The sequence below is a fragment of the Neomonachus schauinslandi genome, chromosome 14 (genome assembly GCF_002201575.2).
Source record: "Neomonachus schauinslandi chromosome 14, ASM220157v2, whole genome shotgun sequence".
NCBI lineage: Eukaryota > Metazoa > Chordata > Mammalia > Carnivora > Phocidae > Neomonachus > Neomonachus schauinslandi.
Genome location: NC_058416.1, coordinates 85,166,231 through 85,309,056, shown reverse-complemented (window position 1 = coordinate 85,309,056; position 142,826 = coordinate 85,166,231). Strand labels below are relative to the sequence as shown.

At 47.7% G+C, this 142,826-nt stretch overlaps 3 protein-coding genes across 5 annotated transcripts; all 3 read right to left on the bottom strand.

Moving 5' to 3' along the window:
• Positions 1–8,016: 8,016 nt before the first annotated feature.
• On the bottom strand, positions 8,017–33,689 carry BCL7A (BAF chromatin remodeling complex subunit BCL7A). Of its 2 annotated transcripts, none has more exons than XM_021698579.1 (6): positions 33,511–33,689; positions 26,468–26,549; positions 23,250–23,346; positions 19,210–19,377; positions 12,671–12,855; positions 8,017–9,556 (listed from the first exon to the last, which is right to left on the bottom strand). In XM_021698579.1, exons 1-6 carry the CDS (start codon positions 33,600–33,602, stop codon positions 9,485–9,487), a joined length of 696 nt encoding a protein of 231 aa, XP_021554254.1. In that variant the 5' UTR covers positions 33,603–33,689; the 3' UTR covers positions 8,017–9,484. The 2 variants fall into 2 exon arrangements, with proteins under 2 accessions (XP_021554254.1, XP_021554255.1); XM_021698580.2 differs by having other exon boundaries at positions 12,734–12,855.
• A 13,187-nt stretch (positions 33,690–46,876) lies between these two features.
• Positions 46,877–112,390, bottom strand: CFAP251 (cilia and flagella associated protein 251). The gene is made up of 22 exons (XM_021698569.1): positions 112,124–112,390; positions 111,605–111,792; positions 110,353–110,695; positions 104,781–104,921; positions 102,656–102,765; positions 97,150–97,261; positions 96,801–96,881; positions 90,276–90,353; positions 88,322–88,372; positions 85,954–86,168; positions 83,864–84,058; positions 82,877–83,127; positions 82,396–82,547; positions 81,062–81,235; positions 79,685–79,869; positions 73,120–73,234; positions 72,135–72,298; positions 68,005–68,095; positions 67,651–67,794; positions 49,388–49,616; positions 48,547–48,648; positions 46,877–47,013 (listed from the first exon to the last, which is right to left on the bottom strand). The coding sequence occupies exons 1-22, from the start codon at positions 112,388–112,390 to the stop codon at positions 46,877–46,879; spliced, it is 3,525 nt and encodes a 1,174-aa protein (XP_021554244.1).
• Positions 112,391–114,169: 1,779 nt separating this feature from the next.
• On the bottom strand, positions 114,170–136,280 carry PSMD9 (proteasome 26S subunit, non-ATPase 9). 2 transcript variants are annotated; one of them, XM_021698539.1, is made up of 6 exons: positions 136,003–136,280; positions 132,329–132,431; positions 128,929–129,140; positions 127,140–127,241; positions 115,947–116,035; positions 114,170–115,628 (listed from the first exon to the last, which is right to left on the bottom strand). In XM_021698539.1, the coding sequence occupies exons 1-6, from the start codon at positions 136,138–136,140 to the stop codon at positions 115,601–115,603; spliced, it is 672 nt and encodes a 223-aa protein (XP_021554214.1). In that variant the 5' UTR covers positions 136,141–136,280; the 3' UTR covers positions 114,170–115,600. The 2 variants fall into 2 exon arrangements, with proteins under 2 accessions (XP_021554214.1, XP_044776949.1); XM_044921014.1 differs by lacking the exons at positions 128,929–129,140; positions 132,329–132,431.
• Positions 136,281–142,826: the final 6,546 nt, after the last annotated feature.

Sequence of the window (142,826 nt, the reverse complement as noted above, 5' to 3'; positions counted from 1 at the left end):
CACTCGGCAATTGAAGGTCATTTTAGTTGTTTCCAGCTTGGGGTGATTATATAGATAAGGCCACTATAAACATTTATGCACAGGCTTTTGGACATTTTAATTTCTCTTAGATAAATACATGTAGGAGTGGGATTTCTGGGTTGTTTGGTACATTGATGTTTAACTTTGTAAGAATCTGCCAAACTGTTTTCCAAATGGCTGTACCATTTAGCTCCCCAGCAGCAGATGAGTGTTGGAGGGGTGGGAGGGGTCTGATTGCGCTGTATCATCCCTGGCGCTTGGCGTGGTCTATCTTCTCAACTATTCCAGTGGGAGTGTCCTGGCGTCTCACTGTGCTTTGAACTTGCATTTCCCTAATTACTAATGATGTTCAGCATCTTTCATGTGCTCATTTGCTTGCCATATATTTTCTTTGATGAAATATCTATGCCAATATTTTGCTAGGTTTTCTTTTTTTTTTTTTGGCAGGGGTGTTTGCTTTCTTGTTATTCACTCTTTTTTTTTTTAAGATTTTTATTTATTTATTTGAGAGAGAATGAGAGACAGAGAGCACGAGAGGGAAGAGGGTCAGAGGGAGAAGCAGACTCCCTGCCGAGCAGGAAGCCCGATGCGGGACTCGATCCCAGGACTCCAGGATCATGACCTGAGCCGAAGGCAGTCGCTTAACCAACTGAGCCACCCAGGCGCCCTCTTGTTATTCACTCTTGAGAGTTCTTTATATATTCTAGATACAAGTCTTTCATCAGATATGTGTTTGGCCAAGATTGTCTGCCAGTCTGTGGTTTGTCTTTTTATCTCCTAACAGTGTCTTTAGGAGAGCAGAAGTGTTGAATTTTGATGAAGTCCAATTTTATTAACTTTTTCGTTCATAGTTAGCGCTTTGATGTCATGTTTAAAAAAGCTCTGCCTAACCCCAGTCACAAAGAGTTTCTCCTGTTTTCTTCTAGAATTTTTAGAGTTACATTTGGGTCTATGAGCCATTTTGAGTGAATTTGGCTAAAAGGCACAGGGATGGATTGAGGTTCATTCCTTTTGCAGGTGGATGTCCAATTGTCCCAGCATCAACTGTTACATATTTGCAGTGAGTATCAACACTATCAGGATCCCCAGCGCTCGGGGGGGCTGGCAGTCAGCAAGAGGGCATCCTGGCCCCACGTGCCCCTCAAATCTAACAGCCGGGGGCCCTGTTGCAGTTCTTTGCTGGCAGAGGAATTGGTTTCGGGGTACTTTACCTCCTCTCTCTCTTCCTGAAATCTCTTGCATAAAACAAACCATGAAAGGGCAGGGGTGGCTAAGCGGTCTGGCAACGTCCCTTTGAAAATAAACAAGTGCAGAAACTGAAAGCCAATGGCCATCTCTGGGGACTACTTGGAGAAACAGTTTGGGGCCAGTGCATCCGCTGCGCGTGGCTCTCCTGCCCCCGCCGGCGGCAGGTCGGATGCAGCAAAGCCAAACAGGATCCTGATCGTTTCAGATGTCAGCTCTGGCCAGGGAGACCACCCCCACCTCCAGGCCTTTGCAGAGAGAGGCCACGCTGGTGGGGAGTGTCTAATCGTGGGGGAAGCCAGAAGAGGTCCAGGCTAAACGGCCCTCAACTGTTTGCACAATCGGCCTCATGCACCTACGGAGCGGCGACCTCTCTTTTATAGATGGGGAAACTGAGGCAGGGGGAGCTGTGTGTGTGTGTGCATTTGTGCACGCACGCGCACACACAAAGAAATAGATGAGTGTGAATTTGGGATTTTGGGGGGACAGCTTTATCGAGGTATAACTTACATCCCATAAAATTTCACCCACTTGGAAGCATACAACTCCATGAGCTTTAAAGAAATTCACACAGTTGTGTGATCCTGCCCACAATCCAGTGTCAGAATATTTCCATCACCTCCTGTCCTTTTGCAGTCCATCCTTGCTGCTCCCAGTCCCTGACAACCCAGGCTTTACCTTCAGTCACCAGAGTTTTGCTTTTTCTAGAAAGTTCATGTAAATGGAATCATGCAGTGTGAAGTCACAGTGGGATTTCAAGCCAGAATCTAACAAGGAAGCCAGGGAGCCAGGACTACAAGCACACAGTTACCAAAGGTTTTCCCCACCTGCCGCGTCTCCAAACCTGCACATCTTCCAAATGAGCTATACATGAGTCCCCTTCTCAGGGTTGAGGCCAGGCTGAGACGAGATAAAGGGGGTCCAATATCTTGCAGAGTCATCATACTCCATGGAAACTGGAAACAGACCGAATGGCCAGCAGCAGGAGAATGGGTAAGTACCTTGTTGTGTCTCTGCCCTGTAGAATCTTCTTTAGCGAGGAGAATGGACTCCAACGATGTGCAACCATATCGATAAAGCTCACAAACATCACACTGAGTGAAAGAAGCCAGATACAAAAGAGCACATCCTGTGATTCCATGAACAGAAAGGTCAAAACCAGGCAAAACACACCTGTGCAAAGAGAAGTAGGGAGAACGGTTGCCCTTTGGGGAGTAGCGACTGGAAGGGACAACGGGGGAGCCATGCAGGCATATTCAGTGTGTGCAAGGTCATTGAGCTACACCTTTACATGGTGATGAACACTTCAGAAAAGTCTTGCGTGGTGCCTGGCACATAGTAGGCGATTATTATTCTTGTTCTTTCATCTGCACAGTGTTTCCATGGGAAAGTGTGGTCACTGCAGGGGCTGGCAAGCTTTCTCTGTAAAGGGCTAGATATGAAATGTTTTTGACTCTGCAAACCATACAGCCTCTGTAGCAACGATTCACCTTTGCCGTTGTATTGTGAAGGCGCCTAGGGATGATATGCGAATGAACAAGCATGGCTGTGTTCCAATAACACATTGTTTACAAGAACAGGCAGTGGGCTGGATTTGCTGACCCCTCATCTAGTGAAAGGCTGAATCCCAAAGCCTCCTTCACTGAGTCCCTGTTCAGTCCCTTCCTTGGCCCCGGTTTTCCTATCTGTATAATGGGGAGGCTGGTCTCTGCTCTAAACTACCATCCCAGGGGGTACAGAGGTCAAATGAGCTCATAACCGAGGGAGCCGTGAGGGAGAAAAGAGTAGGAATTAAGAGTCTCTTGAGATTCGGGGCGCCTGGGTGGCTCAGTCGTTAAGCGCCTGCCTTCGGCTCAGGTCGTGATTCCAGGGTCCTGGGATCAAGCCCCGCATCGGGCTCCCTGCTCCGTGGGAAGCCTGCTTCTCCCTCTCCCACTCCCCCTGCTTGTGTTCCCTCTCTAGCTGTCTCTCTCTCTGTCAAATAAATACATAAAATCTTAAAAAAAAAAAAAAAAAGGGAGTCTCTTGAGATTCTTTGGTGCAAAGCAAATTGTTATTTCTGTCAAGGTCTGAAGAGAGAAAGCCATTAGCCCCAAGTCACCCAGTGCATACATGGACGCCAGTGTCCCAGGGGTATCCTGGAGGGAGTCAGGACCCACAAGCCTGGCACCACATCTTGGTCCTTGCACCCCAGAGGCTTTTCTCTCAAGAGCCTGTGGAGGAAGAACAGTGGTGAAGAAGGAAGGCTGGAAAACTGAGTCCCCAGTGGGCTGTTCCTCTGAAACCCAGGGCCCCAAAGCTCCCCACTTGGGCCTGCTTTACTGAACAACCAGTGAGTACAACAGGGATGTGTCCTCAAATCTCCTCAGCCAGGAGTGTCTTCCCTTCTTCCTGTTTCCTGGCAGGCTTCTACTCATCCCACAAGGCATCATTTAGGCTATTGACCACTCTGGGTGGATTAGCCCAGGGTCAATCATTTGGGGTAGAGGCCGGTCTTCAGAGAGGCAAATATAACTCAGAAGGCAAGCCCAAAGCAGCCGGGGGGGTGGACAATTCTTGCCTTTCCCTGTGCCTCATTCTCTAGGAGTGGGACTTCTGGAGTCTAGACGTGATTGAAGATAGTAACTATAATAGTAATAATAGTAGCAGGCAACAGTTATTGAGATTTACTACATGCCAGGACCTGTCCCAAGCACTTCAAGTGTATTAATTCATTTAATCCTTGCAACAACCCAAGTAGGCACTATTATTCTTCCCATGTTATAGATGAGGAAACGGGCCCAGAGAGGTTAAGACTCTTACCTGAGGTGACACAGCTCTGAAGTGCTGGAGCTCTGAGGATGATAGAAGTGGCTGTTTCAGAAGTCTAAAATGGGTCCATGTTATCTTGTTTATATCCCTTTTCTCAACTCTGAGTCATCTAAGTCCTTGTCACATGGGAGCATTAAAAGGGGAAGTTGGGAAGGGAGAGAGAGAGACTCTCTCCAAGAGAATGACTCCCAGTCAGGAGTCAGAGCTACCATATGGGCAACCACCCCTCCTTCTGGATTCATCCAGGAGACACTCCAAGCCCTGGGACAGACCACTCATGTGGGAAAAGACCCAGGGAAAACAGACCTAAATCATCGAGGGCATTTATTGACTCATAGGATTGAGAAGTTCAGGAGGAGGGCTGGCTTCAGGGCCGGCTGGGGCCCAGTGTTCAAATGCAGCTCTCAGGAAGCTCGAACTCGCCGTCTTTCAACTCGTTCTTGTGTTCACTTCATTCTCAAGCAGGACTCTCCCAACGTTGCTGCAAAGGCGGCCCTCTAGGGAATTCCCTAGTGAATACTTTAGTAGGCCTCTTTCCCAGCAGTTCCCACAGAAATCCCAGGGCTGACTCTCACTGGGCCACGTTGGCTCATGGGATCATCCCTGAACCAGCCGTGGCCAGGGGAGGGACCCTGCTGATGGTACCAGCTTGCATCACCTGGCTGCCCCGGGGACTGAGTGGGCAGGGGTGACCCCTACTGGCAGGAGAGGGAAATGCAACCGGCAAACAGCAAGGTGTCTATTATGAGCCTCTGGAGGGAAATAAAGCATTCCCCACCCAGAGAAGGGGGATGATTAGACTTGGCCTTTAAGGTCTGCAATCCCTCCTTGTCTTGACTGTGGACCTCCATGACCCCTGTTGGCTTAGTCTGGGCTAAGACCTGGACCTGAGTTTCTCTACCTGCCTCTCGCAGCCCACCTGACTCCACCCACCAGGCTGCGGTACTGATTGTCTGGGAGCACTGGGCCTTTTGCCAACTCCTGACCTCCTGCTTGGCCTATTGCCCCGGTTCCCTAGTTGCTTTGCCCCCATCTCTAGTCTGGCTTTTTCCAACCCATGCCATTCCCCGGAAATACTATCCCCAGTCCAGCAGAGTCCTGGCTCAGAAACCTCCAGCCTTCTCCTTAGCATCAACAAGGAAAAACGAGCTTCTTAGCCCCATGCCTGGGCTCCCTCCGCCTAGAAGCCTCCCTGACGCCGCCTCATCAAAATGCACCTCCCCTAATTCCTAACTGTGTTGGCCATCCTGGTACACTGGCTCATTTCTTTGCCTAGAGGGAAAGGCTCAAGCTTGAGTCACTGCTGCCCAGGGCCCAGCACACCCATGATGCTCACAGAAATACCCACAAAGCCTACATTTCCAGCTATTGGCATGACCACTCCTCCATTAATGGGCATGAGTGGAAGTCAGCTCCACAGATGGACAGGAAACTGAAAGCAACAGAGAAGCCAAGAGAGACTCAGAGTGAGAGAATGACTGAGAAACATAATTGGGGGGGGGAGGGGTTGGAGGCAGTGGATCCAGGGAGACAAGTCTGGAAGGAACTTCATCCAGGACAGAGAAGTAGACACACAGGGAAGACATCAAAGGAGGGAGCCAAAGGGTGTGAGCTGAAGCATATTTTTGGTTGAGCAAACAAGGCTCCTGTGATTTCTGTTTTGTCAAGTTGAACTTTATCAGGAGTTCAGGAGTTTATTTCGCTGAGCAATCAATCCTGGGAAAAACACTAGAACATGTTAAAAAGGAAGGGGGGTGGGGAGGAGAGGCAGACAAAACAAAGGAGAGAACATTTGCCTCCAGGTGGGTCAGCATGGTGAGTCTCGCCAGGCCTGGTTAAAACAATAATCTCACCCCCCCCCCCCCCCCCCCCCCCCTTGCAGGTGGCTCAGCCAAGTTCAGGTTTCAGGTGGAAGACGACGCAGTGAGACAGGCCAGAGAAAAAGAAACTAGTCAACTCTGGAGAGGGAGTCTGAGCTGAGGGAGAGAAGCGCCCCAGCTGCTGGGAGGGGAAAGGGCCCTGGGAAGGCTCTGGTTCTGGCCTGGCCACAAGTCACTTAATTAAGACAAGACAAAGTTACACTCTACCTCTGGGCTGACCCTTCAGAATCCCGGCCATGAGTCACAGCCTCCCAAAGTCAGGGACATGGCAAGCTGGTGCCCTTGACCAGGGTGCAAGCGTGGCCTTTCCAAGAGGGCTCTGCCTCGCTATGTCTCTAGGGCTGTGTTCTCACCTCAACAGGGTGGTCCCACATCACCTGCCCACAGTACCTGGCCAGTGCCTCATGACGGCAGCTAACATGACTGTGGGAGTCCCCGCCTGCAAGGAGCTCAGTGTCCTACACAAAGTCAGGGCTACACAGCCGTGTAGGAGAGGCCAGACGCGCCGGCGCAGGACCTTCTCACCATCCATCAGATTCACTCTCTATTATAATGCTACAAAATCACATGGTGTTCATGATTTGAATTTTTTTTATTTTCTGAAATGGAACCATTGTACATTGTACAAACCATATCTACTTGATGGAATAAATAAGTGAAAAATTATACTGCTGTACAACACACCAAAAAAAAAACAAAAAAACAACAAAAACTAAACAAAAACCCAAACGTAAGAGGAAAAAAAAAAATTAGGTAACGGTGAAAAAAAGGTCTTTATACCTCTAACCGGGTCCTTGGCGATAATGAACATTCCAAACCATGACATCGTTGGTAATGGGAGGTCACCACCCTATAAACGGGTCCACCGCCTTCCGGGTTCCGGGTGTAAGTGCCAGCACTTTGTGGAATGTGTAGCCGAAGCTCCCCCTTCACGTGTGGCGGGGAGCAAGGTTGCCCTGGGAGCCCTTTAGGCCATGTGGTGGCCATGGAAGGCATTTGCCGAGCGCCCCCCCCCCCGCCCCGCCCCGCCCCTGGCTCGGCCGCTGAAAGGTCTTAGATTCTGTGGTGGGAGGGGGGCGAGGGGCACAGGGTGGGTGGGGGACAGTGGCTCCGAGGAGCGGACTGCGTCGGGGAAGGAAGCACATCTGGATTTTTGCAGTCTCACTGTCCCGCATGGAAGGCCTTCCCGGCCAGCGATGAGTACAGGGCCGCTGGTGCTTTGTCTGGCGTGGCCTCAGCAGCTGGGGGGGGCCCAGTCGGTCCCGGCCACAGGCCCCTTCCTACCTTCAGGCACTTCAGAGAAAAACAAATGACAGCCTCGGTGTCGCAGATGTCGTCTTCATCCTCAACCGCGTTGACTCCCCTTGCCTGTCCAGAGAGGCCACCGCAACCGGAAGGGGCCCCCAGGGTGGCGGGGGGGTGGGGAACCCCCGGCCGACGTGCCGTTTCTGTGGATGCGTGTGATTCTCCTTCAGCTGTCTTGGTTCTAACCTCTCATTTCCCAAAAAGAAAGGAAATAAATATCCAAATTCATCTTTCATCAAAATGGAGTTTCGCTGCAAAGAAAAAAAGTTACTCTAGCTCTAGAGGATCTGGAGGTAAAGCCGCCTTGAGATACGCTGAGAGGTAACGCAGAACACAGTTCTGCACAGAGCTGACTGCCTGAGGGGCAAAATTGATAAGGACTTTTTTTTTTTAAGACAGAAACCTTTCGGCATTGCGAACTTCAACATTAAGATTTTCAAAGTTTGTTTTTTGTTTTTTTCCCTTATTTCAGGAGACATTTTTGCATGAGGTATTTGAAATTCAGGAACATTTTGATTCTTCTTGAAGTGCAGGAAATAGATTGGCTCCCTTAAAAACAAGTAAGAGCCTCGCCCTCAGAAACTTAGAAACTGGCAGACACTTTCCATGGTGGTCAGGAGAGAGATCCACACGTCAAAGGTATCAAAGGTGGTACCTGAATATGCACCAATCAGCAAAACAAAAACGAAAACAAAACAAAACAAAAAAACCACAAAACAAAACAACCCCCTCCCCCCAACCCGCCCACCCTCACTCAACTCAAAGGGAGTTGGAACTCCAGTGCAGTAAAGAAAGCTCAGGAAAAGGGTTAAGGTCCGAGGAGTCCATCTAGGAATTAAGAGCAAACCAGGCCTCAGAACCAAACAATCAGGCAGTTCGTCCAAGGGGGTATCTCCATTTTAGTGAGAGGAAGGTGTCCCAGCACACAGGCAGAGGATGGAGGCGAGGAGAGAGGACTCGATCACCCCTTTCTGGAGGAGTGTAGGGCGTCCCACTCCTTGGTGCCTTGCTTCTGGCCTTTGAGGCCCAATCCTCGGGTCTGCTCCCCCATGGGGACCGTGAGTGCATCCTGGGAGCGAGAGGCCATCGGACTGTTGGCTCTGAGCATCAGAACACTCTGCAATCTTGCCTCTCCCCGGGCGGCAGGGGGGTGGGGGGGAGGTTGCCGAGTTGTGGGGGAGGCAGAGGGTAGCAGGTTACTGCGGATTTGAAATCCAGGCAACATCGCATGACAGCAAGTTCAGCACCAGCTCTTCCTGCCATCTGGGCTCCCAGCCTCCTCAGCCCTTTTGTTGTCCTAAGGAGACAATCCTGCAGTCAGCCACAGAAGCCGCTTCGTCCTCAGAGGTGTGGGAGAAAGCCGTGTGGTGGGGGGAGGCTGCAAGTGCCAGAGCAATCGAAGGGTTCTGTGCGTCCGTCTGGGCCACCACGGTGGCCTTGGAAACACCGGCCCCAGATGCCCCGAGGAAGTGAGAGACCACATCCGGAGGCCAGCCCTCAGCGGCAGTGCCCCGACATCCGAGGCTCCTCGGACCTTGGACCCAGGGCCCAGGGCTTGCCCGACGCCCCTGCAGCTGCAGATCAGGCGGCCAAGGAGGTCCTGCTCTTGCGAGGCCTCGGGTCCCCCTCCTCCCTGCCTGTTCCGCTCCAGCTGAAGTCCCGGGTCAGGGAGGAGAGAGGTGTGAGGACGGGGGCGCCAGCTGCCTGGACAAAACCGAGGGCACTTTGCAAAGGGAGATGCAAAACAACCAGGAAAACATGCCAGAGGTCACCTCAAGGGCACAAGGCACAAAAAAAGAAAGCGGAAGGAATCGGGCGAACAGTGAAAAGCCCCGACGAAAACCGATTCCCTTATCGGTACCACCCTCGAATAGCTTATATCGTTAAATAGAGAAGTGGGGCGGGGGGGACACAAAACAATACAGCAGCAACACAAATGTAATCTTGGCTTCAGAGACAGTGTGCAGACACTCCTGAGCTGTCGACCCCGCCTTCCCAAGGACAGTCCCTTCAACACTCGAGTGTTTTGCTTCACAGCAGAAAGTTCTTCAGTGTCTGAGAAGTTACGCTGTTCTGGGTTTTCTTGGATTTGCACTTGGTAAACTTGGAAAGTTAGTAGTCCTGTCTGCACCCGAGAGGAACTGCTCAGGTGAAGTTGTTCTAGGATTCAGCCTGCAGATGGATCTCCCGTGAAACATGGACAGCAGGACTGAACGTACTGTCTACATCTCTTCAGAGTTCTGTTGCGAGGCCTCCAGTTTCATCTTCTTCGAGGGTGGCACTCCTTCCAAATCCTTGGGGGAAGAAGAAAAGAGGACACAGGTTACCACACCAGGAAGGCAGTTTAGGCCAGCCGTGAGGTTGAAGTTCAACCCAGAAAGAAACAGAGGACCGGCCTCTGGTTCAAGCCCGCAGTTCTGACCCCGCGGCCCATGTTCACCAAGCCCCATGTCACCTGGGCCCCGCCTGTCCCCGCCATGGTGGTTTCCCTCCAGGTCTCCCAAGCACACTGCCCCCTGTGCCTCTGAGCTCCCCCGTCCCCTGCCCCACACCAGCCAGGGAGGGTCTCCCCATTATCAGCCTTCCAATGTGTCATTAATCGCCAGGGTAATCATTTGTGCACAACTTCCACGTCGACCTCTCCAAGCTCAAAGACCTCGTCCGACCTTGCCATGTGGTCAATGGCTCCTCCTGATGCTCAGAGTTTGCTGAACGCACGTGTGTGTTATTCTGGGGAAAAGGGCCATGGTTGTGACCACATTCCTAAGTCCCACGGCGCAGAAAGGTCCGGCACTCACCCCCCCACTCTGACTTTCCCACTCAGGCATCTCCAACCTGACCCATCGCCCGAGACCAGCTGATGACTACCCACCTTGCCCGGCCCCCCAAGTCTGTTGACACCACACCTGCTCAGGATCAAGCCCACACCCCACCTATTAGTCCCACCAACTTCATCTCCAAGTACCCCTGGGCCTGCCCACCTCTCCCCTCCACCCGCCGCCACGCTCACACGGTCTGCACCTGCGCCCATCACCTGCCCAGACAAAGCGGCATCCTGCTCCGCGGCCTCCCTACGCAGCCTTCCACACAGTCCAAGAAATCCCAAAACAGCAATCACACACAGGACATAAAACCCGCTGATACTTTCCCACTGACTCCGGAGCAAGATCCCGACTCTCTCCCAGGCTGAGAAGGCCCAGCACCCAGCCCAGGCCCACCTGTGCCTCGTCTGGCTGTTCTCTTCCTTGTCCGCTAGGCCCCAGCCACCATGGCCTCCCCTTTTGTTCCTCAGGCTCACTCCTGTCTCCAGGCCGAGCCCAGAAAGCCTGCGCTCATGGCCCTAGTTTCTCAGCCTTCAAATTCCCGCTCACCGCCCTACGCCAGGGTCCGAAGAATGCTCTACCGTCAGGTCTCCTTGCAGCCCCGTTCGGGTTCTTCTGCAGCACGCGCCGTGACCTTGTAATCTGGTCGTGCCTGAGGTGCCCTGTGTCATGGTGAGTCCCCTGCGGGCAGGGAGGGACCCCATCTCCAGCTCACTCTGGGTCCCTAGTATCTGACAGAGCACCCGGTCCACCATGGGTGCACAACGTATGTTGAATGGAGCCCCCAGGCCCTGAGGTGGGCTGTGTGGGAGTTTCACGCGGCAGACCCTGAGAGCGCGCACCGCAGGGAGGCCGAAAGAGCTGCCTCTGTGTTCCCCCTGGTTCTCATTCTGAAAGCAATAAAAGCCCGATACAGACACAACCAGAAAAAGCAGGTACTGTGCCTTCAGAGGATCCCTTGGGTCCCCTTGGGGAGAAGGTTCTTTGGTTCTGCAGAACAGCTGGATGGGAGGACAGCATGTGAGCTTGGGAGTGGACGAGAAAGGGAAAAGGGAGCAAAAGAGAGGAGCCACGAGCTAAGGATAGCCGAACAGGGGAGAAGAGTCAAAGTACTGCTCCTGTCGGGAGGCTGGGGAAGCTTTTTTTTTTTTTAAACACAGGAACGGCCAAATCGTCAGTGTCTAGTTGCTTGCTTATTTGTAATGCATCCTCCACCTTGCTCACAAACCTCGGAGCTCTGTGGATGAGTCTGTGTCCGTGTGTGCCTGGAACAGTGGAAGAGGCCTCATTCCAGGTCTGGGTCCCCTGGAAATGGCAGTGGAGGTGGGGGGCTTGTGAGAATGGAAGACCCCTGCACCTTTCAGACATCTGGGCGGGGGGGGGGGCGGGGGGAGAAGAGCACTAGATGCCCCCAGGGTACGGATCAAAGGTTCAAGCTAACCTTTCCTCCACTGAGTTCAGAAGGCCAGGAGACCCCAGCAGACATTCTGGTTTTACACACTGTTCAGGAGGCTTTGATTTTTAATCTAATGGGCTCCAGCTATGCCTGAGGTTCTAGGTCTTGCTTTTCTCATTTCACATCGGGAGGATATTTCTTTCTGTCTGTACCTGGATCAGCCACACTCTTTTTAACAGCTCCATACAGTCTGTCTTATCCATGACCCCCGATTAATTGAACCAGTCCCCTTTCGGCAAACTTAGGTCATGGCTCACATCTCCCATCGACACTCCTTCTGTGTCTTTGGGCATTTGGAGGTGTGTTCTGCAGGAGGAGGGGGCTGCAGACCCAAGGGGATATAGACATTAGAGTCCAGGAGGCACTTCCCCTTGGGGGAGGCCTGGCTTACGGCCCTGCAAAGCGCAGACCAAGTGCTGCCGCACCCTGGCCCCTTCCGATCTTTCTGCTGCTACTTCCTCCAGAGGTACTGGAGAGTAGTTTTATTAGTTCAAGTTCTGATACCTCGGAGTCCCCACTCAGCTTAGGTGGGCACAGAGGGTTGACAGTGAAAAAGCACAGTGACGGCATCTGAGGCATTCCCGTGTCCAGCTCCACACCGAGTGTGTTCGCCACATTCTCTCATCCCATCTGCGCCCTGGCCCCAAGACACTTCTGTGATCCCATTCTGGTAGCTGCGGACAAGGAGGCTCGGTTACGCTAAGCGAAGGAGCTGGGATTCGAACCCAGGATGTTTGTTCCTAGCCACTGGCCACCTGCTCCTGCACAGATTCGGACCAGATGCTGACAAACAGGGATGACCCCGAACGGGGTCCAAGCAAGGGGGCGGTGCGGTCAGCTGCAAAATTCCAAAGGATGATTCATCCGGCATTTCGGATCCTGAAGACTTATCGTCCCTGCGCTAAAGGAAGTTGGCTTGGGGTCACTAGAGCAGGCAAGGCTTTTGTGGACCTGAGTAAACAAAGTGACAAAGCCAAGACTGGGATAAAGGCCGCCTCCTCTTCCTACACCCTCCTCCCTGAGGGCTGGGCCCCAGGACACTCACGACTCCCGCTCAGTGAATGCAGGGAAGTGCCAATCTTCCGAGGAGAAAACCACAAAACAAAGTAACGAAACCCCTTTCAACGTACCCCCGACACCCCAACAGGCTCCCGGCTGATCTGGCTGCCCCTCTGAGACCTCGATCGAGGTACCTGAGAGATTGCGGACATCTCTGCAGCTAGACCCGCGTCTCCAGATGGCTGCCGTTCACCTTTCTCTGAACTGTTCATCGAGTTTTCCATTGAAGACTGCGAATTCTGCTCGTCAGAAGCATCTGAGGGAAGGCAAGATGACAGAAGCTGTTTTCAGACACGTGAGATGTGGAGCCAGATGGACCAATTACTAAAAATACCTGGAACTGGGGAGTTTTGCGGCCAGGCGGTCTGTCGGGCCTGCAGTGAGTTGGGGCGCTTGGGAAGCCTCTTAGTTTTTCGTCAGTTTGTCTGAAGCGGCCAGGCCCCACGCTGGCCCTGGGGCCTCCAACCCTTGCCTGCACACCCACTACCTGCCATGTGCCCTAAGAGGACATCTTCGGGAATGCTACACGCTTTGTGCCGCGTGCACCTGGCGCCCTCTGGTGGGCACAACGCGCCCCAACCATCATGGCTGCTGACTCCTCCCTTTTCCATTCCAGAGCCTGCGTTCTCCACCTGGGGAGCCCGCCGAGGGAACTGCCCCTTTGTAGACATTTCTCTTAATAATGTGGGTGTTTTCCTGACCATCAGAGCAATGACTGATGATTGCACAGAAACAGAAAATACGGGAAAAAATAAAGTCAGAATCACTGATTACCTCACCCCACCCACAACTACCAACCCACTAACATTTCAGAGGATTTATTTTCATCTCTCCAGATGTTCCCCCCCCTTCATGCATATAATTCTCTGCTCTCCCCAAAGAGAGATCACACAGAATTTTGGAAAAATTTTTCATGTCTTTAAAAATTCTCTGAATACAAGAGTGTACAAGATGGCTGCACGGCTTCCATCCAGCAATCACTTATTTATGAATCCTGTTTTGCCAATGATTTGGGCTGTTTCTTATGCACAGGTCTCCCTGCTCCCCTCCCCAGTGCAGTCCTTTAGCAGAAGGGGGTTGCAGGCCGTAGCCGGCTGCACGAGGCGAGGCGGTGTGGCTGTGGGAGAGGAGGTTATTTTGGGCACCGAGCCACAGGGCTCACAGTGGGAGCAGCATCTTGCCCAGGGCCCCACTCGGCTTGCACTCAAGGCCCCAACAACATCCGTCACCCTGATTTTTTCAAAGGGCACTAGAAGACTCAAGAATGCCACCCTTTCTGGGGTTTCTGAGGCAGAAAAGAAAAAAAAAAAAAAATATATATATATATATATCCAGGCTTAAGTTTTAAAGCGAGCACGCAAGTCGGCAGCACTCGATGGCCTGAAGCCAGTGGGGAGCAGAGGGCTGGGGAGCAGGGCAGGAAGGAGGTGGAAGACCCCCTCTCCCAAGGAGCCTGTCCTCCCAGCATGTCCATCCCAGGTGAGCTGCTCTTAACACATACTCTGCCTCCCCAAACCAGCAGCCCGGATATCCTGAGGGCAGCACCCGGAGACCCACCACCCTGCCAGGGCCTGAGCTTGGGTGTTCCTGCTGCCGCGGGCAGGCTCAGGGGTCCGCCCTCTCCAGGGCTGGGCTCTGCCTACAACCTGGTACCTGGGAGGACCCAGGGTTTAGAAATAGACCTGAGTTCCCATCATGCCTCTGCCACTTGTTTCCTCTGGGAGCCCTAAAAGTCATCCCGGCTGACAATAGCCACGCTGTGGAGTCTCGGTGAGGACTTAAAGGGACAGGGGAAAGCGCAGGGGAAGTACTCAAGTAACAAAATAACCCCAGGGGGGAGAAACTACCAGGGCATAGGACCACACTCCCCATCAACCTGACAGTTCTTTAATATTTTGTTTTACTTTTTAAAAAAATTTATTTAAGTAATTTCTACACCCAATGTGGGATTCCAACTCACGATCAAGAGTCACACGCTCTACCGACCAACGGATCCAGCCAGGAGCCTCTGTTATGTTAAGTCAAACACAAAATCCCTGTACAGCCCAGTTCCTCCACCACTAGGTAGAGACCCAAAGGAAGAGGAAATAGGTCCTCAAACTGGTACGTGTACATGAATGTTCACGGCAGTACTATTCCTAACAGCCAAAAGATGGAAACAGCCCAAATGTAAATTAACAAATGAATCAAACGACAAAACGTGGTGCATCCACGCAATCCACACAGCAAAGTATTACTGAGTCACAGATAGGAGGGAAGGAATGGCACCTGCTATCAGGTGGAGGAACCTCGAAAACATGATCCCGAGCGAAAGAAACCAGACACAAAAGGCCACATATTACACGCCACTTATATGAAACATCCAGAATAGGTAAATCCATACAGACAGAAATCAGACTGGCATCTGCCAGGGGTTAGGGTGAGGGGGAAGGGGGGAGTGACAGTTTATGGGTACAGAGTTTCCTTTGGGGGCGATGGAAATGTTTTGGAACTGGACAAAGGTGAATTTCATCCCAGTTTTTTAAAAAGGGAAGAAATCCACGTTAATGTTATGTTCTAGTTCGTAACAGACGTTTGCTTTAGCAAACTTTGAATTGTTATTGCCCTCCTCTGGCCTCCCCTGGCCTCCCCTCTCTGCCCTAAACACTGAGCTCTGCAGACTGGACAGGGAGGTTCAGAAATCATGGCCAGCCACCCCGAGAGTCATGCTGACCCCCTGCCCGGCCTGAGAGCTCAGCGGGAACTGGCCTTAAAGCTCACAGAGCATGCAAGGACTCGGTGCAGCGGCCTGATTCTCCTAGCGCTGGTGCTGGAACTCACCCAGGGGAAATTATTTTCCTAGGGCCTAAATTTAGTCCAGTGAGTTTGGACATTATGTCATTCCCTGAACTCACTCAGCAGTAAACAAGTTCAAAGCAAGGTCAACAGCTGGTGACTAACCCACCCCGACCCGCAGGCTGCACGGACCCACCTGGGAGGCCTTCATGCCTTTCCCATGGGGGCTCCCCCAACAGCGGCAGGCACCCCCTCCCTCGAGCAATGCTGGGCAACTGTGCGGGCCCAGTGGCCTGGGGTCGTCAGAAGAGGACCCCGGTGTAGTTCCCGCCTGGACGGGTAAAGCTTTTGGTGGTAGTGGGGGGGAGGGAGGGGAGCGGGGTGTCGTAGTTACCAATTCTGGAAGCAACAACCCAAGAAGCAGTTTCTGCAACTGAGCTTTAACTGGCTTTTAGGGCAAAGGAGATGCAGCCCCCAGACATGGGAGACACGAGGGAGAAAGCACGCAGGATGGGAAAGAAGCCAGGATGTGTGCACACCTGGCCCAGCAGGAGTGCGTGACCTCCCCTCGCTCACGTCAGGCTCAGGCCCGGGTGAGCACTTTTGCTTCCTTTCCGCCCCACTCCTTTTGGGGACTGGATGAGGGAGGCAACTTTCGTCTGTCTCACTTTATAAATAAGGAAACAGAAAGGCTCGCAGGAGGGGACGCTGACAGCCCAAGGCCACACGGCTAGCGAGTGTCAGCCCAGACGTGACGGCTCATCCTGTCCCTGGTCCCAGCCCCCTGGTCCCGCCACCCACTGCCCGCAGAGCCCCGGGAGCGGGACGGTGCTGGGGGCCGCCATGGGGAGAAGCCAGGGAGGCCTCTCAACATCCCACCACACACAGGATGGCCCTGCAGGCGAGACGCGTCTGGCCCCAAATGCCAGCCGTGCTGAGGTTGACAAGCCTTGCCTACCACGTCTCTGGAGGAAAACGGTGGGATCTCCCCCAGTTTTAAATGCCCGCACCTCTGACTAAATACACAGTCCCTCCATCCTTCAGATAAAGATGTGCGGACAAGACTCTGCAGGATCATGTGTGGGGAAAAAACCTGTATGATTATCAACGTGGGGACTATTTAAATAAATGATGACACGTTCGTACCACTGAACAGTACAAAGCTGGTAAAGAGAATGAAACAAACCTGTACGTCCTAACATGGAACAATCTCCATGGTGATTGTTAAGGGAAGTATTCTAAAAAAAGGAGATTATAATCTCATCTAGATTCTTCTAGGGCCACCACACTAGACTCAACAGTGGTCCTCCTGGGGCGGGGAGGACACTCGGGGCTCTGGCTGGGGGGCGTCCAGTCTTCGTCCTCATGCCTGTGTTATTCCCCGTGTGTGGGGTCACCTGCCCCTCCCTGCCCCGCCCACAGGCCTACCTGGCATGAGTGCCTTCGCATCCGGCTCAGAAAGGGGGTGCCACACTGAGCACCTGAGACCCGCATGCCTGGCTGGCTCACCCCGTCCCCCACACATCCCCAGGCCCTGCCCCTGGTCCCTTCTGCTTGCACTGCTCATTTCCCTCCTATCCCCGCTCAGCCTTCGAGCCCACGTCAGGCAGCAGGAAGCCTTTCCTGAGCCCCCTGGGCTCCTTTTTCCTACTAACACAGCACTGACCACGAACTCAAAAGCCCCCTGAAGGGCCAGGCAGTGCCGTGAATGAGTCGTGGGGGGCTGTTCAACTCAGACACAGGTAAGGAAATAAAAAATCTGAAGGAATATTCTTCTGTTCCTCAAAAAAATACAGATTCTCCCAACCTCTCAGACTTTTACTTTTCCACTTTCAATAGAGAAATAGGTTAAAAAAAACAACGTAGTTTTTCCTTTAAATGAGTAATAAAGAAAGCAACAGTGATCATGGAGGGATATGGGGCCACGACTCTTGGGCCTCAGTGTCAGGAAGACAATAGGGAGTGGCGGGGAGTGTGGAACTAGCAAATGCAGGCTCACCCACCCTCCCTGGAAGGGCAACCACATCTCTGCTTTAACCGGTTGCTGCTCCATGGAAAAGTGGACCCAGTATTGCCCAATCTTCTGATTTTCTCAAGAGAAGGTGGAAATCAATCTTGTTTAAGTGAAATTGTTTAATTTTAAAATTCTGACATCCAATTCAAATTAAAAGTAAAAACAGCACCAGGCCCGTGGCCACATCCACACGCCCCACGCTGGATCTAGTCTGACTGTGACCTCTGCAGAGTCTCATTCTCAGTTTTGGTGTCCGTCCCCCACTGCTTCCCTCTGAGTGCTTGGGGGGCAGGAAGCAGCCTCACACAGGGCAGGTGTGGGAAAGCGTGTCAAAGGAAATGGAAAGGGGTTCAAAGTGATGCCACAGCAAAGAGAGGCCTTCCTCCCGAGAAGACCCGATCCAGTCCCTCCCCAAGCACAGGGAAGCCTGGCCTCCACCCCGGGCCAGCCCTCTTCCTCCTCTCCTCCCTTCACAAATGCTGGCCAGGCCATCCCCTCAGGTGCCAGGGGTCACCCTCCAGTCCCCGCTCAGCCCAGGTACCACCTGTCAACACATACTCCATCTTGGACCTTCAAAATACACCTCGATATCAGACAAGCAAGAGCTACAGACCCATCTTCTTAAGTGTAATGACAGTACCTGTGATCAGGTAAGAAAACATTCTAATTTTTAAGAGATGTGTGCTGAAGTGTTCAGAGAAGAAATGCTGTAAGATTTGTAAGTTACCTTCAAATGCCCTCCCCCCCAAATACTTACAGACAAAGCAAAACAAACCAACAACTGCCGAATTCAGCTGACATATATGGGAGAGTACCCTATTTATTTTTCTGTATGTTTCAAAATTTTCTTCTGCAAGAATCCAGAGATCTCAGGATGCCTGGGTGGCTCAGTCATTAAGTGTCTGCCTTCGGCTCAGGTCATGGTGCCAGGGTCCTGGGATCGAGCCCCACATCGGGCTCCCTGCTTGGCGGGAAGCCTGCTTCTCCCTCTCCCACTCCCCCTGCTTGTGTTCCCTCTCTCACTGTCTCTCCCTCTCTCCATCAAAATAAATAAATAAAATGTTAAAAAAAAAAAAAGAATCCAGAGATCTCAAAATAGACAAAAATAAGCCAACATAATACATATCCACGTACATATATGTCCTCCACAATCAGACTGCTGCTTACCACCTTGTCTGCTCCCACTCTGGTCACACCAGTCGCCACCCTCTTCCATCTGGATGACTGCCTTAGTCCTGCTATCTGTTCTCAATCACAGCAACCAAAGTGACCCTCCAGACCATGGCACTCAGTCCCAATGGCTCCTGTCTCCCTTGGCACAGAAGCAAGGGTCTGTTTACTAGCCTAAGAGCCCCCCACACTCAAGGTCCTGCCCCTTCTGACCTCATCTCACTTTGTGAACCCCTCATCCGCCCTTCCCCAGCCACTAAGCACACTCCTGCCTCAGGGCCTTTGCGCTGCCCGTTCCCTCTGCCCACAGTGCTTTTCTCCCCCTTTCCCAAAGGGTTTGCTCCCTTACCTAATTTTAGCCTAATCTGCTCTAATGTCACCTTCTCAGTGAGGCCTTCCCTGGCCACCCTATTTAAAATGGAAAATTCCCCATAATTCACCAAGACTCGCCATTCCTCTCTCTTATTATAGTTTTCCACGGAACTTACCTTCCCAAAACTAGACTGTAGGATTTTTAAATTGCCCCACAAGATGAGCTAGTCTAGGCATTACCTTTCTTCTACTGTGACCTTCTAGGGGTCGACATGTGGCTAGACCTCCTAGAGACCTGTCAACCGACTGCACGAAGGCCCAGCCCCTGCGGGCACATACCTTCCACCCCAGGGAGCTCCTTCCCGTCGGCCTGGGCCTCGTCCGCCTTGGCGTCAGTGCCTTCGCCAGGCACTGCTGAGTTGGGCTCCGGAGCAGGGCTTGAGTTACTGCTGTTCTCCTGTTTGATCGGGGAGGCATCCGCTATGGAGCTCTGGTTGCTGTTATCATCTGCACAGGGGGGAAGAAAACCACAGGGTGAAATCCCCCAGCTACTGAGGAAAGGCAGGTTGGGGGCTCGGCCTCCCCAAGCCTCTCTGCCGGCAGCCCCACAGGACACTCTCCCAGGGAAGGAGACACTTTCCCGCCCTCAAGACCTTGGAGATGAGCCACCTGGGGCCGTTCCATATGTCCTGCAAGGAGAAGGCTTCCGTGAGCCTGCCTGAACATCCCCCTCTGGCTCCATCCTGGGGGGGGGGGGGGCAGCCAGTGACACACGGTGGCCTCTCACGTTTCAAGTCTTTGGGGGGCATCTGAGGCCTCATTCTGGGTGAAGAGGCCAGATTTGTGCACCTGGCTCTGTGGCAACACGAGGGATGAAGCATGGTCCATGAGGCGGCACTGCCAAAAATGTCCCACTGATCTAATCAAGTGTCTAGACCAACTTCCACTTGATACAAAATAAAGGGGAGAGAACATGTAAATGGAAAGTAGGATATTCCACAGGACAATCGGCCCAGGCTCTTCAAGTCAGAACCATTAAAGAAGAGAGAGAGAGAGGGAGAGGGAGAGAGAGGGAGTGGGAGGGAGAGAGAGGGAGAGAGAAGCAGGGAAAATTATTGTAAAGAAATTTAAGAGAATTAACAGCTAAATTAAGGACATGTGAAAATTATTTAGATTCTGTTTTGAATGTGCCAGCTCGTAAGGGACATTTTGGAACAACTGGGGAATTTGAATATAGTCTGGGATTTAGAAGATACGATGGAGTAACAGTTACTTATATTAGGAGTGAAAACAGCACGGCAGGCATATAGAAATGTTATTAGTGACGCGTGCTGAAGGGTTTAGCCACGGACTTAAAACACAATGCAGGGAAACTTCAGTTCAGCACAGGCTGCCTACGACTGTCAGAATTCCCTGAACTGAACACTCGAGAGCTGTGCAGTTTTTCTATGTAAATTGCATTTCAATTAAAAAACTTAATATATTAAAAAAAAAAAAGAAGATGAGGCAAACATGGCATGTGAGTGAAAACCTAGGTGACAGGTGTATGAAGTTCATCACACTAGTCTTCCTACTGTTCTCAATTATGAAATTTTTCATAATACAGAGAAAAAAAGAGAAGTAATTTGAGCACTGCATTCATCGTTGAGCTGGTGGCAGGACTGGGGGTCCGGGGGCACGTATCCCCTGGCGCTAGATCCCGTCGTAGGTGCAGAGAATCATGTTAGGTTGCAGATATCCAAGTGGTGATTTCAAAACTATCACCGCACTGCTTTTCTGGGCCATGCTGTGCACTTGGGACCAAGGCCACTTTTGTGAAACAGAGAGCAAGGAAGAGACACGGAGAAGCACATCCACACATCCTGGGCCCTACTGCATGCTGACACCTGGCAAAAACACTTACAGTCACTTGTTCCATCCTCCCGACAACCTGCCCGGTAGGTACTGTTACCTCCCTCATTTCCAGAGGGGGAAACTGAGGCTCTGAGCGGCAGAACCCCTTGCTCAAGCTGCTCCACCCAACTCCAAACTCAACCTGCCAAGGAAGCGCCAGGCAGTCACACGGTCCCAGCCAGGTAAACTGCATCTTATTCTAAGTGTACTAATTACACAAAGATCCTCTTGTGAATTCTGGGACTTAAAAAAAAAAAAAGCGCACTCTCCTGATTTGCCTTTTAAGAAAATCTAAACCTCCTTCCTACACCAAGCTATGTGTGCGTATGTGTAAAAGGCAGAGGCCTGACCCACAAGTCCCAGCACGGAGTTATGTTAATTAATGACAACAAGTACTAATGTTTAACGAGTTAGTTGCCAGAGCCTAACCTGGTCACCTGGTAACGACGTGACCCTGACATTCGAATCAATGTTGATAGAATCTCAGACTCGAAAGAGGTGGCTGCAGATGCCCGCTATCCCACTGGGAGTCTTGCAGATAATCCTGTCCAGGCCCACATCTTTCCTTGCGTTTGCACACATCTATGCCCTGCGGCTGGAGGAGGGTCTCAGCTGCACATGTGCTAAAATGGAAAGGATACTGAGAAGGTGAGCGAGGCTCCTGGGCTGGTGGCCACACACTTGGATTCTGCCTCCAAAGGACCTCAAGGCCAGCACTGGCATCCGTGAGCTTCCTAACCTGGGGTGCCACCTCCCCGAGGCCTCATTTCCTAATCTGCACAATGGGGCTTATTTTTAGGATGAATGAAGTAAGGCATGAAATGGGCTTAACAAGATGCTTTGGCACATTGTGACAGCCTTAAACGTGAGCTACTAACATGCCAAGGGCTTTGAGGGGGTTATCTTATTTAATACTCACAAGGACCTTATGAAGTGGGCATTACCATTCCCATTGGGCAGACTGAAAACAGATCTGACAGTTACATGTTAAGGAACTAGCCCAGGATCACACAGCTGGTTGGGAGGGGGGGGGGTCCTAGGGAGCCAGATGTGAACCCAGGTGGGATCTCGTCCTCTGCTCTAAAAGGCTCTCACCTGTGAGCCAGGCAGGGGCCTTCTCAAATCCCAAGAGAGTGGGGATCTAAGCAATGCCAGGGGGGCAGGTCACATCCCAGCTCCAATACCTGGTTCATTTGTGTTCCATGTTCAGTGTTCAACTGCGATTGTATGGCCAGTGAGGGGCTTTCCTGACGTGTCAGCTGTCAGCAAAACCCCTCCGTGCTTTCTGAAGCCAGCCCAGCAATAAGCAAGACCCCCTGCCCTCAGAGCTTGTGACTGTGTTTTCCAGACTGGTCAGTTTGGGCAAATGCGAAAGTTCACTGGCACTCCTTCCCCAGAGCAGGACAGCCCTGGAACCAGAGGGGCAGAAACGCGATCAGTCCAATATATCCAATACCACCATGCTGTACAAAAGGCCTGGGTGGTCAAAAGGACAAAGATGTTGAAACTGGGATCAAGAGATGGGAAAAGGCAAGTGGTACTAGCTCTGCTAGTGGCCGCCCAGGCAGGTGGCCCCAGAGTGACCACAGTCTCCTGCAGGAACAGCTATGGCTGCCTTGAGGGGAACACACTCCCCGAGTTTCTGGGTCTGATTTCCCAAAGTATGGCATAAATGCAGATTTCCTAGTTTATAAACATCGGAAACTCGATGTTGCAGAAATTTCATGTTTGAACCTCTCAGGTCAGAAGTCCTTGGAGGAGTGGGGACAACCGGGAGGGGACACCAGGGGGATGGCCAGGCACGTTTCCGTCTTGACCTGGGCCGGCTGTATGGAACCTCTATACCGATCATGAAGCCACAACCTGATGACGTGTGCCTTTCCTATCCATTAACGAGGTAAAGTGGGAACTCAGCGCGAGCAATGTCAAAATCGCAGACTGGCTAATGTAGGTCTCCAGCCTGGATTCCATCAGGGGGACACTGGTTGTAACTTTTGAAGTAAGACAGCAAAGGAAGGTAGGATGTCATTGTGGAACGCAGGTCCCCGGGTCCCAGAGTGATTAACGGGATGTGGAAATCCAGTCTGGAGTTTCCCAGCAGCCAAAGAGAAATAGGAAATGGAAAATGGCGTCAATTTTACGGTAGGTCAGGCCTAGGAGGGGAAAAGATCGTAGACCCACAAAAAGTTCCTGAGCGCACACAGGGCTGACAGGTCGCACCCAACCCCCCCCCCATCCCCCGTAAGGTTTGTGTCACTGGGCTCAAGAAGGTCTTGTTTTATGTCTCTGGCTTGTTTCTTGTTTTACGTTTCTTGGCTTGCTGTGCTGGGAAGAGAAGTTTCTCCTCCGCTGAGGCTTCTCCTGGGCACCAAGGCCTCCTGGTGCTGCCCAGCCCTCCTACCCTTGCCTGGAATGTGAACAAACCTGCTGGTGAGAACAAAAGCTGAGTGCTCTGCCGCAGCCCAGGGCCCAGCAGGAGAGCTCACCGTGCATGTCCATCATCCCCGGGGAGGAGCTGTTCTCCGGCGTGGTCACCTCAGAGCCACACTTCTCATCTTTACCCTTTTTCTTGTTCTTGTTCTTCTGGAGGAGAAAATGGAGCAGACACCGAGTCACCACATTGTGTGTGCATGCGTGAGCAAGCCCCCGGGGGGTGATATGAATATTTTATTTGGCCGGTTCATCTTGGAGCCTGCAAGTCTCCGGAGGGCTCTCCTTGGCCTGCATTTGAACACGTCCCATTAGGGGCCTCACCTGCCGAAGGGAGGATTCTGGGGCTGGGCATAAACCTGCCTTGTGTGGGGGGCCAGCACCAGCAGGCATGCCAACAGGAACAGTGATGCCGGGTGAGGGACAGAGAAGACACAGATCTCCCCACTATCTGTAGGCCCCACGGCTGCCTACAGCAGTCAGCTGACTCCCGGCAAAATACTGGAAGGCCAGGTGAGGAGGGAGATCCCAAGGAGGAGGGATGGTGAAGGGGATGCTTTTTGTGTGCAGTTCCATTCGGTTTTTTTTTTTTTACAAATGGAATAGGATCATGTTGGAAATGACCTGTGTCCACTGGTAAGAGTCGTTAAATTACAGCACATTCTTTCCACGTAACATAATGCAATAATTACTGAGACTAAGACAGCTCTTCATATACTAACGTGGAATGATCTACAGAAATATCAGCATATTAGAATATCTCAGTCATCTCCAGGATGCATAAAAGGAAGGTGCAGAACATGGGAAGGGAAGGCCACTATTCACGGAAAGAAAAGGACACGCGAATGTCTATCCACACGTGTGTTTGTGGGCACTGTCTCTGGAAGGATAAACAAATGCTGGTCGCCTCCAGCCAAAGGAGCTGGGTGGCGTGGGGGCATACACAGGGACAGGAAGCAGATTTACAAAAACATACATATATATTTGAAAAAAGCAGCATTTGAAGAATATGCACACCTCTAGAGATGGAAAGTTGATTGGTGGATTCCAGGACCGTGAAGCCAGTGGGGGAGTGACAGCTAACAGGTGTGAGCTTTCTTTTTGGGGTAACGAGAATGTTCTGGAATTACAGCAGTGATGGCTAGATGACAGTGAATACACTAACACTAACTTGTATACCTTGAAAGAGTGAATTTGATGGCATGTGAGTTGTCTTCATGGAAAAAAAATGTTTTGTAATACTTGAATTCTGTAAATTCGTTTCCCTATTTAAAAGGAAAAAACTTGCTAGAGTTCCAAAGGGGCAGGGGGAATGGTGCAACCATGTTGTAATTGGGTGTTTAGAAAAATAAAAAGCTACCCCTCCACAATACGGACTCCTGGCCACAACCACCAGAGATTCCGACTCAGCTGTCTGGGGTGGGGCCCAGGGACCTGCATTTCTCCATGGTTCCCAGGGGATTGGATGCTCAGCCAGGGGTGGGGCCCACAGCCCTAGAGGGAAAGGGGGTGGGGGAAACATCATACTGTACATCATGGCTCAGAGACAATGGCAAATTAGCATTTTCGAGCACCGTCTGCACAGCCGTGCTGGGTTAAGTTCTCTCTGTTTGATATACCGCCTTTACTCTGCTGCAGAAACCCCAGGAGCTGCCTATTGTTACCCCACTGCACAGAAGAGGGCACGAGGGCCCAGCAAGTTGGGGTCACCTGTCTGACATCATAGGTTAACGGCGGCGGGGGGGGAGGCACCTGTCCTCTACCTCTTTGCCCAGCCTGCAGCTGCCCTGTCCTTCCCGGCAGCCCATATATTACACTTTCTCCTTGATCCCAATCCATTTTGGCACTTCCCTGATGTCTGTTTCATGCTATTCTATAATTATCTTTCCCAACGAGATTATAAATTCCTTGAGAGCAGGGACCATGTCTTCTCAAATGCAACCGGCGTTTACACAACACCTAATGATGTGCAAGGCACAGACGTGGGCTGGGGCCAGCAGCTGCCTTCCAGGACCCGGCTGCACCCTGCTCTCCCCTCCAGGGACGGCCAGCACCAACGGCTGCAATGGGCTAGGTCCTGGGGCCTCGAGGAACGCAACCCTGGGGGCTCCAGGAGCCCAGGCCAGAACCAGAAAGGGTGACACACACCGACGTTCTCCGCCCAGCACCAACCTGCCCAGAGACGAGCTTGTGATCACAGGGTCAAGAATGGAGCCTCAGCCATGCCTGGACACCTGGGACAGGTAACTGAAGACGGCTGCGGGGAGGCTTAGCCTCGCCTTTATGGCCCCCTAGGAACCCAGCAATCATGACCACGACCCCCCAGAAGCAAATGGAGCCATCCATCCATGTGGCTCAGCGTGAGCCATCTTCCTGGGGGGGAGGATTGTTCGCATGAATAGGGAAGGTACCCCGGGCAGGACAGTCCATGCCAAGGTCTGTAGGGGGGAGCATTCTGGATGCTGACTGGAAATAAGAGTAGCTGACCTGGCGTCTTTGGGGGTAAACTTGCCCAGGAGCCGCGAAGCTGAAAAACTACCCACGATGTGGGGCAGCAGCTTCCGCAGCCCCTCCCCCACACCAGGCAGGGCTGCTGACGCTCCCTCTAGTGGCTGGAGCCCCCCCTGCCCCCACCCCAGGGCCCCAGCCGTGGCTGTGTTCCCATGCACCAAGCCCTCTCGCTCTGGCGTCGCTCTGGGGTGGCCCGCAGCTCCAACCACCAGAAGGCTCTCCAACAGCAAAGAGAGCATGTGTTCTGGAGTCAAACAGACCCGGCACTTGCTGTGTGATTCCGGGGAAGTGGCTTCACCTCTCTGAGCCTGTGTCCTCACTTGTACAAAGGGGATAAAGGGTCAACTCTGACAGACCTGGCAGATGGTCGGGGGCTCCGGAGCAGTGACAACGATGGGGGAGGGTCTGCTTGTCCGGGCGTATGCTACACCCAAACCGGGGTGCCCAGGGCCCCAGGGAGGGGACAGCTCTGCACTAAGGCATGTCCCCACTGGCAAACTATAGGGCTCTCAGCCCAGAAGAGATGACTTGCAGGGGACACTTCCCAGCTCCCGGAGGGCCAAACTCTGGGGCTGGACTATGAGTGAGGAGGAGGACCCAGGTGCAGCAGCCTCTCCAGCCATAAGTTGGGTCCTTCTGCTTCCCAGGTGGCCTTGGCCCCAGGGTCGCACACTGGTGGGCAGTGGTGGACAGCACCTTCTACCTGCAGTGCGGGGAGCACGGATGGATGGCCCCACCCCAGGGGTTTGGCCCACATACTCACATCGTCCACCTTTGGCTCTGTCACAGGGACCCACTTGTAGATTCGCAGGGATGTGTCACCCACAGTCACCCACTTCTTCTCCCTGCAGAAGATGAGGAAGAGCTCGTTACCAGGGGGTTTCTGGGGCAGAACCCTGCGCACCCCTCGTGGGGGACACGGGCCTTGCAGTAGCTGGGACACAGGGGCTGCTCAGCTTGGGGTCAAGGGAAGGAGCTCCAGATCACTCCAGATCTAGTGGCTGGGGGCTGCTGGGCAAGTCATTCACCAATCTACACCTGTGTTTCCCCATCTGTTAGACCACACAGGGTCATCAGTCTCTGGGCTGTCATGAGGATTACATGAGACAGCATGTGTGAAAAGCTTCCCCATGCCTTGAAGGATGTGCCTGGTGAGACTGGGCGGACAGAGGGGCTGCCATTAAAGAGCACTGCTCTGGATGAAGAGAACTGTGCCCCAGGGTCCTCCAGCTTTTGTGCCTCACAACGCTGCCAACTCCACGGAGCCAGCGAACTGGGCCACCCCAACCCCTTGGGCAGCAGGGAGGGCTTTAGGCCAGCAGGACATTTCCTCCCCAGGGGTTGAGGGGGGCTTCACCAAGGGCACCCACAGACTCACCCTGTCCTCCCCGCAATGCCTCTGAGGTCAGAGGAAGGAAGGCAGGAGAAGACAGCGTGAGTAACCACCCAGTGCTCTTCGGAGCAAACGCCATTTGGAGCAGCCGGGGGGGGGGGGGGGGGGGCGGGGAACAAGGGCAAACCTGGATGCCTAGTGGCCTTGGCCCCAAGGGTGGTCCCCAGGCCTCAACAGGGAAGCACAGCCTGGACAGCAGCCAGCCAGAAGGATGCCCTGAGACCCCACATCCCAGCTCCAAGACAGGCATGTGTTTCTGGGTCTTCCCTCCTAATACCCACATCTGCACACTGTCCCTGCCCCTGCCCCCACCACAGCCTAAGCTCCTTGGGGGACCGCATCCGGGGACCCCTGCTACTAGAAGCAGGTTTATGGGTAAGGACAAAAATCACAAGCCAGGAGAAGGAAACGGGGTGACTGGTTTTCATTAAGGATAATAATTAACACCCTCTCCTCCACACCACTGTGTTCCAAGCCACCATCACTCCCTAGATTCCTGCCACAGCCTCCAAACTTTGGTCCCTGACCCCTGCAGTCTACAGGTCAGGTCAAGTCACTTCTTGCCCCTAACACTGGGTATGAGAGCCAAAGGCTGTGCACCTGACAATATCGAGGCTCAGAGGAATCACCCGGAAAGAAAGCTGGGACTCCAAACCAAGCAGTTTGGACTCTAGGGTCCCCATTCCTGGCACCAGGCTCTGCCATCTCAGGAGAAGTGGGAGGTCACAAAGGATCTCTCTCGGCTGCTTAATTCAAGGACCCACCGTGGGATGTCGGGCCCAGATGCACACCTAGGACAGGTGACACCAGAAGCCGCCAGCAAGTTTAGTGACAAGAGTTCCACCAGAACCAAAGTTTACGTGTGGCAAGAGCACCTCTGTTTGTGAGCTAGCAGGTACCTGACCAGCCTTCCCTCCATGGCGGGTGGCCTTCAGGGGCTGGTGGGACACGTTACAGCCACCTGGCACTCAATTGCCACAGAGGGTTTGGGGCACCTGAGCACACTCAAAACCAGCTAACCCAAACCACAGAAATCTCCATTCCCCAAACTGTGCCTGTTCAGGTCCTACAGATTCCCTGCTGGAGGAAGCCACAGTCTGGCTTTTACTTATTTTAGGACTATTTCTAGTGTCTTCAATGTGCTAAGCTCCCATACACATTTGCTCTAATCTTCCCATAACCTTGTGTGGCAGGAACAGTCACCCTCCCCATTTGACAGATAAAGAAACTGAGGCATGAGAAGGTGAAGTCTGTCTCTCCGGGGCCAGTATTCAAAGCCACACTGCTTTAGGAGCAGCTTCTCCCACCCCCATTCCTGCCCCCTTTTAGCCCAGAAAGAATAAAATGAAGGCACATATCTAAGTCACCACCCACCCATCTCCTACATCTTGGAGGCAGAATGGACAGCCCATAGTCCGTGTCCTTCCCCACCTCCATTCTGAATAATCAGAAGGTACCTGGAAGGGACGGGGCATTCCAAGGAACAACCTTGGTGACAAAGCAACAATCATAATAGTCATTGTGTGCTGAAGCTTACATCTGCCAAGTGCTTTATTTACAATCAAGCCCTCTCCCCCAAAGACTACCCAATAAGCCTAGGAGAGGGGAGCCACTGTCACTCCATTTTATGGGTGGGAAACAAGAGGTCCAGAGAGGTTACATAACTAGTTCATGGTCACACAGCTAGCCCAAGGCAGAGCGAGGACTGGACACAGGCTCCGACTAGAGCCCACTCTGCTATTCTGTCTCCTGTGAAAAACTAAGAAATCATTCCACAGAGCACATCGGTTACAGAAGCTGGACACAGAAACACAAACTGCTAGCATCCCACGCAAATGGCCAAAGGCGCTCACTAATCACAGTCCCTCAACCGGCTTCCTCGGCCAGGGCCCCAGTAGGTCAGCAAATCCAAGGTTTGGTTGTGTTAAAAACAAAAACAAAAACAAAAGTAACTGACGTGCAAAACACAGGACGTGTCTCAAGGCAGAAAGCGTGTCAGGTCTGGGCTTTGCAGCCTGCATGCCGGCCAAGATGGACCCTCAAGTTGCACGTGCCTCCCAGAGTGGCTGAGGGCCCTGCAACCTACGGGCAGACTGCAGCCAGGTTCTCGCGCCCCCCTTTGCCCCAGTTGGTGACCCCTTGGCCTGAGTCCCCTCCAACTCACCCCAAGGATTAGAAACCTTTCTTCGGTTGCACTTCTACCGGACACTGAGGGGCTCTAGGACATAGGGCAAAGCATTAAGAACCCAACCTCGGGAATGGACCTCAGGACTGCCCTCTGCCCAGGAGCCCCGCAGGGAGACGAGGCCCTGGAACGCGGGTAATGAGGCAGAGCAAGCACCAGGGAGGACAGGAAGCGATTTCACAGACATGACCAGTGGGCTCTGGGTGTCTCCTCAAGCCGGCAGCTCCTTGGCAGACAACACACGGGCTCAGGGAAACGATGGAGCTCCCCAAACCATCATCCCAGAACACACAGCCCCGGCCCTCAGTGAGGGAATCAAGCTGTACTTACTGCTTTATAGTTGGGGTGGCAAACAAGTGGCCAACAGGCATGTTTTGTCTGGCCTGCATATTAGTTTTTAAAATTTGAATCAATTGCCAAACTTTAAGAAGAAAAAAGTGAAACACCACATAAAAATCCAGATTCCTGATGACTCTCACAAAGGCGGTGACGTGGCCACGAGGGGCCCACGTGCGTGAGGAGTCAGGGCTCTGTCAGAGCCCCCAGCACTCACCCCCCCACCCCACTGGAGGCACTGGGCCCAGATTCACCACAGCCAGCGGGCACACCCCCACCTTGCCACAAAGCTGCCTGTGGGCCCCCCGGTAACCAGCCAGGCTCAAGTACTGCTCTCTGCCCCTCAAGACTTGGGCTCCTGGACAAAATGGCAAATGGGGTCCCAGCTGTAGCAAGAAAGCCCCAAACACTCCCCCGCCCCCAGCATAGGTTCCCACATAAACCGCAAGCACCCGCCACAGATTTTCGAGGCTATGGTCAATTTTTAATGTTTTCCTGGGTCCAGGTCCAAGGGCTAGCCAAGATGTTGGGGTCACTGCCCAAGGGGGACCCTGCTGACTCCCTCAAAGAGACTGCAAATCCCTCACTTTGTATCACTTCCCAGGGCTAGTCTTTGACACCTGAGGAGGCCTTGTCTACGGCTGGTGTCTTCCTAACTAGGCCCAGGCTCACCTGACCTGCCCTGCACCTGGCAAGAGGGTAACCCCAAAGGTAAAGAGGTGTGGCCCTAAAGATGGGTGGGTGGGATGTGTGGGACGTCTCCAGGGAACAGGCCTCTCTCCTTCAATAAGTCACTGAGGGACCCTGCAGACCAAGGGCTCAGGGGTTCCAGGCCTAAGCCTACTTTGTGGCTCAAGCCTTTGTCTCCCACCCAAGTGACCCTCCTCCCTTGCTATTCTCCACCCACACGGGGCCCCTAACCCTGGCGCAGTTTCCCAAAAAGGGGCCCACCATTTTGTTCTTCTTCCAGCCATCTTGTGGCAGGCTCCCAGCCTACCAGCCTGCCTTGGTGGGACACCAGACAAGGGAGGGAAAATGGCTGGCAGCTAGGGATGGGGTGGTCACGGCTGACTGCTGGCTCTTTCTGGGGACGAGGGAAGGGAAGGGTTGGCAGAGGGGGGATTTTTAGGGATCACCAGGGCTGAGAAGAAATACCACCCTACACTCACAGGATAAATGGTATGCCAGACACCTCTGTTCTCTGGATAAAATATGAGATGCTGAATTAAATTTGAATTTCAGATATGTTAACAGTTTAGTATAAGTATGTCCCAAGTACTGCATGGGACATACTTACACTAAAATTTATACACATATATTGCTTATTTTTAAAAAGTTATTTCATTGTTTATCTGAAATTCAAATTTAACTGGGTGTCCTGTAATTTTATTTGCTAAATCTGGCAACCCGATGTCCCAGACACTAGTGAAAGGCATGGTTGGTGGCCACGCAGTTAATAAACAACCCAAAGCCTCAAGGACTGACTGGAAGGCCTATTCTAAAAGTACAGCGAAGGTGAGATTTGGCTTCTCGGGGCTGGGGAAACCCTGAAAATAAGGCGAAGTCTTTTTTGCTTAAAACGGGCAGAAAGAAAAAAAAAAAAAAGAAAATCAGCAAAACACATACTTTATGGCGTCCACCTTACAATAAGGACACCGTTAGTGACTGCTTCTGTTTGCAGGAATAGGTGCTTTGGAGACATGATCTCGTTCTAGGAGGGAGAAAGCAGCACCAGACCCATGGCTGCCATGGTTAAAGAAGTTCCGCAGTTTGCCCAAGGTCACGGCAAGGAAGTGAACTGGAAGCCCAGCCAGGAGATCCTGAAGCCTGAGGTCTTTATCATGACCTGTTTCCCGAAACACAGGGAGGGAGGGAGACCCGTTCTTCTTCCCTTCCCCCAAACACAGGCCAGGCCAGAGGGGGGCCCCAGGCTGCCTGTTCTGCCACCCCCCGGGGTAGAAAGCCCTATAGGTCCATCTGCCCTCCCTGCAGAGCACTGGCAGACTGGCTCCACAGAAGCATCTGTCAGGGTACCGAGCCTCTGTCCTGCTGGGAACCTGGAGCAGAAGGCCCCACCACGCCTCTTGGAACAGAGAAAGGCAGCTTGCCCCCAGCCCCCTTCTCACCTCCAGGCCCTGACAGAAGGGAATCGGGGCCAGACACCGGTTCTTTCTTTGCCCCGGGAATAAGGCAGAGAACGACCACAGCCTTCCCTCTGGGAATCCCACAGGAGAGGGGACTGTGGGCTTGTTTTCCCGTGTGTGTTTTGGCCTGAAGCTGTTTCTGCCATTTTTAAATGGCTCCAGTTGGGCCCTGGGCACCCTGCGTGCCCCGGGGAAGCTCCCACAGCACCGAAAACTCGGATCTCAACTTTGGAAGGCCTCCCCTTCTCACGGTTCTGAAAATTCTTTGTCCCACTGGAGCCAAACCCAGCCCTTGGCCGGGCATCCGGCCATCCGCAGACAGCCCTTTCCATAGGAGGCCCGGGAGCACGTGGACTTTATTGATTTTCCTCTTGCCTTTTTTGTTGGGTTTGACTCAGAAAGGACAGCTAACTTGTGACACGGCTAGGCTGGAGGCTCACCCCCAGTGGTTTTTAGAGACCAGGGCATTACTCAAGAAATGACACCCCTAAACATAAACATATCCCACCAGGGGCCTGCCCAGTTTTTAGTCTTTAAATAAAAAGGGTCAGAACGAGCCCGCGGGGGCTGACACTCGAGATCGTCGCGGCTGCTCCTCTCCCTCCCTGACCCTGGTGAAGCCGTGGGAAAAAAATAATAAAGTTGAAATCAAGGAGCCGGGAGTTTTCAACAAGTCTGCCCCAACCTGGGGAGGTGCTTGCGCCTGGGGCCTGGCCCGCGGGCCGATTGGGAGCCAGACCCCGATGAGGCGGCGAACGCGTTCAGTCGTATTAATTACAACAAGGCCACGCCGGACAGACTCCAACGTGAGCTCGAAGAACACGCACGGCCAGCACCGAATCTCCTCTCCCCCGCGCAGAGAACAAAAACAACGGCTCTCTCGGCAAAACAAACACGAGCCGCTGCTTTGGGAAAGGCAGACTCGGCCGAGGACCGGTTTCTGGCCAAAAAGATTCGCCCGCCGACCCCCGCGCGCGGGCGCCTGCCGGCCAGGGCGTGCTGGGCGGGGGTGCCGGGCGCCCCGGGCCCGCGGCCGCCCCGGCGCTTCCTCCTCGCGCTCGCCCCCATCTTTCTTCCTCGCCGAGAGCCCTCGCTCCAGGCAGCCCAAAGCGCTAAATTTAAACGGCTCGCGCTCTGCAAACTCCGCAGACTCGAGGGCGCCGGGCCTGGGAGGCGGGGAGCGAGCGAGCCAGCCAGCCGGGGAGGGAGGCGGGAGGGAGGCCCGGCGCGGGCAGGGGCGCGGGGGGCCGACGCTGCGCCGCCCGGGGCGCGCGGGGACGACACGGAGACGGCGGCGGCCCGCTCCGTGCCTGCACAATGGAGCTCGCGCTCTCCCCTCCGCCGCCGGCATCGCGGCCCCGGCGCGCGGGAAGCCGCTTTCATGTGACTTGCACAAAACGAAATGGCTTCTGGGGCCGGCCCCGAGCCCCCCTCCCGGGAGCCGAGCGCCGCGGCGGAGCCGGCCCGCCGCTACACCGACCGGCCCCGGGGCGCCCCGCCGCCTCCAGGCTGCCGCCGCCGCCGCCACCGCGCCAGGTGGGCGACAGGCGCGAGCGCACCTGGGCAGCGGCCGCGGCCCCCGCCTCGCGCAGGTGACCCGGCTCGCACGCCGCCCGCCGCTCCAACTCCCGGGCCCGCGGCCGGCCCGCGGCGCGGCGCCCGCCGGCTTTTTGTATGTGCTCCGGGGGTCTGGGGCGGCCGCGGCGCCGGGCGGGCGGGCGGGCGAGCGAGCAGGCGCCTCCGCTTACCATTTGCGCACTTTCTCGATAGCCGCCATGACCCTCTTGATATCATCTTTGGCGCGGCTCCTGGTCTCGGCTCGAACCGACCTGCCCGACATGGTTCTGGCGGGGAGAGAGAGGCTGGGGGAGCGCGCCCGCCGGGTCCTCCTCGCGCTCCGCGGCGGCCACACTCGCGCCCGCCCGCCCGCTCACTCACTCACACACTCACACACACACTCTCTCACACACTCACACACACTCACACACATACACACAAAGCCGGAGCCGCCGCGCGCCCGGGGCCCAGTGCGCAAGCGCCGGGCGCCAGCTGCACCGAGCAGGGGGAGCAGCGCCGCCGCGGCCGCCAGCAGTGCGGCCTCCGGGCGCCGCCGCCGCCGGCCAGCGCTGCGAGCCGCCCCCGCCCCTCCAGCGAGGCGCCCGCGACCCCCCGCTCCCCGGGGAGGCGGCCGGGGGCGTCCGGCGACCCCCGCCTCCCGGCGCGCGGAGGGTGGGGGGGGGTGGGCGGCGAGGCGCGGGGACACTCGGAGGCCGCAGGTGCCGCGGGGTCCCCCGGGGAGGGCGCGCCGGCGGGGCGGGGCGGGCGGCCGTGGAGGGGGCGCATTCCTGGGGAGCCAGCTCGGCGGCTGGTCCGCTGCCCCGGGTGTGTGGCAGCGGGTGCAATAATGCAAGTTTCCTGTGGGGCTCCCGACTTCTCAGAGTTGAAGGCGGCGATTCGGGATGCGAGGTGCTCTTGGAAAGAGTTGGGAAGCACGGATCTCTGCTGGCCCTCTGCCCTGTGCAAACACGCGAGCTAGGACGTCGCTTCCCTTTCCCTCGTCCTTTTGGAAAACTAGAATCGGAGGAAAGGTGCCAGGGGCGAGGCGACCACGAGACATTCGACCTTGCCTGTTAAATACTTTTCGCGACGGAACAGTCAACGATTATCAGCCTTTCATCTGGGGCTCTTCCTTTCCCTCTGGGGTTGCTGTCAGAGAAGCACGATTTAAATTGAAGCCACTCCTGACCGAAGTCCCAGGCTCAGACCAGGTGCTGCTACCGCGCAGATGGCCCTAGCCGGTGAAATGGGCTGGCCGGCCTACAAGGGGGACTTCTGCGGTGGTTTCTCCATCGTGCCTCAGGACAGCTCTGTGGAAGAATCTGCAATTATCAGGATAACCCAGGTGGCCACATGTTTGGGTTCAGCTGCCGATAAACCGACTTGACCAAAGCTAATTCATTACCAGACGGGGGCTAGAGCAAGTGAGGGTGACCCTGTTAGCAAACCCAGTGTCTTGGAGACAGTCCAACACCATTTTATCCGTGGGGAAACTGAGTTCCAGGGAAGCTCAAGGTCACAGCCATAAGCTAGACCCCAGACTCCCATTCATTCTGGAACCAAGCAGTTTCCCCTGAGATTTTGGATTTGGGGAGAAAAGCTACTGGGGAAATGGGATGCCTAATACAAAAAATAAGATAGTACCTCAGCGAGTCATTTTGAACATTATATAAGAAAATATGTCACAGCAGGTTATAAAACAGCGGTCTCTACTGTTGGCCCTCTGATGGCTTAGGGCCACAAAGAACTTCTGAATACATATGTCTGAAAAAATAGGAAGGTATCTGGGGCACCTGGTTGGCTCGGTAGGAGGAGCATGCAACTCTTGATCTCCAGGTAGTGAGTTCGAGTCCCATATTGGGTCTAGAGGTTACTTAAATAAATAAAACTTTAAAAAAATAAAATAGGAAGATATCAAAAATTCAAATATCAACTGATGAATGGATAAATGTGTATATCCACACAATAGAATGTTATTTGGGTATTAAGAAGGAATGAGGTACTGACACATGGCACAACATAGATGAACTTTGAAAAACATGGTAAGTAAAATAGGCCAGTCACAAAAGGACAAATATTGTTATGATTCCACCTACATGAGATATCTAGACAGGGCAAATCCATAGAGACAAAGCAGATTGGTGGTTGCCAGTGGGTGGGGGTGGGGAATAGAGAGTGACTTCCAAGGGGGTGGGGTTTCTTTTTGGGGTGATGAGAAAGTTCTGGAACTAGATAATGGTGATTATCATACGTATCATGAATGTACGTAATGCCACTGAACTGTACACCTTAAAATGGTTACAGTGGTCAGTTTTATGTGTATTTTACCACGATAAGAAGAAATCCAAATATCTAGCTTCTCCAGAAAAAGCAGAAGATCTACAGACTGGTACCCTGGTGCCACGCGGTAACAATCAGTTGGAGGTGAGGAGCCCTGTGCCCGTCAGACAAAGCTTTCCAGGTCAGCAGTGTATCACCAGGTCACTTAACTCGTTCGTATTACCAGATTGCCCCTGAAGGTATTTGTGTTTTTTTTTAAATTAAATTAAATTTTTTTAAAAGATTTTATTTATTTATTTGACAGAGAGAGACACAGCGAGAGAGGGAACACAAGCAGGGGGAGTGGGAGAGGGAGAAGCAGGCTTCCTGCAGAGCAGGGAGCCCGATGCGGGGCTCGATCCCAGGACCCAGGGATCATGACCTGAGCCGAAGGCAGACGCTTAACGACTGAGCCACCCAGGCGCCCCGGTATTTGTGTTCTTGATCTCTGATTAAACTATAAAGCTTTCTACAAATGTCCTTTATAAATCTAGCGTGTCACTTTTCCTAGTTCCCTGTCCCCTGCAGATATTTTTAACCTTTCTCTCAACAAAGCATGGTTGTTTTACAGTCTGTGTCTGATAATTCTAATATTTGAAGTATCTGAGGGTCTGTTTCTCCTAGTTCTTGCTCATGGTGTCCTATTTCCTTGTGATCTGCCTGGTTCTCTTCAGCCAGGCTGGACACTGTATTTGAAAATTTATTTATAGGGATAATTTGAGGCTTAGGATGAAGTTACCTTCCTCCAGAGATGATTTACATTTGCTTCTGCCAGGCTCCTGAGGGCATTGCTATTCCAGGACTATCTATATCCAAATTCAGGGCTTATGGGTCCCTGGACCACCCAAGTGATACAAATACAGGCCGCCCTATTGAGCTAGTCTGGTTTGCTTATTGTACCCTCTGGAGGCGGGGTGGGGTGGGGGGGGTATCAATGATGTGAGCAACTGGCTGACAGGCGTGCACTTCCCAACTCTGTGTATAGTGACCCCTTGTTGATGTTTGAAATCAACTATAGCAGGAGTATTTACATTATGGAAATTGGCAAATGCTATACATCAGGACCCTCTCCCCAACCTCACCCAGAGCTGGTTGGCAAACATTTACCAGCATACCAACAGGGTCTCAAATTATCGTGGGGGTAAGTCTCATCTCCCACCTGGACTTTTATTTCTGGCCTCTTGCCTCAAAAAACCATTCATGCTAGAGTTCAAATGTTCTAGATTTGACAGATATCTGCCGGGTTAAGATGGCTTCTTTGCTGGATTATCTTTCAGGGTTCTCGTTTTCCTTCCATTTCAGCTATTCCTTCTTATTTTGTCAGCATGTGGTGGCTTTTAGAATGTTTTGATACTTTTTCTACCATTTTTAGTTGCTTTTAGCTTGAGAGTTCCTCTGGATCCCTGGTTACCAGAAACTGGGAAGTCGGGCTCTCTCTGAATGTTATTATTCTAGATATGTTAAAAGGGTTACAGAAGTGAGTTATTTAGTTATGGCTTGTGGCTTAACCTCTCTGGGCCTCATCTGTAAAATGGGATGGAAAGAACACCTGCCTCACGGAGCTAGCATGAGAATTAAACACAGTATTTGTCAAGGACTGAGAACAGTGCTTGGCACATAGTAAGTGCTAGAGACCAGAAAATATTTGTTAAAATAAAGGATCTGGTGATCCCTTGCATCATTATGACCCACACAAGGTCAACTGCCTCTCTTTCCTGGGCTGCTGAATTCAACACTTAATCCACTGTGACACGGGGAGAGGGCTGGTGAGGAGGTCTCCCCCTCTGGAGTGTGATACATAATTGTGAAGAAGCTCAGGCCCAGCTCCTGCTTCTAGGCAGCCTTGGTCCTCACCTAGCAACTTACAGCGGCAAGTTGTTTTCATAAACAGTGGTGCTTTGGTGTTTGGGGAGCAGGCCATTAGCAGAGGGAGAGTACTGAAGAGAACGCTCCAACCACAGAATGAAATATAGTCCCCTCCTTGGAGACAGGAGCCAAAGGGTGTGCTGCAAGGTATGAAACCCCCCTCCTGTGCGGAAAAGGACAATAAAACTCAAGAGTCACGCAGCCAGCTAGCAGACTTCTGGCCAGAACCCTGCTCTCCTGTTGTGGTCTCCAGGATTCCCCCTCCACATCCATCATAAGGTTGGAAATCAGCATGGTGGGAATGTTGACACTCTGGAAACTGGCAAGTGCTATTCATCAGGAGCCTCCTGGTCCTCCTTCACCCAGAGCTGGTTGGTAAACATTTACAAGCATACCACTGGTGGAGCTTAATGGGGTCCCAAACAATTGTGAGGGACATCTCCCCCGAAGTGTGGGCCTTATAATAGACTGGGGAGGTCTTGAAAAAAGAGGGTTTTTTGACAAACCAGATATTGCAATCTGCCTGTCCACATCTTTCTCGCCTAAAACTTAAAAATGGTCACCAGCTTAAATACCAGTAAACTGGCAATTTGCATATCCATCCATGCAACCATTGGCTTGCCCAGAAATTGGGCCACTTGAGGTTATATAAAAATAAAGAGATAGTAGACATGAAGTGCTTTGAAATACTGAGGCATTCAAAGGTGAGTCAGTGTAATCCAGAAGCTCTTCTAACAATGAATGATTAAACATAGGGTGTCTGCTCAGGACCCAGTGACTTGGAGCAAAGTTAGAGACCTGTCCACAAACAGGCTTGGTGAGTTCTCCAGTTAGGAATCTAGAAGGCTGCCCAAATGCCTTCTGCCTCCTTCCTGCATGCTGCCCAGCATCTGAATATCCTTCCCCGTTCTGGGTGAGCCCTTGGAGATGAAAGCCACCCCCCACTACAGAAGCTACAGTGGGGTCTTTCTCCCTCTCCTGCCAGGGCGTTAGATCCTGGGCATGGGTCCCAACCTTAGCCAGCTGGCGGATGGTTTAGCCAGTCGGTTTTTTTTTTTTTTAAGATTTTTATTTATTTATTTGACAGAGAAAGACACAGCGAGAGAGGGAACACAAATGGGGAGTGGGAGAGGGAGAAGCAGACTCCCTGCCAAGCAGGGAGCCCCATGCGGGACTCGATCCCGGGACTCCAGGATCATGACCTGAGCCGAAGGCAGTCGCTTAACCAACTGAGCCACCCAGGCGCCCCTAGCCAGTCGGTTTTTTAAAATAATAGCTTTATTAAAATATAATTAGCATACCATAAAATTCACCCTTTTAAAGTGGTTTTTAGTATGTTTACAGAGTTGTGAAACCATCGCCACAATTATTTTTAGAACATTTTTGTCATCTGAAAAAGAAACCCTCTACCCATTAGCAGTCACTCCTCTCCCCTCCCAACACCCCCCCCCCCAGCCCCAGGCAACCACAAATCTACTTCCTGTCTCTATGGATTTGCCTCTTCTGGACATTTCACATACATGGAATCATACAATCTGTGTCCTTTCGTGTCTATCTTCTTAGCATATTTTCAGGGTTCATCGATCTTGTAGCAGGTATTAATACTTCATTCCTTTTTATGGCTGGACAATACTCCATTGCTTGGATTTATCACATTTTGGTTATTCAGTCGTTGGTTGATGTATCCCCCGTTTGGCTCTTCTGAATAAAGTTACTATGAGCATTACCACACAGGTTTTTGTACAGATGTGTTTTTCCATTTCTCTTGCCTATATAGACGGAGGAGTAGAATTTCTGGGCCATATGGTAACTCTAACATTTTGAGGAGCTGCCAGACTGTTTTCCACGGCAGCTGTACCATTGTGTGTCGCCATCAGCCGCGCACGCGCCTTCCAACTTCTCCACATCCTCACCGACACTTGTTCTTTTCTGTCTTTTTTTATTTTAGCCATCCTACTGGGTGTGAAGTGGCATCTCATTGGGCTTTTGATTTTGACTTTGATTTGTGAGGCAGTGGAAGAGCAGTGGGGAAAATGACGTACAGCAGAAGTGGCCACTGGAGAGCCCAAGAGCGTTGGAGGCACTGAGCTCATGGTGAAGCGGGGCCGTAACATCTGGCCTTCTTTCGTTCCCTCTCATTTTCAGAACTTGTTTCTCCAGTCTTTGCATTGCTTCTGTAAGTTACCGGATGGTCTTCAAGTAAAGTCCCTTTCCACTGGAGCTAACCAGAGCCACTTTCTTTTGCTGCACATCGAAGATCATGATTGATACTGTATTTAAGCTATCCCTTAGCCTTGACACTTATTTATACTTCCTGAATTGCGTCTTGTTGCCATCCTTCACTTCTCCCCAAACTACTGTAATAGTCTCCTTGCTGTTGTCCCTCTTCCCAGCCATCCCCTCCTGCCCATCACCCACCCAGTCCTATGCTTTTGAGATGCAAATGTAATCCACTTCTCCTCTGTTACTTTATTTTTTTAAATTTTTTTTATTTTTTATTTTATTTTTAAAGATTCCATCCATTTATCTGACAGAGAGAGACACAGCGAGAGGGAACACAAGCAGGGCAAGTAGGAGAGGGAGAAGCAAGCCTCCCCGTGGAGCAGGGAGCCCGATGTGGGGCTCGATCCCAGGACCCCGGGACCACGACCCCAGCCGAAGGCAGATGCCCAGCGACTGAGCCACCCAGGCGCCCCTTATTTTTTTTTTAAAGATTTTATTTGTTTATTTGACAGAGATAGCGAGAGCAGTAACACAAGCAAGGGAGTGGGAGAGGGAGAAGCAGGCTTCCTGTCGAGCAGGGAGCCCGATGTGGGGCTCGATCCCAGGACCCTGGGATTATGACCTGAGCCGAAGGCAGACACTTAACCATCTGGCCACCCAGGTGCCCCTCCTCCGTTACTTTAATCTTCAAGTTTAACCTCCTTGATTTAGGGCACAAGGCCATCCATAATGTAAGCACTGCTTTCTCTGGGTTGCTCTCCTGCCACCACCCCTAGGGACCCCACAGATTGGCTTAGAGTGCCTCATTGATATAATTTCCTCTCTACCTGCCCTGATCTCCTCCTCCTTCCCACCCCATCTGCTCTAGATGCCCCTATATCATATCACGAGGTACTGTAATTATCATCGACATGTGTTCCCCTCATTACAATGTAACCTTCTTAAGGGCAAGAACCAGGCTCTGTGCCACATTGTATCTAGGGCTTACCATGCTGTGTTGACACTGAGGTCACTTAGTAAGAGGATCTGTAGGCGACCGGTTATGGCCATTCCCTCATTTATCGTGAAGAAGTCGAGAAGGCAGAGGTGGCCAACCAGACACTGACGAAGGGGTGAGTGGCATGCATTTGCTGACACTTTCCTGCCTAGCTGGCTGCCTTCTGGCAATTACCAGAGATTAGGGGGAAGGTTGATTGTGTATGAAGGAACAAGATCACGGAGAAAACTGTGGTTACATTTTTTTAAGATATTGAAATCTCTGGAAAACTACGGAAGATGAAATGATGCCAACTCAGGATGTAAGGTTTATGAAGCTGGAGCCAGCTGTGAGCATTTCCCCCTTTGGCTTGTGCCATGTAAAAGAACATGTCAGCTTCAGGGCTGGCTCCGCACATGCTTATTGATGGTCTTTCCTGGGATCCTCAATCTCACACCAAGACTCTGGATATAAAGAAACGAGAGTGGCCAAATCTCCCATTTGGGAGACCCGGCTAGCCTCCCTTCCTCCTGCTGACAGTTCACGTGAAAACATTCCTACTCAGACTCACGAGGAAGAATCATATAGAAGAAACTTCTAGACCCCTGAAGACATCGTGTTGAGCCTACATCCCTCTCTATGGTCACTGAATCTTCTGGCTTTGGTGCACACTGTCCTCTCTGTCCGGAATGTTCTCCCCTATCTCTTTCCATGACTGGCTCTCAACATCTGTGTCTTGTCTTCGGAGAGACCCTTCCCGACCATCTTAAGTAAAGCACATTCCCCTCTTGGTATTCCATGTCACAGGGTCTGGGCTTTTTCTCTAGGACTGCGAGCGCAACCTGCAATGACCCTTTATGTGTTTGTTTCGCGTGAGCCCCCTAGAGACAATGGCCGCGCCTGTCTTGCTCAGCACCGCATACCCAGGGCTGGTGCACAGGAACCATTGGCTGAATTCATGAGTGGACAAAGGGATGGGCGAAGCCCGTCTATGAAGAGCTCAGGCGCTCGGAGAGGAGAAGCCAGGCAGCAGTCGGCCCCTTCGATAGGACAGTGTGCTCTGAGTTTGCCACGGCCCCCTCTCCTTCGTGTTGGAGCCTGCCCTTGATGTGCTCTCGGTGCTTCAGACCCCAGGGCCGCAGCACTGCTCACGGCTCCCTGCTCCAGGGATCCTCAATCTCACACCTTTCTGCACCACCCCAGTGGTGGTGCTGGCCGGCGGCGGGCCGGGGGACTCGCCCCTTGCAGCACGCGCTGCTGTGTTGTTTGAAGTGCTGGGGAGGAGGGTGTACTAGCTGCTTGTAACTAAACTTGTTTCCCTCCCAAAGAAAGCACCCCTGCTTGCTTTAAAGAGTAAGATATACAAAAATAAATACCATGTTTACACTGATGTGGTTTGTGACTTCCAATCAACAAAACAAGAAAACATGAAGGACTTGGGACAACCACATTCCATGGCGACATCTCGGATGTTGAACTCCCCCCCCCCACCGCACCACTGGTTATTGCAAACCACCAAGAACGGACTGGGGCACTAAGTACCCATTGTGACCTAGAAAGGCAGGAGGCCTGCCTCACCGATCAGCGGCTCAGGATAACAAGCTAAAGGGCACAGGGACCCCCCGCTCTTAGCTGTCCTGTGAGGTCAGTCGGTCGTTATACTCTGTATTGCACTGCCATGGAAGAATGTCACATCGACCTGGGTTGTTGTTTAAGATTTTATTTTTAAGCAATCTTTACCCCCAGCGTAGGGGTCGAACTCATAACCCCGAGATCAAGAGTCGCACGCTCTACCGACCGAGCCAACCAGGAGACCCTGGCTTTGTTTTTTGTATTTTGGTTTTTTCCTTTAGGCTAAGCTAGCAGAGGGTAGTTCTATGACATACGAGTAGGGTGGCAACTTGCTGTTAATTCCCAATGCCCTGTATCTATTTATTACAGTCAATTTGGAAGCAGCTGCCTGCAGGGGAACTGTTGGCCAAATCCCTAAAGAACGTGTTCAGGCCGAAAACACCAGTGTTGAGGGTAGCCATGGCTTAAGGACACAGATCTTTAAAAAAAAGACCCTTCTTGTCTGCATTGCCTGGAAGTGCAGCAGAGGCTCATGTTTGCAGAGGATAGACAGCAAGTGGGGTGACCCCAAAGCAGCCGGCCCTGACTAGCTTCAGGAGTGTTTGCTTGAGAATGGAGAGGTGCAGGGCAGATCACAGAAACGATTCAGGGGTGACTCAGTCAGAAAGGTGGTGCAGATTTCTTTTTTTTTTTTTAAGTTTTAATTTTGAGATAATTTTAGATTTTTTAGAAGATTTATTTATTATTTTAGAGAGAGAGAGAAAGTGTGGGGAAGGGGAGAGGGAGAGAGAAAATTTAAAGCAGACTCCCCGCTGAGCATAGAGCCTGATGCGGGGCTCCATCTCACGACCCTGAGATCATGACCTGAGCCAAAACAAGAGTCGGACGCTTAACTGACTGAGCCACCCAGGTGCCCCAACATAATTTTAGATTTATAGGAGAGTTGCAAAGGTAGAAGAGAGAGTTCCCAGGGACCACTCCCCCAGCTTCCCAGGTGTGTGTATACGCTGTGTAACCACTATATTGTGATCAAAACTAAGAAATGAACAAGGCTGCAAAGCTGGTAACTACACTAGAGACCTCACCTGGATTGCATGCTTTCCCCAACATCCTCCTCCTGTTCCGGAAATCCGTTCTGGGATCCCGTTTTGCCTTTCTCCACCATGTCTCCCTAGTCTCCTCCGGTCTGTGATGGTCTCTCAGTCTTGTCTTGCTTGTCACGACCTTGACAGGTTTAAAGAGCACTGGTCAGGTCAGTTGTAAAGATGCACTGTGTTCATAAAAATCTGTTGGGATGAGTGATCCTGGCCTCGGAGGTAGAGTGGCCTACAGCCCGAGGGGCAAATGTGGCTTGCAAGTTAAGAATGGTTTTCACATTTTTTAATGGTTGAAAAAAAAATCAAAAGAAGGTGATTTTGTGATATATGGAAATTATCGTGAATTCCCATTTCAGTGTCCACAAGTAAACATGATTGGAACGCAGTGATAATCATTCATTTCTAGATTGTCTGTGGTTGCCTTTGTACTCCAATGGCCAAGTCAGGGATTGTGACAGAGCCCATTTGACCTGCAGAGGCTCAATATTTACTCTCTGGATCTTTATAGAGAAAGTCTGCTGACCCGATGTAGAGAGCCTGGCAGGACCTGGCATTTGCCTTTATTTGAAAGCAAAGCCGGCTATTAAAGAGCTCCAAGTGCATCTGTCTGGTCATTCCACAGATACTACTGAGGGCCCTTCGTCAAAGCCAGCAGAGACCCCTATTTGGGCAAGCGCTAAGGAAGCCAAAACTTTGGAACTGGAGACAGTTAGTGCTCATCAACCACCTCCCCAGGTCTCTGTGCAGTTTGTCCTGTAACAATAGCTGCTGTCCTATTTTGAGCTCTGCCTTATGCTGGTAACGCTTTACTTGCACCCTCTCCTTTAATCCTCTCAACCAGCCAGGAGCTGTTCCAGGAGGAAACCGAGGTTTCTGAGACGAGCCACAGGCACACAGGGAGTCCTGAAATGGCAGGAGCAGAGCTCAGTCAAGCCCATGGGCTTCCAAGGCAGACGCTGTGCAAAGAATTTACTGGCCATGCTGGGGAACAGCCCTGGGGTCTGGAACAGAGGGGGCGAGGTGGGGTGGGGCGGGGAGGCTCCTGGTGGTTCCTGAACTCTAGAAGCAACAAACCAGGACGGTTTGGTTGGCCAGTAGCTGGAGGCCCTGTCCGAAACAGTGTTCTCCTTCCAAAGGAACATCACAGTGTTCAGTGTTTGGGCCCTAGGTCCATGATTATACTTCTTTGGCCCTTCCTTGCTCCCTTCCTGGTGTCGCTGCTCGGCCATGCACACTGTTGGAGAGTCTGGGGGCTCTGCTCACTCCGCAGGAAGGCTGCCCTCCCCTTCCTCCCCTGGATGGGGGCGCTGATGTCCTACGCCTCCCACATCCGTGTGGCCAGCAGGTGGGGCCTGCTGGGGATGGGAGACAAAGGGCCTCCTGGCGCTGAAAGGTGCACAGGTCTTCTCCATGTTGGTCAAACAAGTTGAGAGACTCCCGAACAAAAGCACCTGCAGAAGGGGGCCCCCCAAAGGTGAGAAGGGGACCCCCTGGCCAAGCTGGGCTGGGAGTGGTTGGGACACTATTGACAGGAATCCTGCTGTCCCCTGCTGTTTTGGCCTCCCCTCCCGGAGGGGACTTGGAGACAGGGCAGCTGGTTCAGCACAGTGGGAGCCCCTCAGCTGTGGTGTGACCATGGTTCCAGATCACTGGTCCAGGCACAGCGGGGCAGACCACTGGCCAGTTCTGCTCAAGACAGTTATTCCAATACATGCAGTCAACAAAAACAAGAGCAGAATGTGCCCAATTTAATGAAAGAAGCCTCTGGTTGGTGTCCAGACTGAATCCAATTCTGAGTAAATTTTTGAAGAGAACAAGTCATCTGAGAGTTTCCTGTTCCCTAAAATGTCCCCAGGAACTTTTTAACTGGCTTGGTAATATATCTCCTAAGCCCTTAGCAGCTGCAAAATGATTCATAAAGCTTGGGGGTGGGGTTGGTTGTTTTGGTTCTTACAAAACGTAAACCGGGTTGCCAAGCCCAGCAACACAACTCGATGAGCAGGTGCTACGGAACCCGGGCCCACGCCGTCTGCCCCACAGTCACTGTGACACAGCCTGGTCTGGGGTAGACAGTTCTGTTCTACATTCCAGGGTGTTCCAAAAACTCACTGAAGCCAAGTCTCCAAGTGGACGCCAGGCAGCAGGGAGGGCTCTGTGCACGAGGGATGGTGCTTCTGTCATTTACTTCTCTCACACGGACTCTGCTCCTGAGGAGGAAGGGCCCTTAGGGGAGCCTAAATGTCATCTCCCACACCAGGGCCTCTGGGGAAGGACCTGGTTTGGGTGGGAGGGTGTGATGGACTGAGCACACGTGGAGAATCACATTTGGCACATATGTCTGAGTGAGAACTCATTACTGATAACAATCTTTAAAATCAGGGGCGCCTGGGTGGCTCAGTCGTTGAGCGTCTGCCTTCGGCTTGGGTCATGATCCCAGGGTTCTGGGATCGAGCCCCACATCGGTCTCCCTGCTCGGCGGGAAGCCTGCTTCTCCCTCTCCCACTCCCCCTGCTTGTGTTCCCTCTCTCGCTGTCTCTCTCTGTGTCAAAAAATAAATAAAATCTTTAAAAAACAAACAACCCCCCCCCAAAAAAAACCAAATCTCTAAAATCAGACCAGCACTTTCACCTGTTTACAAAATGATGGTACTTTTTACTCTCAAGGTCAAAACACCGCTGAAAACTCAGTAATGTTCCCCAAATATCCCCCGAACTGGGCTCTGTTTTTGCCTGCTATGTGTTTTGAAGCCCAGTGGAATATGAGGCAGTGATCTCCCCCGCTGGCTTGGGGGTGGGTGTGGGGGAGGGGGAGGCTCACAGACTCTAGTCGCTGAGTTCTGCCCTCTGTGGGGCTGGCCAGGTGGTTTCTGGTCCAGGTGCAATGCACACAGGGCCCCAGGGGTGCTTTTTTGCATTTTCTCTGGCAGTTGCCACCGGGGTTAAGCATGGCCAGTGATGCTCTTCATAACGGCCACACACAACTGCTTCGGTGTTTTGCTGATGAGAAGCCACGAGCAGGGACTCTCAGGAGCCCAGAGCACCCAGCTCCCCCCTCCCACCCGAGTCAAACCTCAGGCCGGGGTGATCCACATGAGGTCAAGGGTCCAGGTGGCACTTGAGGGGAAGGGAATAAGGCCGCACGTGTCCCTAGGAAGGCCTGCTGCGGGTGGAGGCCCTCTCTGCCCCCAGGACCAGCCCACCTCCAGGTCCTTTTCAACCCCGCTCTGGTAGCACTGCCTTAGATTAAGCAGAGAGACAGGCCAGGGTATCCAGCCACCATGTACATCCAGCTACCAGTGTGTTTCTTGCCTCCACCCACTTTCTTATTTCAGAAACAATGGAATGTCCAACTTTGTGAATTCCATTGCTTAACAGAAATTTGCTTTTAATGTCTAAATGTTCCAAAGATTAGAGTGGGGGCAGGGAAATGCAGGAAAAGCAGTGCCTCTTGGAAAAAAAAAAAAAAACACACACACAAACCCGCACACACAAAGTCCTTTGTGTTTCAAACATTCCTTACAACTTCACTGACCATAGGATCTTGTCTGAAATCTTGTGAAATGGTTAGGCCAAGAATGTCTGTCGTGAATATTTCTGCAGTGATTTCGTCTGGAAGTTCTTCTTCAAAGCAGATTTCTGAACCTAGCCAAACAAGCAAAGAAAACAAATGCCTTCATAACGATTAGGTTTCTAACTAAGAAGCATTTTCCAAAAAATACAAGGAACCGATACTAAACAAAAGTGAGAGGTGCTTTGTGCTACGGTTTGGCTGGGAGTCCTAAAACCCCCCTGGGTGGAAATTGGCTGAAATCCCTTCTTTATGGTTTGGAGCTTGTTACCAAATCTCTGTGAACTTCATTGTAAAGCCTTAACCACATGGTATGGTTGATTTATGTGTAACACCTGGGAGCGTTACATTCTGAGGTCCCGAGTACACAAGGAATGGGGTGGGGGACTTTGGAGGCTGGAAATGACCCACCAGATACTGGAGTCTACAACTGTCTGAGTTCAGAAACCCTGTTTAATGTGAAACTGGGGATGAACAATGAAAGCTGAGGGAGGGGGCGCCTGGGTGGCTCAGTCGGTTAAGGGTCTGCCTTCGGCTCGGGTCATGATCCCAGGGGCCTGTGATCAAGCTCCACGTCAGGCTCCCTGTTCAGTGGGGAGTCTGCTTCTCTCTCTGCCTCTCTCCCTGCTTGTACTCTCTGTCAAATAAATAAATAAAATCTTAAAAAAAAAAAAGGAAAATAGCTATCTGAAGTCTTCATGGGGTTGCTTTAAAAAAGAAAGAAAGCAAGCAAGCAGAGGGAGAATGACGCCTGGTGAGGGGTCAGTAATGGTGGCAGGCTTTCACCACTGCGGGGCATCAGGCAGCATCTGGGGCTTGGCAGTGGAGACACCCCTGCAGGCCCGGGAGAGCTGTTTATTTTTTTTTAATTTTTTAAAAAATATTTTATGTATTTATTTCAGAGAGAGAGCGAGAGCACGAGCAGGGAGAGGGGCAGAGGGAGAGGGAGAATCAGACTGTCCACTGAGCAGGGAGCCCGATGCGGGGCTCGATCCCAGGACCCTGGGATCATGACCCAAGCCGAAGGCAGACGCTCAACCAACTGAGCCACACACACGCCCCTCGGGAGAGCTGTTTAGACTGGTTTCTCCAGAACTTAAATTCACAAGGCCCATTTTCCTCCCTCCAGCGGACTAAAGAGGGAGGTGGGCAATCCTCCGGCAGGAGAGGAGTGGAGGACGAGCTTTAGGAACTTTCAAGCACTAGCAGCTCAAAGCCGGGCTTGTGCTTCTTCACGGCCCTGTCCTTACTCAAGTCTCTCGACAGTGCCTCTCCTGAAACACCTTCCAAGCTGTATCTTCTCTCCTAGTGGTCATGCAGCCCAGCCACCAAGATGGAGACCGGGTCCGGGGAATATAGGGAACAGAAGAGCAGAAGGCACAAAGGACGGATGGCACATGGTAACAAACGTTGTCATCTCTCAGATACGACCACGGCTCGCTGGTCCTTTCATAACTTATTCATGTTGGGTCCCCAGCAGACTTGCTTTGTTGTGTGCGTGCTATTAAGGAGAGTGGCCTGCACCAGTCAAGGGAAATAAATGCACTTAGGTCTCCAACAAATTAGTGAGCCGCGGTGGCACGCCCAGACAGAGGCAGCCCCAGTACCTTTGACAGAGGAGGCCGCAGGCTCAGATTTCCACCCCTCAGGATTCAGTCCGAACAGGGTAGCAAAGCAGTCGCCCATCTCCTCTTCGGTCATGTGCTCACCTGAGAATCATAAAAGGAAGAGTGTCCATTCAGCTCTGGGGACGACGCATCATGTCAGAGCTTAGCATCATCGTTCCGAGATCTTAAAGAGAATTATCCCGCGATTTCCTTTTCTTGAGACACAAAAACAATCTACGGGGTCCCGTGTTACTGTCACAAATCCTTCCTCATATGGGGGTTAAGAATGGTGCTCCCAGGAGGGGAAAGCTGTCGGGGCGCGTTTGGAGAAATAAGACAACTTTCTGATAGCCTGCACTCGGCTTCAGTTCACCTTCCCTCATGCTAGAACCACGGGTTAGACCAAGAGCAATCGTTGTCCAGGGAGAAAGCCTACCTGACTTCCTCACATACAATAATGAGGAAACAGTAGGTAAAAATGGGAAATTTCACCTTGGTGTGGTTTTACCTCACCCTTGCATCCCAATGTCATAACAGCCCAGTGAGACTGGTGGCTAGCCCTTTCACCCCCATTTTACAAGTGAGGACACCGAATCCCACAGGGGTTCAGCAAGTTGGGACATAAATCACATTCTTAGGGACCCAGGATGGCACCCTTCCTGTCACCCCCCGTTTACCAGCTCTGAGGATCAGCAGGTGGCATCCCTCGTGGTTTTTGGGGAGGCAGACCCCCTGGCATCTTTAATCGATGGTGCAGGGGGGTCTGCTTCCCCAAAAACAGCTCCTCTCTGGTGGCAATAGCCCAATGATGTGACAAGATACTCCCTATTTATGGATTTACCTTTCGTTAGAAGCAGTTTCAGGAAATCTTCTCTTCGTATGGCCTTCTTTCCTTTTGAATTGGTAAAACCAAGAACATCAAAGCTCTGCTGGATGCCGCTCATGGTGTTACCGAAAGGTGGTCTGTGATTGAGGTAAACTTTGAAGAAATCCGGTAAGTTGATTTTGTCAATTAGCTTTCCAGTGTCCACATACTCACTAAATCTGATTTCATTAAACATATCTTCAATCTAGGGAAGAGGTTATTAAAAAAAAAAAAAAAAAAGACCAGGGTAAGCATGAGAGACACTTTCGGGGCACCTGGGTGGCTCAGTCTCAGTCGGTTGAGTGTCCAACTCTTGGTTTCGGTTCGGGTCGTGATCTCAGGGTCGTGAGATCGAGCCCTGTGTTGGGCTCCATGCTCAGCAGGGAGTGAGTCTGCTTGTCCCTCTCCCTCCCCCTCTGCTCCTCCCCTGCTCTCTCTCTAAAATAAATAACATTTTTTTAAAGAAAGAAAAGACACTTTGTTACACTTCTAAAAATTGGACAGTAACAGACGAATGTTTACAGTTAGCTGAAAACCTGTCTGTTGAGGGTTGCTTATATCCCCCAAGAAAGAGATGTGGACGTCCTCAGCCCCAGGACCTCAGAATGTGACCTTATTTAGAAATAGGGCCATGGCAGACGTAATTAGTTAAGATGAGATCATACTGGAGCGGGATGGGCCTTTAATCCATTGTGAATGGTGTCCTTATAAGAGGAGGGGAGAGACACACAGGGAGGGGACAGCCATGTGATGACAGAGGCAGGGAGTGGAGCGATGCAGTTCAAGCCCAGGACTGCTGGTGGCCACCAGAAGCTGGAGGCGAGGAAGAAGGAAGGATTCTCCCCTATAGATTTCGCAGAGAGCACGGCCCTGCTGACAACCGGATTTATCCTGTGAGAGGGTACATGTCTGTTGTTTGAAGCCACCCAGTGTGTGATGCTTTGTTGCAGCAACCCTAAGACAGTGGCCAGTTTTTCAATACTATCAGCACTACCACATTATTACCACCTCTTACCTACCCATCTCTTAGTGCATTGACTACTTCCTTGCTTTGTCAAGCAGAGGTTAGTTTCATTTAGAAGGAAGAATCCTCACAAACTTGGAAATTATAAGAATAAGCAAACAATTCCATGTGAAACTCGAATATGGGACCAAGGGCCCTAGTAAATTTCAATTAACTGCACCAGGATTCTTTTTTTCTTTTTTTTTCTTTTCCATTTTCAATGTGTACTATTTTATATATACAAAAGATTACATGTGACTTATGGGTTTAATTAAAAAATGAACACCTATGAAGCCATCGTTCATTGAAAAGATCAACCGAACTGATAAAAATCTTTAGCTAGAATAACCAAGAAAAAAAAAAAGAGAGAAAAGACTCAAATTACTAAAACTGGGACTGAAAGAGGGGACACCAGTACCAACTTTTCAGAAATAAAAAGGAGGGCAGCTCTTTCTGCCCACAGGTCTTGTCCCCATGTTTTAATAAAACCACCTTTTTGCACCCAATAAATAAATAAATAGAAGTATGAACAACAACAGGTCAACAAGATAACTTAGATGAAATGAACACATTCCTAGAAACAAATGACCAAAACTGACTCAAGAAGAAATAGAAAATCTGAGTAGACCTATAACAAGTGAAGAGATTGAATTAGCAATTTTAAAACTTCCCCAAAGAGGAGCACCTGGCTGGCTCAGTCAGCAGAGCATGCGACTCTTGATCTCGGGGTTGTGAGTTGAGCCCCATGTTGGGTGTAGAGATTACTTAAAAAAAAAAAAATCTTAAAAACAAAACAAAACTTCCACAAAAAAAAAGCCAAAGATCAGATGGCTTCACTGGTGAATTCTACCAAATACTTAAAAAATACCAATTCTCCACAAACTCTCCCAAAAACAGAAGAAAAGGGAACACTTCCCAATTCATTCCTGGAGGACTGCTTCCTGGTTTGGAAATTCATTATGCATTTTCCAAATTTTCTAGAATGAGAAAAGGGTGCTGACCTGTCTATGGATTCAAAAGGAAATGTGATGCCAGTTAATGCAGGTCTCCACATGGCTCTCCTTAGGGAACCGCCAGAATGCAAGAAAGGGAGAAATACAAAAACAAAACCCCTCCTCATTGCCATCCACCACTCTCTGTGCGGTATTTTTGTACTATGCACACTGCAGTCAGCTGAAATTCAGAAACCTGAGTTATACCTGGCAAAGGGCAAGAAATGAGTAATTTATTTTAATATCTGCATTTTAAACTGATATGCTTCCTAACAAATTGTGGGGCTTGGAATTTTACAAAAAGAGAGAATAAGGGCCACAGAAAAGTAGGAAATATTTTTTCCCCCAGAACATGAACTCTGCTTTGGTCTGTAGGAATAAATCAGGAATTGAATCTATATTTGTGCACATTTACCAATAGGCAACCAATTTCTCCCTGTCCACTAAATTTCAGAGAACAAAAATCGGGAAGAGCGTCCGTTTGAAGCTACACTAAATATCAGCTTGTCTGGGGCATCCCAGTGTCTTGGTCTGGCCCCAAGTATCAAGAAGAAAATAAAAGTCTTTTGCAGTCCAACCATCCAACCACCCAACCATAATTTCTATGAAAGATTTGACATACTTTCTTTCCATTTCCCCACCCCACGCATATAAAACATATATGTATATGTTTTGCAAAATTCTCATCATATATGTATATAATTTTGTATCCTGGTTTGTTTTTTTTTTCCTTTAACACTGTATCTTAGTAATCACCTAGTATTTTCTTTCTTTCTTTCTTTTTTTTTAATCACCTAGTATTTTCAAAGAAGCCATATATTTTTCAATGTAACATTCTAGGAATAGTCTTTAGACATAACATCATTGGTTACAGATAAGAATGAACTTTAATTGATACTATATAAGTACCTTTAAGTGGTAACATTTTCATGTAGAGCATTTATTGAGTTTATATTATGTATAATTGTGAGTTAAATTATGTATAATTTTATGTATAAATAAAACACTATCCAGTATCATATTATTTACATTTTGTACTATATTAATTGTAATTGTATTATAAACATGTGCTACTATTTACTATGAGCCAGTAGAGACTAGGGCTAAATGTATGATCATTGATGACAGACCTAGGTTTAAATCCTGACTCTCCCATTTTCTATCTGAACTTCTCAGTTTCCTCATCTTGAAAAAAGGGGTAACGGGAGTTTTGAAGTTCACTGTGACAATGTATTTAAGGTGGTAAACATTAATGCCTAACACACAGTAAGCTCTCAAAAAGCAGTAAACACTCTTGTGATTATTATACTTTCTATACCTTTGCTAATTACGATACAGGTAATTATAATATAAATTATAATTTATAGTTATATAAATTATAAAGTATATGTATGTTATAACTTATAATTACATAAATAATACACATGATATATATAAATTATAAATGTAACACACGATTTAACTCAATTCAGAAATAGAAGACTAACCCAAAGATAACAAAAAGGAACTCAAAAGTGGGAGTTACTCATACCCAGAGTGTTCCAGAGATCTCAGTGAACATTCTCAGCACAAACCACTGAGCAGGTGATTCACCTCTTACTCTCTTCTCCCATGGGACTGATCAAGAATCACTGCTCAGAAAGCATAGAGTTGGCATCATTGACATTTTTCTCCTGAGCCTCCTTTGCAAGCATTAGTTGAAAAGACAGATTTTGCTACATGTCTAAACAAAGTTCACGCTTGGGAGAGGAGCCTTGGAGACAGAATGGAACGCTGCGAGTCTTCCCCAGGCCCCAGTGTGAAGCCGACTCCGAGGAGCGGGGGCTCCCATTGCCCTGCCCAGAGCGCTCTGCTTGGCTTCAGCCCTGCCTTTATTGCCATTCTCACGCTGGCCCTTCCTCCGCTAAGGCTGGGCTTCATTTGATGCACTCGAGGAGCTTTGGACATTACGCTCCATTCCCAGAGATCCTGATTTCATTCGTCTGGGGTGGAGTATGAGCAGTCATATTTTTTAAAAGCTCCTCAGGGGATCTGAATGTACGGCCAGGATTGAGATGCATGGCTTCAAGGCAGGGGTTCTCAAGCTTTGTCAGGGGGTCAACATGACTGGGAGGGCTTATTAAAACAGACGGCCAGTCCCACCCCGAGTTTCTGATCCAGTGAGCCGGGGAGGGGGGTGGCGAGATTCTGCCTTTCTTAACAAGTCTCCAGGTGATGCCAGTGCTGCTGGCTTGGGGGGCCACCTCTTTGAGAACAACTGCTCTTAGACCACAGAGCTTCGGCAGAGGGGATACTTGTTCCAAAAAGAATCGGGACCAGGCTTAGGATGTTCAGTAGAAAGGCGCGTTGTAGCGGCCCAGAGAAGTAAGAAAGGAAACAAAACAAAGCAAAGCACACAATGCAGGCACAAGGGAGGTCATGGGAGAATTTTTCTTAAAATATACAAAAGGCTTATTTAGAATAACCACTTGCTGCCCTAGTTCATTTAGTTCAGTTTACTAGCGGTTACCGAACATTTGGTTTCGTGCTAGGTGAATGGAAGGCAAGTCACTTAATGATGACAAGAACAGCCCTGCACTCTAGGACTTTTCGGTCAGCAAATATTTATTAAACACCTGCTAGGTGCCAAGCCCTGGTCTGGGCCCTGTGAAGAGACAACGTACACGGAGAGAGTGAACCAAAAGGAAGGTTCTGTCACTGTGGTTTGGTTCTCAGCCCTGGCTGCCCTCGAAGAACCCCCGGGGGCGCTTTTCATCACTATCCTTGCCCCTAGATTCAACTGCCCAGGAGGGCGGGCCCAAGCATCAGTACTTTCTAAAGTGCCCTCGAGTGGCTTAATCTGTTTGGATACCGTGGCTCTCAGATTCAGTGCCAAAGGCAGGCGCTCCACGCCAAGAGCTGGAGGAGCCCTCAGCGAGGTGGGCCTGGGAAGGCTTCATGGAAGAGGTGGACTGGGAGGACAGCCAGCGAGGATCCAGCCAGTCTATGAGGGGGAACAAGTTGAGGAGGGGGCTCGAGCAGGGGCTGCCTAAGAAACTTCCCCAACCCCTTGCACATGGACCCTGTCACTGTTGTAACCACCGGCGACAGGTGGAGTAGGCTTAAAGCACACAAGCTGGTCTCCTAGTTCTCAAGGTCAGAAGTCTGAAACGGGTCTGAAGAGCTAACATCAGGTGTGGGGGGGGGCTGCGTTCCTTCTGGAAGCTCTAGTGGAGAATCTGCATGTGTTGCCCTTCCAGCTTCTAGAGGTGCCATGGGCCCTTGGCCCATGGCCCTTCCACCTTCAAAGCCAGCAGCCTCATCCCACACTCTGACGTCTCCTTCCCTTATCACGCCTCCTCCTCCCCCAAACCTCTTGCCTCCCTCTTATAAAGACCCTTGTGATTACACTGGAACCACCGGATAATCCAGGATAATCTCCCCATCTCAAGACCCTTAATTTAATCATACCTGCAAAATCCTTTTGCTACGTAAGGTAGTGTATTCACAGGTTACAGGAATTAAGACATAGATACCTTTGGGGGGCATTATTCTGCCTGCCACCCCTTCTGACCCTGTTGAGAAGTCCCGAGAGAGTTCTGGTGGGTTGGGATTCCGTTGAGGCACTGAGGAGCTCAGTGCTATCGGCGGGTCAGACGATGCTCACTGGCAGTCCAAGGGCTAAGTCTGCTGACATGCTTTGTTTGGTTCGTGTGGTACTTCAAAAATTAGGAGATTTCATATAGAAATCTAGTGTTCAGACTTCTCTTGAAAAGTCAGAGGAGTCTCATGATGGTAGTCCTGCATTTCCAGATAGAACTGAGAAGGAACCATCCCCAGTAGAGAGCTGTGTTCTCTGGCACTGACACCACATCCAGGCAACAGGGGCCCCTCTGGCTACCCCCTCCTCAAAGGAGTCTTGGGGCCATAGGAGGTGCCCCCTAGATGTTATGCTATCATAGACCACGCTCTGGGAACCCTGAACCCCAGGACTCCCTCCCCCAAATAGCCCAAGCCCACTTCTAGGGCCTGCAAGGGCTCCTCCTGAAGTCATCCTCTGAGAGGGACCCTCACCAGTGGTGTGCCCCTCCCCACCACGGGCCTGAAGGGCTGCCAAGGAGGGAGCGGGGGGCGGGGGGGAGACAAGGTTTAGTCACTGGCCTGGCTCTCCTCATGCTGCCCATCCAAGTGCAAAACTCCAGGAGCCCCAGAATTTGAAGAAGCCCAAATTAAAGGTAGAACTGTCAAGGCGGGGTATTAATTTAACATCTTGTTGCTTGGTTTATAACTTCTACACACTTAGCCACGCGGCACCTGGGCCTCTGCGGGCACGGCTGTGCAGGCCCCGTGACAGAAGGGGGGCCTGTTCCTGGTGGGTTGGGTCCCCTTGCCCAGGACTGCTTTACTTCTGCCTCTGTCATTCACCCCCATGGCAGCAGGAAGCCCCTGATGGCCTGAGCACTGTGGTTCATAATTATGCTTTCTAACCTCCCTGTGAGGCAGAGAGGAACATGCTACATCTGAGCTGAGGCCTTCCTCAGCGTATGCGCAGGCTCCCGGTGAGGGTCGGTTTCTCTTGTGCTAGTTTCATAGGCTTGCAGGCTGGGAGGACTCTCCCTCCTTCTTATGCTCGCCTCCTCCCAACACAGGGTGCCCCCTGGAACGTCCCCTGCAGATGAGGAGCTGGTCTTCACCTGGCGCCCTCTCCTGGGGCCCCGGGCAGCAGAGGAGGGTGCTGAGGAGCAGGTTGCAAGGCCGGGCAGCCTCCCTGCACAGTCACATCTGGAGACACTTCCGCTATTTATGCCCGGCTCCGTGACTCACAGCTGCTCCCTGCTTCCTCCAGGAACTATATTTGGATAGCGGCTGCCTTTCTCCAGGAGTGGGACACACCACGCCCGCTGGACGCAGTCGCAGGGTCAGGCCAGCCCTTGGGGCTCGGCCCCTGTGCTTGCTCTCTCCCTGCTGTCTGGGGTGAGGTTGACCCAGAAATGAGAACACCACCCATTCCAGGGCCCTTCATGATGACCTTCCCCCAGGCCCTCATGGGAGCCCCGGTGTCAAACGCTTCCAGGCACTCACTCCAGGAAATGGCTTTAAAATCTAAATGGCAAGTCCTCCAGCTTGTCCCAGACCCACAGTCAAGGGTTTATCAGTCAAGCGCTCACAGCTCTTCAAAGTCCTGCTTCCTTGTAGCTGCACCCAGAAACATGGGTGAGGGCCTGGTTCAAGTTAAGAAATAGTAAATAGAGGGGCGCCTGGGTGGCTCAGATGGTTAAGCGTCTGCCTTCGGCTCAGGTCATGATCCCAGGGTCCTGGGATTGAGCCCCACATCCGGCTCCATGCTCCACGGGAAGCCTGCTTCTCCCTCTCCCCTGCTTGTGTTCCCTCTCTCGCTGTGTCTCTCTCTGTCATATAAAAAAAAAAAAATCTACTAAAAAAAAAAAAGAAATAGTAAATAGAAACCAATCTGGCAGTTCCTCGAACACGGGAGTTACTAGTACAGCAATTCTACCCCTAGGTACGCACATAGGCCAAGAGAAATTAAAACACAGCTCTACACAAAAACCTGTACACAAATATTCATAGCGGTATTATCCATAACAGCCAAAATGTGGAAACAACCCAAATGTCCATCACTTGATCAACGAAAAAATAAAATGTGGCATATCCACATGAATGAACAGAATATTATTCAGTTACAAAGAGGAAGGAGGCGCGGACACCTGCACCTTGCAAACGCGATGCTCCGAGAGAGAAGCCGGTCACAAAAGACCACGTAGTGCATGATTCCATCGACATGAAATGTCCAGAACAGGCAAATCCACAGAGGCAGCAAGGAGACTGGTGGGTGCCCGGAGCTGGGGGGGGGGGGTGGGGAGTGGACTACTAAGGGGTCACCGTATTAAATGCACTAATGGGCGTGGGGTTTCTTTTTAGGGTGATAAACATGCTCTGGGATTAGACAGTCCTGATGGCTGCACAGCTCTGTGAACAAACTAAAAGCCATTTCAAATGCATGAACTGTATGGTGGGTGATGTATCTCAGTAAAGTTGTCAAAAAGAAAGAAAAATAATAGGAGGGGAAACCATGGCAAGGCAAGTAGCAAAGCAAGTAACACTAGTATTTTTTAAAATATATTTTCTGGGCGCCTGGGTGGCTCAGTTGGTTGAGCGACTGCCTTCGGCTCAGGTCATGATCCTGGAGTCCCGGGATCGAGTCCCGCATCGGGCTCCCTGCTTGGCAGGGAGTCTGCTTCTCCCTCTGACCCTCCCCCCTCTCATGTGCTCTCTCTCTCAAATAAATAAATAAAATCTTAAAAAAAAAAAAAAAAAAAAGAAATGCTAAATAGGCATTTTGAAAAAAAAAATAAATAAAAATAAAATAAAATATATTTTCTACCATCACTATGATCTATCCCGTTATAATCATCAAACCAACAAAGATTCGTACATGCTTGTTATAAAAAATTAAGCAAAGATATATAAAGAGAGAAGAGATATAAAGACAAGTAAAATGCTCTATAATGCCCCACCCCTCAGCAATAACCAGTGTTCGACGTCGCGACTTTCAGGGTTTCTTCCTTGTTCGCACTAAAGCGCACATGTAGAAACAGAACACGGGAAGCCTCACGTCCCCAGCTGTAAAATGGAGACCACAGAAGCATCTCCCTGGCGAGAGGATTAAACACCAGCAGGGTTGGCATAAAACTGGGTGTGCCGTGAGAGCCCCAGAGAGAAGGGCCTGGCTGCTGCTAGTGGTGCTCGTGGTATTATGATACTGTCGTCCCCTGCATTCTTTTTTAGCGACTGCATGGCATTTCGGGATTTCTTTCTCTAAATGCATTACAGTGTGAACAACAGAAATCGTTTTGTCTTGCCCTGATCTCTCTGCAGGGGGACACACTGCTCACTGGTGTAGGGGCTCTCAGCTGACCAGAAAGGCCTCCCTAAAACAGTGGGCCACAGAAATAACTCCTGATATTCCCGTTTCAGAGCAAATCCGACATACTGAGGGCTTCTTTTCAACATGCAAATCTCCAAATTCCCATGGGGTCTTTATCGGGGCAGACGCTGTGCCCACGACCACTGGCTCAGATTTCTCCTCCTTGTATGGGGAACACTGCACTGCTTGGCCATGGGCCCTCCATCCCAGCTGGGACCATGGTTTAGCCACAAGATTAGCACAAACGGCTTTGGGAGGATTTATTTGTTTATCTTTCTGGGTTTTGTTCTAGATACAAAAGCAATGCAAGCCACATGCTTGTAGCTAAGAAAAATTAGAATATTACAGAAATGTCTATTATGAGCCCCCCTCCCCATATAACCACAACTATCTTCTAAGGAGGGTGGAAACCACTAAATGGGACATTTTTCATTTAAGGACCCTAGAAATGGGCTTATATTGCAGGTTTGGAAAAAGAAGCTAAGAAGAGCCAAACTACCATGGCTAACAGGGAGAATGTGGAGTTCCTGGGGGTACGCCAGGAAAGGGGGGGGGGCAGAGCACTGAGTCCTGCGTGAGATGAAGGCCAGCAAGGAAGCCCCTGTCAGGGTGATCATCAGGACTGGGAGAAAGGTCTAAAAGGAGTTTTAGGTAAATTGCTGTGAAATGCAGTTATGTGTCTCTTTCTGATCATTCCCAAATTTTCAAGAAAGTTGTCTTGCGTGAGTGGGCTTTGTGTTTTTGTGGAAACTGAGGAATGAGCTGAGTGTGAGGTCTGGAATGACATGGGGTAGACAGAGTCTGCACACACACACACACACACACACGGGAGCCCCCAGGGTAGCCCCAAAACTCTGACTGGCATGGACCAGAGCCAGGTTCCAGCTGGTACCAGAGGTCCCTGCTGACACGGGGTTACGTGTACAAAGTAGGAAGTAAAAGTTATCCCAAATCCCACCATTCAGAAGTCAATGTCGTTAAGCATTTGGGGCATGGTCTTTCAGAATTTTGCTAGGCATGTATGAGTACCTAAATTATTATTAATGAAACGAGCTCATGCTTTACATATTGTTTTGCAACTTGTCCTTTTCCCTTTAATAACAAAACCTCTACCTGCTTTTTGAGTCAAGAAACGTTGGTCAATTTCACTTTTTTTTTTTTAAAGATTTTATTTATTTATTTGAGACAGAGAGAATGAGAGAGACAGAGGGCACATGGGAGGGGAGAGGGTCAGAGGGAGAAGCAGACTCCCTGCCGAGCAGGGAGCCCGATGCGGGACTCGATACCGGGACTCCAGGATCATGACCTGAGCTGAAGGCAGTCGCTTAACCAACTGAGCCACCCAGGCACCCCCAATTTCACTTTTTAATGACTACTAAGTGGAGGTGTGCCTTATTTTATTTATCCCATCTCTTATTAACGGACATTAGGGTTGTTTTAATTTTTCATTATCTGGAAAATATGCTGCAGTAATTGTCCTTTCCATATGCACATCATGGTACACTTGTGTGAGTTTTTCTGTAGGGTATACTCCTAAAAGTACATTTGGTGGGCCCAAAGATATGCACATTTAAAAGTTAAGTGATGGGGCACCTGGGTGGCTCAGTCGTTGAACGTCTGAGGTCATGGTCATGACCCCAGGGTCCTGGGATCGAGCCCCCCATTGGGCTCCCTGCTCAGTGGGGAGTCTACTTCTCTCTCTCCCTCTGCCTGCCGCCTCCCCTGCTTGTGCTCTCTCTCTGTGTCACATAAATAAATAGAAACTTTACCAAAATTTTTTTTAAAAAAAGTTAAGTGATTGTTTATTGCTCTCCAAATATTCCTAAATAACACTAAAGTTCCTGAATCTATCAAAAACTTTAGGGCTACTATTAATTACTCTGAGATCAAATAATAATGTCAGGGATTCTACTTTCCTTGCTGTCTTTGTGCCAGATATGACCAAAGACCATCATTCATTCATTCATTCATTCACTCATCTGACCAACATTTGCTGAGTGTCCATTATGTGAGCACTTGCCAGGCACACACCTCTCTGCTTACATGTATAGAACTAAATGGTGACACGACTATTAATTCACCGCAAAAACCTATCAGCATTAAACAATGATTGCTCTGCAAGCTAAATAGAAACATAGCCACAAGTAAGCAGGGAACACATGTGACACATGGGCAATGCCCCAACACAATACTCCAAAGTCCTGCAGGAAAAGAAAATGATGAAGCTAGAAGACGAAATTTTGTCCTATGTGAACTCAGCTGTAGAAAACTGTGACACCGAAGTTTTGGTTCCTTCTAAAACATTAGAAACCGTGTAAATCTTTCCTTTAAAAAAATGAAGATCTGTAACAAGAGTAGGCCCTCCCTGACCACACTTTGGCTGTTATGCCCAAGTTCAGTATTCTGCAAAGAATGGGAAGGGTTAGGAATTCTTCGGGGAGGGCTATATTCTTGTATAATTTGGCTTCAATTAACCACACTGACTAGATTCAAATCCCCTAGGCAGTTAAAATGACGTAAGAGAAATATAAATAATGTACAGCCTGGGTGGGCGGGGGGCACTGGTTTGAATCTCTGTGACTGCGTCTTTTATGTAACCAAGTGTTGAAGGACTCTATTAGTTCCATGTCCTTCTTCGTGCAGCTTCTTGGGGGCGGGGGAACAGCTGCATCTTAATAGGAAATGTTTCATTAACCACGACAAAGCCTGGATTTAAAAGTTTCAAAGCCCTGAAAACATATTTATTGAAATCCCTATAAATCCGATGTGAAAACCAGAGACCAAAAAGTTTTCCCTGTGCAGCGTCAGATAGAAACTGACTCATCAACTTGTGAAGTCTGCACACTGATGTGGCCACATCTGGGACAGGGGCCTTCGGAAAACATCTCCAAAGAGTGTGCGTGTTTTTTTAGGTGGATTGAAAACCCTGGAGGCCAAGGGATTTATGAAGACCTTCCAGGAGGGCACTGAAACTCTCCTTTGTAACAGTGAGGAGAGATGTCTCCCATAGCCAGTGAAAACCTTACAATCGCCATTTTAATTTCTTTTTGTTTGTAACCTAAGGCTCAATGCTACTTTATAACATTTGCTGCAGACTAACATTTTTTTTCTGGGTACATTTTACTCATCAGCAAGACCTGGAGAGATTGTTGGGTTTTATTATATTTTGCCAATGACTGGGTAATTGAGTATGCCTTCAGGGATTGCACATGCTTGCTTCTATAGGAAGCAGGAAAAGGATGGTCACTCTGCGCCCACCCTCTGTCTGTAGCACTTCACATGCCAGGTAGTGATGGTCACAGGGGCTAAACACTCAGAATTCCCTTGCCAGCCAAGCAGGACTGCAGGGGAGGACACATTTATATGAGCTTAGGGCTGAAAATCAAGACTCCTGAAGGAGGGGTGCCTGGCTGGCTGTTGGCAGAGCATGTGACTCTTGATCTCAGGGTTGTGAATTCAAACCCTACACTGGCTGCACAGGAAAGAAAGAAAAGAAAAGAAAAGAAAAGAAAGAGAAGAGAAGAGAAGAAAAAGAAAGAAAGAAAGAAAGAAAGAAAGAAAGAAAGAAAGAAGGAAGGAAGGAAGGGGAAGGGGAAGGGAAGGGAAGTGACTTTCAGTCACTTATGCCAAGTGTCTTCACCAGATGAGTCAAGGAAATAATGGACTGGTTTTAGAAAGGAAATTGTGAACAGAGAACCACACAGAGGAACATTCGCCTAAAAGCCTTTTACAATCAACAGATCCAGAGATGAGGACACGATGATGAAAACAATGATACTGGATGGTATTTTCCAAACATTTGACACGTCCATGTCCTGTGCTAAACAGACGCTCATTTACTCTTCAGTCACCCCAGGAGTTGGGTGCTATTACTATTCCCACTTTACAGATGAGGAAACAGAGACTTGGAGAAGTCCAGGAACTGGACCAAATCGCATGGATGACAAGTGGTTCCAGGCAGGGTTTGCCCCAGAGCCCCCTGACCTGGGGGGCGCTTCCTCCCTACGTGGACGGCTAGAATCTACGGTCTTCAGAGAGACATCTGATGCCTACGCACAGGACATGTGTGACAGTGAACCTGAGACTCCCCCAGGGGGTGGAAGATGACCCTCTCCCCGGCTAGACGACAGGGTAAGGGACAACTCAGTTCCAGAGGTCTCCCTGTGAAGTAAGAGTGTGTGGGACCTGCTTCAGAACAAGCCAAGGGTGGAGAGGAAGTTGGTGGGTCTGGATGTAACAGGAGTTGATCATTGTTCAAGTTGACTGATGGGTATGCAACAGTTTATTACACTATTTTCTCTGCTGTTGTCCATGTTTGGAATTTTCCAAGATAAAAAGTTAAATAAAGTAGAAGAGGGGCCATCTCATCACCTCTGACAGGAAATACTAAAGTGAGAAGAGGGGCTACTAAGTACCGACTCTGTGTGACGCGAGGTGGGGTGCTCCTTGGACCCTCGTGACATCGCTAGAGGTGCGAGCTGCTGCCAGTCTCCTCTGATAAATGAGGTCACGGGAACCCAGACTATAGTTGAAATGACTTGCCGAGGGAGCAGCTAGATCAGACAGGTTCTGGGTCCCTGCACTTCTTACCAACATAGGCTTTTTTCCCCTTCCTCAGTCTGGAAGTTAGGCCAGCCAGTCACCCCAAGAAGCTGGGGATTAACTTAAGATCAATGTTTGGGGAAAAAAAGGAGAAGATGAACTATAGACACAATAAAGAAGGTGAAATGCAGTGGGGGGTGGGGAATGCTGGTGAGAAGTCAAAGCAATATTTCCAAAGTGAAATGAAAAAGAGGTTTCCACAATCAGTCCAGTTGGGGGGATGTTGTCCCAAATGTATACACCTCACTTCAAGACTCCCAATGTCCAGTGACCTCCTAAAGCCTCAGAATCGTGGACCCATTTTCTCCCTATGCAGAATTCCATTTGGAGCCCACTCCTGCTGCCCCAGAGTCCTCGGGGTCAAGGTGGCTGACCCTGCCTCTGATTCCGGGGGGAGCATGGGAGCATCCAGGCGTGGCCAACCTGAGTAGCAGCTGCCCCGAGGACAATGGCGAGGAGGTTGGGGGCAGTGACCGGGGCTCTGGAGTTGTGCCTGCCGAACATGCGCCCAGGGATCCACTGAGAAGGAAGGCAACAGGGAGGAAGGAGAGGCTCGGGGAGAAGGACGCTTCCTGGCAGCAGCGTGAGGGCCTAGATTAGGTCATACTGGGCATTACCTCTATCTCTAGACTTGAAATCCTGTGAACCAAAAACTAGTTTGCATTAGGTTTCGGTAACCTGTAACCAAAGGAGAGTCCTGACTAATAATCCTATTTCTCTTTGTCTAATCCTTCCTTGAGCATTAGTGGCCCTAGTAAATACCTCATGGGGCCACTGTTCCAAGGCAGGGGTTTGCAACCCGGGGAGGGGGGAAAATGCAGACTCCCAGGCCCCCTACTTGGATATTCTGACTGGCTTGGTCCAGGATGGGCCCAGGAATCTGTTCTTTTAGTAAGTGCTCCAGGTACTTCTGATGTAGTTTGCTGGTTTGGGAGCTGGCCGCTCTAAGGAACATGCTTTGGAAATACAGCTCTCAGGAACACTTTTATGTGGGTTGCACAAACTTTCTCCATAGTCGCTTCCATTTCTGGGCATGTACTTTTACAAAATGTACATTGGTCAAAAGACCTTTTGAGGAGCTTAGAATACCCGCTGTGCTTAAGGTACTCATTCAAGTCTCTGCATGGGTCTCTGGGCTCTCAGAGCTCATTTTTCCAGATGCTATTTGGAGAATAAAAGTCACCTTCGGTCATACCCAGAGTACACAAAAACAGGTGGTTCTAGGCGGGCCAGGAGAAATAACGGGGACCACAGCTTACTTCCCTAAAATGCAGCCAGCCAGCAATGTGGGTACCACAGCTCCGCTGGGTTTCAGGCCTTCTGTATGCCTGATGGTGGCCTGCGAAATGTGACATTTTGGGAAAGCTGTTTGGCAGCGGAGCCTTGAAGTTCCTATTCTCTGACCCAGTAATTCTATTTCTAGGACTCGGAGACTGGAAAATAATCAGAGGAGTATGCAAAAACTAGACACAAGGATGCTCCTCACAGCCATGTCTCAGACAGACAAACACTTCAGACAATCTGTGTGTCTGTCAGCTGGGGGCTGGTTCAATTAAGTACAGAGCCTGTGAAAGCATGTCATCTACATCAAACCGAAAAGCTTCTGCACAGCAATAGGGAATTAACAAAATGAAATATCTTCTCTATGGAATGAGAGAAGATATTTGCGGGGTGGCTGGGTGGCTCAGTCAGTTGAGTGTCTGCCTTCGGCTCAGGTCATGGTCCTGGAGTCCTGGGATTGAGCCCCGCATCGGGCTCCCTGCTCAGCGGGAACCTGCTTCTCCCTCTGCCTGCCGCTCCCCTGGCTTGTGCTCTCTCTCTCTCTCTCTCTGACAAATAAATAAATAAAATCTTAAAAAAATTTTTTTTTGCAAACCACATATCTGATAAGGGGTTACTATCTAAAATATATAGGGAACTAATACAACCCAATAGCAAAAAACAAAAACAAAAACAAAAAAACAATTTAAAACTGGGCCAAAGACCTGAATAAGCATTTTCCCAAAAAAGATAGTCAAACGTGAAAAGGTACTCAGCATGACTCATCTTCTGGGAAATGCAAGTCAAAGTTGTAATGAACTCTCGCCTCCCACTGGTCAGAACTGCTCTCCTCAAAGGCAAGAGGTAGGGAGCCTGGGTGGCTCAGTTGGTTAAGCGACTGCCTTCGGCTCAGGTCATGATCCTGGAGTCCTGGGATCAAGTCCCACATCGGGCTCCCTGCTCAGCAGGGAATCTGCTTCTCCCTCTGACCTTCTCCCCTCTCATGCTCTCTCTCTCTCTCATTCTCTCTCTCAAATAAATAAATAAAATCTTTAAAAAAAAAAAGGCAAGAGGTAAGTGCTGGTGAGGATGTGGGGAAAAAGGGACCCTCATGCAGTGTTGGTGGGAATAAATACAGAAAATGTGACTTATGTTTATATAACGGAGTATTATGCAGCCAAAAAAAGAAAGAAATCCTGCCACTTAGGACAACATGAAGGAAACTTGAGGGCATCACGCTAAGTGAAATAAGTCAGAGAAAGAAAGACATGTATGTGGAATCGAAAAAAAAACCCCAAACTCAGAAACAGAAAACAGACAGTGGTTGCCAGGGTACAAACTTCCAGTTACAAGATGAAAAAGTCCTGGAGAATATTATGTACAGCGTGGTGACTATAGTTAACAATACTGTATTGTATATTTGAAAGCTGCTAGAAGGTAGATTGTAGAAGTTCTCACCAAGAGCCCAAATGTCCATTGACTGACTAATGGATAAAGAAGATACGGTACGTATACACAATGGAATAGAACTCAACCATCAAAAAGAATGAAATCTTGCCATTTGTAATGACATGGATGGAGTTACAGTATATTATGCTAAGTGAAATAAGTCAATCAGAGAAAGACAAATACCTTATAATCTCACTCATATGTCAAAGAAACAAAACAGATGAACATATGGGAAGGAAAAAAAAGAGAGAGAGAGAGAGGGAAATAAACCATAAGAGACTCTTAACAGAGAACAAACTGAGAGATGCTGGAGAGAGGTGGGTGGGGGATGCACTAGACAGGTGATGGGCATCAAGGAGGGCATCTATTGTGATGAGCACTGGTGTTGTATCTAAGTGATGAATCACTGAATTCTACTCCTGAAGCCCATATTATACTATATGTTAACTAACTAGAATTTAAATAAAAACTTGAAAAAAGAAAAATAAATAAATAAAAGTTCTCACCACACACAAAAAATTTTAACTATGTGAGATGATGGATATGTTAACTAACCTTATTGTGGTAATCATTTTGCAACAATACATATATAAAATCACTACACCGTACACCTTAAACTATATAAGGTTGTATATCAATTATATCTTAATAAAGCTGGGGAAAAAAGTGTATTTTTACCACCATGCTCACGAAACAATAGTTACTGAGAATGTTGGTATAAATATATACATATAAACACATATACACACATGTACCTATATACATGCACAAATCCATACATCCATGCGCATATATATACATATACTCTGTAAACTGTTGATATACATGGACATATACACATGTATGCCATATAATGCCAATTTTTTATTTAAAAATATAGATGTATCTATATCCATATATAAAACAATAGAAGAAAGTCCACCAAAATGTTAACAGTGATTATCTCTGAGTAATTTCTATTTCTGTTTTATAGTTCTATTTCCTAAATCAGAAAAAGTTATAAAATTAAGATATGTCCTTTAAAAATCATGTTTTCGGGGGCACCTAGGTGGCTCAGTTGGTTAAGCGTCTGACTTCGGCACAGGTCATGATCCCAGGGTCTTGGGATTGAGCCCCGAGTCAGGCTCCCTACACGGTGGGGAGCCTGTTTCTTCCTGTGCCCCCCCCCACTCATGCTCTCTCTCTCTTGCTCTGCTCTCTCTTTCAAATAAATAATCTTTTTAAAAAATCATGTTTTCAGAGAATTATTAATAAATGCAAAATGGTTATAACATCAAGTGGAAATATAGGATGAAAATACATATTCAACATGGTACCAATTAGTTTTTTTAAATTTTATATAACTGTTACATCTGTGTAGTGGGATTATAAGTAATTATGTTCTTCATTTCACTTGTGTACCTTTTCCAAACTTTCCACAATGAAAATGTGTTAAACATTTCGCATCTGAAGGAAAACCCAGTCAATTGCATTGTGAACCACGGTCTCTAGGAAGACCATTTTCCCTGCAGTGCTTTTGGTCCCTGGGAGCCCCTTACAGCTGGGCATGTTTTGTGAGGGTCATTAGGACCGAGGGCTTCTTCTGAGCCCCACAGCCCAGGATGAACACCCACCTCCCAGCAGTGCCCCATTCACACAGGCCAGTGAACAGCAACTAAGCACTGAAAATCAACCCGGTAATGACCATTCACTGGGCCTTCCCTATGCTCCTGGGCTTGCACCCCGGGGCTTCACAGGCGTCACCTCTGAGCTCAGTGAAGGCCAGTCTGTCTAATTCCAAAACCAAGCTCTTACCAGTGTCAGACTCCGGTAAGGAATAAGACTTTCAGGTATATCTTTATGGTACGTCTGTTTCTAAGGAGCGTGTCTGGTATGCCCAGAACATTCTTTCTGATCCATTTATGTGAGAATAACGTTAAATTTTTACCTTGACCTATAATTATTGCCCCCAGAGATCATTTTCATAAATAACAGATCCCACTGCTGTTCTCGTTTTCCTTCTACCTACCTTTTCTTCCGATGGGTAAAAGCCAATTGCTCTCATGACAAAAGGAAGCTCTGACAGGCAAATGTGTTCCGACACCTTCCTGGTCTCCATTGTATCAATACCTTGACTACGGAGCTGAGAATAGTAAAAATAGTCTTCCAGCTCCTACGTGGAAATAAAATGGAAACACAACACACATTTTGGCTTCAGTCTGAAGCATCCATTAGGACTCCAAGGACATTTTCTAGAAAGTACATTTTTGAGCTCAGTGGGAAAAAGAGCTTTGGAAAAAAGTGAGAAGGTTCACCCCAGGCACATCTCTTTTACGAACTTAACTAGATGTTACCAGCAAGTGTTTACTCTGAGGACAATTACCCTGTAGAATTTTCCTTCCCTGCCACCAGGCACCAGACCATAGAACGGGGTCAAGTCTTCGCCCCCAAGAGAAACTGCTGCCTCCAGAGCACTAAAAGAGCAACAGAAACATCACCGTTAGAAGGCGCTCACGCCTGGCCGCACGGACCTCTGCAGGGTATCACAGCGCCCATTCAGTCAGGGGCTCTAGAAACCTGTTAGCAAAATTCCCTCGAAAATGAAGTTGAAAACGAAAAAGTCCATTTCCATGTGGAATCTGGTGGTGCAGGGCACCCGCCCTAATGACAGTGACACTCTCTCGCTGATGACAGGGCAGGCACTTGGCAATCTGTCTGCAGTCTTTGGGGAACACGGCTCTCCTGAGGGAGGGAGGGAGGGCTCCTGGTGCTGAACCCACAGTCCTCCCCAGCAGAGCAGCTTCGCCCGAAACGTGAGATCTGCATATGACCAGAGCCAAAATCCGGGATAAGCGCAGGTACGCCGCCAACACTAATTGCTTCCATAAAAACTCGGGAGGCCACCAGGGACCCATGCCAGTCAGATAAAAATAACCCTCTGCTCTCTAACACGGGATCAGGCTTTCTAAAAATAGGCACTGTAAATGGTAAGAAAACCTACTTTTTGTAGGAGACTGACTTTGCCCCATACAAAATACACATAATACGAAATCATCGTAATAATCCACTAACTGGATTTCTGCTAATCAGGCCATTAGCCTCTTCGTGAGGTTATTAAAACACACTTCAGTGTAGACCACAGTGGGGAAGTGGTTAAGTATCCAGAATCTGGAGTCGGAAGGACATGCGTGTGAGTCTTGGCTCTGCCACCTGTAAGCAATATGATCACGGGCGATAACCTCCCTGAGCCCCAGTTTCCCCATCTGTAGAATGGGAATAATTACAGGTCTGCCTCACGGGTGGCTGTGGAAATGGAGTGAAGCCACATAAAGGGCTGGACACGAAGCCCTCTCTTCTTCTCCTGTGATGAGTGTTTGTCAAGGTGTGCTCTTGAATCAGAAAGAGCCGGATATGAATCCCAGCCCCACCACATACTCCAGTGCATGGGAGGGTCCTTTAACACCTGGGAGCTATCTCCAGACACATGGGGATACCACATGGGGATACCAATAGTCCCTGCCTCGCAGAATGGCTATGAGATGAAATCCGTCAATGCACGGAAAGCAGTGAGCACAGGGCCTGGCCCAGAGAAGGCTCGGTACAAGGTAGTTAGGGTTATTCTTTTCTGTTGAACTGGGTATTAATATACACCTATGCCTCTCTTCAAAGAGTCAGCCACAAAATCGTCTTGGCCGTCTTGTCAGGCCCTGCATAAGCAGGCTGCATTGGGGCCTGGGGAGGGGCTGGTGTGTTCTCCAGGTGGGTCTGAGGCCCCTCTGCAGCAGGGCCCAGGCCTCCCCCAGCTCTGATATTGGCCATCGAGGCAGGTGTCTAGCTGAGAGGGCTCCCTCTCTGTGGCCTCCAGGCCTTGCCCAGGCCCAATCCCGACAGGCTCAGTGGGAGGCCACTTTTAGCCATGTGGCTCTGGAACAGGGCCAGGCGAAGGCCAGAAGTGATGCAGAGGAGACTGTCACTACCAGGAGTGTCTGGGGACGACTCACAGAAGCTCCGAATGCCCTGGGAGCAGCTCTCTGGTGGTCAGGACTGTCATACGTCTCCTGCTTCCTGGCCACTGTCAACAGACCCAAGAGAGCTGGAGGAACAGGACTGGGGCGGTCCAACGAGAGCCAGGGAAAGAGACCCACTGTCCCTGTGGTCAGAGCTCCAGCTTGTGGGAATCTGAGGACTGTCAGTGGCCATGGTCGTGCTGGGCAATGAAACCCAGCTGTACTGAGAACGAAGCCAACAGCAGAGCCAGGCAGAAAGCAAATGCTGAGGGCACGCCGTCCCTGCTCTTCCTGCAGGGTGGACCTGAGGTGTCCATGACCGTCTCATGAATTCCCCTTTGTGCTTAAGCTGGGTTCCTTATGCTTGCAACAAAAAAAGGGCGTCATCAGGGCACAAAGGGGAAGCACATTTACTGAAAACCTACTGTGTGCCGAGACACACAGACAGTACTTCTGGGAAATGAGCTCAATCAGGAGAAGCAGTGAGTGCTGTAACACATGGTAAGTGCTCAGCAAATAGTAAGCACATAGTAAGTGTTCGCAAATGCTCCCCTGGGGAGGAGGCGGGGGGGAGGAACAGCAATGGTAGTAACCATTACTCTCAAAACGGTGATGATATTCCCATTTAACAGATGGAGAAACTGAGACTCAGAAGTTAAGGGACTAGCCTCAGGTCATGCCGCAAGCAGGCAGGAAAGGTGGTATTTGAATCGGGGATTTCTGCTGTCCTCTGAGCACGACAGCAGGACTAGAGGTGGGTGTGAGGTCGAGCATCAAAAAGTAACAGGAGATTTAAAAACAGGTGCAAGACAAGGGGAGCAGAGGGGGGCATGCCAGCAAAGACGGGGCAAAGGCCCAGTGTGTGTGGACTGAACCCTAGGAGAAGATGCCAGGGAGGGAGGGGTGCACCCGGGAGAAGATCGACATGCTGCAGGGACAGTATCTGGGCCCAGGAGCACCCCGACAAAAATCGTGGGCACGTGAGAGGACGCAGCATCTTAATTTCACCCTCTGACTCAGTCAGTAGACCAGCAGGGAATTGTGTTTGTTTACTTGTTTGGGGTTGTTACATTTCTTCCCATTAGTGAAGCACTGAACATATTAAGACACCAGAAGCAGCAATGAAGTGCTAATTAGTTTATAATGATCCTTTGTCCCCACAATAGATTAAATTGAAATTCTCAGAAGCCTGGACTCTGGCCAGGCCCAGGAAAGCCATTGGAAAGCGGGTGCCTTTTTTTTTTTTTCCTTTAATCTCTACCATGATTATGGAGAAGAGGACAAAAATGAAAAGGAGGAGATTTTGTTCTGTCCCCAGGGTGTCGCTCCCACCGTTCCAGGTGACAGACTAGCTGTCAAGGAATCAAGCAGCTTGTTCTGGGCACACGATCGGGAAGTGCTTTTCAATGTGCGAGCTCACCTCCAGCTTCTAAATTCCCAAATTCCCAAAATCTGCTCTCTTAGCTGAAGGCAGAGGCGAAGGTCAGAGTTGCAACTGCGACCTGAAACAAGTATGGATCCAAAGCAGATTCACCTGGTTAGTTCTGCTGCTATTCAGGTTAAGAGAAGAAGCTTCGATGTCTGCCATAAAAGAGAGATGTGCACTTGGCACATGAATCGAAGGAAGGAAGGATTCTTTAGGAAGGAAGGTGCCTCCGAGCTGTCTGTACCCAGCTTTTGAGTGTGACGCTGCCAGGCAGGAGGCTAACTGAGAGGCAGGCGCTGGGAGAAGGTGCTCAGGGATGGGAACCGGCTCTGCCCTGTAGCAGCTCACGGAGTTTGGGTGGATGAGGGGATGCTGTAGTACTTGCCCTTTTTAGTAAGGCTCTTTAGCAAGGCCTTCATAAAGAATAGAAGAGAGGAAATAGTTAATGTATTGAGCCCCTAGCTCTGCTCTATTCAATCCTTACAAGGATCCTATAAAAGTCCCTATTATTATCCTCCTTTCCCCCCATTTCACAGACAAGGACTCTAAAGGTCAGAGATGTTAAGAAACAGGCCCTAGGTCTCACAGCCAGCGGAAAGGAGGCTCCACATCCAAACCCAGGTCTCTTTGACCTCAAAGTCCGAGTACTCTGTGATGCTCAACCCTGGACCCCTCCAGCCTCACCCAAGGCAGAGTCTCAGCTCAGGGCAGGTGGGTGAGAAGAGCAGGCTGGAAACACGTTTCAAATAATACTCTCACTATTGCTGTTACACAGGCTTCGGAGATTTGGGCAAGATCTTTCTAGCTGGTGTGAATTTGCGGATGACAGAGTGGGAAGTATTTCAGGGGCCGCCTGTGAACAAGGTAGAATCACACTGCCTTCGCCGCAAATACCACTGGTCCCTGAAGCAAAACAGTAATCTTTTGTCCACACACACATATAGACAGATGTCATGGGGAACAACCCGAGGGCCGGGCCTGAAGTAGGGGCTTCACACTTGTCCGCGTGGCTGGTTAAAAAACGAGGGTCTACTCCTGACACTTGCCTTGTGGGGCTGAGCTTCTCGCCTGATCATGTACCTTAAGTTGATTTCCCACTGCACCACCGATCGATCCTGTCCTCCAGCTGTGAAGGCATAGCAGCCATCGTAGGAAAGGGCCATTCCCGCCACCCCGTTGGGGTGGCATATAATAGCAGATGTCTTGTGTGGATTGCCATCAACTGGTAAGATCTGAAGTCCAACCTAGAGAGGAATATGTCATTGAAAATTCAGATTCAGATAACTGGGCCCCAGGCTCGGGCCCGGCACATTCACGAGTCACCTGCAGTGCTGTTTACCGGAAGGACCTGCGTATCTGGAACCACCTCAGTGTGTGAGAGCCCCCGTTTCATGGGGTTAGAGGTTCACACACACACTGACCCCTGTGGGCTGGTCCCTTAGGAGAGAGACGCCAGGTTGCGGTAGAGACACAGGAAGGAAGCTTTTACCCGTCTTCATAGTCAGACGTCCAAGGTTTTCCAGAATAATTCTGGAATCCTATGATTTTATGCTTTTCAATAGATTATTTTTTTTAAAGATTTTATTTATTTATTTGACAGAGAGAGGCAGGCAGAGGGAGAGGGAGAAGCAGGCTCCCTGCTGAGCAGAGAGCCTGATGTGGGACTCGATTCCAGGACCCTGGGATCATGACCTGACCTGAAGGCAGACCCCCAACCGACTGAGCCACCCAGGCACCCCTCAATAGATTATTAAACGTAGAACTAAGTGTAGCTAGTTTGCATGTCTTTATAAGATTTTTCCATGTAAATAAATGGGAAAGAAAAAAATCCTTTGGTGACCACATGTCCTTATGGGAGTACAGAAAATGCAATAACTGCTCAGAAATGCTTCCTAAGACCCAATTTCCACTCATTTATGGCAATTTTCAGTATCACTGTTGACCGAGATGAAGGAGCTGGGCTTGGCTGTGACATCTGGCATCCCGGAGTCTGACTCTACTTGGGGCTGACTGCTAATCCAACCCCAGAGAGTCATCTCCCCAGGCAGAGAGCAAAGGCTGCTACCTTGTTTCTGTTAATAAACACCATGTAGCGTTTCTGCAGTTCCAAGGTGGTTTTCACTGGGAGGATTTGTATCTGCTCAATGGGAGACCCAAAAACCGGCCCAAGAAGTGTCTTTCTGCATGAGAAAAAAAAAAAAGAAACATATTTTTTTTGAATTCCACAAATCTGATCGTACGTTTTGTGACTAGCTACCTTTCATGATACCATACACATTTTGCATTCCCAATTTCTTGTCCTGTCACTCAGCGAAGAACCTCCCTCTCAACCGCTGCTAACAGCTGCCGTAAATAAGAGGCAACAGCTCCAAACAGTAAATGCTCCAGGGAAAGTCTGATTGTGAAGAATGCTTTCGTGGTGGAGGCTCTGAGTTTCCTCCTTGACAGCTGAGTGAAGGGAACATTATGCCTCGAGAATGTGTACAGGAACAAGGGACGAGGAAAACGCGGTGAGGAAGTGACATGCGTTGCCAGGATGTAGGAAGACACCCCTTCCCCAGTGGCAGGCCAAGAGATCAGAATGAGGTGCCGTCCGTGGCTCGAGACACCTGACATACAGGTCTACAAGCGCAACACGCAAACTTCCCAAGCACTGCTGGGAAAATAATTGTGATGAATGGTGCCCCAGCAATGGTCAGACTTCTTTAACTCAGACTCTGGTAGGAATCTGATCCGAGGTGAGGTTACGGCACATTATCCTAAGCCCAGAGCAGTACTTTCCCTGAAGCGAGCAAAACACGAATTTCAGGACCCCCGGCTCACACAGGTACCTTCTGAGGCCTCAGGGAGTCCTGCTGTGTTTTATTCTTAATTATGTACCCTTTTTTTAAAAATATTTTATTTATTTGACAGAGAGAGAGATAGCGAGAGCAGGAACACAAGCAGGGGGAGTGGGAGAGGGAGAAGCAGGCTTCCCGCAGAGCAGGGAGCCCGATGTGGGACTCGATCCCGGGACTCCGGGATCATGACCTGAGCCGAAGGCAGACGCTTAACGACTGAGCCACCCAGGTGCCCGTCCTTTTTTTTCTTTTTAACAGGCCCCACAAAATTGAATACGCTTCACATCCCACAAAAGCTGGATCTGCTCCTGTGTAACCATTACCATATTTTTATATGATAAGCCTCTCATGGTTTAGATGTGTTTTCTTCCTGTGTCCCCTGTACCCAGCCCATGACTGGTGGGGACAGTACACACTCCAGGTGTGTGCACTGACTAAATGAGGCGCAAATCCATTAAGCAGTCTTTTTTAAGGACCTTCTGTGCCAGGCACTGTGTGAGGTGCTCGGGACACAGACGTGAGTGAGATTTGGTCACTGCACTGAGCTCACAGCCTGATACGAGATGACAGACGTGGAAGCACTGAAGGGAGAGTGTAGGAACAAGCGAGTTCAGGGCTCAGAGACTGCCCTGAGGAAGGAAACATGTGAGCTGGGTCTGCAGTGGTGAGTTGGAAAGGTAGAGAATATGGAGGTGACAGACAACAGGCAGCAAACACAGGTGGCGCAAGGGCATGGGAAGTAGACTGTTGTTGGAAAAGTGAAGAAAACGAAAGGGGGCAGGAGCAGGAGGGGGAGGGCGGTGAGCTGAGCAAGGGGGCCGGGGCCAGCTGTGAGGGTGCAACGGAGGGGTGGGGTCAGGTGGATGATCCACAGTCAATTTCATACACATGGAGATTTAGGTGAGGTATCAGAAATGCTAAATGGCCACCTGAGGGATCATGCACCAGCTAGCTGCAGGTCACCCTGAGTAGGGATGTCTGAGGACCTTCCCCGAGTATCACCAAGTGGACAGAGGCAGCGAGAGCATGGCTAGGGGCAGACTCTGGTTTGAATCCTGGCTCGGACCCTTAAAGAGTAGGGTCAAGGCTGCGGGGAACGTGGAACCACCGCATGCTGTTGCTGGTGCTGCTTTGGGAAACAGTCTGGCAGTTCCTCAAATGGTTCAACAGAGTTACCACGTGACCTGGTCATTCCGCTCCTAGGTCTCTGCCCAAGAGACATGAAACGGGTGTCTGCGCGGAAACCTACACACAAATGTTCACAAAAATAGCCCCAAACGGAGACGACCCAAATGTCCGACAACAGGTGGATAAACAGGGTATGTCTACACAGTGGAATATGATCCAGCCATAAAAAAGGAACGAAACACTGTCACACACTATACCATGGACGAGCTCTGAAGAATCTTGCTGAGTGAAAGAAGCCAGACACAAAAAGTCACATATTATATGATTCCACTTAAATGAAATATCCAGAATAGACAAAGCCACAGAGACAGAACACAGCTTGGTGGTTGCCAGGGGTGGGGCAGGAGTGGGACAGGGAGGGAGGGAATGGGGCTTGTTTTTGGGGTGATGGAAATGCTCTTGAATTAGATAGCGGTGATGGTTGCACAACTTTGCGAATATAGTAAAAATCACCGAAAAGGGGTAAATTTTATGATATGTAAATTATATCTTAATTTAAATTATAAATAAGGAAAAGGGGGGGAAAAAGTCAAACTATTCAGCGTCCCAGGGCCTCAGGTTCCTCACCAGTAAATAGGGACAATGACACGCCTTCCCCCTGAAACCATGGTGAACAGTAAGTCGGTTAATATACATAAAGCACTCAGAACAATTTCTGACACATAGGAGGGCCATGTAACTGTCACCTAGTTTTGTTAAACGTATCTGACAATTTTGTAAAGTTAGTATCTTTTGCTTCTGATTGAAAAAGTATCACATAGGGGCGCCTGGGTGGCTCAGTTGGTTAAGCGACTGCCTTCGGCTCAGGTCATGATCCTGGAGTCCCGGGATCGAGTTCCGCATCGGGCTCCCTGCTCGGCAGGGAGTCTGCTTCTCCCTCTGACCCTCCTCCCTCTCATGCTCTCTGTCTCTCATTCTCTCTCTCTCAAATAAATAAATAAAATCTTTAAAAAAAAAAAAAAAAGAAAAAGTATCACATACTCATTGTGAACAATTTCACACATTTAGACGTGCACAGGATAGATAATCTACCTAGACACCCACATTGCTGCACCCTTTAATCCCCAAGTAATCATGGGTAAGTTTGGTGTGTAGGACTCAAGAATTTCTTTTATATATTCCAACCCATATAATTATAATTTTATGTGAAAAGTAGATAAATTATAGAAGTGTAATTTTATAGGAAAATGTGTTACATCTTGGAGATATTTCCATGTTACTACACAGAGAGCTTACTTTTTCTTTTCTAAAAGCAGCATCATGTTTCAGTGTAGTGACAAGTCATTATTTAACTAATCCTCTATTAATGGACATCTGGATTGTTTCCAATTTTGGAAAATATTTTCGAGCAAGACATCCTTTTACTTATGTCTTGGCATACTGTGTGAGGACTTCTGTGGGCTACATTCCTAGACATCAGACGACATGATACAATTTAGCAAAGCTCTCCCAAAAGGACACCCCAGTTTCCACATCCCCCCAACAGCCAGTGAGTGCCCACCCACTTATACTTTGCCAACACTGTGCCCTGTCAATCATTTTTATTTTGCTAATCTGATTTGTGAAAAATGATGTCTTGTTTTCATTTGCATCTTTGATACACTAGTGAACATCTGCTCATAGGTTTATTGGCCTGTTTCTGCCAACTGCCTTTCAAGTTCTAAATATTTTAAGTGCATTTTAAAATTGTTTTCGGTAAGTCCCGCCCCATGAAAAGGCAATTCCTTCCCAATTAAGCTGTGGTTATGAGGCTTTGTTATTCCTACAACTTAAAAGATGCTTTATGCAAGGGGCTTTACTTTGGAGTGATGGAGATGTTCTGGAACTAGATACAGGTGTTGGTTGCATGACATTGTGAATGCATTAAATGCCACTAAGTTGTTGACTTTAAAATGGTTAGGTTTTTTTTAAGATTTTATTTATTTGAGAGAGAGCAGGGCGCCTGGGTGGCTCAGTTGGTTAAGCAACTGCCTTCGGCTCAGGTCATGATCCCAGGGTCCTGGGATCGAGTCCCGCATCGGGCTCCCGGCTCAGCGGGGAGCCTGCTTCTCCCTCTGACCCTCTCCTCTCTCATGCTGTTTCTCTCTCGCTCGCTCTCCAATAAATAAATAAATAAAATCTTTATTTGAGAGAGAGCACGAGAGGGGGGAGGGGCAGAGAGAGAGGGAGAGAGAGAATCGCAAGCAGACTCCCGCTGAGTGCAGAGAACTGCACGCAGGGTTCAATCCCACAACCCCAAGATCATGACCTGAACCGAAATCAAGAGTCAGACACCTAACTGACTGAGCCAACCAGGCACCGCTAAAATGGTTAGTTTTTATGTTTTACGTTACTGAATTTCACTTTGATAAATTATTTTTTAAAAAGATGCTTTATAAAAGAAATTTTAAAATAAAAATAAAAAGGGGTGCCTGGGTGGCTCAGTCAGTTGGGCATCTGCCTTTCGCTCAGGTCATGATCCCGGAGTCCTGGGATTGAGCCCCGCATTGGGATCCCTGCTCAGCAGGAAACCTGCCTCTTCCTCTCCTCCCTGTTTGTGCTCTCTGTTGCTATCTCTGTCTCTCTCAAATAAATAAATAAAATTCTTTAAAAAAATAAAGTAAAAACAGGGGCGCCTGGGTGGCTCAGTTGGTTAAGCGACTGCCTTCAGCTCAGGTCATGATCCTGGAGTCCCAGGATTGAGGCCCGCATCGGGCTCCCTGCTCAGCAGGGGATCTGCTTCTCCCTCTGACCCTCCTCCCTCTCATGCTCTCTCTCTCTCTCTCAATAAATAAATAAAAATCTTAAAAAATAAAATAAAATAAAATAAAATAAAATAAAATAAAAACAAAAAGATGCCTAATGCTAATTTCCAATTGTCAGGGGCAGAAACTCCAAACTATGTGGCTTGAAGTCCCTGCTTAGTAACTGTTAGTGGGAACTTGGAACCTGGGGCCCTTCATCCCCAATCTACCTGCTCAGTGAACTCAGATTTACTCCGGACTTGCATATCTGTGGGATATTCAATGTCCAAAAAGTTTGTATCCATTAAAGATGATGTAATGAAGATTCTGAGATCTTCCTAAAATTTCTTTTGTACCTATTTCTTTCAAATGTCTCCTTCCTAGCGTTTTAATATTAAAAAAAAAAATTGTGCTGGATTTCTCTCCTGTTCCTGCCACATGACATGGCATTTCCCAATCATTTTTCCTTGTACCCTTCTGCAAACAAATGTTTAAAAGAGAAGAAGATTATGATGATGATCTTGGGTGATCCTGGCCTTTGAGGACCTATCTTTCTGAGAAACATTTCATGACGCCGGTCTTCCTCAAGCGTGGGGCCAGCTACTGTTGGCTTTGCACTTCCTTCTCTCAGGTGGTCACTAATGCAGTCTCACCTGTTGCTCAGCCTCAGTGCCTCTGTTCTTTCCAGACATACCCACAAGGCAGCCAAACCACAGGAGGATGCCCTCTAGGGCTGACTAGGTAGGAGCCACGGCCAGGGCTGCACCTGGGCCCAGCAGTGCCAAGTAGAGGACAGAGCCAGAACTAGGCTCAAGGGTTAAGTCCCGCCCCATCCTGAGCAGCCAGTTCTGTCACCTCTCTGAACCTCAGTGGGCTACTACTTGGGGGGGGGGGGGTGGGGTGGGTTGTTGAAGATGAATGCAGAGCCCTGGTGCAAGGATGATGCACCATGATCTGTATCTATCACAAGGAGCAAACCCGGGGAGCCCCGGGCCTAGCAGCACAAGGGCCAGCCACAGACATAGACCTATTTCAGGACAGAGGAGCTACTGCTCAGAGATGTGGAGCTTTGGATGCCCTGGGCTTGGTCTTCGGCCACTCTTCTATCTGCTTTTCCCTTCTGGAATCTTCTCTTGTCTCATGACTCTAAAGTACCATGTGCTCCTGACCTCAAATGTGGACCTCAGCCCAGCCTCTCCCACAAACTCCACTCCCCTACCAAGATGCAAATTCCATGGCGGCAGGAACACTGCCGTTGGCATCCCTACCTTCAGCACCTCGGACAGAACCTGGCTCAGGTAGAGGCTGGGTAAATACTGAGTGAACACGTGAATGCCATCAGGGAAACTTAAAAACTCCCTTAGGAGCTCAGAGTAAGGAAAATCGCACAATTAGGGGCACCTGGTTGGCTCAGTCAGGCGAGCATGTGATTCTTGATATCGGGATTCAGTTTGAGCCCCACAATGGGCATAGACGTTACCTTAAAAAAATAATAAAATCTTTTTTAAAAAATCGCACAATTGGTAATTTTCAAGTGAAAATATATGTTTTTTTATCCACGAGAGAAAGATGGGAGAGTTTATAAAGCATCAGCGACTTTGCGGGTTCCTTTCCTGGGTCTCAGGCACTGAGCTCTGGGTCCCTCATCTCTGTGCAGTGCTGGGCTCTGGATTTGCCTCCTGCCTCTGGCAACTTCCCAGCCACGTGACCCTGGGTGAGAATTATTCAACTCTTCTGTGCCTCGGTTTCCTCCCCTGCATAGTGAGTGATAGTAAAGGTAGCCAAGCTGCTCTCAGGTCTGTAAGTTGGGACTTAAAAGAAGCCGGGGGCGGAGAAACTGATCTAGGTATCACATCAGCGGGAAGCTCCTCATGCTTACCTGCACATTTTGGTGGTAGAATTAAAAAGTTTCACTTTGTAGCCACTGTTGCAAATGAGCAGGAAGAGTTCCTTGGTGAGTGGTGGGTACCAGACCATACAGGTGGGATAGTTGCCCTGGTCGGTGCGGTGAATGTCCAGGACCTCCAGGTTGTCTCTGTAGCTCTTGAGAAGATTATATTCAATCTGCAGAGGAGGCCAGATAGACACACATGAGGACTGAGCCAAAGGAAGGCACCAACAGTCCTATTCTGGGAGAGACAGTATTGGTCCTCCTAAGGGAAGACTTGCCTAGACCCTCACTCCTCATAGGCTGCCATGATGGAGCATTCCTTCTGAGCAAAGACAATGAGCTAAGTGCTCTAAAAACATGATGCCACTTAACACTCCTGACTCCCCCGCCAAGTCATGCTGTTGTGCCCATTTTACAGATTAGAAAACAGATGTTCAGAGAGGTTCAGTGGCTTGCCCAAGGTCACACAGCTAAGAAGTGGTAAGGTGAGAATTCAAATTTGGGTCCAAACAGACTCCAAAACCTGAACTCTCACAGTTGTGTTATACTGTCTCCCTTACCGTTATCTTGGGAACTCCTTGAGGGTAGGAACTAATTCACATCTAAATCTCATCACTTAACAGTCATAAATTAGCAGCTTGCTGAATTTCATCCATAGGTAGGTTTTGGTGGCCAGCCCATAATGAATGGATGATTGGATGGCCATAATACAGGACAGAAGGGGATGGAAGAAAGAGAGGGAGCGAGGAACAAAGTTAAGATGGATAGATACAGATCTTTGACTCATGATGGGGTTACATTCCAATAAACCACTGTAAGTTGAAAATACCATAGATCAAAAATGCATTTAATACACCTAACCTACCAAACTCCATAGCCTAACCTGGCCCACCCTAAACATGCTCAGAACACGGACATGAGCCTACAGTTGGGTGAAATCACCCACCACGAAGCCTATTTTATAATAGAGTGTTGACTATCCCGTGTAATTTATTGAATTCTGTGCTGAGAGTGACAAACAGAAGGGCCATATGGGTGCAGGTGGCAGTCAGTGTACTGGCTGTCGAGCCTCGTGGTTGCGTGGCTGACAGGGAACTGTGGCCGCTGCACAGCATCACAAGAGAGGATGCGACAAGACCCAAATTCAAAATGCCAAGTGCATTTTCTACTGAAAGGAGTATTGCTTTTGCACATCCTTGAGACCAAGTGTCGACTCAGAAAGGTTTATGCTACCTCATTGTACGTTCATTTTCTCCAACAAGCACGCAGACTTTGGGCCCGGTTCTATGCCAGATGCCAGGGACACAACAAGAATGAAACACCCACTGTCCTGGTGGCAAGGTAAATGGACAATGAACAGCTCACCAAGAGCCTGTCTCTCCCGAGGCTCAGCAGTCTCGGCTCATTGCTGTCCAGATGAACCCCAAACAGGAGACTGCGGATGCTTTTGCGATGAGAACGAAGCCTTGCCAGATATTCCCAAACCCGGTGTCCATTTTTGACTACCACCATGTAAACAGCCACAGTAAAGTGTATATCCTGAATAGGAGCCAAAGAGCAGAAGTTATTCCTTTTTAAGTTTTGTAACTTAAAAATCATCACCATGTTTTTCATACTAATGTTGCCTTTAGAATATTTTATCCAAAAAGAAATTTTAGTCTATCTGAGCAAGTAAAAAAATCACACCCATTTTACAGATGAGAAAATTAAGGTTAAAAGTAGATAACCCACAAAGGTAAGGGGGCGGGTAGAAAGCATCTACCTGACACTGTGGTCTTACGCTTCTTTCCAGTCCCCACCTCATTCTGTGTGGAAAACTGAAACCCTGACTCTTTTTGCCTTTGTCCTCCCTACTCTGTATCCAGCTACACAAAATGAAAAAGGTATGAGTTCTAAAAAGTATCACGGCTGAGAGTGAGCCGGGTGGGAGAGTGTGCGAGAGCAGCCCGAAGGGAAAGGGGTACCTGGGTCAGGAGCCGCAGGGGTGAGGAGGCTCAGCGGCGGGCCTGTAAAGGTGTGGAGCACACAGACCAGGGGAGGCGCCGGGCACAGAGGCGGGGGTGGGGGAGCAGCAGGGACGTGGGAAGCAGCTGTGGCTCTTTCCCCTCGGCCAACATCAAGGCGAGATGAGCACACGGCAGACCAGGAGAGCTGGCAGGAAGGGAGAGGCTAAAGGTCTCAGAAAATCTTTACTGAGCTTAGGAGCCCTATTCACAGAGGGAAGGAACAGAATCCAAAACACCGGGGGAAGACGGTGCCTTGAGATAAATGTGAATGTCATCTTGTCAAAAATCAAAGGGAAAGATGAAAGAACAGATGCCAAGGAAGGGGTCCAGAAACCAACACACCAAAATGAGCTGTCAGGATGGCAGAATCCCAGTCTGCAAGTCCTGAGGCCTGGTCTCATTTCGAGCGAGAATCCCTCCTCTCTTTACAGTGGCTTTGTGGAGATACATTTCCCACTGCACACAATTCACACCTTTAAAGTGTACGACCCCGTGGTTTTTAGTGTATTCACAGAGCTCACCACCACAATTTTAGAGCATTTTCATGACCCGAGAAAGAACCCCAAATCCACTAGCAGTCACTCCCCGTCCCCCCACTGCGCCCCCCTCCCCGCACCTCCACCAGCCCTCCCTCCCTTTTGGTCGTAAACAAGATTGCTAGATCACAGGACAGCACCCAGTGGAAACACTCACAGCAGTTGCCATGTACTGGGAGTCATGGGAGAAGCTGATATGAGTCACATTGGTTCTGGAATATTTGAAAGGCTCTGGGATTTGGTTTTCTAAGGACATTGCATCAAGAATATAAACTGTCCCCTCAGTGAAGCCAGCTCCAAGAAGGGCTCCTGAAATCACAAGCCAGAGAACAATGCTCTAAAAAGGACTTCATTCCTTCAGAAAACATCAACTCTCGGGCCAGGCTCTGTTCTAGGTGCTGAGGAGACAGCAATGAACATGACAGGCCGGGACCCTGGCAGGAGAAATAAACGGAAAAGCATGAGGCTCTGGGGTGGATGCTCAGACACTGCTAGGCACGGAGTGCTGCAGGGTCCCGAGGGACAGGTGTCTCATCTAGCAGGCTGTGGGGACAGCGGTCAAGGTAAACTTCCAAGGGCACAGCCATTTGGGTCTGTTTTTTCTTGGAGCCCAAGATAGGCTGATAAAATGAAAATACCTTCAGGATTGTAGGTTAGACTCTGGACGCCAAGCCCCTTCTCAAAGACCCTGCTGAAAAGGTACTTTTTCTTTTCATAATCCCACACTTTGATCATCCCACAGAAACTCCCAATGGCGATGAGGGGTTGGTATGGGTGGCAGGAGATGGCACAAATCGCATCCTTGGGCTCCACGAATAACTTCTCAAGTTTGGTCCCATCTGTCGTTAAGTGGTACACTGTTGCATCAGATGTTCCAATGATAAGATTCCTGTTTGCCAAGGAGAGACCCAACAGTATCAGTGTTTGCAGGGAATGGGGCACGTCAGCTATTCTGCTTCTAATTGCACAGGAAACGCCTCTGTCGTCTGTAATTTAGTGACATTATTAACCCAACATCTCCAAAAATACACTACCAATATCCAACAGCCTCCATTTGCAAGTGAAAAAGCCCACATTTCTACATGTAAATTGAGTCATTAAGTATGCAGATGGACAGTCAGTTGTACAATTAGCTAATCTGCACATGCAAATATTCATTTGTGTATGCAAATATGGAGTTTGGTGCACACATACAGATGTGCCTGTAAATACTGCAAGGGTAATTAAGCAGACTCACAGATAATTCAGTCTTGAAATGTTATGGCTATTAATTATCAAATGCCTTTAACCGCAGTGCTAGGACAAACTCGGCTTCAAGAAAAGACACCAAGCTACAGCAAAGGACTCCAAACACAACAGAGATTAGAGCTCAGGGATAAGCCCTTTCCAGTTTCCAGTTGCTAAAGATTCTTAAAAGAAAATAATGCTTCATTTTAAAAAATGATTGAACAGTGACTATAATCAGCTGTGGAGATCCATCTGAGAGCCCCATAAAGGACCTCCGAGGAAATCCTGTTCTAGCTCGTGTCCCGGGAACAAGGTGAACATTCCACTGCGTGCCGACTAACAGAGAGGACATCAATCATTTGTTGGCCATTCAAATTCTAGATTCATTAACAACTTACCTTACAATAAAAAGGTCACCTTTTAAAGTGCAGTCTGGAGGATAGTTTGATTTTTCAGTGGGCGGAGCTGCTGGGGTCTTTGAAAACGACAGGGTCCTTATGGAGCTCAGTTGGAAGTTGCTGTACCAGTTAACAATGGACAGGGTGTGATCGTAGAACTTAATGTTGCCTCTAATATCACCTGTGACAATATAGCTGAAATGGAAAAAACATCGTTTGGTAACTAACAGTAGTAGGTACCAACTACTGAACAGCTAATTATATGTCAGGCTTGGACTCCAGGTGTTGTAAAAACTTCACTTAACACTGTCCTATGAGGCTGATTTTACTGTTGTTCCGCTTTACATCTGGGAAACTGAGGCTCAGAGAAGTTGGTCAAGGCCTGGGGTTGCCAGATTTAGCAAATAAAAATATAGGATGCCCCAGGAAATTTGAATTTCAGTTAAGCAATGAGTAATCTTTTAGTAGGAGTATGTCCCAAATATCGCACGGGACCGACTCACACGGGGCAAGGCTATGGACCCGTTGCCAGTCTGTGCGGGGATCCAGGTGCACCTAACGCAGAGCACACACTCTCGCTCTCCTCTCCCTGCCCTCCCAGATCAGCCCCGTGCAGCGGCAGTGGGCGGTGTTGGCATTCTCTGCCAGGAGCCCACGGAGGACACCAGAGCCCATCTGCCAGCCCTCTGAAACCACACAGCCAGGCAGCGGCACGCAAGCAGCTTTACAGGAAAGCACTGCTCTCAGAGCCACGGCAAAACCCTGTCGAGTCTCACGGCCCAAGGCCGTGTCGCGTGACAAAATGCCTTTTATTTCCAGTCCTCGGATCCAACCCAAATGGGCTTTTTTTTTTAAGCCTCTGACATAAGTGTAATCACGGGGGGATAGGGGATGAATTTCCTCTTATAGATGCAAAGTGATTAAATGCAGTTTCCGATTAATAAGCAAGGCAGGTAGGCAGAGTAATTGGCTACAGCATCTTTCACTGCCCTCTGCTGGACAGAAGCGGCAAAACAGGCCAAGTGTTTTCAAGACCCTTCATGGGCTCCCTGGTCCTGGCTGGGTTTTATTTAACATGGAGAGAGGGGGAACCCAGGCCTTAGTCTTTACTGGGCCCTAACCCCCCCAACTAATTAAAGGTTGATTCATCATCAGCTGCAATTCTACTATTGTCTTTTCCACACCCCTGAGTGAGGACAATTTGCATTTCTCTTTGTAAAGCCATGCCAAGACCTCACTGCTTCCTGTATTAAAAGAAATGAAAAGGAAAGCAGGGCTTCTGGAAAGCAGATGGCACAGTGACTCCAACTACATGCGCATGGTCCCTGTCATTAGGCAGCGTCCTCCATCCCTATTGTGAACTTCTCGAACATACTAATAAGGACTATTTCATCTAGAGCTCCCCTGTGCCAGACAAGGTACTATGAGTTTTACATGGCTTGCCTCACAAAATCCTCATAAAATCACTCTGAGAGAGAGTGTGGTCATGCCCATTTTGCAGATGGAAAAATGGAGGCTCAGCCAAGTTAAATCCCTTGCCCCGAGTCACTCAGCAAGGAAGGGATGTGAACCCTTTTCTGTCTGAGACTAAGGCTTTTAATGACCCTCTCTGAGCCCCCACAGCCTCTTGAGTCAGTAAACTTTATAAAGTTCTGTTGTATTTCATCTTTTCATAATGGGTGTTATTTTGTAATCAGAAAAAACAATATAGCTATTCACGTTATTTTCTTAAAATTAAAGTATGTAACATTTAGGGTGCAAAATAAGTCTAATTAGTGTGGAAGAAAAAAACAAGTTTCTTTTTGTTTCACCAACACAGAGGGATTTTTAAAAGTAATGCATGCCCATGATTAAAAGAAAAAAAGAAAGGCAAACCAATTAGTACAAATGAGACTACAAGAAGAGGTGCATCCATCCTGACCCTTGATCCTACTTCTCTGTTCTTTTCCTCAGAGGCAGCAAACATTCCCAGTTAATAATGAATTTCACCAGAAATATTCTATGCATATACAAAATATATGTATACATCCGAAAGGCTTTTAATATACTTTGGTAATCACTGATAGCTACTTTTTCATTAAGTTAATTACCTATCAACTGTAGTGAGCACAGTGATGCCCTCTTTCTGCAAATGAACCAATTTACAAGGTTTAATGTGAGGAGAGCCCACCAAGGCAGAGGCAGAGGATGGCGGGCGGTGTATGTCCCAGACAACCAGCTTCCCTTCCATTGTTGCTGAGAGTATTTGTGTTAAATTCAAATGAAAGACTGACTGGCTGAATTTTCCCACAAGCTTGTTGAATGTCTGCATTTCAAAAGACAGATTATAAGTTACAGTGGTAATAAATATAAAACAAAGCATTTGTCAATATGGCATATTTTATAACATTACATTGATTTACAGTAGGAAAAAGATACAATTAAAAAACCAATCACTAAGAAATCTCTCCCCCGTGGATTGCCATGGTGCAGGCCATTCTGAACCTCTGAAGGTTTGCTAGGAGCAAGTGAAGGGTTGTGTACTGGGTTAATTAAACTGTTTGCTTAAAGCAAATGAAAAGGTGTTTAACCACTTGTTTATACCTGTTCAATTTCTCTTACTGAGGTTTCAGAGACTGATGAAACTAATGTCTGTCGTGAGCAAAAGCATGCTCCAGTTGTAAGATATCACAAAAATAATTATCCCAGTCTTGTAATTATAAACTTTTTTTCCCATAAACCATTTCCCCATCAGTAGAAATTAAGTACTATACACAGACATGCCCCTGACTCCTCAAGAAATTCGTGCTACATACAATAAGGCACTAGGGCCATCTTTCTTAGGCAATGTCTTGGAGACCAACTGTAGAAAGAACCCAGAGTGTGAATGGAGCCCCTCAGGGAGTGTTTAATGAATGAATAAATCAAAGAAACTCCTCCATTTGTCATGCAATACAGCAGGTTTGCTGCCCGGTTCTCTAACCACACGGAGAAGACCCTAAGGCTCACCTCTTCTGTCTTAAACACAAGAGGGTTAGTAAAACAATAACTGGTCAAGTAAGGGCATCAGGTTCTTCCTAAGAGCTGTTCTGCTTCCATACAAGGCATTTTTATTTCAAGCTGAAGTCAGTCCTCGTTTGTGTGTTCTGTATTTGCAAATTCACCTACTCACTAAAATTTATTTATGACCCCAAAATCAACCCTCATGGCACTTTCATGATCATTTGCAGACATGTGCACGTGCAGAGTGGCAAAAATTTGACTTTCCCTGTGCGCACATTCCTGCCGAGGTCGAGCGAGGACATGCTCTGCCTTCTTGTTTCAGCTCTCAAACTGTAAGCAAGTATCCTTTTCAGGGTCTGTTTAGTGCCATGTTGTTCACGTTTTTGAGGTGCTTTCTGTTGATGATGGCAGTATTCAAACTAGCCGCAAATATGCTACTGAAATACTGTCTAGCATTCCTAAGTGTGAGAAGGCCATGAAGTACCTTCCAGAGAATATACCTGAGTTAGATAAACTTCATTCAGGCATGCGTTCCAGAGCTATTGGCTATGCATCAATGCTAATGAATCAACATTATGTATTAAACACAGTGTCTTCAAACAAAACACACATAAAACAAGGTTATGTATTGATCTGTTGATGAAACTGTTCTGACCCGAGGCTGGCAGGAACCCAATCCTGTATTTCTCCTAGGAGCAATGATCTTGTATTCACTAACTGAGGTCTGCGGAGACTTTATGGAACGAAACTGCCAGGAATAAATGAGAATTGGCTTTATTGTTTGATAACTTTGATTTATGAGAAAGAGTTTGCAGACAGAATAATCTCTCTTTGTATTCATCCATCTCATCTTTTTTTTGGCATGCCCTCTTAAAAATAAACTTCTGTAAATCGTACCAAGAGTGAAGAAAGGAAGCAGAAGAAACACCATAAGGTGCTCACTGAGGGCAGATTACATGGGTGTCAAATGCAGAAGTTGCTGCAGGAGACAGGACCCGAGGTCCACCTCAGATGCGACCGCTCCAGGCAAGCAGGCAAGATAAACGGTTTCCCCCAACACCTGCCTCACCGCCTTTCTACTGGCTCTGAAACATCTAAATACCCAGATTGTGTTGTGTTACTCTGAAAGCTGGGTAGACTAAAAAGGAGCCACTCGTGTTCAACTATTTATTACATCAGTCCAAAGTAACTTCCATTCTTTGTCATAAGCACACATAGGTTAGTAAAGCCATCACTTTTTTGGATATTTTCTCAAGGTAGTCAACTTTCTTTTCCATAATATTTTATTTTGAACAATGGTTCCATTATTTTCAGCTGACAATTCAATATGGTAAAGGACCCAAGTAAAAATGTCAAATGATTTCCCAACGGTTTAATATCAAGACATACAAAGAGTAGCCCAAAGTGACTAAGCTTACACATACTTATTTACTCTCCACAAAATCTGACACATAAAAATGCAATAGGCATACTCACTTTTTCTGTTAAACGTGGGGCACTGTAAGCAAGTATATTTCCCTCTTCATACTGATAAGTACAGAAAAAATAATCACTACTACAAAAAGACCTAGTTTCCAAAAGAAAGAACTAATATAACCACAAGATCAAAACAAATGCATCTAAACAGGGTCAGAGCTTTGCAATCTCTACAGATAAGAGAATCTGCTGCCTCCAGGAACATCTGAAAACATTCTGAAAGAGGGGCACCTGGGTGGCTCAGTCGTTAAGCGTCTGCCTTCCACTCAGGTCATGATCCCGGGGTCCTGGGATCGAGCCCCACATCAAACCCCACATCAAACCCCGCATCAGGCTCCCTGCTCGGCGGGAAGCCTGCTTCTCCCTCTCCCACTCCCCCTGCTTGTGTTCCCTCTCTCGCTGTGTCTCTCTCTGTCAAATAAATAAATAAAATCTTAAAAAAAAAAAACATTCTGAAAGAAAAGCAAGTACGTAAAAAAACGCCACAAATGACTGACTTTAAATGGTAGTAAATGCAAATCTGATGGCCGCATTTACAAGGCATTAAAGCTACAATAAGTACGGGAAGTAATGACCACCACTGAAAATTAGTGATTGAATCAGTGTTTTTGTTTTGCATTTTTTTTTTAAGATTTTATTTATTTATTTGAGAGAGAGAGAATGAGAGACAGAGAGCATGAGAGGGAGGAGGGTCAGAGGGAGAAGCAGACTCCCTGCCGAGCAGGGAGCCTGATGCGGGACTCGATCCAGGGACTCCAGGATCATGACCTGAGCCGAAGGCAGTCGCTTAACCAACTGAGCCACCCAGGCGCCCTGTTTTGCATTTTTAATTGAGGTAAAATTCACATAACATAAAATTAAACCATTAATCATTTTATTATTTTTAAAAGATTTTATTTTTTTTACATTTTTTAAAATTTAAATTCAAGTAATTACAAAGATTTTACTTTTAAGTATCTCTACACCCAACGTGGGGCCTGAACTCACAACTCCAAGATCAAGAGTCACATGCTCCGCCGACTGAGACAGCCAGGTGCCCCAACCATTAATCATTTTAAAGTGTACAATTCAGGGACATTTAGTACATTAATAATGCTGTGCAACCATCCCCTCTGTCTAGTTCCAGGACATTTTCATCACCCCAAAAGGAAGCCCCCTCTCCATTAAGCTGTCATGTGTACCCCTCCCCCAGCCCCCGACAACCACCATTCTGCACTTCGTCTCACGGATTCCCCTATTCTGGACATTTCATATCAATGGAATCATACAGCATGCGGCTTGTCGTGTCTGGCTTCTTTCATTTACCATGATGTTTACGAGGTTCACCCACGTTGTAGTGGGTTGTCAGTGCCTTGTTCCTTTTTACGGCTCAATCATAGTTCATTGTATGGATGGACCACATTTTGTTTATGCATTCATTAGCTGGTGGACATTTGGTTTGCTTCTACCTTTTGGTTATTGCAAAGAATACTGCTGCTATGAACACTTGTATGTATGTATTTGTTTGAATGCCTGTTTTAAATTCTTTTGGATTTAGGAATTGCTGGGTCATATGGTAATTTTATGTTTAACTCTGATTTTTTTTTTAATCTCATGATTCTGCCCTGTGTCAATATATATATTACTGATCTGTTTGCTAATTCCTTTCTAAAAGGGGGTAAAAGCCAAGGTCCTGAAAAACCCTGTATTTTTTAAACCTGTTAAATACATTCAAATAAATATTTGCTTCATTATTTTAAAAAATTAAATGAAATTTAAATTATCTGCTTCTGATTTAATACACTAATTTCCAACGAGACTAAAATAAATGCTATAATTAAATCAAACCATTTTAATACATATTTATTGCTTCCTAAGTAGATACTATATTGTTACATTACCAAAACATCTATACTCAGGGAATGAATATATACTTGTCCCTACATTTAAGACAAATCAAAATATTTCTACTTACCCACAAATAATATATTGCCTGTGTTTTACTATTGCTCACCAATTCTTTATTATTTGTTGGATTAAAAGTAAGGTAGTTCTGAAATATAAAGTATGGAAATATATTACATTACAATAAATTTTCTGTTTCTCTCTGGCTAAGCTAAATGTTAAAAATAAATAATATTTTTATTATAATAAATAGCTGAGTAGGAATATAAAACAGAAAAAAACACGGCAGGAGCGCCTGGGTGGCTCAGTCATTAAGCGTCTGCCTTCGGCTCAGGTCATGATCCCAGGGTCCTGGGATCGAGCCCCGCATTGGGCTCCCTCCTCAGCGGGAAGCCTGCTTCTCTCTCTCCCACTCCCCCTGCTGGTGTTCCCTCTCTCGCTGTGTCTCTCTCTGTCAAATAAATAAATAAAATCTTTAAAAAAAAAAAAAGAAAAATACACGGCATTTTGTAAGCAATAGGAATATAATTTAAACACTGAGTGTTAAAATTAATGGTCTCAAATGTGTTCCCTTTCTTATTTAGTCTTTTTTTTTAAAGATTTTTATTTATTTATTGAGAGACAGAGGGAATGATAGAGAGAGAGCATGAGAGGGAGGAGGGTCAGAGGGAGAAGCAGACTCCCTGCTGAGCAGGGTGCCCGATGCGGGACTCAATCCTGGGACTCCAGGATCATGACCCGAGCCGAAGGCAGTCGTTTAACCAACTGAGCCACCCAGGCACCCCCTTATTTAGTCTTATTTATTATAATTCATCATCTGTAAATTGGAACAAGCAAAAGTAGCACAATATTCACTAATAACCTTTACTCTGTGTCCTTTTGGACAAAAACTGCTGCATACACATTTCTAAATTTGACAAGGCCACAAGGTAACTTGGAATGAATGCCAAATACTGGAAAGAGTTTCTGATTCTTGCCAACATGGTGAATAGCATGGGCTGCCTGGCTCCTTTCCCAAAAATCAACCCTGCAGTAACTCTGGAAGTGAGGAAACCACAAAATGCAGAAGCTAAACAACAGCAACAACACAGTGGAGATCCTTGGGGAGACTTAGGCGTGTGTCCTGCCAGGGTATGTGGGTGGGACAGGGTGGCTGCAGCCTGACGTGAAGGGCTGCAGGGGGCAGCCCCAAGAGACAGATTCTAGAAACATGTCTTAAGTTCCATTTCTGCCACCTCTACCCCATCGCCTATTCCTTGCCTACTCCAGGAATGTAAAGGACCAGTGCCAGTGTTTGAGAAGTAATTTCAGGACAGCTCAAAGGCCTGGGGGGTGGGAAGGGGTGGGGAAGATCAGATGGAAGCAAGTGCGTGGACAAGATCTCACGAAGGCTGGAAATCAGTCGCAAATCACTGCAATCTATGATTCAATTAATCAAAGTTAATCTCTGATTAACTTTGCCAGATGCCCAGCAAGAAGCAAAAGTAAGTCTTCCTCAGAGGAAGTTATCATCCTGAGCCTCAAATTATTCCTATACTTTTTAAAGTACGACATTGGGCATTCGATGAAAACATAACCAGGCATATGAAAGAGACATATCTAAATGACTGACAACTGAGGAGGGAAGCAATCATCTGAAAGAAACCCCAGGAGATGCAGGTATAGTATTGACACACAGACTTGACAATAACTGTGGTCACGATGTGCAAGAAAGTAGAGGGCAAGATGGGTAATCTCAGCAAAGAACTCTATTTTTAAAAAGAATTAAATGGAAATTCTAGATCTGAAAAAAATTATTTAAAAAAAACTCAAAATAGGATTTAATAGAAAATTAAATATAGCCAAAGAAATAATTAGTCAGTACGAAGGGAAGATAAATTATAGGAGAAAATATCCAGACTGAAGGATAAAGACACAAAAGAACAGAAAATATAGACAAGACAATAAGAGACATATAGGACAAGATGGGTCTAATGTACATATAATTGGAGCTCCAGAAGGTGAGGAAAGATTTTAAAAAGGTGATAAAAGTAATGTTTAAAGAAGCAGTGGTGGAGAATTTTGCAAAACTGAGGAAAGATAAGACATCCCAAGTTCAAAGAACCCCAAAAGATGTGTTTTGGGTATTTTTTTTTTAGATTTTAATTTTTATTTATTTATCCTTTTTTGTAAGTAATCTCTATGCCCAACGTGGGCCTCAAACTCATGACCCAAGATCAAGAGTTGCATGCTCCAATGACTCAGCCAGCCAGCACCTAGTTTTGGATTTTTTTTAAATCAACAACATATCCATATACATACAGTCATCAAAAACTGCTGACAACCAGCAGAAAATCTTAAAAGCAGCCAGAATGGAGCAGGAGGGGGAAGACACACAACTTCCAAAAGAGGGAACAATAAGATCGACAGCTGGGGTGCCTGGGAGGCTCAGTCGTTAAGCGTCTGCCTTCGGCTCAGGTCATGATCCCAGAATCCTGGGATTGAGCCCCGCATCAGGCTCCCCGCTCTGCGGGAGGTCTGCTTCTCCCTTTCCCACTCCCCCTGCTTGTGTTCCCTCTCTCGCTGTGTCTCTCTCTGTCAAATAAATAAATAAAATCTTTAAAAAAAAAAAAAAGATTGACAGTTGACTTCTCAACAGAAATGGTGTTAAGTCTGAAGAAAATGGAATAACATCTTCAAAGTACTGAAATAAGAGAACTACCAACCTACAATCCTATAGTTAGGGAAAACAGCCTTCAAAAACATAGATAATTACCAAGAGAAATGAAAGCATATATCCGTACAAAGACTTGTGCATGAAATTTCATGCACCTTTGTTTTCAACAGCCACAAATAGGAAACAGTGCAAATGTCTTTTAACAGTGAATAAAGAAATTGTGACATATCCATTCAATGCATGGCTATTCAGCATTAACATTATAAAGGACACATAAAGAATAATAAGAAGGAATAAACTATTGCTCCATACATGGATGAATCTCAAAAATTAAACTGAATGAAAGAAGCCAGAGCCCTCCACAAAAAGAGTCCATTCTGTAAAATTCTGTAAAATTCTAGGGTATGCAAACTAATAAACGTTAATAAACAGGAGGGTAGATGTTGGGAGATGGGTGGAGGGGGAGTTGAGGTTTATTCCCATCACAATGGAAAGTCACTCAAAGACTTGCAGTAAGAGGAGCGCCTGGATGGCTCAGATGGCTAAGCGTCTGCTTTCGGCTCAGGTCATGATCCCAGGGTTGTGGGATCGAGTCCCACAATGGGCTCCTGGCTCAGCAAGGAGCCTGCTTCTCCTTCTCCCTCTACCTCTCTCCCTGCTCAGGCTCTCTCCTCTCTCTCTTTCTCTCTGTATCTCTGTGTCTCAGATGAATAAATAAAATCTTAAAAAAAAAAAAACTTGAACTAAGAGAGTGATATAATCGGTTTTGCTTATTTAAGAATTATCACTCTGACTGCTGCAGGAAGACTGGTAGGATTGGGACAAGAGTGAACACAGATCAGCTGGGAGGATGTTGTAGTCATGCAGGGAGCTGTGGTGGCAGTAGAAACGGAGAGGGGAGGAAGGATTTTGGAATGCATCTTCAGAGTACACAGTACTTAAAAGACATAGGAATGGATGAGAACACCCAGGAAGAAGGTGTAGCAAGAAAAGGAGCTCCCACAACTCAACCCTGAGGCCTGCCAACAGTTAGAAGGTGTGCAATGAAAGAGGACAAGCGGGGTGCCCGGGTGGCTCAGTCATTAAGCATCTGCCTTCGGCTCAGGTCATGATCCCAGGGTCCTGGGACTGAGCCCCACATTGGGCTCCCTGCTCAGTGGGGAGCCTGCTTCTCCCTCTGCTGCTTCCCCTACTTGTGCTCTCTCTCTGTCAAATAAATAAATAAAATCTTTTAAAAAAGAAAGAAAGAAAGAAAGAGGACAAGCCCACAAAGGAGCCCAGGAAAGGTCAGTGAGCCAGCAGGAAAGGTGTCTTGAACCCCCACTGGGAGGGGTGCTACTGAGGATTTAATAGTGCTCGTTGACTTGGAAACACCACCAACCAACCGTGATAAACACAGATTTGGTAGAGCCATGGGTGGGTGGAAGACAGATCAAAAGAACCAAAATGTTCATCATCAGTAGGATAAATAAGCTGTATTATACTCAAACAAGGAGAGACTATATAGCAGTGAAAATTAATGAATTATAGCTCAATAATCAACATGGATGAATCTCAGAAACAAGGGGGAGAAAATGAAGCAACTATGACTCCAAATATGTAACAAACAAAACAGGTAAAACAAAATAGGATAGTACTGATGGAGGGGTGCCTGGCTGCTCAGTCAGTAGAGTGTGCAGCTCTTGATCTCGGGGTCTTGAATTCCAGCCCTATGTTGGGTATGGAGCCTACTTAAAAAAAGGTGGGGGCGGCGCCTGGGTGGCTCAGTTGGTTAAGTATTCAACTCTTGATTTGGGCTCAGGTCATGATCTCAGAGTCCTGAGATTAGCCCCATGTCGGGCTCTGCATGCAGTGTGGAGTCTGCTTGAGATTCTCTCTCTCCCTCTCTTTCTGCCCCTCCCGGGTCACGCACACACACACACCCACACTCTCTCTCTCTCTCTCTCACTCGCTCAGAAAAAAAAAAAAGAGAGAGTACTGAGGGATACATACATTGCTAGAGAAAAGTATAAAGGAAAGCAAGAGAATATGTAACACAAAATCTGGGACACTGGTTAACTGTAGAAAGCAAGGTTGGGGATGAGATTGGGGAAGGAGGACAAAGGGACTTCTAGAGTTTGGGTGATGCTCTTTCTTGACCTGGCAGTAAACACACAGGTACATTCTGTTTTGTTCCTTAAAATGTACACATTTTACATGTAGGCCTTATTAAGCAATGAAAATACAAAGAGATCAAATATTTTGTGCACAAAAAAGCAAGAGACGATGAAGTAAGGAAGTGGGTATAGACAGCTCTTCAGAGATGTGTTACTATGAAGAGGCGCAGAGAGCAAGAACTGGAAGGAGATGCGCCGTCAATGGCGTTCTCCAAAAATGGGTGACACGAAAGCATGTGCATCTGCGGAGGGGATAACCACCCAGTAGAGGGAGAGCTGATCACTGCGGGAGAGGACCTTGAGCATGTGAGAGGGATGGCATCTCGTGCCCTGGCCTCTCCAACACTTAGAGGGGCAAGACACGGTGGTGAGGTTGAAAGCAGGCTGTAGGCCTGGGAGTGAGAACAGGCCAGTGTTTGTATCCGATGGCCTCCATTCTCTCAACGCAAAATGAGAGAGGTCATCAGCCGAGAGTAAGAGGAAGGGCTGGGGAGCTCGGAGGAGGTGAGACAGTTGTCTCTAGAAACGAAACAGCCAGCCTATTAGAAAGCCAGGCCATGCTGAGCGCTCACTCGCCCTTTGTGACTCAAGGCCAAATCGAGGGATTCGGTTCAGCTGGGTGGGCAGGAGCGCAGGCAGGCTGACGGCAGAGCCCTTCCAGACTTGGAGCCTTGCACTGCTGTCCAACAGCATGTTCCGTCGTGACGGAGACGTTCGCTCATCTGTTCAGTCAAACACGGCGGCCACTAGGGTGGCTGGTGAGTACTTGAAATGTAGTGATGTTGAGGAAATGAATTTGTAGTTTTCTCTCACTTTCATTGATTTAAATCTAAGTAGCCACATGTATTCTGCAAAGTTTCATGACACAAAATCACATAAAAATGAGTTGAGTTTCTATATATTAGCAATGAACAATCCAAGAAGGAAATTAAGAACACGAATCCACTTATGATAGCATAAAAATACCTAGGAATAAATCTTAGGTGAAAGATTTGTACACTGCAAGCCACCCTGCTGAAGGAAATTCATGAAGACATAAGTAAATGGAAAGACGGCCTATGCCCGGGCATTAAGAGGACAACAACTACCCAAAGCAACCCGTAGATTCAATGCAATCTCTAGCAAAATCCCAGAGGGGCTTTTTGCAGCAACAGAAAAACTCACTATGGCTGGTGGCTACTGTATCAGCTCAGCTTACAAAAGCTGTGAGGAAATTTTTTTCAGAGCCCTAGACCTCTGACTGGGTTCTAGGTCCAGCATCCAGGTATGTACTTTCCACAGTGTCTGGCGCATAGTAGGTACTCAGCAAGTGTAGGATGAAGGATGCAAGGATGAGTAAGACGATGCGGAACAGCAGAGTCAACTTCGTGGGTGTCCTTGGGAAGTCACTTCAAGCAAATTGAGACTAATAATTTCTGGATATTATGAGTAGTGAAGGGCATGCTTCTAGAATAGAAAAGGCTGCTGGACCATGACTTTAGACAAATTATCTAGTAATTAATAGTAGCATTCCACAGATGTTACTAAATAACTCCTTCTCAGCATGTTTGCATGGATTGCTTGAGATACTTTATGTAAAGAACTTAGCAGCATCTGGCATATAATAAATGCTTAAAAAAATGTTGCTAACTATCATCAAGATTAAAATGAGATCAAGGATATGAAAGTGGTTTTTTACAAACTCTAGTGTACCATAACCAAACTCCAGCAAAACCAAAAGTAGGTTTGGACCTGGGTTCAGTGTAACTGTAGACATATCTTTACAGACTCATCAGGAGCTCACCTGAACACCATACTCTTTGGGAAGGTTGAGCGTACACGCTGGCGTTTCCACTGCTAAAGTCCACCTCCAGATGCAAACTTTCTGTGAGTGACAGCAGATAGAGGAGAATGAGAAGGTTCCTGAAGGCTGCTGAAGTACCCTACACCTCTCGTGCTAACCCTGTAACTTCGGCTCACGGAGCACAGCACCGTGAGCTAAGCCCCAGGGAGAGAGCCCCCGACAAGGGGCCATGGGGTCCGGTCGTTCCCTGAGAGCATCACAGATGCCACGTGGCCTGAGCAGAGCTGCTCACCAGGACACACTCGACAGGCTGGCCAGCCCGCTGAGGCTGACTCCAAGGGCCCCATACCTGGATTTCAGCATCCGAGATGGTTGCCAGATACTTGGCGTCCCGGGTGATGGCTATGGCCCCGATGCCGTTGCCGTCTGGACAGCTGTCAAATATCGTGTGCACAGGAATGCTGCAGAACAGGGCAGGGGAACACCCATGTTTGGGGTCTGCCTTGCTTCCCAGACAGACTCAATTCAAAAGCCCAATGGCTATGGAGGAACCAAACGTGGTCCATCCACACAATGGACTATGATTCAGCCGTACAAAGGAATGAAGCACGGACCCCTGCTGTACCAGGGGTGGACCCCGAAAACATCATGTGAAGTGAGAGAAGACTGGCACAAAGACCACATGTTGTATGAGTCCATTGATAAGAAAAGTCCAGAATTAGGAAAGCCATAGGGACAACGCAGATTGGTGGCTGCCAAGGGGAATGCGAGTGACAGCTGATGGTTTTGGGTTTTCCTTTTGGAGGGTTGAAAATATTTTGGAACCAGGGGCGCCTGGTTGGCTCAGTCGGTGGAGCATGCAACTCCTGATCTCAGGGTTGTGAGTTCGAGCCCCACGCTGGGCATAGAGATTACTTTAAAATCTTTTTTTTAAAAAGCAGTTGGAATACAGGTGGAATACAGGAATACAACACTGTAAATGTGCTAAATGCCATTGAACTGCATACTTTACAATAGTAAATTTTACGTTATGTGAATTTTACCTCAATTAAAAAAAAAAATAAAACTAACTCAGCATAAGCAAACGTGCTATTTGTTCTCTTCATGAAGTCAGCCATCACTCACTATTGAGTGCTGATTCTGTGCCAGGCACGAAGGATGGAAATATGAAAAAAGATGCCTGGGACAATACCCCAGCTCTCAGGAAAACAAGCGCCCTCCCACCTAAGGGGGGATATAAATAAGCCCAAGCTTTCTAGACAGCAACTTAGCTGCATCCATTAAAATTTTAAATGTACATACCCTATGACCCAACAATTCCTCTTATACAGCATTTTCCCAGAAAAACAATAGCAAAAGTAAACAGATAGATATAAATTCATGTTCACTGTGGCACGGCTTTAATGGAAAAAAATCTGGAAACAACACAAATATCCATGGATGTGGGAACTGTTAAAAAATATCATGACATAACCATATAATGAAAAACTAGGCTATTCTCAAAAAGAATGAAGTAGATGTGGGACGGTGACCAAAATTTTGTGAAAAAAGCAAACTGCAAAACAGTGTAGATAGCATCATCCTGAGTGAGGGAGAGAGAGTGCATGCATTTCTGTGCACAGAAGAGTCTAGAGGACGGGACTCCAAACTAAACAAGGGTGACTCTGGAGACGTGTTTGGGTGAGGAGGGACTTTCATTTTTTTCCCCCTCATTCACCTCTGTACTGGGTCACTGGCAAGACTGTAGACCGTAAGAGGCAGGCAAAGCCTTGTCACATGCAGAATTAAATTAGATATTTAAGTATCTAAGAGAGCCCAAGAGATGCAGGAGACAGCAGAAGCAAGGATGGGAGCGATGGGGTGAGCGGCAGCACGGGGGGCGGGGAGTCCCCGACCTGCACGGGCAGTGAAGGGCCGGTGGTAGGAAGTCCTAATCCACATACAAGGGCTGGTGGTTCCCCACTGTTTTCCATTACGGAGCCCTTGCTACGGGAAACATCAACAGGCCTCAGAGGTCACTTCGGGGCCCCAACTGGCTGCGACCAAGTCTGTGCCCCAGCTGAGGACCTGGCTGGCTGGTTCTCTGTCGCTTGAGAAGACCTCATCCCCCTGGGAAGTTGCCCCCAGATTCACTTGGGAAGGCAGTCCTAACACTGCTGTGAATGACACAGTGATGTCCTTAGTGGGGAAAAGCATCTTATCCCTGTGGATATTCAGAATTAAATATAGAGACAGTGATGTCAGTTGGGCCTGTATTATAAACGTATTGGTGGGAAGAGAATTTGTTTATTTTGTTTAGTAATGGGTGATGTTTAAGAGAATTAACGTATTAGAGCCTCTGATGGATTAGATTTGTGATTCTAATTTAAAGCCTGTAGTTGATTTAGACTTGTGATTTTAAATTCAAATCACATTTGTTTATAAACAATATTAGAATACTTATGAGAACATAAGATTTGCCATAGTTATGTCTAATTTATTAGATTTACAAGAATTACTTAAGTATGGGTGAAGGGTTTATTTTTTAATCAGACTACTAAAGACCTTAAAGATAAAACCAAATATATTCAATTTCTAAGTGCAGTTTAAAAGTGTTTAAAAGGAATTAATAATCAAATCTATGAGTGGGGCCAAACACTAATCAAAACCCCCTTAAAGGCAATTGCAAAAATATGCTAGATTTATAAAAGGAGTAAGATTTATAAGTTGAATGAAAAGCTTAAGGAAAAACTATGGTTCTTATAACTTTAATAAAGTGAATATTCATTCTAAAACCAAATAATCTTTTCTGGGTCCCAAAGTCATCATTTACTATATCATAAAATTATATGGACATATTGAATTGTTAACCACAGAGGCACTTTGTAATTAAAAAGAAAAAATCAGGGCGCCTGGGTGGCTCAGTTGGTTAAGCGACTGCTTTCGGCTCAGGTCATGATCCTGGAGTTCCTGGATCGAGCCCCGCATCGGGCTCCCTGCTCCGCGGGAAGCCTGCTTCTCCCTCTCCCACTCCCCCTGCTTGTGTTCCCTCTCTCGCTGTCTCTCTCTCTCTGTTGAAAAATAAATAAAATCTTTAAAAAAAAAAAAAAAAAAAAAGAAAAAAATCAACCCCGGGGTCCCCCCCCCCCCCGCATCTAGTGGGGGAGACAGCTTTTCAAGCAAGAAAAAACCAAAGAATAAACAGTTTTTAGGAGGCCAGCCATGCCTGGGGAAGGGGCACTATCAGCGACAGCTTCAGAAAAGAGACACGAGTGAGGAGCCCGCCCTTCCTGCCTGCGGATTCTCGGTCACAGGATGTAACAACTTTCCCTCGTGTGTAAGTCGGATGTCCCAGTACTTGCAGCTGGAAACATGTGACAGCCACAGGTGACAGCTAGTCACGCAGAGGGGGAATTTCACTTTCTGGGGGACAAGTTCCTGTGGCTATGATGCAAGATGCATTTTCCCTCTAACACAGGCTGGGTTGGCAAGAGGCAGCCTCTGAAGGGTGTTCAGCAGGGAAGCAACACAATCAGACTTTGCGTTTGGGAGATCACACTCAAAAGGCTGTGGAGAAAAACCACGTGATGCTACATGATGATGTTCACGTATCTGTATTTAAGACAACAGCAAATATTCCGGAAGGAAACACACCAAATTGACTACCTCTAGGAAGAAGACAAAGATTGGAGATGGTGGCCAAAGGAGACATTAGCTTTCAATTAAGAGATTATTAAAAATCAACAGATAAGTAGATAAGCAAAATTGGTATATCCATGCACTAGAATCTTGAAAAGAAAGGAAGAACTGATTCATATGCTACAACACAGGAGAACTCTGAAAACATTATGCTGAGAGAAAAACCAGACACAAAAAGCCACATATGATTTACGGACATAAAATGACAACAGGCGAACCCAGAGAGACAGAAAACAGATGAGGGGCTGAGGGGAGGGAGAGTGGGGAGCTCACCGGCACAGAGTTTCTGTTTGGGGTGATGAAAATGTTCTGGAAATAGTGCCGATGGTCGCACAACATTGTGAATGTAATTAATGCTACTGAATTATGTTTAAAAATCGTGAAGATGGGGCACCTGGGTGGCTCAGTCAGTAAAGCAGCTGGCTCTTGGTTTCGGTGCAGGTCATGATCTCAAGGGTCCTGGGATTGAGCCCAGCATCGGGCTCTGTACTCAGCGAGGAGTCTGCTTGAGGATTCTCCCTCCCTCTCCCTCTGCCCATCTCCCTACTCACGCTCTCTTGCTCTTAAATAAATAAATATATATATCTTTTTTTTTAATTGTGAAGATGGCCAATTTTATGTTATGGATATTCTACTACAATAAAACAAAATCCCCATTCTGGAGGCTGGGCTTCAGAGTGAAGCTGCAGAGAAGGAAGCCAGGCATGCGAGAGCCCCGATGACACCAGGTGGGGCAGGGGCAGTGGGGGTGGGTTCAGAAGTCATCTGGGAGGAGATGCAACAGGGCTTTGGGACATTTTAGCAGGAGATACCCATGGGACATGCAGGTGGAATGTTCTCCAGCAGCTTCCTCATCCGAGAAAAGAGGAAATATCAGGTGGTTATGGAGATGAAGATGGTATGGTTTCAAACCCCAGGTCTGTTCCCTCCTGGCTGGAGAACAGTACCAACCGAATCCTCACCACCTCAGGCCAGAGGAAACAGAGTCTCAGAAGGTGGATGAAAACCAAGGGGACATGGTATCAGAGAAGCCAAGAAATGAAGAGTGTCAAATGCTGCCAAGATGTCCAGTAAGATAAGGACCAGGATTAGGTAACATGGCCCCAGGAGGTCGCCAGTCACCTGGGGGACCTGTATCTTAGAACATCCAACATAACTTTCCAGAACACTCGAGAGCATTAAACACAACTTCTTCCTAATCGTGCCCAACTGGACTCATCAACCCCCCATGTCACCCCACCGCCCCACAACCCAACCAGGGCCTTACAATCTTATCAGTTAACCTAGCACTGCACTCTGCCTCTGGGACCGGGAACTAAGAAAACTCACGTATGAGCATCTATCACGGGCCATGTACTGTGTGCTCTCCTGGTCTTCATGACAGTCCTGTAAGGTAAGTGTAATGCGCTGAGGGCCCCCTCAAAAGTCATGTCCACCCAGAGCCTCAGAATGTGAACGTTATATGGGAATAGGATCTTTGCCGGTGTAGTTAGTTCAGATGAGGTCATGCTGGATTAGGATGGATCCTAAATCCAATGGCTGCTGAACTCAGAGAAGACACAAAGAGACACACAGGTGAGAATGCCATGTGAAGACAGAGGCAGAGACTAGAGTGACTAGTCTACCAGCCAAGGAACGCCAAGGACCACCAGCCACCACCAGCAGCTGGGAGAGGGGCCTGGAGCAGGTTCTCCCTCAGAGCCCCAGAAGAAACCATCCCTTTGGGCACCTGATTTCAGACTTCCAGCCTCGTGAACTGTGAGGGAATAACTTGCTGTTATTTTAAGCCCCTTGGTGTGTGATAATATCTTAGAGCAGCCCAAGGAAACTAAAACAGTGGGTATGATTAGCCTCCTTTTTTGTAGGTGGGGAAAGTCACTTCACTTCTCCGGGCCTCCAAGCTGGGTTAGTGTGAGTTAACCTTCCTCAGTCCCATCTACTCTGGGACACTGCCAAACCAAGTTTCTGGGCCTAAGGAGCCAAGAACTGTAAATGGGAAATTCACCAAGGTAATGTCACTTGATCAGGCCTCAAGGCAACAAGATGGCCAGCCTCCCCAGGCTGCTTCACCCTCACCCGGCATCCCGTCACTGGCTTCTGCATGCCCAGACCGGCATTACTCATTTGTTGCAGATCACTATGCTAGGTAGGAGAAAGCAGGACTGCACCAAGCCTACCCTGTGAAGGAGTCCCATATAATTATCAGGCAGTTGGGCCCTTTGTCAGCCGTGGCAATCCACCGCCTGTCTTCACTGATGCAGAGGCAGGAGATCACATTAGGGTGGCCCTGCAGAAATGCACAGAAAATGCTTTGAAACATCAAGGACAGTAGGAGAGGCTGGGACCCCAAAGAGAGAACTAAGCTCCCTTTCCAGGTTCACCTGGCTGAAAATTCCACTCCTACGGCCTTTCCCTGGCATTTCTCCATAGCCAGTGGTTTTCAGATTTTCTCTCCCTCAAAACCCCGAAGGACAAGTCACACTCCCCACGAGACAGGGGCTCCCTACAGGTCTAGGCATGTGCCCAACTCTGAACCCAGCTTGAAAACAAATGTTGGGGTTCTGCCCAACCGCCAGCCCCCTTGAAGCCCTGCTGGCCTCATCTCCCTAAAACAGTGTCCACATCAGGTCACTGAGCAGCTCCGGAGCAAAAGCCTCTTCACTGGTCTCTCTGCTTTCCTTCCCATCCCCCGACAATCCTTGCCCAGTAACTCAGGAACCTTCTGGAAACACAAACAAGATGGTAGTGGTCCCTGCCAGGAAATAGCCCGTTTCCTCCCTTCTTCATCTCCCCTTGCTCACTCCGAGTCAGCCATACTGGCCTCCTTTCTGGGCCCCGTGCGCAGGCCTGCAAACCTGGAGCTCTCTGGGTCTGGAATGCTCCTCCCCAGACTGCCCCTGGCTAGTTCATTCTCCTCAGTCAGTCAGATCTCGGCACAAAGGGCACGTTTGCATTGCCAGCCCACCCAGTCGGAGGGCCATCTCTCACTCTTGATCTCTCTCCTGCAGCAGTCCACGTTGCCTTTGGAGTGCTTATTATAATTCGTAATTGTGTGGAGAGGGCAGACATGTAGGACACCAGGGAGGCACAGAGGGCACTGGAAATACATGAAGATGCTCAAGGGAGGAAGGCATAAGGACAACAACCATCCTACTCGACGCTTCCACGTCAGGGGACCTACATTCAAGACCTGGCTTCACCAGGCACCAGTGCCGCCTTGGGCAAGTCAGTTAAACCGCTCTGAGCCTCAGTCTTTTCTTCTGTAAAATGGGGATATTTTTTTTTTTTTTTTAAGATTTTATTTATTTATTTGAGAGAGAGAGAGTACAAGCAAGGGGAGGGACAGAGGGAGAGGGAGAAGCAGAAGCAGACTTCCCACTGAGCAGGGAGCCAGGGATCATGACCTCAGCCAAAGGCAGATGCTTAACCAACTGAGTCACCCAGGTGCCCCTGAACTATAGCAAGTCTTGTCTTTAGAAACACATTTTATTGTTCATTGTCTCTGTTTCTAATCAGAATCCATTTACAAACAGCAGTTGATTTAATTTTACAGCAACAAGAATTTAAGACATCTGTATTTTTACATTTCCGTAAAACCGTGGTCAGGACAGATCATGTTGTCTCCACAGTGCCATGGGGTACACAAAAGGCTTCAGCAGGGATTTGGACCTACTTAACACTTAGAGGGCTTTGCAGGTTTAAAAGGGCTTTGATCCTCATAATCATGCTGAGGAGTGGGTGTTAATATCCCCATTTTACGGGGCGCCTGGGTGGCTCAGTTGGTTAAGCGACTGCCTTCGGCTCGGGTCATGATCCTGGAGTCCCGGGATCGAGTCCCGCATCGGGCTCCCTGCTCGGCAGGGAGTCTGCTTCTCCCTCTGACCTTCCTCCTTCTCATGCTCTCTGTCTCTCATTCTCTCTCTCTCAAATAAATAAATAAAATCTTAAAAAAAAAAAAAAAAAGACTTGCTATAGTTCAGAAGAGAGGTAGGAAAACATGATAGTGACATAATGAAGTCAGCCCTTGGAATAAAAGATAAAATGCTATATTCTAGTGAAAAACAACCTCTTTTACTTGTAATTAAAAACAACAACAACAACAACTTGCAGGGGCGCCCGGGCGGCTCAGTCGGTTAAGCATCTGTCTTCAGCTCGGGTCATGATCCCAGGGTCCTGTGATGGATCCCCCACATTGGGCTCCCTGCTCAGCAGGGAAGTCTGTTTCTCCCTTATGCTCTCTCTCATTCGCTCTCTCAAATAAATAAATAAAATCTTAAAAAGCAACAACAAAAACTTGCATACCTGAAGATGGTGCTGAGTATTCTTGAAAACATTGTAGATGACCGCAGTGTGAGCACAGACATACAGAAGAACTCTCTGGTTTTCGTCTCGAATATAGTAAACAGGAAGAGAACTGTTCCATCCGAAAGACCAAGTCATGGTCTGGAAGACAAAGGCAAAACCAGCAAGACACTAAGTGTGCCGAGCCCAGAACTGTGATGCCAGGCACCCTTGGCACAGTCTCTGGAGGAGAAGGATTTCACATCATCAGTCCAAAAAGGAGAAATCACTTCACGAATGTCCTCAACTGCGTGCTACGGTGCAGATGACCCTTGAAACCACGATGCTGAGTGAAAGCGGCCAGACACACAGGACCGCACAGTGCATGCTCAGTCAGGTCCATAGAGACAGAAAGTAGCTTAGTGGCTGCTGGGGGCCTGGGGAAGGTGGGTGGGGAGTGACTGCTACGGGATACGGACTTCTCTTGTGGGGGATGAAAACGTTCTGGGATTAGACAGTGGTGACGGTTGCACAACCTTGTGAACATGCTAAAAACCAACGGATGGTACGCTTTAAAAGGGTGAATTTTACGAGGATGTGGAGAAATTGCAACCACTGTGCACTCTTGGTGGGAATGTGAAATGGTGCAGCTGCTGTGGAAAACACCATGGAGATCTCTCAAAAAACTGAAAGCAGAATTACCATATAATGTAGCAATTACACGTCTGGGTATATAGCTCAAAGAACTGAAAGCAGGGTCTCAAAGAGACATTCGTATGCCCATGTTTACAGCAGCATATTTCACAGAAGCCAAAAGGTAGAAGCAACCCACGTGTCCCTCGACGGATGAATGGATAAACAAAATGTGAATATTATGCAGCCTTCCATAGGAGGGCGATCCGACACACTCTACAACATGGATGAACTTTGAGGACATCGTGTTAAGTGAAATCCACCAGTCACAAAAAGACAAATACGGTAGGATTCCACTTACATGTTGCCTAGAGGAGTCAGATCCGTAGAGACAGAAAAGTAGATGGTGGTTGCCAGGGGCTGGTCTGGGGAACAGGGAGTTAGTTGTTCAATGGGTAGGGAGTTTCAGTTTTGCAAGATGAGTTCCAGGCATTGGTTGCACCACAGTGTGAAATGTACTTACTACTACGCTGTACACTTAAAAATGGTTAAGATGGGGGGCGCCTGGGTGGCTCAGTTGGTTAAGTGACTGCCTTCGGCTCAGGTCATGATCCTGGAGTCCCTGGATCGAGTCCCACATCGGGCTCCCTGCTCAGCGGGGAGTCTGCTTCTCCCTCTAACCCTCCCCCCTCTCATGTACTCTCTCTCTCTCTCAAATAAATAAATCTTTAAAAAAAATGGTTAAGATGGTAAATTTTAGGGGCACCTGGGTGGCACAGCTGGATAAGCAACCAACTCTTGGCTTTGGCTCAGGTCCTGATCTCAGAGTCATGGGACTGAGCCCCATGTCAGGCTCCGCGCATAGGCTGCTGAAGACTCTCTCTGCCCCTCCCCACCCTCCCTTTCTCTCTCTCTTTCGAATAAATAAATAAATCTTTAAAGAAAGATGGTAAATTTTACCTTATGTGTATTTTACCATAATTTTAAATTTTAAGAGGGTGAATTTAATGGTAAGTGAATTATACCTTGCTTAAAAAGAAAGTCAACAGGAAACAGAAAGAACGTCCTATCCTTCCACTCCTCAGAACCTAGACTGCTCAGTACCTGACACAGTGAGCACTTAATATTGTGAAATTCAATTTACTTCATGAAAATATATGGAATGGACAAGTTACAGTATAGTCACTAAGGAACTTCATAAGAAAGGCAATTATTCAGCCGTGAATATTTGGTCTTCATATATCATTTTCCCTGGAAGAATAAAGCATAGAGAAAATTCCCTCAGCATAATTAAAAATTCCATATTGCCAGGAATAAATCCAAAATAAAATTTTTCTGAAATGAAAAATTAGAGGTACTATAAATCTGACTACTACTTTTAATCCAATAGTAGTTTACTTATGCATATTTTTTGTGTTCAAAGTCTTTTATAAAAATCATGGATAAACAAACTGGATTCATACAAGGGAGTATTATTCAGCAATAAAAAGAAATGAACTAGCAAGCCAGGAAAAGACATGGAGAAATCTTAAATGCATTTTGCTAAGTGAAAGGAGCTAACCTAAAAAGACTTCACAGTGGGGACGCCTGGGTGGCTCAGTGGGTTAAGCATCTGCCTTCGGCTCAGGTCATGATCCCAGGGTCCTGGGATACAGCCCCGCATTCCGCTCCTTGCTCAGCGGGGAGTCTGCTTATCTCTCTCTCTGCCCCTCCCCCCACTCGTGTTTTCTCTCTCTCTCTTTTTGACAAATAAATAAAGTGTCAAAAAAAAGACTTTACACTGTATGATTCCAACTACATGACATTTTGGAAAAGGCAAAACTATGAAGACAATAAAAAAACCAATGGTTGCCGGGGAGAGAGGGGGTAAAGGGAGGGATGGAGAGTGGGGCATGAGGGATTTGAGCAGTGACACTACTCTGTAGGACACTACAATGGTGGATACACCTCGTTATACCTTAGTCAAAGCCCAGAGAATGTTACACCACGAGGGGTGACCCCTAAGGTGGATGATGGACTTCAGTTAATAATAACGATCAATATGAGCTCATCAACTGTAACAAATGTCCCACACTAATGCAAGATATTAACGAAAGGGGAACCTGGAGTTGGTGGGGGGGCACAAGGGAGTATATGGGAACTCTGTGCTTTTCGTTTCGTTTGCTATAAATCTAAACTGCTCAAAACCATAGTCCATTTAGGGGCGTGTGGCTGGCTCAGTCAGTAAAGCCTACGACTCTTGATCTCCAGAGTGTTCCAGCCCCACACTGGGTGTAGAGATTACTTAAAAAAAAAACAGTCTGAGGCCAGTCAGTCAAATGTGGTAGCGTCTAAAGTGATGGCTAAGTGATCTGAGATTTTTGGTAACAAATTCACTCAGTATTAACAGAACTTCCTTGCTCAAGCAGCACTCACATTAACTGAAACCACACAGTATCGACTGCATTTGCACTAGTTTTACCATTCATGGTGAATGATCATGGAGACAGCCGTCTCTTAAAGCAATCTTCCAAAACACGAACACAAACGCTATTGTCAAAGCCAGATTGCACTACATTTGACAGGCATAAGAGTCGTCCTCATAAATGCATGATACCTTGTTTTCTGGGCTGGAGACGGTATCTATGGTTATGCCCATTTACCCTGAGCACTGTGAGTTATTCCAGGCCTTTGGGATAAGGCAGGACATCCCAAAGGAAAGGGGGGATGCTGCGGGCAGAGAGAGGGCCAAGAGCACACTCCCTGAAGCACCTCTGGTGAGAACAAATCAGAAGTAACACACAGCCATCAATAATAGAGAACCGGGGGCGCCTGGGTGGCTCAGTTGGTTAAGCGACTGCCTTCAGCTCAGGTCATGATCCTGGAGTCCCGGGATCGAGTCCCATATCGGGCTCCTTGCTTAGCAGAGGGTCTGCTTCTCCCTCTGACCCTCCCCCCTCTCATGTGCTCTCTCTCTCTCATTCTCTCTCTCAAATAAATAAATAAAATCTTTAAAAAATAATAATATTAATAATAGAGAACCGGTTGAATTTAAAATGAGGAAGTGGACCTACATGCCCAGATACAGAAAATCCTCCGAGACATGGTGAGTGGAAAGACATTCTGCGGTAATGCAGAAGATCTTACTGGTAAAACAAAACCTAAGGTGTCATGGGGTGTGTGCACGCACACAGGAGCGCACAGACAACATGTCTGCAGATGCCCAGGAAAACATCTGGAAAGATACACAGTTACACCAAACGGTAGTCACCTCAGGGAAATGGATTTGGTGTGGTCTGTGCAAGAAGAGGAATCTGCTTGAATTTTTTTTTTATTTTTTATTTTTATTTGTTTATTTTTAGAGTGGGGAGAGACAGAGGGAGAGAGAATCCCAAGCAGGTTCCATGCCCAGCGCAGAGCCGGATGCGGGGCTCCATCTCACAACTCTGAGATCATGACCTGAGCTGAAATTAAGACTCAAACACTTAACTAACTGAGCCACCCGGGCGCCCCTGCTTTAAATTTTTTTTAAAAGAGCACCTATTGGGGTGCCTGGGTGGCTCAGTTGGTTAAGCGACTGCCTTCAGCTCAGGTCATGATCCTGGAGTCCCGGGATGAGTCCCGCATCGGGCTCCCTGCTCAGCAGGGAGTCTGCTTCTCCCTCTGACCCTCCTCCCTCTCATGCTCTCTGTCTCTCATTCTCTCTCTCGCAAATAAATAAAATCTTTAAAAAAAAAATTATTTAAAAGAGCACCTATTAATTTTAACATAAAGAAAAAAAAACAATACAGGAATGGGGGAAAAAAAGGAAGTGTCCTCAAAGAACTAAACAAATTTGCAGAAGGAGGTGGTCTAGAAGAGTTGGGTTCTGCAGTGAGCCCAAAGTTAACAGGGGACCCAAACCCCTGGCACAGAGGTCACTTGCTCTCATTAGTGATATCACCTGATGTCTTGTTAGCTGGCTAAACAAGACAAAGTCTTAATGGGCTCTAAAACTTATTCTTTCTTTCATACTTGATCTTAGCCAAAAGGCCGAGAAGCGATTATTATTCTTTCAGATTGAGCAAGCACAAACTTTGACCTTGAACTCCACTGCTCAAAGTAAACCCAATCTACAGAAAGGAGGCTGTCAGTTGTCTGCATCTCCCACTAGGCATTTTCCATCATCCTCATCGTCATTACCATCCTTGCCACCACCATCATCATCATCATCATCTAGATGTGAACACTCGTCAAGTGCTCACTGTGTGTCAGGAACTACATTAAACACTTTATGTACATTCAATCACTTACAAATCTTCCAAAGGCGGAATCTACAGGGGAAAAAAAGGAGATGAATCCTAGGAAGCAATTTTCAGGAGCAGATGGAAAAAGAAGGGAAAAACTCTCCTCTTCCTTCTCTTGGTAAATGGTAATATTTGTATTCCTTGCAGATGGTGCCTCCCTGGAATATTGTTGTGACAGCAAAGGCAGGTTCCTTTGGACCTCCTGGTGCTTTTCTCAGTGGCTTTCACTTTTTCCAACCTTTCACTTTCTGGTCCATTTCCGAATGGATAGTTTTAGGAGCCCGTAATGGTTTTAGGAGCTTGTAAAGAGGTATCAAGCCAACTAAGGCAGAAGAGGTGAGGAGAGGAGAAAGGGGAAAGGAATGGAGGAAGTGAGAGAGAAGGAGAAGGGGAGGAGAGGGGGAGGGGAGGAGAGGGGAAGATAGAGCTTGAGTCTCCCACAAGAAACAACACCCTGTGCAACAGACAAACCACGTCCGGAATGTCCTGCCTGCGGAGCAACACTATTGGACCCAGATGCAGCGCTCCTGTCACACGTCAGCCCAGAGTGCTGAACTGAACTTTAAAACACACGAGTCTATTATTAGTTCAAAAGGGATCTTTCTGGTGGTATTTTTTTCCCATATGCATAAAATTCCCTTATTTCACAATGCTCTCAAAGCACTGGAGGAAATTAAAAAGCATGTTACACTTACCAAAGGATACACGTTGGCACGGTCATCCTTTTGAAACAAAATGTCCTCGCTGGCAGACACCAGTGATTTCTCCGGGATCTCTGCTTTGGACTGGAATTCTTTCTCTTGTTCGTCACTTAAGTATGATAATCTTTTCTCTTCTCTCCTTTCTCGTCCCAATTCATCTTGGGGCATCTGGTCGATTTTCTCCCTGAGCTCACTTGAGGACTGTGTTTCAGGGAAACTAATATCTTGTTCCTCAGAACGGGTTTGATCCAAATCAAGAAATCTTAGTTCTGAGGTCAAGTCTCTTAAAAGCTCATTTGTTTCCGAATGCTCTGATTCTAATGCATGCTTTGACTCGCTAAGGGTTCTCTTAAAAAAGAAATAAAAGACGATTGTGATTCCAAATACAGTGTGTAGCTGCTTCATTCCCTCCTTTACTTTCCTTTCTGTTCCTATTCAGCCAGCCTTAGTGTTCGCCTCACATTGAAACTATGAAGTGTTTTAAAAAGGAGTCTGGGAAGCACCCGTGGCTCAGTTGGTTATCTGCCTTTGGCTCAGGTCATGATCCTGGGATCCTGGGATGGAGCCCCACATTGGGCTCCCTCCTCAGTGGGGAGCCTGCTTCTTCCTCTCCCACTCCCCCTGCTTGTGCGCTCTCTCACTCGCTCTCTCTCTCTCTCTCTGTCAAATAAATAAATAAAATCTTAAAAAATAACAATGATTAAAAAAAAATAAAAAGGAGCCTGGGACATTTTGTACTTAAATAGCATGAATCGTGGGTGTGCCAGGTATATTCTTGGCCTACTAGAACCACACAGCAAAACCATTCTTCTAAGTGGCACTGGTTGTCTCCAAGGATGGACGAGTCACAGAGTCACTTCTCCTTGTACCACAGCTGAGTCCTCCTTCAGGAGGAGGGTCTACATTACTACGATCACACTGACTCTGTTCTTAGAGAAGCACACTCTAACTAACCCCTAGGAGCTCTTTATGTCAGCTCCACTGCACACCTCCTCCAGGAAGCTTTCCTTGACCATCCTCCTAGTTGGGCTAAGTCCTTGTTTTTTGTCTTTTAAATATCTTCCATGCATCTCTCAATCACTGCACTTAGCATATTGTTTTATGGTGTTCAGGTATCAGTCTGCCTCCCTACACACCCTAGAGCTCCTTAAGTGAATGGATTGTATCTTATTTATATTATCCCCATAGCCTGGCATATGGTAGAATTCAGAATCAATGATTCTGAATAAATGAATGAATGAATGACTTAAAATTACTACTTACTAGGGAAGTTCCTGACATGACTGACTGGGAATCAGTCAATGTAAGTCTCTTCAAACTGGTCATGGACTTGGTGACTTCTGGAGGCTTCACTGTGGTTTCTTCCTGTCCCGCAGCCCCCTCCTCCTGTGCTGCTCCAGGCTTTTCCTCTATTTCTTCTCTGATGGCCTCCTCCTCCCCCCCCATATTCTTCCCCCTCTTCCTCCTCCTCCCCTTCGTCTTCCTCTTCCCATTCCTCCTCTTCTTCCTCCTCTTTTTCTTCCACTCCTTCCTCCTTCTCCCATTCCTCCTCCTCCCCCTCTTGTCCTTTCTTCTCTTTCTCCTCTACTCCTCCCCCCTCCTCCCCTGGCTCCTCTTCCTCCACTCTGTCCTCCTCCTCCGCTTCCCCTTCCTCCCCGTCCTCCCATTCTTCCGCTTCCTCCCCCCCTTCCCCTTCTTCCTCCCTTTCCTCCCCCTCCTCCCTTTTCCCTCCCCTCCTCCCCTCCTCCCTTTCTTCGTCCCCCACCTCCTTTTCCCCTTCCTCCCCCTCCTCCCCTTTCTCCTCCACTCCTTCCTTCTCTTCCTCTTCCTCTCTCCCTTCCTCCTCTCCTTCCTCTTCCTCCTCCTCTTGCTCCCCCTCCTGCTGAGGCTCTTTCCGTACTAATATGTCATCTTCTTTTAATTCCTGTTGCATACTTTCCACCTCTCTATAATATTGGTTATACTCTTCTTCCATTTCTGTTTCTCCATCTTCTTCTGCTGCTTCTAGTGGGGACTCCCCTGCATCTGACATTCTTCTTTGTGGAGTTTCCTTTAGAGAAATTTTGACCATAACAATCAGTAGTTCCCTCTGTTTCCCATTTTAATTTCCTGGTGCACTAACCTATCGATGAAGTGTGCAATACCAGCTCTGGTTCCTTTCCACAGGAATGAAAGGAATCTCATACTTCTGGGAAAGCCTGTCCCAAATCTAAAGCATATTGATGCCGGGGCCTCTCATCTTTCTAGGAATAACTTTAGAGCATTGTAACTCACTTTATGTATATTTATATTCCCACAGGCAGCAAACTGACAACCCAGGCATTAACAACAATACTAATAATGTAAATAAGGGCAGAAGCAGTGGCTTAGTGGTTAAAAGCATGGGCTCTGCAGTCGGCCTCTCCTAGCACTGAATCCTGGTTCCACCACCCACTTGCTCTGTGACCTTGGGCAAGTCACTGTACCCCCTCAGAGTCCAAATTCGCTCACAGGCAGAATAAAAATGAGAACCCTAAATTCTGGGGTTGAGATGACACGTAAAATGCTCAACGCAGCTGCCGCAGAGGGCTTGAGAAAGGCAGCAATCGTTTACAAAGTTTAACAGCCTTCTAACATAGTCTCTCATTTATTTCTTCCGACAAACTTGAGTTTGAGGCTCTGGGAGTTGAAGTGACTTAATCAGATCACACCGCTGGGAAGAGGCAGACCTCTCTAACGCTCGGTTCCTCCGGCTGGAAAAGCATTGCTACGATTCCGAGCCCGGGGCCCCGAGCACGGGGCCTGCTCGGACTGCAAACTTTGCGGGCGCATCTTGATGCGGGGGGTCCAGGGGAAGGGAGGAAAGTGGGGGGGGGGCTGTGGGGGGGTGGGGACACAACGCCCAGGCGCGGCTCCTTCCTCCAGCTCAGGTCTCTCTGAGGCCGCCCCGGACCCCCGCCCAAGTGGGGCGAGCGCCCCCCACCCCGCGGGGCACCAGGCCCTCTTACGCCAGGGCCCCGGCCCCCGACTCACAGAGCGCGCCCTCCGACGGCCTCAAAGGCCAGGCCCTCCCGCCGCCTGGACCCCTCAGTCACCTCCGCAGCCTCCAGCGGCCGCCGCTTTCTCCTTCACGCGCTCCCTATAGCTACGGTTGCCACCCAAGCCCCGTCCCCAAGGTAACCGCCGCCACGGCGACCGGCCGTAAAGCGGGAGGGCAGGCCGGTGGTCACGTGCCCGAGGCTCTGCCGCGGGCGGGCCGGCACGCCCCCTGGCGGTCCCCGGGGAGAGGCGCGGCTGCGGCCCCCGCGGCCAAATTAGCCTCCCTCCCCCAACTTCTTCCCAAGGCGCCGCCGAAGCCTGAGAAGCCGCAGCGCTGGCTACCTGCAGTTGTGACTTTGCGAAGGCCTGACGACGCGAAGTACGAGCTGTTTGGTAAAATTCTCTTTGCCAAAAGCAAACTAAATTTGCCGGTCTCTCAGACGCAGCACTTTCTCAAAGGCACTCCATGTTGGGCGCGGTGTTTTAGCTAGCTCGGATGACACACTCTGTAGGCTACATGATCTTGCTCTTCTTATCACAAAATGTGTCTGCAAAACCAGCTTGGTTCAACCTATTAGGATCATTTCAAAATGACTCTCAGCTACAATCTCACACACCATCCTGAGGTTTCTAAAGGGAGACCTGCAGGAAGCCAGCCAAAGGCACTGACGCGGAAAACTCTGGTGCTCTCATTTTAGAAGAATGTCAATGATTCTTCCCGCCCCCCCCCCTCCAAGCCCCAACGCCGGTTGATTAATAAGCATACATCTCAAAAAAAGGAACAAACTGGATGGTACAAGCTGTGTTTATTATAATCTAAGGCTTATAAAAAGAGATTGGAAAACACTTGGAATCAGCACACACAATTTAAACAGCAAATGCTGGTAAGCAGGGCATGTCTGTGGCTACAAGGGGGGGTGCATGTGGATTTAACTTTTGGGGAACACACTCAACAGGAAGGTTTTCCAGCTGAGCATGAGAATCCATGCCTGGAAAAGCACGCCCCAGTGCTGACTCCTGTCAGGGTAAGCTGGTTTCTGTATCCAACCCAAGCAAATCCATTCCCAAGGAACCCAGGCATGCCTCAGCAGAATGGGCCACACCACCTCTGAGACAGAAAGCGGTGTGCAAGAAATGGGGAAATAAACACTGGGATAAGGTGAAGAAAGTAAAACACAGGGTCACTAAGAATCACTGAAACCCATGTTGCCATGTGAAAGAGAAAATAAAAGGAAGAAGGAATCAGCATTTTCAAGAAGTCAGATCTGCACACACTGCTGGTTGCCATCAGCGATCAAGCACACCTTGGCAGTTTACAAACTTCTGTTGATCTGAGGGAATGATGAGGAGGTTCAATTATAAAAAATCAATTTAGAAGGTAATTTGCAAGGCTTTTTATTCCAGAAACGAACGGAGCTTGCTTCCCTCTAGTGGTTTACAGAAGAGGAAGCGGACACTGCAGTGAGCTACCCAGGGAGCTTGCTGGTTTTCCCTATTCTTCAAGGGAGCAGTTGTGGCCCCAGAGGATATAATTTCTGTATCCAGAGCAGCAATGACACAATGCAAATGCAGATGGTGCAAACGCCATTCACTAAAGTTTGATGCTTGTTCTGTCCAACTTTTTTTTTTTTTAATAAGCTCTACACCCAACATGGGGCTTGAACCTACAACTCGAAATCAAGAGTTGTATGCTCCACTGACTGAGCAAGCTAGGCACCCCTGTCCAACTTTCTGTAAGAATGTTCTAATTCCTGTCTGAGCTTTGGTTTGAGAGGTTCATAAGAAATTCAGTTGGCACTACATGTTAACTAAATTTAATTTAAGTAAAAAATTTAAAAAAAAAGAAAAGAAATCCAGTTGGGGTGATAACATGGTCATATCAGCACTGAAACCTGTGTTTATTTGGGGAAAGAAATCCTAAAAGAATAAAGTCCTATCAGCACCTACCAGAATAACTCCCGCCCACTGGCCCACAATCCAGAGGACTCCCATTTAGGGCCATGGCCTAATTTGCAAAAGATGCCAAGCACACACCAAGTTAACAATGCCTTAATCCCAAGAGATTACACTGGGAGGCCACAGCATTTCCTTCACCCAGAAGTTCAGGTTTCCAGTCTCTTCCAGATCCTTAAGCTTCGGGGACAGAGGAGAAGGAAGAAATTCCCACCAGACCCACATCCAGGACAAAGGAAGATGTTTTCCTATTACTGTTCCCCAGGGACAATCATCTTTGCAAAGGAATAATGTTGCAGCTGGAAGAAAAAAAGAAAAGGAACGACATAAATTTGGTGGCTCCATTCAGAAGACCAGTGTTTCATCTGCATTCTTTTAATTCTTTTAAAGCAAATGCCCAGTTATTGAAAGAACCAGAGTGACCGGGGCTCCCTCTGCCTCCATACCTGCAATCTCATTCCTGCTGCAGGTGCTTATCAGGAGTTTCTACAGGTGATCTGGGGAACACCCTCATTTCCCAGTGGCCCCCCCCCACCTCCTCCCCAGAGCTTTAGGGCTGACACACACTCAAGTGACAACTGACAGGGAGTTGTCAGTGAGCAGAAATGATACTTTACCCCAGCAGTCCTTTTCCTGCCCAGCGGGTCGGGACAAGTCTAAGCTGGTGTTTCTCCCCTCTGCGGATCACTGTCACATTCAGGGGTTTCTGAAAGGAAAATAAGCTCATTTTATAGTCACCCTGTTTAGTATTCAAAGAGATTCAGACTAAAATGCCGAGATACTGACTTCTGCACATCAGAGTGGTAAGGATGCTTATATTAATCATAGTCCTGCAGTTGTCAAGAGTGTGGGGGATGTGACACTCTTGGGGTACCCGACGGGCCACAAATTGGTAGCGTATTCCTGGACAAACATGTCTCTCCACCAAAAAAAAAAAATCTTTAAAAAGGCACACATGAGATACATTTTGCAGAAGTACAAGATGATATATGAACAAAGTGTTCCTTCTAGGACTGTTTATAAATTCAAAACCTGAAAATACCCAAAATATCCCTCGATAAGGTATTATTCAAATATAGCATAGTGAATGAAGCAGTTTTAGTAAAAACAAAACAAAGTATGAACCCATCTGAATATACGTTTTTGTTTGTTTGTTTTTTATTTATTTTTTAAATTCTTTTTTAAGGTAGGCTCCATGTGCAATGTGGGGCTTGAACTCTCAACCCTGAGATTAAGAGTTCAATGCTCTACCAACTGAGCCAGCGAGGCACCCCTGAATATACCTTATAAAAGGGCATATATATATATTGCTTCATGCATACAAAACTCTCTGGAAGATATACAAAAAAAACTGTTAACAATGGTTACTTGCAGAGAGAAGCACTAGGAGTTCAGAGTGAAAGAAGATGACATTTACTTTTGTATCTTTCTTTTTTTTTCTTTTTTCTTTAAAGATTTTATTTATTTGAGAGACAGCAAGCGAGAGAGCACAAGCAGGGGGAATGGCAGAGGGAAAGGGAGAAGCATACCCCCTGCTCAGACTCCAGGTCCAATTCCAGGACCCAGGGATCATGACCTGAGCTGAAGGCAGATGCTTAACCAACTGAGCACCCAGGCACCTCTACTTTTATATCTTTCTGTACCATTAATTTGTTTTTAGCATGTGTATGTATTACTTTGATGTAAAAAATTAAAATAGAATACATATGAAGGCAACTTACAAATTATAAGGTGCATCAAAATCTAGAACTTTGTGCATCAAAGGACACTATCAACAGAGTATATCAACAGAGTGAAAAGTAACTCACAGAATGGGAGAAAATATTGGCAAATCATATATCTGATAAGGGATTAATATCCAGAATATGTAAAGAACTCCTGCAACTCACAACAATAGCAAATAAAATAATTAAAAAATAAGCAAAAAACACAAGTAGACATTTCTCCAAAAAAGAGAAACAAATGGCCAAAAGCACATGAAAAGATGCTCCACATCACTAATCATTAAAGAAATACAAATCAAAACCACAATGAGGTATCACTACATATCCACTAGGACGGCTACTATCCAAAAACAGAAATGACAAGAGTTGGCGAGGATGTGGAAAAACTGGAACCCTTGCGCACTGCTGGGGGACATGAAAAATGGCCAGCCATTGTGGAAAACAGTATGGCTGTTCCTCAAAAAACTGATAAAAGATTTACCACATAATCCTGCAATTTTTTTTCAAAGATTTATTTATTTGAGAGAGAAAGACCATGCAGGGGGAAGGGCAGAGGGAGTCCCAAGCCGACACCGCTCTGCGCATGGAGCCCCAAGAGGGGCCTGATCTCATGACCCCGAGGATCAAAACCTGAGCCAAAACCAAGAGTCAGATGCCTAACTGACTGCACTACCAGAAGCCCCCACATAATCCTGCAATTAAACCTCTTGGTATATACCCCAAGAATTGAAAGCAGGGCCTCGAATAGGTATTTGTATACCCCTGTTCATAACAGCATTATTCGTAACAGTCAAAAGATGGAAGCCAACGAAGTGTCCATCAATGGACGAACGGATAAACAAAACGTGGTCTATTCACCCAATGGAATATTATTTAGCCTTAAAGAGGAAGGAAATTCGGACACGCACAATGTGAATGGACCATGAAGACATTATGCTAAGTGAAATCCGCCAGCCACAAAAGGAGAAATAGTGTCTGATTCCACTGATAGGTGCAAATTCCACTGAGAGCAAATTCACAGAGACAGAAAGCAGGTTAGTGGTCACCAGAGGCTTGGGGAGAGGAGAATGGAAAGTTAGTGTTTAACAGGTACAGAGTTTCATTTTGGAAAGCTGAAAAAGTTCTACGGATGGATGAAGATGGCTGCAGAACAATGCCAGAGAACTGCATTCTTGGAAATGGTTAAAGTGTTTACATTTTATGTTAGGTATATTTTGTCACAATTTTTTAAAAAAGATTTTATTTATTCATTTGAGACAGATACAGAGAGAGAGAGAGTGAGCATGAGCAGAGGGAGAGGGAAAAGCAGACTCCCCGTTGAGCAGGGAGCCCGACGCGGGGCTCGATCCCAGGACCCTGGGATCATGACCTGAGCCGAAGACAGACGTTTAACCATCTGAGCCATCCAGGCACCCCTATTTTGCCACAATTTTTAAAATTATGGCAGGGTGCCTGGGTGGCTCAGTTGTTAAGCATCTGTCTTTGGCTCAGGTCATGATCCCAGGGTCCTGGATCAAGCCCCGTGTCGGGCTCCCTCCTCTGCGGGAAGGCTGCTTCTCCCTCTCCCACTCCCCCTGCTTGTGTTCCCTCTCTCACCGTGTCTCTGTCAAATAAATAAATAAAATCTTTTAAAAAATAAAAATAAATAAAATTATGGCAGATTTTTTTTAAGATTTTATTTATTTATTTATTTATTTGACAGAGAGAGAGAGACACAGCAAGAGAGGGGAACACAAGCAGGGGGAGTGGGAGAGGGAGAAGCAGGCTTCCCGCCGAGCAGGGAGCCCGATGTGGGGTTCTAACCCAGGACCCTGGGATCATGACCTGAGCCGAAGACAGACGCTTAACGACTGAGCCACCCAGGTACCCCCGCCTTCTTTTTCAAAAAGCAATCACTATAGACATATTCATCCACACTTAGGAAATGTGTGAGATACATTGATGTGCTTCTGGTTCTAGAAATGATATCTAGACAAGATATGATGTTTAGACAAGCTAGAAACGCAGAGGTCATCCTTGACACGGGCTGGGCATCATATTAAAGCCCATATACTTACATTCTAAAGGTCTCTCTAATTTACCCACTTCCTTCCACCTCCAGCCCATTCACCAAAGTCACCATCACCCCTTGACCAGGCTGCTAAAACTGTCAGCCTTCCAATCAGCTCTCTACCTAGCATCTGGAGAAATCTTTCCAAGATACAAAGCTGCTTACATTATGTTACCCTCAGTTTGGAAGTGTGCATGGCTCTCTACTGCTCCTCAAGAAAAAAGAATGAAACCTTGATAGGACCACAAGGCCTCATGAAGTCTGGCCCCTGCCAACTTCCCAGCTCCACCTCATCCTTCCCTACTCCCTTCCTCCTTGCTCTGGGCTCCAACCGACTTCTCTGGCCCTCAGGGACATGACCCTGCTGGAAGGCTCCTCTCGCCATCTCCCTGCCAGTCTCCAGCCGTGATCAACTTCTTTTTTTTAAGATTTTATATTCTTTAAATAATCTCCACACTCAACGTGGGGCTTGAACTCACAACCCCGAGATCAAGAGTCGCATGCTCCACCGACTGAGCCAGCCAGGCAACCCCAGACCTTGATCAACTTCTAACGCTCACAGGTCACGTCCTCGGGAAGGTTATCCTAACCCCATCATTCCTCTCCTAGCCTTTTGGAACTTTCCCTCATGACACTCATGAGAGTGTATAATTACGTTTGACTAATGTTTGTCTTCTCCACCAAAGTGCTCCCGAGGCAAGGGCCTTCTGCTCATCTGTGTTGTTCCCGCTCTAGTCCAGCACTCAAACAGAGCAGGGAAGGGACTTAGGAGGGACAGACCCAGGACTTTTGTTCTTTCTTCAAAAACGTTTGCCCTACCTGATGCTTTTACACTAAAAATGTATTCTTTTTATTTATTTGAGATATAATTCATATACAATAAACTCATTTTAAAGTATACAATTCAGTGGGTTTTAGTACAGTCAGACATTTGTACAACCATGACTACTACCTGACTGAAGAACATTTTCATCCCCCAAAAGGACCCCTGCAACCATTAGCAGTCAGTCGACCCAATCCAGCCTCCACTCAGCCCAGGGCGACCGACCACCAACATGCTTCCTGTCTCCACGGAGCTGCCTGTTCCGGACACTTCACATAAACAGAATTCTAAAATACGCAGCCCTTTGTGTCTGGCTTCTTTTACTTAGCACAAATCCTTTCAAGGTTCATCCACGTTATAGCACGTCAGCACTCCATTCCTTTCCACAGCTCAATACAACATGCGTTGTTTATAATAAAGATAACTCTTTTTTGGGCGCCTGGGTGGCTCAGTTGGTTAAGCAACTGCCTTCGGCTCAGGTCATGATCCTGGAGTCCCGGGATCGAGTCCCGCATCGGGCCCCCTGCTCAGCGGGGGGTCTGCTTCTCCCTCTGACCCTCTTCCTCTCTCTGAGATTTAAAAAAAAAAAAAAACTTAAAAAAAAAAATAAAGATAACTCTTTTTTAATTTAAGATTTTCTTTTTTCCTTTGAAAATGCATGCATTTGATGCAGAAACTGAGCTTTGGAAAGACACCAAAAGAAAGAGAGATTTGTCTACAAGAGTATTAATTTCCAGGGGCGCCTGGGTGGCTCAGTTGTTAAGCGTCTGCCTTTGACTCACGTCATGATCTCAGGGTCCTGGGATGGAGCCCTGCATCAGGCTCCCTGCTCAGCGGGAAGCCTGCTTCTCCCTCTCCCACCCTCCTGCTTGTGTTTCCTTTCTGTCTCTCTGTCAAATAAATAAATAAAATCTTAAAAAAAGGGCGCCTGGGTGGCTCAGATGGTTAAGCGTCTGCCTACAGCTCAGATCATGATCTCGGGGTCCTGGGATCGAGTCCCGCATCGGGCTCCCTGCTCCTTGGGAGCCTGCTTCTCCCTCTGCCTCTCTCTCTCTCTCTCTGTCTGTCATGAATAAATAAATAAAATCTTTAAAAAAAAAAATCTTAAAAAAAAAAGAGTATTAATTTCCAGGTTTCCATAAAATTGGAAACTACCTAAATAACTAACAACAGAATGTGGTGGGGTTTTTTGCATCATTTTTCTTTTTTTTTTTTTTTAAGATTTTGTTTATTTGTGAGAGAGAGAATGAGAGACAGAGAGCATGAGAAGGAGGAGGGTCAGAGGGAGAAGCAGACTCCCTGCTGAGCAGGAAGCCCGATGTGGGACTCGATCCCGGGACTCCAGGATCATTACCTGAGCCGAAGGCAGTCGCTTAACCAACTGAGCCACCCAGGTGCCCCTGTATCATTTTTCTAAAGTCACAAAGCTGACCCTTGATTCTCAAGTTGCACTCTGGTTCCACGAGGATCCAGGGCCCTGAGGGGGTGAGGACTCCCCACCCCAGCAGCTCAGCTTTTATCTGTTTGATATATTGGAATTCCCCAAGAAATTTCATTTGAGAAAAGGTGCTGTTGCTTAAAAATGTTCAATAACTACTTTTGTAAAAAAGGATTCATAGTGTTATTAACTATAGTCACCATGCTGTGCGTGATAGTTCATAATAATGTTGTATTGCCTATTTGAAAGTTGCTAAGAGAGTAAACCTTAAAAGTTCTCATCACAAGAAAAAAAACTGTAACCACGGTGATGGCTATTAACTAGACTTATCGTGATGATCATTTTGTAATGTATAAAAATACTGAATCATTACACTGTACACTCGTAACTAACATAATGTTATATGTCGATTATACCTCAATAAGAAAAAAAGGATTCACAGATCTATGAAGAGCTTAAGAATATATTTAACTAGGGGCGCCTGGGTGGCTCAGATGGTTAAGCATCTGCCTTCGGCTCAGGTCATGATCCCAGCGTCCTGGGATCAAGTCCCACATCGGGCTCCCTGCTCCTTGGGAGCCTGCTTCTCCCTCTGCCTCTCTCTCTCTCTCTCTCTGTCTCTCATGAATAAATAAATAAAATCTTTAAAAAAAAAAAAAAGAATATATTTAACTAGAAAAGACAGACTAAAAATCAGTAGCTGTTATCGCTAATCACCAAAAACTGGAAACAACCTAAATGTCCCTCACTGGTAAATGGGTAAACCATCTGGCATTCATCTACGCAGTGGAGCGCTACTGAGCAGTAAAAAGGAGCAGACAACAGACACACACAACAATGTGGAAGAATCTCAGATGCACAATGCAAAGTGCAAGAAGCCAGATTTAAAAGGCCATCCATACTGTGCAGTTCCATTTATAGGACATTCTTGAAAAGGTAAAACTGTAGGGATGGAGCACAGATTGGTGGTTGTGTGGGGTGAGGGCTGGGGGAGGGGTTAACCACAAAAGGATATGAGGCCATTTGGGGAGGATGACAGAATTGCTCTGGATCTTCATTACAGTGGCAGTTACCAGACTATGTACATGTGTCAAAATTCCCAGGACCGTACACTATAAAGGGTGAATTTTGCTATAGGTAAATCACCCCTTAATAAAAATAGCCAATAGCTCCATATGCTGGTATATGAACAGACCGACCCCAGAAGGACACACAGCTGCAAAGTGGCTACCTCTGGAGGAGAGAGAGATTTTTCATTACATGTTCTTTGATTTGGTCTTAAACATGTGTATGTATTACCTCTTCCAGAACAAGAGACATATTTACAAAATAAACCAGTAACAATGAGCCCAGGCAACTGCAAAGTTTAGAAGTGTGTGCAGTAAGCAAGACACGTGAGAAAACCGTAACACTAGGAAAGCCTGGGGAAAAGGAGTGAAAAAGTAAGAGAGACTCTGGGTAAACATAACAGAACAAACCGACATCTAGAACCCTCACTAACATCATGACAGGACAGCCAAGGGGTAACAAAGGAACACCACCACAAGACAAATAAATCACATGGAAGGAGACTGCAAAGATGAGAGAAGGCACCAAAATGAAAAGCCAACAGAAACTGGACAAGTGGTAACTAAGCAAGTAGAGAAATCAGAAACCCTGTGTGGTGGGTTCTAGAAAATGCCCATAAATTCTTTGATATTCCTTCAAGAGGTAAAGGCTAATTCCCCTACTTTGAGTGTGGGCTGGACTTGGTGAGTCCCTTCTAATGAACAGAATGATGTGGAAGTGAAAATGTGCGTCTTCAGAGACTGGGTCAAAGGCAACTCCGCAGCCTCCTCTCTGCTCTCGCTTGGACGGCTCACTCTGGGGGAAGCGGCCGCCATGTTGTGAGGACACGCCCAGCAGCACTATGGAGAGGCCAGAGCGACGAGGAACTGATGTGCCATCAGCCATGTGAGTGAGGCATCTCGGAAACAGACATTCTAACCTCAGTCGAGCCTTCAGATGACTGCAGCTGCTGCCAACATCTTGACTACAACCTCATGAGACGGTAAGCCAGAAACACCCAGCTAAAACACTCCTGGATGTCCAACCCTCAGAAACTGTGAGAGATAATAAATTTAAGCTGCTAAGTTTACAATGACTTTTTTACTCAACAATAAACAACTAATACACCCTTTATGACAACAGGTTAAAAAGAAGCTGATGGGGCACCTGGGTGGCTCAGTTGGTTAAGCGTCTGCCTTCAGCTCAGGTCATGATCTCAGGGTCCTGGGTCAAGCCCTGCATCAGGCTCCACACTCAGCAGGGAGCCTGCTTCTCCCTCTCCCTCTGTCCCCTCCCCCACTCATGCTCTCTCTCTCTCTCAAATAAATAAGTAAAATCTTAAAAAAGAAGAAGAAGCTGATAAAGAACAAAGGGATTTGTTCCGGGGAACCCCAGAAAGGTTCAGAACAAACAGACCAATGGATAATAAAGAATAAGAATCCCACTTACAGGAATTTGACATATAACAGGTGGCAACAGAAATGAGTGGGTAAAGTATTAACTATTCACTAATGGTACAGGGACAACTACTGTCCATCTGGGGAAAAAAGAGTTTGGTACCTCACCTCACACCATTCACAAAATGAGTATCAGATGAGGTATATACTAAATTGTTGTATATACAACAAATGTCCACACAATATCTTACACATGAATGTTCACAGAAGTATTATTCACAATAACCAAGAAGTGGAACCAAACCCAATACTCATCAACTGACGAACAGATAAATAAAATGGGTAAGTAATGTATATCCATACAGTAGGATAGGACTCAGCCACAGAAAGGAATGAAGTACTGAAACCTGCTACAACATGGATGAACCTTGAAAACGTGATGCTAAAAAAAGGAAGTTAATCACAAAATATCACGTATTATACGATCCCATTTATATGAAATGTCCAGAATAAGCAGATCCATAGAGACAAAAGTTTAGTGCTTTAAGGATTGGTGGGTAGGGGGAAGGGGGAGTGACCGCTAATGGGTATGGAGTTGATTTTCGAGGTGTGAAAATGTTCTAAAATTGATTGTGGTGGGCGCCTGGGTGGCTCAGTTGGTTGAGCGACTGCCTTCGGCTCAGGTCATGATCCCGGAGTCCCGGGATCGAGTCCCGCATCGGGCTCCCTGCTCGGCGGGGAGCCTGCTTCTCCCTCTGACCCTCTCCCCTCTCATGTGCTCGCTCTCTCTCATTCTCTCTCTCTCTCTCAAATAAATAAATAAAATCTTTAAAAAATAAAATAAAATAAAATTGATTGTGGTGATGGATGCACAGTTCTATGAATATACTAAAAACCACTGAGCTATGCAGGGTTTTTTGTTTTTTTTTTTTTAAGATTTTATTTATTTATTTGACAGAGAGAGACACAGTGAGAGCAGGAACACAAGCAGGGGGAGTGGGAGAGGGAGAAGCAGGCTTCCCACCAAGCAGGGAGCCCAATGCGGGGCTCGATCCCAGGACCCTGAGATCATGACCTGAGCCGGAGGCAGATGCTTAACGACTGAGCCACCCAGGTGCCCCTGCAGGGTTTTTTTTAAAAGATTTTATTTTTTTAAGTAATCTCTACACCCAACAAGGAGCTCAAATTCACAACCCCAAGATCAAAAGTCACATGCTCACCGACTGAGCCAGCCAGGTGCCCTGAGTTATGCACTTTAAATGGGGGAACTGTATGGTATGTGAATTATGCCTCAAAACCATTTTAAAAAAATAATAGAAGATTGGGGCACCTGGCTGGCTCAGTCGGTTAAGCAGCTGACTCTTGATTTTGGCTCAAGTTATGATCTCAGGGTTATGAGACTGAGCCCTGTGTTGGGCTCCACGCTGGGCGTGGAGCCTGCCAAAGATTCTCTCTCTCCCTCTGCCCCTCCTCCTGCCTCTCTCTCTCTCTCAAAATAAATAAATAATAATAAATAATAATAATAGATCAATTCCAGATGAATTAAAGAAAAACTAAAAACAAATCAATAAAAGTATGAGAAGAACTTCCTTAAGCAGACACAAAATGCAAAAGCCATAAAGCAAGAAACTGATGAATTTGTCAAAATCAGAATTTTGAACTTCCATGCAAGTACAGATTTGCTGGAGGTGTCGGTGAAGAAATGAAGGCCTGACCTCTGGCTGGGGCACAGACACCAACCGACTGTATTTCGGCCCAATGCCTGCCTTCCGACGAGTTACACGTGGATGAGCAGCACAGCCAAGCAGCTGAGTGGGCACAAGACAAACCAAAAACTGTGGGTTAAACCGAACATTTCATCTGGGAATGAAAAACTTTCATAGATAATTTCTGTAGACTTCGAGTCCCACATTTCTCCTGCAAAGTGTGGATCTTTGCCAAGATAACTTTTGTTAAAGTTACATTACTGAGCCATGAGCTGAGGTGATCAGGTGGAAATGCTATTTAAAGGAGTACTATTCCAGAAACTGGAAGACTGCAGCCAATTTCGAATCCCAACCCTTATTATATTTTCAAGGACTGAAACTGTCAATCTGCGCATGAAGCAGTTCTAACGTATTCCTGCTTGAATTGTGCTTTGCTACCATGTACTGTCCCGTATTTCCTTAAATTCTCAGGTATGGTTTTGGCAGGGAAGACCTTGTAATATTAACAAATTTAACAAAATGGTTATCTAAGTAACTTAAAAAAAAAAAACTTCCAAGTAATTAGTCACCATAAACTAAGTTAAAAGACAAGGAGCAAGGGCGCCTGGGTGGCTCAGATGGTTAAGCGTCTGCCTTCGGCTCAGGTCATGATCCCAGGGTCCTGGGATCGAGCCCCGCATCAGGCTCCCTGCTTGGCGGGGAGCCTGCTTCTCCCTCTCCCTCTACTGTTCCCCCTGCTTGTGCTCTCTCACTCACTCTGTCAAATAAATAAATAAAATCTTAAAAAAAAAAAAAAGACAAGGAGCGAATCAGGAGAAACATATATAGCATGAAAACAGGCAAAGGTTTCGTATCTGGAGTATGTTAAAAAAATTCCTATAAATCAATTTTTTTTAAAAGACAACCCAATGGGAAAAAATATAAACAGACAATCCACAGAAATGAAAATATGAACATTAATGCACATATAAAATAAAGATACTCAACCTCACTGGTAATCAGGAAAATACAAATTAAAATAAGATGCTGTTTTAGCAAAAATGTTAAAAGATCAGCAATACAGAGTACTATGGATGATATGATACACTCACATACTGTTGGCCGGGGTATAAATTAGTGACACTGTTTTGGATTACCTACCATAAGTGTGTATAATCCACTGAGAGCCTGTAATTCTATTTTCTGGTATTTACATCAAGAAGTAGCACCCGAACAAGAATATATGACTGTTCATGCTAGTATAAAACCAAAAATAACCAAAACGTCCCCTGATAAGGCAGGGGATGGACAAACTGGGGTCTGTTCCTACAATGGAATGCTATGCAGCAGTACAAAAGAGCAAGGTATGTGAAAATGCAAAGATCTTCAAGAAATACTGTTGAATGAAAGCAGGGAAGGAGTATTTATATAGTTATATAGGGCGGCTGCAAAGGCCCCACCCAGGTGTCATTTGTACAAGATAAGGGACGGACATAAGGGAGAAAAAGCTTTCCAGGCAGAGAGAACAGCAAGTGCAAAGGCCCTGTGCCTGAGCAACAGCTCTGTGAAGGCAGCAAAGACCCCAGTGACAATTCCTGGCCCCGGGCAATTCTAGGGTTACTGACCAGATGTGACCTCCAACTCACCCCCTCACTGTGCTGCACCACACTGCCAATGTTATGCAGAGACTGGAAGTTCTGGGTGTTCACAGAACCAAACTCCACAATCTCGTCATCCACTTGCAGACCCTAAAGAGAGAAGAGAAAATAGAAAACCAGGGTAGAGGTTAAATGTGCTTCTGGTGTTCTTTACCCTTCCATGCCCAATTTAACGTCCAGGCCAAGAGCTTGTTTTCTGCGGGGAAGAGTGGCAGGCACAAAGCAAAGAGCTCAGGGATTTAGCTACCTCACATGGAGGGCGGCGGCGGTGGGTAATTGGGCCACCTCCTCCTGGGGATTCCTTCTAGGACAGATCTAGTAAAAGGGGGCCAGATCGGCCCAATGTCTGATAAAAGCTGGTGGCGGTACAGGCTGTAAAGAATGTGGGGGAAAAGCCAAATGCTATCTTCTGGGGTCAGGGGCGAGAAGAGGCAGGCCAATCTGGGCCTATTTTGTTCAGGAGTCAGAATTTAGGCAGGTTTGCCCTAGAGGTCCCCAGACAAACAGCCACAGGCACAAGGCTGACCGAGGACTAGTGTGATCCTTTCATTCTAAGAACACAGATCACGATTCATTCATTCCTTCCACAAATATTTGTCGTGGGCCAACTACAGCCCTGTGCTAGATGCTGTGCATAGAGTAGCGAGTAAAACGAAGCTCATGTGTAACTTACCATCTTGTGATCATTAGAGACTTCTGGCAGGACCTGGGTTTAGGACCCAGTTCCATAGCTGAGGAGCTATGTGTCTTGGCACCAGTTACTTCAGGTCTTAGAGTCTTTGTTCGTGGGTAAAATGGGGTTAAGATCAGTGCCTACCCCAGAAGGTGGCTGTGGGATTAAATGCTAACTACATAGCCACATAAAAACTTGAACATGATGTTCAGAGTCACATTATTCATAACAGCCAAAAGACAGACACCAAATGTTCATGAACTGATGAATGGATAAAATCGATGGGACATATCCACACAACAGAATATTACCCGGCCATAAAAAAGGAAACAAATAGAGATACATGTTCTATCACAGATGAACCGTGAACACATGATACTAAGTGGGAAAAGCCGGTCATAAAGGGTCATATATAATTCCATTTATATGAAACATCCAAAATAGGCAAATTCATAGACGGAAAGCAGACTGGTGGTTGCAAGGGGCTGGGGGGGGATGGGATTGGGGGCTGATGGCTAATCAGTATAGGGTTTCTTTTCAGAATAATGAGAGTGTTCTAAAACTGCTTGCAGTGATGGATGCACAGCTCTGTGAATACATTAAAAGCCACGGACTTGTATACTTCAAATGGGTAAAATTTTATGGTGTGTGAACAGTTCCTCAATAAAGCCATTTTAAACTTTTAAGAATATGCCAGGTAAGATCTAGAACTCGCTTGGCAGACAGCTGGTGCAAATCAAGGACTCAGTAAATGGCAGCTACTGTTGTCCCTCTCATGTCTACTACTTAGTGCCCGGCTGAAATAAGCCCGAGAGATCCTCTTTCCCTCTCTCGGAATATTTATCACTTTCTACCTTGTGTCTCAGGCCCCTCCCTGATCAGGTTAGTGAGCAGCAGGGGCTGACTCCTCTCCAAAACCCTGGCCCCAGCACAGGGCTGGGCCCCCAGGACTCAGTCAGTGCTTGCTAAGTAAGTGGGTGGAGTCCAGCTGCAGCATGGAGAGACAATGGGTCTGTCTGCCGATGGTCCCCCCCATCAACCCCGAGGCTACGTGACCCACAGCACCCTCTGGGGATGGATTTCGGTGGTGGGGTATTGGCTTACTGCAATACTGGCAGGGGAGCCAGGGCTGATGCTGTTCACTTTGGCGAAGGCCTGAGGGGGGCTGAGGCCCTCCCTCTGGCCCTGGTTGTGGCTCATGGCCTCTCTGTGGGCCTCAGCCATGTCCCGGGCCTGCTTCTCCTTGTCTCGAGCGTGCAGCTGGTGCAGGGCCGTTTCCACCTGCTTCATGATGGCCTGGTGATCATTCTGCAAGCCTGGGAGGAGAACGCCACATCAGCGGACGAGGAGAACGGCTGAGGACACCAGACTCCCACATCCACTCACTGAATAGTTACCAAGCACTTATTCCCGGCCAGACACTGGACTAGAGGCTGAGGACAAACCTGTGGCCAACAGGGGGCCACCATCATGACGCTCACAGTCCAGCAAGGAAAGCTGCTCAGGAACAAGTCATTACTGTAACATCTGATGACTGCTGCTGAGGGCAAGCCAGCCAGGACCCGACCTTGCCAGTCTAGGAGATCAGGGAAGCCTTCCCAAAGGCAGCGCTGTTTCAACAGAGACTTGAAAGGTGAGGAGGAGCAAGAAATCGCCCCGCTGAATCCACAGCCTCAAATGCATACACGGGGCACGTGTGGTGACCATGCAAATGAGTGCCGTGAGCTGGGTGTAAGGACTTCACTTTTCTCCTAATGCCCCTGGAAGGAAAAATGATGCCTAAGTCCACTAACACATGGCCGGTGATGTTCGGTCTGGGAGAAATAATAGCAGATAAGCTAGAGATTAGAAATTTGGGGGTAAAATCCTCTTTTTCAGTACTGATGGCTAATTCAAAATGTGGAGAACTGGGGTGCCTGGCTGGCTCCCCAGTTGGAAAAGCATGCAACTCTTGATCTCTGGGGTAGTGAGTTCAAGCCCCACGCTGAGTGTAGATTTTACTTAAAAAAAAAAAAAAACTTCTGAGAATAGTCTTTCAAAAGAAGATCAATAAGAATTGCTCACAGATGCCTGGGTGGCTCAGTCAGTTAAGCGTCTGCCTTCGGTTCAGGTCATGATCCCAGGGCCCTGGGATCGAATCTTGTGTGGCTCTCCCTGCTCAGCGGGGATTCTGCTTCTCCCTCTCCTTCTGCCCCTCCCCCTGCTCATGCTCTCTCTCTTGCTCACACTCTCTCTCAAATAAATAGATAAAATCTTAAAAAAAAAAAAAAGAATTGTTCAACCAAATTCTTAAATATAATAAAGTCATTAAGATAGTGTGGTATTGGGGCAACTGGCTGGCTCAGTCAGAAGAGAATGCAACTCTTGATCTCAGGGTTGTGAGTTAAAGCTCTACACTGGATGTACAGATTACTAAAAAAATAAATAAATAAACTTAAAAAAAAAAAAAGACAGGGACGCCTGGGTGGCTCAGTCAGCTAAGCATCTGCCTTAGGCTCAGGTCATGATCCTGGGGTCCTGGGATTGAGCCCTGCATTGGTCTCCCTGCTCAACGGGGAGCCTGCTTCTCCCTCTCCCTCTACTCCTCTCCCTGCTTGTGTTCTCCCTCTCTCTCTAATAAATAAATAAAATCTTAAAAAAAATTTTTTTTTAAAGTGAGATATCAGCAAAGAGATATATCAACAGAACAATGCAAAAAAAACTTAAGATACCTAAATACGTCTGAAAATTTCCTATGTCATACTGCAGCATTTCAAATTAATGGAGAAAGAATAGGCTATTTAATAAATGGTGTTGGAACATCAGGGTAACCATCTGGAAAAAAATAAGTCAGTGCCCTCTCTCACACGGTACGCTCTGCTTCTCCAATTTCCCTCAGTATCCGAAATGCCAAGGAAAGCAGGCCACATCCCTCGGGAGTCTGAGGGTTTAGCCAAAAGCCCCAAATTTCCCTCCAGTCTTAACATCGTTTTTCCCTACTCTGTATCTTCCACTTGTCTCAATACAAAAACGGTATGCTTCTTTTCCCAAAACCTACAAGGAAAAGTGATACTCGAAGATGCTGTTCTATGATTATATGGCAGCTTTGAGGGACGCCTGGCAGCTCAAGAGGTATCTCACGCCTGTGGTTACTTGTGCCTCCAGTGAGAAGCTCAGTCTTATACCAAAACAGGCTGGGGATGGAATCAAGATTCAGACCCATAAACCAGAGGTCATTAAGTGAAAAATGTGCACGATAAATTCCCCTCTAATAGGATTTTGTGGGGAAAGGCTGCCAGTTGCCCATCTGTGGCAGGGGTGAATAACGGCCCCAAACGTGTTCTCATGCTAGTCCCCAGAACCTGCCCGTACGTGACTTTCCAAAGCAAAGGGGGCTTTACAGATGTGGTTAAGTTCAGGATACTGTGTGGGGAGATCATCCTGGATTACCCAGATGGGGGGCCCAGCGTGATCACAAGGGTCTTCATAAGTGAAAGCGGGAGGCAGAGAGTGAAAGAGGTGGGATGGCTGGACCAGAGGTTGGGAGGTGCAGGTGATGGCTTTGGGGACGGGAGGGGCTCTGAGCCACGGGACACAGGCACCTCCAGAAGCTGGGAAAAGATAAAGAAACGGGCTCTTCCCTAGAGCCTCCAGAAGGAACACGGCCCTGCCAACACTTTGATCTTAGCCCAGCAACACTGACGTGGGTACCTGATTATTTTAAGACAATAAATCTGGGACATTTGCAGTCACTAAGTCTGTGGGTATTTGTTACAGCAGAAACAGAAAACTAAGATACTCCCCAATTGCTACTCTCAACTTGTTCCTCAACTATAAACAAATAAATGACTTTATTTAGGACAGTGACATGCCCACCACAGGGTACATTGCCCAACGTGTCTTGCAGGCAGAGGGGCCGAGGAGGGGAAAGCAGAAATCAATGCAACAAGGTGGAGGTGGGACGTGCAGGACGGATCCTTAAAGGGAGGGTACTGGCTGGCAAAGGACCTGCTGCCCTTCCCACCGTCTTCCTCCCCTTCCTTCCTGGCTGGCACATGGACATGGTGACCCTAAAGATGGATGACATGTCCTAAGGATGGCCGAGCCCGGGATCTGACGGCCGGCCCCACACTGGTGACCTCCACATGGCTGTGCTGAGGGGCGGAACACTCCTGCGTGAGTGGCCGCAGTCAGGTCACTATCCTTACCAGGTGAACGTACTTCCTAACACATAACTGATCTGATTAGGATTGTAAGCGATTTGTGACCTGGGTTTCTAGCGTCATTTAGGAGAAGTTTCCACAGTGAAGCCAAGTCCTTAAAAACAAAATGAACAATGAAACCATAAATTTCGAACCCTAGAGGCCACCCCATTTCCTCAGTTCTCAGTCCCTGGAAGAGGAGAGTGAGCTAATCCCATCAAGGTGGAAGAGAGGAAAGCAGAGAATAGTGAGATTTCACACATGGGCCTCAGCCTCCCTCGCTGCAAGCTGGGGGATCGGCTGCGCACGCGCACACCACTCACAGACGATGTTGTGCCTTGCGGTTCGAACTTGGTACAGGTCCACGTCTGACCGGGGGTAGCCCTCGCAGTCCACCAGCGGCTCGTTCATCCCCACGCCTTTTTGCTGGAAGGAAGAAACATGCTTAAGACTTCACAGGTATGAAGTCCTCAAGACCTTTTTCCCTTTGCAGCCATCATCAAGGCAACAGAAATCAAAGCTGCCACATACCAATCACACAGCATGGGCCACATACTTTCCCCAAATGCTCCCACAACCACCCTCGGAAGGGGGCACTATTTTTTTTTATTGACTTTTAATAACACAAGTAACGAATGAATCCGTTCTCCTCTTTTGAAGTTGGAACAGTGCAGAAAGTAAAGACTCTTTTGAGCTTCGTCCCCAAGGCCAGCCTCCTGGACTCCTCCAAACCCTCCTTCCTACAGCAGCTGACACCTGGCTGGTGGCCTTGGAAGCTGGAGGGGAGTGAAAACCCCAAAGAGCATCCAGCTGTGGCAGGATTTTGGTTCTTTCGGAAAGTAAAAAGGGATCTAAAAGGGATTTCAAAGAGGTTTTCATCCCTTTAAGGACTCACTGATATCAATCGCCTCTGGGGAAAGGAATTGGGTGGCCTAGGGGACAGGGAAGGAAGAGGGACTTTTCATTTTCTATCCTTTTGTAGACTTTTTGAATTTTGACCATGGACGCGTATTCCCTATTCAAAACAATATATTTAACATTTTAAAGTCTTTTCCTATGTAAGTCAGAGCAGGGTGCACAAAAGCAATGAAACGCGTCATGTAATGGAGGGCAGAGAGTTTCCAGTCGGTTAGACTGATTTGAATCTCAGTTCTGCCGTGTACAACGTGGGTACCCTTGGTTAAGACCTTCCCCTCTCCAAGCCTCAGCTTCCTCAATTATAAAATGGGAATACTGGCACTCGCCTCCCTTCGCACCTGCCGTGAGAATTAATGAGTTGACCTGTGTAGAGTGCTTAGCACAGTGCTAGGCATATTCACAGTGAGGTGAATAGTGGCCCCCAAAAGATGTGTCCCAAGTCCTAACCCTCCAGAACCTATCAATGTGCCTTGTTTGGAAAAAAAAGGATCTTTGAAGATGTAATTAAGGCTTTCGAGATGAGATCATCTTGGATTAAGGGTGGACTCTCAATCCAATGACAGGTATCCTTACAGAGAAGAGAGGCAGATCCGGGACACAGAGAAGATGGAGTGACCGGGGCAGAGACTGGAGTTAACCAACTGCAAGCCAGGGATGGCCAGCAGCCACCAGAAACTAGGACGGAGGCATGGAACAGACTCTCCCTCAGAGCCCCCAGAAGAAACCAACCCTGTTGACATCTCATTTATTTTTAGCACTGAATAATATTCTATTGTTTAGAGGTACCACAATTTATTTACCTATTCACCGACTCAAAGACATCTTGGTGGCTTCAAGTTCTGGCAACTGTGAAAAAAGCTGCTACGAACGTCATGAAGGTTTTTGTGTGGACACATTTTTCAACTCCTCTGGGTAAATACCATGGAACCCAGTTGCTGGATGGTATGGTAAGAGAGTGTTTGGCTTTGTCAGAAACTGCCCTACTTTTGCATTCCCTCCAGCACTGAATCAGTTCCTCCACATCCTCAGCAGCATCTGGAGTTGGAATCGTGAACACTGGCTATTCTGACACCTATGTACTAGTACTTCGTGGTTGTTAACTTGCATTTCTCTTATGACATATGACCTGGAGTGTCTTTCCATAAGCTTATTTGCCATCTATGGATCTTTGGTGAGCCGTCTGTTAAGGTCTTTGGCCAATTTTTTAAATCAAGTTATTTGCCTTTTTTAGGATAGAGATGGAAGAGTTCTTCGTATTTTCTACACCCCTTGTTAGGTATCTGCAAATATCCTCTCCCATTTGGCGAACTGTCTTCTCCCTCTCTTGACTGTGTCTTTTGAGACACACATTTTAAGTTCTGATGAAGTCCGATTCATCTATCTTTTTTCTTTCATTGCTTGTGATTTTGGCATCACATCTAAGAAGGCTTTGCCTGATCCAAGGTCACAAAAATTTACTATGTTTTATTCTAAGAGATTTATAGTTTTAGCTCTGCCCCCTTTTTTAAAAAAATAATCACAGAGCAGGGCTTCAGGCTTAAAGCTTTCAGCCAGCAATGGTAGCTAGTAAAAAAGAATGAACATACTACATCACCTTGATATGCATTTTTATCTTATATTTAAGGGAAAAAATTCCCAGTTTTTTTCATATGCTGTAGAGTTATAAAATTTCCATTTAAGATAAGTTAAGTAAAAAAGTGCATCAACATAAAGAAAAATACCAAGGGAAAGCAGTACAGGAGGTATTATGGATACCTGTTTGAGGTATAAAATAAAGCTCGGGAAATTGTTAGCACAATGCTTGAAAACACAAGTTCTGGATTCAACAGGCCTGAGATCTGAATCTCATTTTGTGACTCTAAGCAAGTGACCTCCCCTTTCTGAGCCTCAGAGTAACATACTAACTTCACAGGGTGGTTGTGTGGATTTCGTGATGTAACACACACATAAACCAGCACCCTTCAGGCATATAATAAATGGTACCCGGGCCTCCATTTGATGCTTCCCTTTTACTCCCATCACCTCAAATGCATTCCATCCACCCTACATAGGCTTTATTTAATTTATACTTCCTCTGCAAATTGATTTGTGATTTTACACCAATTGTCATAAGAAAAACTACCAGCTTTGGAGTCAGACAGACCTGGGAACTAGGCCACTTCCTAGCTACATGACCCTAGACAAGGGTTTGCCTCACCCTGGGCCTCAGTTCCGGATGATAAGGCGCCTTACCTGTCACTCAAAGCTCGGTCTTTCGAGCAGTAGCATCAGCATCGCTGGGAATTTGCTAAAAATACAGCATCTGCACCTGCGCGCCCCATCCTCGTCAGAAACTGAATTTTAACAGATCCCCAGGGGCTTGGCAAACACGTGAAAGTTTAAGAAGTTCTGACGTGAAGTGGGTTAGCAAAGCACAGATCTTCTGGTACACGTTCAACAAGGACTGACGATGGTGGTGATTATCACCCTGCCTCTGCAAATTTATTAGCTCTGTGGCCTGAGGCAGGCTTAAGTAACGCCTCTGTTTCCTCATCCCTAAAATGAGGGGAATAGTAGAACTCACCTCAAAAGGTTGCTGCGAGGGTTAAATGAGCTAACCAATGTAAAGCAATTAAAACAGCGCCCATGGGACGCCTGGGTGGCTCAGATGGTTAAGCATCTGCCTTCGGCTCAGGTCATGATCCCAGGGCCCTGGCATCGAGCCCCACATCGGGCTCTGTGATCAGCGGGGAGCCTGCTTCTCCCTCTCCCTCTGCCTGCCTGTCTGCCTATTGTGATCTCTCTCTCTCTGTGTGTCAAATAAATAAAATCTTTAAAAAAATAAAAATAAAAAATAAAACAGCGCCCGGCACACGGTAAGGGCTCCATAAACGCTTGCTGTATACCAACACCCATTGCTCTTAGTTGCCTCCTGCTTGCTGCCGACAGAGGCCGCAGTTGCCGCGCTTTGGGCCTCCCGGGGAGGGAGAGCGCCACTGCGAAGAGCTCAAACGCAGACCGCCCCGGCCTCCCAATCCTCCCAGGTCAGGAGGGCCTGGGCTCCCCGCCACGCCCGCCCGGGAGCCCCGAGCCCACTCACGCTCTCCAGCACGTCATAATTGGCTTTGATCTGCGCCTCGATCTCCTCCTTGCGCCGTATGAGCTCCTGCACGTCGCTGACTGTCACCGCGCCGGCCTGCGGGGAGTCTTCGCTCTGTCTAGTTTCGCCCTCCGACATCGTGGACCTCCGCGCGGGGTCCTGGACACCAGGCTTCCCGGCTTCCTGGATGCGGACGCCCGAGGAGACTGCGGCTACGGGTTCGCCCGCGAGCCAAAATTCCTCGCCATCCGCGAGCCGCAGTTGAAGGGAGGGGCGTGGTTTGGGGGCGGGGTCTCCGGAAGCCACACCCTGCTGGAACTGGGGAATCTTCTGGTGACTGGGGAAGGCCAGTATGGGGAGGAATGGGTTCCAGGTCCCTCACCAGCCAGAACAAGATGATCTCTCCCTCGATGACCCGTTCGCTTTCACATTCATTCAGCAGACATCTATTGAGTGCCTACCACATGTTTTTGCCAAAGCACTGTGCGGGGCGCTCCAGTTCAGCTCTTCACATCTACCCAGCCCTTGAGAGTTAACAAAACACATTCAGATTCCTTACCCCCCATTTTTTAAAAGATGTTATTTTTTAAAATTATTATTATGTTTTAGAGAGAGAGTGTGCACGCGGGAGGTGGGGAGGGGCAGAGGGAGAGAGAATCCTAAGGATGCCCCACGCCTGAAACGAGGGGGGGGGGGGGTGATCCATCTCATGACCTTGACATCATGACCTGAGCGGATATCAACAGTCAGATGCTCAACCGACTGAACCACCCAGGCACTCTAAGATTTTATTACTTTTAAGTAATCTCCAAACCCAACGCGGGGCTGGAACTTGCAAGCCCCGAGATCAAGAGTCACATGCTCCACTGGCCGAGCCAGCCAGGTGCCCCTCCTTATCCCCCATTTTACAGACCCTACAAGCTTAGGTTCAAGTCTGGTTCTTGCCACTTACTGCAACGTACATGACCCTAGGTAAATTACTTCACTGCTCTGAGCCTGTTTCCTCATCTATAAAATGGTTGGATATTGATAGCAATATATCTCAGAGCTGTCATTTTGCCAACAAATATTTATTGACTGTCTCCTCTATGTCGTACCCTGTCCCAGGAGCTGGAAAGGTAAAGAACTGAGTTACGACTCAGTGCCTCTTACATATTAAGGCCTCTATAAATTTTCGCAAACATAGTGATGATCATAATTTATCAAATACTTACAATGTGCCAGACACTGTTCTAAGTGCCTTACATGTATCAATTCAACAACCTTGTGAAACCAGGATTATTATTGTCCTCATTTGACAACTGAGAAAACCCTTTCAATAACCAACTTGCCCAAACAGCAGAATAAGCTTCCAAATTTTCAACCCAGCTTAACCGAATGATGAAACTTGACATCCAAACATGTGCCCCCTAATATTTTGCAGTGAAAAGGACACACCATCACCTATGCAGTATTCAAACATGTTTGTCCTAAATCTAATCACGGTAAATAAACACAAATCCGAATTAAAGAACACTCTTCAAAACAACAGGCTTGGGGCGCCTGGGTGAGCTCCGTGCTCCGAGGGAAGCCTGCTTCTCCCACTCCCCCTGCTTGTGTTCCCTCTCTCACTGTGTCTTTCTCTGTCAAATAAATAAATAAAATCTTTTTTTTTAAAGATTTTATTTATTCATTTGAGACACAGAGATACAGAGAGAGAGAGAGCATGAGCAGTGGGAGAGGCAGAGGGAGAGGGAGAAGCAGACTCCTGGCTGAGCCAGGAGCCCGATGTGGGGCTCGATCCCAGGACCCTGGGATCATGACCTGAGCTGAAGGCAGACGCTTAACCATCTGAGCCACCCAGGCGCCCCTAAATAAATAAAATCTTTAAAAACAAAAAACTGGCTTGAACTCTTCCAAAAAGGTCAGTGTTGTGAAATACACATATACGAGCTCGGCAATTGCCTAGCTTTAAGACTAAACAGACACAACCATTAAATGCAATGTGTGATCCTTGACTGACTCCCAGTTCCCCCCCCCCAAAAAAAACCAAAACAAACAAACAAACAAAAGCACCCTATAAAGGACATTCTTGGGACAATTGGAGGAAATTTGAATATGGAGAGTGTAGTATTGACGGAAATTTTCTGATTTTGATGCTTGTACTGTGGTTATATAAGACAAGATCCTTAGCAAATGCACCCTATGGTATTTAGGGGCAAGAAAGGCAACTTACTTTCAAATGGTTCAGAAAAAAGTACAAATATATACTTACAGACAAGAGGATGATAAGGTAAATGTGATAAAGTGTAAATAATTGGTGATTCTGAGTGAAACATATATTAACATTCTTCTTACTATCTTTGCTACTTTTCTGTAAGCTTGAAACTCTTTCAAAATAAAAAGTTACAAAAGTAATCTTTAGGGCGCCTGGGTGGCTCAGTCGTTAAGCGTCTGCCTTCGGCTCAGGTCATGATCCCAGGGTCCTGGGATCGAGTCCCACATCGGGCTCCCTGCTCGGCAGGAAGCCTGCTTCTCCCTCTCCCACTCCCCCTGCTTGTGTTCCTGCTCTCGCTCTCTCTCTGTCAAATAAATAAATAAAATCTTAAAAAAAAAAAAAAAAGAAAAAAAAAGTAATCTTTACACAGAAAAAAAGTAGAATTGATTACATTTGGCCTCCTATATTTTGTTCAATTATCTTTTATTTTTTTAAATATTTTATTTATTGGGCGCCTGGGTGGCTCAGTTGGTTAGGCAACTGCCTTCAGCTCAGGTCATGATCCTGGAGTCCCGGGATCGAGTCCCGCATCGGGCTCCCTGCTCAGTGGAGAGTCTGCTTCTCCCTCTGACCCTCCTCCCTCTCATGCTCTCTGTCTCTCATTCTCTCTCTTGCAAATAAATAAAATCTTTAAAAAAATAAAAAATAAAAAAATAAATAAAAAAAATAAAATATTTTATTTATTTATTTGAGAGAGCGAGAGAGCACAAGCATGGGGAGGGACAAAGGGAGAGGGAGAAGCAGCCTCCTCACTGAGCAGGGAGCCCAACGTGGGATGTGATCCAAAGACCCTGAGATCATGACCTGAGCTGAATGCAGATGTTTAACCAACTGAGCCATCCAGGCACCCCTCAATTATCTTTTTTAAATAAACTAACATTTCTTTTTTTTTTTTTTAAGATTTTATTTATTTATTTGAGACAGAAAGAATGAGAGACAGAGAGCATGAGAGGGAGGAGGGTCAGAGGGAGAAGCAGACTCCCTGCTGAGCAGGGAGCCCGATGCGGGACTCGATCCCGGGACTCCAGGATCATGACCTGAGCCGAAGGCAGTCGCTTAACCAACTGAGCCACCCAGGCGCCCTAAACTAACATTTCTAACATTGACAACGCTCCAAAAAAAAAGAAAAGAGAGAGACATGATAACTAAACACAGTGCACAATCCCTAATTAGATATTAGATTTTTTTAAAAATAAAAAGCAGCAGGGGCACCTGGCTGGCTCAGTTGGAGAGCCATACGACTCTTGATCTTGGGGCCATGAGTTCCAGCCCCACATTGGGTGTAGAGATTACTAAAAAAAAATTTTAATTTTTAAATTTTTAAAAATCAAAAACAGCAGCTTTAAAAGACATTAGTGGGACAACCTGTTGAAATTTTTATTATGAACTTTATATTATAGTATTGTATCAATGTTAAATTTCCTCAGTAAGATAATGGGATTGTAATTATATAAGAGAATCTCCTTATTCAAAGAGATGAATGCTAAAGTATTTAGAGATGCAGCGTCATAATTTCTGCAACCAACTTTCAAGGGGTTCAGGAAAAAAGCTATACATACACATGCCTAAATATAAAGGTGGTGGGCGTGGGGGGATAGAGAGGGAGAGAGATAGATTGAGGGAAAGGCAAAATGTAACAAGAGGTAAGGGAAGGATATATGGATGTTTGCAGCAACTATCTTGCAATTCTTGAGGTGTGAAATTTTTCCAAATAAAAAAGGCAGAGTGCAGATTCCTACCCAAGCCTCTTGTGCTACACATGTGGGAAGATTTCCACTGATCTGAAACCAGAGCTACTGTTTAAGTCACTCTATGATGTTATTGTTAATATTGTCCTTATTATAAACCTAGATCCAGGGACGCCTGGGTGGCGCAGTCAGTTAAGCCTCTGCCTTCGGCTCAGGTCATGATCCCAGGGTCCTGGAATCGAGTCCCGCATGGGCTCCCTGCTCAGTGGGGAGTCTGCTTCTCCCTCTCATGCTCGCTCTCTCTCTCTTCCTCTCTGACAAATAAATAAATAAAATCTTAAAAACAATAAATAAAAATAAACCTAGATCCAGTACCTGCTACTGCCTTCATAGCTCTCAAATCCATCCATTGCCTCCTCCACCACTCTCATCCCAACATCCCAATCTTTTTCCAGATTGCAGCAGCCTCTGACATGGTCTTAGCTTCCAGGTCACCGCATTCATCCATTCTCCACATTAACAGCCAGAATAACCTCCCCAAAGAGTAACATTGTCACTCTGCTGCTTAAAAGGTTTCCATGGCTTTCCAGTGTGCTTCTCTTGGTTTTCATGACCCTTCTAATCCCTGCTTGCCTTTGGACACACACACACACACACACACACGCACACCCACACACACCAGCACATAAACAAACTTATTTTCCAGTCACACTGAACTTCTAGCAGTTTCTGGCACATTTATTGCTCAGTCTCCCTTAGCACTGGGTCTTAGCACCTGCTCATCCCTCTTCTAGAATACCATCTCAGGGAACGCCTGGATGGGTCAGTTGGTTAAGTGTCCGCTCTCGATTTCGGCTCAGGGTCCTGGGACTGAGCCCCAAGTTAGGCTCCACAATCAGCCCAGAATCTCCTCCCCCCACTTGCACTCTCTCTCTCTCTCAAATTAATTAATTAAATCTTAAAAAAATAAAAATTAGGTAAATAAATAAATCTTAAAAAAACAAAACACCGTATCAGGCCAGGCTGATTCCAGCTCCTCTTTCAAAGACCCAGCTCAAACATTACCTCCGCTGGAAATCTTTCTCTGACCCACCCCAAAGCTAGGGGTGCTGTTCGCAGCACTTCCCACCTGGTATTGTAAGTGCATGTTTACCTGTATGTCCCATGCACTAAGGACTCTTAGAGTAGGTGGGGTGAAGCTTATCTTCAAATGTTTGTGAGTGAGTGTTTAATAGAGGATGCAAAGAGAACAGGCTGAGGGAACAATGTGCTCCTTCCCCATTCCTGTTGTCCTGGTTCATCTTATCTGCAGGGGCCACGGACAGCCAACAAAGCCTTTGTTCTAGAAAGTTGCCACAATCGAGGAGGATCTAAATTGTTTGTCTCTTCCAAACATCCACAACGTGCTCATTTTTATTCCAGAACAAGGAGGCCAAAAGATAAGGAATTGGGAAATAGAGCCAGGAAGCTAGAGCTGCCCCAGGAAGACATGGTTGGTCATACTTCATACAGCCTGCCTTCGGGACTCAACAAATTTTTCTTATTTCCCCTCCTGCCCCTGGGAGTCAAACTGGCAAGTCCATTACCTTCAGTCCTGAAGCTATAAACCAAGGGGTTGGACTTCAGGGTCCAAATTGTGTGAATTGTGTCTGTATGAGTTGGTTCACTAGGAGTTTTTATTTATTTATTTTTTTAAAAGTAGGCTCCAGGGGCACCTAGGTGGCTCAGTTGGTTGGTCATCTGACTCTTGATTTTGGCTCAGGTCATGATCTTGGGGTCGTGGGATCAGGCTCTGAGTCAAGCTACGCACTCAGTGGGGAGTCTGCTTGAGATTCTCTCCCTCTCCCTCTGCCCCTCCCCCAATTTGCTCACTCGCTCTCGCTCTCTAAAATAAATAAATAAATCTTTTTTATTAAAAAAAATAATAGGGCACCTGGGTGGCTCAGTTGGTTAAGCGACTGCCTTCGGCTCAGGTCATGATCCTGGAGTCCCAAGATCGAGTGCCGCATCAGGCTCCCTGCTCGGCAGGGAGTCTGCTTCTCCTTCTGACCCTCCCCCATCTCATGCTCTCTCTCTCTATCTCATTCTCTCTCTCAAATAAATAAATAAAATCTTAAAAAAATAATAAAAAATAAAAAAATATATAAAAAAAATAATAGACTCCACATCTACCATGGGGCTCGAACTCATGACCCTGAGATCAAGAGTCACATGCTCTTCTGACTGAGCCAGCCAAACACCCCAGTTCACTATGAGTTTTAAAGAATTTTAAATTAGTTACGGATATAGCCAGCACACTCAGAAGGATATTTAAGGGGCATTTAATGAAAGGCCTGTTTATAGAGTCATGGGCAAACTTAAGGGAGCAAATCAGGGATAATGAAACCTTCTGGGACTGGCAATCATGGAGGTCAGTTACCACCCCCAGACCTGCAGGGGCAAGGGAAGAGAACAGTTTCAGGACCTAGAGAGGGTGTAGCCACCCAGCAGGAGTGTGGTGTTCAGTGGTACACAGCTCCTGCTAAAACATCTGGAGTAAATACCTCTCCTCTCCCCTCCTGCTGGAGCCTCTGATAAGCTCTGATAAGGGCCAAACGGTTTGGGATACAGAGTAGGTAGGGCAGGGAAGGAAGAGACTTGGAGGGGCAAAGGAATATCCAGCACGGTTGCCAATATTTAAACACTTGGGAGAGTAAGATGCAGAGCTCCACGGAGTGTATGATCCTGTTTCTATACAACAAAGTCAATTCTCCCATATATGTATATATAATTGCTTGTATATGACTGCACGAAGAGTGAGGGGCGCGTGGCTGGCTCAGTCCGTACAGCATGCAACTCTTGATCTCAGGGTCGTGAGTTTGAGCCCTGTGTTGGGTATA

Coding starts and splice junctions, on each gene's coding strand:
- PSMD9 (XM_021698539.1), bottom strand. CDS start 136,140: ATGTCGGAGGGCGAAACTAGACAGAGCGAAGACTCCCCGCAGGCCGGC. Junction 127,242..128,928: donor GCTCCCCTGCCAGTATTGCA/GTAAGCCAATAC, acceptor TTCTCTCTTTAG/GGTCTGCAAGTGGATGACGA. Junction 115,629..115,946: donor GCAGGAAAAGGACTGCTGGG/GTAAAGTATCAT, acceptor TTTTTCTTCCAG/CTGCAACATTATTCCTTTGC.
- BCL7A (XM_021698579.1), bottom strand. CDS start 33,602: ATGTCGGGCAGGTCGGTTCGAGCCGAGACCAGGAGCCGCGCCAAAGAT. Junction 12,856..19,209: donor GGAGCTCCCTGGGGTGGAAG/GTATGTGCCCGC, acceptor GCCTTCCCTCAG/ATGCTTCTGACGAGCAGAAT. Junction 9,557..12,670: donor AGCCTGTTGGGGTGTCGGGG/GTACGTTGAAAG, acceptor TCTTCCCCCAAG/GATTTGGAAGGAGTGCCACC.
- CFAP251 (XM_021698569.1), bottom strand. CDS start 112,390: ATGTCAGATGCAGGGGAGTCCCCACTAGAAGCAGCAGAAGAAGATGGA. Junction 73,235..79,684: donor TCTACCACCAAAATGTGCAG/GTAAGCATGAGG, acceptor TTTCTCATGCAG/AAAGACACTTCTTGGGCCGG. Junction 49,617..67,650: donor TTTACCCATCGGAAGAAAAG/GTAGGTAGAAGG, acceptor CCTCTTCCCTAG/ATTGAAGATATGTTTAATGA.